This window comes from Micropterus salmoides, unplaced genomic scaffold (assembly GCF_014851395.1).
Source record: "Micropterus salmoides isolate LMB-PRFRI ecotype aquatic unplaced genomic scaffold, ASM1485139v1 Ms_hic_scaffold_6, whole genome shotgun sequence".
NCBI classification, from domain to species: Eukaryota; Metazoa; Chordata; class Actinopteri; order Centrarchiformes; family Centrarchidae; genus Micropterus; species Micropterus salmoides.
The window spans coordinates 30,039,585-30,183,763 of record NW_024044348.1 but is presented as its reverse complement, the minus strand read 5'-3'; the positions used below and the strand labels follow the sequence as shown (position 1 = coordinate 30,183,763).

At 40.4% G+C, this 144,179-nt stretch overlaps 4 protein-coding genes and 1 long non-coding RNA gene across 6 annotated transcripts; 4 read left to right on the top strand and 1 right to left on the bottom strand.

Annotated features, from left to right (window-relative positions):
- The first annotated feature begins 7,656 nt into the window (after positions 1-7,656).
- On the top strand, positions 7,657-13,121 carry irx6a (iroquois homeobox 6a). The gene is made up of 7 exons (XM_038700526.1): positions 7,657-8,024; positions 9,166-9,441; positions 10,215-10,324; positions 10,613-10,908; positions 11,123-11,797; positions 12,026-12,137; positions 12,545-13,121. Exons 1-6 carry the CDS (start codon positions 7,959-7,961, stop codon positions 12,130-12,132), a joined length of 1,530 nt encoding a protein of 509 aa, XP_038556454.1. The 5' UTR covers positions 7,657-7,958; the 3' UTR covers positions 12,133-12,137; positions 12,545-13,121.
- Positions 13,122-59,956: 46,835 nt separating this feature from the next.
- On the top strand, positions 59,957-74,593 carry mmp2 (matrix metallopeptidase 2). The gene is made up of 13 exons (XM_038701224.1): positions 59,957-60,243; positions 60,431-60,657; positions 61,489-61,637; positions 62,715-62,843; positions 63,574-63,747; positions 64,444-64,617; positions 65,447-65,620; positions 65,972-66,127; positions 66,292-66,418; positions 70,372-70,508; positions 71,073-71,232; positions 71,477-71,586; positions 73,472-74,593. The coding sequence occupies exons 1-13, from the start codon at positions 60,088-60,090 to the stop codon at positions 73,573-73,575; spliced, it is 1,977 nt and encodes a 658-aa protein (XP_038557152.1). The 5' UTR covers positions 59,957-60,087; the 3' UTR covers positions 73,576-74,593.
- Positions 74,594-75,617: 1,024 nt separating this feature from the next.
- lpcat2 (lysophosphatidylcholine acyltransferase 2) lies at positions 75,618-87,529 on the top strand. The gene is made up of 14 exons (XM_038701605.1): positions 75,618-75,893; positions 76,313-76,455; positions 77,683-77,900; positions 78,195-78,307; positions 78,653-78,713; positions 80,107-80,165; positions 80,835-80,869; positions 82,203-82,257; positions 82,516-82,598; positions 82,891-83,016; positions 83,108-83,261; positions 83,844-83,942; positions 86,058-86,199; positions 86,362-87,529. Exons 1-14 carry the CDS (start codon positions 75,783-75,785, stop codon positions 86,538-86,540), a joined length of 1,578 nt encoding a protein of 525 aa, XP_038557533.1. The 5' UTR covers positions 75,618-75,782; the 3' UTR covers positions 86,541-87,529.
- A 2,541-nt stretch (positions 87,530-90,070) lies between these two features.
- On the bottom strand, positions 90,071-92,754 carry LOC119890373. The gene is made up of 2 exons (XR_005442226.1): positions 92,525-92,754; positions 90,071-90,424 (listed from the first exon to the last, which is right to left on the bottom strand). It is a non-coding gene; the product is annotated as an uncharacterized LOC119890373 (long non-coding RNA).
- Positions 92,755-92,915: 161 nt separating this feature from the next.
- On the top strand, positions 92,916-123,913 carry slc6a2 (solute carrier family 6 member 2). Of its 2 annotated transcripts, none has more exons than XM_038701621.1 (15): positions 92,916-93,020; positions 93,451-93,922; positions 95,675-95,806; positions 100,773-101,010; positions 110,402-110,540; positions 111,304-111,438; positions 112,068-112,171; positions 116,582-116,706; positions 116,942-117,054; positions 118,173-118,301; positions 119,104-119,203; positions 119,939-120,039; positions 120,839-121,006; positions 121,916-121,987; positions 122,363-123,913. In XM_038701621.1, the coding sequence occupies exons 2-15, from the start codon at positions 93,631-93,633 to the stop codon at positions 122,384-122,386; spliced, it is 1,872 nt and encodes a 623-aa protein (XP_038557549.1). In that variant the 5' UTR covers positions 92,916-93,020; positions 93,451-93,630; the 3' UTR covers positions 122,387-123,913. The 2 variants fall into 2 exon arrangements, with proteins under 2 accessions (XP_038557549.1, XP_038557550.1); XM_038701622.1 differs by lacking the exon at positions 92,916-93,020 and adding an exon at positions 93,218-93,339.
- The last annotated feature ends 20,266 nt before the right edge of the window (positions 123,914-144,179 follow it).

Here is a 144,179-nt window from a genome sequence, read left to right as displayed (position 1 = left end):
TGAGTGGAAATCCAACTGATGAGGCAGAACTTTTAGTAAGCAAAAAGCATAACATCATGCAGGTTGACATCGTATTTGATTAGCGCGTGAGTCTTTGCTTTCTGCCCAGAATACAAAGGATTTCGTTTCACACAACCTTAAGATTGAATCACATGAGGAATATTTTTTTGTGACTTTCAGATGCAATAAAAGTCATATGACTGCAGAACATAAGCAGAAAAGTTATGGTATTTGTAGACACTGTTTAGCAAACAGTCTTGACATCAGGGAAGAAGATATTGTCATATTGTATCACTCTGGTCTCTGAGCTTGTCAAACTGATGTGTATGTTGCGAGCAAACCCTTCAATGGTTAAGGGTAGAGCAGAAATGTCAGATTCTTGTCCACGGACAGGAAAAAATACCATCATTAGCCCTGCAGTCTGACACAATGTGGCTGCAGAGGAGTTGAAGACAAAGACAAATGTTGCAGCAAAAATACTTTTAGCTGCATCTGGATCTAGTTGGGAGTCGACCATGGAAGGACCTCCACTGGCTAGGCAGCAAATGAGGAACAGAGAGCTTGAACGATTGAACTGTCACTGGTAGAATTGCGATTTCCATCCTATTGGGGGCTCTGGTTGAGACTCGGGGGGCCTTGGTATCTACACAGCTTACACGAAATTCTGTCTGGTCCCAGTTAGCGCTGAGCTGGCACACTTACCTGGACATGAAATCAATCAGGTCAATTTACTTATACCTGCTGCAAAACCAGAGCTAAGCGATGATGACTACCAATTGGTTACTATGTCTTTTTTTTTTTTACCAGGATGTAAAATGAAAACAAAAATTGTAATTGAAGAAACATTTTCACTTTTTTTCGTTGGTGTAATACAAGCCTAATTCACCTCACTACATAACTTTGCTTTTATCCTTCCTTTGCCTTGACCTGTGAGAGAAAAATCAAAGTGGATATGTAAAGACTTTAGGGAAAGAGACATTTTCCCTACATTGCGTTGGGCCTCTGAACTTTCAACTGAACTTTCAGCATGTGTTAAACGCTACACTGATGTTATTGAAATTGACACTGCTATGCTACGAGAGAAGAGAGAGCAGCTCAGCATTCTCCATCAACATACACCCACATTATATGCACTCGCACACGCGCAGCCCACTGAAAAGTTCACAGTCCGAGCTCACTGCCAGGAACCGAGAAGAAAAATCCAAAACAATCTTTTTTTCTCATTTTTAAAGAAGAGCAAATCTAACTGTCAGCTCAGTGAGGATTATTCCACCACGGTTGGCTCCCCAACTTCCCCACCGTAATCCACCCAAAAAACTCTTGGTGAAGCCTTTCAAAACAATTTATGCAAACAAACATCAAGCACAGCTATTTGTATTGGCACCACTTTGCAGTAAACCAGACTGAACCAAGACCAGATGGGGCTGGGCCTTTTCTGTCTCCGTGTGGTGCAACACTAGAGGCAGCTCAGCAGACACGCTCAACGCTGAGCACTGTCTTCTGTAATGGAGAGTGTTTCAATGTTTAGACCACTTCTCATCACATTACCCCACTTCTGGGTATATATGTGTATATGTGTGGTGGATTGCCACACGGACACGCAAAACCACAGGGGAAATACTGCAACCATTTCTGTCTTGTGTTGACATTGTTTTCACACGTTTACTTGTTGCCAGTGTATATCCTTAAAGCAGGCTATTTTCATATATGCTTGGTTGTAGGTATCCTTCACATCTCATAGTGAGCAACTTCTTTGATCACTACTCTACTCTACTCTTGACCCCACATAATGGCTAATTTGTAAGAGTCAATTATATTAAATGTTAATAAACAGTTGCTCATAGCTCACTGCTGTGCTGCATAATATACAAGTTGCCCTGCTTAGAAAATATCGCTGTCCATAAGATGCCGATACATACCATGACTTGTCTGGTGTTGACAGCGGTGGCTGTGCTGTGGCTGGTAATTGGACTGACAGTAATAGGAACTGTCTTTCTGCCTCTGCAGGCCTTAGACATGGGCCACAATGCTGCCGTGGATTTAGCAGCTGCAGTCAGATGGAAACCATGTAACAGCAATTTTCCTTGTCTTCCTTTTTCTTCCTCCGTTTGAACCCTGACATGATCATTTATGAGTTGAGTGAATTTCATGACCCTCTGGCCCTTGAAACCTGGTCAACCGCCAACATGCGATTTCAGAAATACATGGTTGTCAATGAGAAAATGAGCCCTCCATTCGTCATTCCAGAGAACCTTGTTGGTTTTTTTTACAGATACATGTATTTACCCGACAGCAGTGTTTTCCTGCTGCTGGCCCTCCGCTTTGAGAGAAAGTTCGGTTTGAAGTCAACATCCATCTTGGCAAAGACCACACATATACAAACACGGGCATAGTAGCGGGGAGGTAGCCTACACAGACTCCTTATTGCCGGTGACTGAGAATACATATTTGATCATGCGTGGATCCACGCAATGCCACCACAGCAACTTTGACACGCCCAGAATAGACACACACCACTTGCCGACAAGAACACACATAGACAAAGAGCCTAAGGCCCGAGATGAAAGACGGCACATGGATCCGCACGTCATATGATCACCAGCAACCTACCCGTCCACACACACATCTCCAGACACCCCGGGGAGAAAATAGACGCACATTCCTCCCACTCGTTCTCCATCTCTCAAGCTCTCTTACACACACCTACAGTCACACACGCTGTGCAAGCCAGGCTCTCTCTCCATAAGCAGTTATTTCCCAGAGTCACTGCCAGTACTCTCTCGCTCTCTCAGTGACAAGCTACAAATCCCTGACACCACCACTGATGATAGCTTTACAGCAGAGCCTCAAGGGGACTCTGCCAGCCAGCACACACAAACAACACACACACGCCTCTTTCTCTCTCTGTGTCTTTCTCCCCTCTCTCTTTCTCTCTCTCTCTCTCTCTCCCAGGAGCCCCAGGGGCCTCTGGGATGTGTGGCTCCCAACACAAAATGCCTAGGGTTTGTTTGAGTTAAACATCTGAGTACAAGCAATCAAAGTGACGAGGTTACAAATGAAACACCAGTTATGCCTGTCCATTAATGCACAGATTCATGTTTAAATTGTGGAAAACAAAACCCAATGTAACCCAACATATATGTATACATATATACATACTGTATACATTTATAATATATATATATATATAATTTTTTATTTTATTGTATTGTTTCAATTTAAAATACACATTGTATTTTAAAGTCAAGATACAAATCAAGCAAATCACAGCACAGTGGAACTACTTACACTGCAATCAAACTTATACTGCCACAACATGCTGTACAGTTGTCAGCCGTTTTTTTACCCTTTACAGCAGATTGATTTATTGAGACAGCCGCCATGATGTCATACTCACCCTATCCCTTTTTTCTCTGTTTGATGAAGCTTTAATGACTCCCTCTGCGTGCTGTAATTATTCACGGGCCCTGGAGATGTTTGTTTTGGTGTTAACTGGCCACTTCTGTGACCATATCCGCATTTGCTCTATTACTTCTCATTATAATATTTATTACTTTTCTTTCCATTTTGGATAATTTTGCAGTGCTAATAATGCTCTTCATGGGGGAAGTTTGTGTGTATGCAGTATATGTGTGTGTGTAATAACTGTAGATCACAAGTGCCTTGGATTTATTGGCATATACCAATTTGGCTTTAATGAGATCACACACCTCCAGGTAGGTGCAGCTTCATCCCCTGCTTGGCTCGGGCTTCTCCCTCCGTCTCTCCGTCTGTCTGCCCTTATTACCATTTCATACCCCCCACGCCACCCACCTCCACCACCGCCGCTATACCCCCCATCTGATGAAAAACCAGAAAGGCTTTGTGTGGTTCATTAAGTCAGCATAGGAAATGTATTAAGTAGGAGAATAGGGCTGGGAGCTATTGAGTGTTGACTTAACCTTTCCAGTTTTTTTTTTTTCTTTTTCCACCCAGTGATGCTTCTAATGGAGGATGTGTGCATTACTCAGTCTCATTAGTAACCACATGGATCCGTTAGAACAAGATATACTGGAGGTTTGGACTTGGTTATTCTTAAATAATGGGAGTGAATGTACTGTAAGGGTGAATGCCGTTGTCTGCTAGTAGTTAAATGTTCTATTACATGACCAGTCAAATGGTATGTGGTATGAGTTTGTTGCAGCCTGTTTCAAGTAGAGGCATGGTTAGTTTTCTGTATAATGAGAGTGCAGGTATGCAGGATGCTAAACACTGGAAATTATACTTAATCTACTTGCAACACTTTCTTCCTATTATCTGAACTTCTTGGTACTCTTTATGTTGACTTGCGATTGTACCCCCAACTAGTAAGGTACTCCAAAGGAGACTGTATTTGTATTTTTCTCAGTTTGATTTAATGTAAATTATACATGATTTAAACCCAGGGTGGTGTTTGTGGACAGGGACAGGGGCTTAAACTTGGACAAGACCCAAGAGCTTAAGCATGGCTGCTACACCATCCTGTTGCTTAAAAAGCTACTCTCTGTGATATAATTTGACTCCTAAAGCATTAACACTGTTGGGAGAGTAGTACTCTGCAGTACTCTAAACCTCTAAAGAAAGAAAGACGAGTCAGTAATTTCCATTCTCAGCCTGCTAAAAAACAAAACCTTGTTACAGTGTGATTTCTAAGTAGTCCAGACAAAACACTATAAAGGAAAAAAAGGCTCAATGTGGGGTTGTCACACATTTTAGAGGAAAGGGCACTGTGGTCAGTCTGCCATTACAATTAGTGTTAATTTTGGCCTGATTCAGTGAGATCTGCACTGACTGCTGGACATGCATTATGCATGAGTCTGTCCATATGCACTTGGGCCATCATGCATGCCCTTGTAGAAATGCATCGACCACCCGCATGCAATTACATTTCGCTTGTTTCAGCCTTCTCTGTGTGCACATTCTCCTATGGAATAACAGTTTAGGCTCAAAAGTGTTCCTTGTCCTGAGATAATAAGTCCCGATATTCATCATTAATGGTAAATGGAAAGATAGGGATGTTCACATCACACCCATTCAACATTCACTTCACTGGTTTTACGTTTCTGACAGGATCAAATATAAGGTCTCCCTTCTCACCCACCAGTGTATCTATGGAAATGCCCCCCCCCCCCCCCCCCTACCTGAAAGGACTACTCACTAACAAACTACAACATGATCCCTCAAACTGCCTCCTTCTCCCCAGGACTAAACTCAGCACCATGGGTGATTGGGCTTTCTGTCCTGCCGCTCCTCAGTTCTGGAATGCGCTCCCCGACCATCAGAAGGCACCTCAAACTACTGAGACTTTTAAAAAAGGACTAAAAACATTTCTTTTTAGCAGACTTAGTAGTTAATTAACCCTACAAGTTGTTGTATTATCTATTTGTATTTTATACTGATGTTTTTACCTTGCTTTTATGATCTTACCTGTAGCACTTTGTGATTTACTTACAAATGTAAAGTGCATTACAAATAAAAGGTATTATTATGATTATTATTATATTACATTTTGCTTATTGTAACTGTATTATTCCCATTCAAACACTTGTCACTGTCCAGTTAAGACCATGTATCTTCAAATTTTGTGATTCTGTTCTTTTCAGATCAACGGTTTAATGGTTCCTTTAGGGGTTGAGGAAACGATCCTGTTCTTAAGCTCAATAAACAATTTTAAAAAACCATTGAATCATATTAAAATTGCATTTTCACAAAGCTGAAAACAGGGCTGTTTAACTTACCCAGTGAAAAGTAGATGTTTTGGAGATAGATAGTTTTGCTCGTTCAGAGATTTGATCCGGGACACTATAAATGACATGATCTATTGTGCCTTTTCACTTTTTGTCTTCAGTTACCCTACTTCATGTCACAAGAATGTATTTGAAAATGCTGTTATGTTTCTAATTGGCTCATCCCTTCCATCTGCAACTTAAAAATGTTGGGTGCAAAATGAGCCTGGTTCCAAGCTATATATCAGTAAGTGAGATGGCAGGGGAAATAACTGGTAATTGAATTGAATCAACAAGTTGGATGGAAAAATAAAGGCACATTTTATTCAATAAATAATTCCACCACATGTAAGGTTAGATACAGTCTGGCAACATGGGCAATAATGCTTAGGCTACTGTTGAGGACCGGGGAGTGTCCAATAAGTTCCCTATAACTTAGTTGCCTGTCTGAAGCATTGAGCAATCGTCAGAACCAAAGATGTAGTGTGTGTGTGAGAGTTGATGTGTTGGGTGTGGGTGTTTACTTCCCAGGCACTTCCCAGAGACTGGACCATGACCACTCTGTCCACTTTATCTCTGTGGAAAATCTCTTGACGGAAGATCTTCATCTCCTACACGCGGCTCTTTAGCGCCCCTCGGAGAGAAAGCCCATAATCGCAGATGCGTCTCAAAGGGAGGAAACGCCATACATCTACTTTGGAAAGGCAGGGCACCAGGAAATTTGGCACAAGGTATCAGTCGTGACAACGGAAACCTTACACAGCCCTAGAAAGTCAGAAACAGGCGGATCACATGACTCAGTAGGACTGATCATGGCTGTCACTGTCAATACAAATAAATTTTGTATAGGGGGATATAATAGACCGCCCTCCCTGCCAAGGTTCAACATCACACAAGGAAGCGGCACAGCTTGTTTATGTTTATGGGAGAGAGCGAGAGAAGTGGTGATGGTTGAGCTGCTGATCTAATAAGGCTTAAAATTATTTCTCGTTTCATTCACTGTGAGGCAGCATCATTCCTTACCCATCTTTCAAGTGAGCATCATTCAATTAAAATGCAATTCTCGTCGCCCCCATCCACGGATATTTAATTAGACTGGGGAGCAGGGCTTCCACTGTCTTTTTTTCTAGTACAGCTCTTCGGATTTCACCTCTAAGGCATATTTTCACTCTGTTACTCGTTGGTTAAACAAGGGCATGTATCCATTTGTTAATTGATACAATTACGCATTGCGCGTAATGGTCACGTAGGTCTCCAGGCTCGCATCAATCACTGGTCTATTGACCTGCCAAAAAACCCTCTAACCATTCCTGCTGGGACTGCCCCTCTCTCTAATAGAGAAAGATAGAAACATCATCGTCATTAACTCCGGGATGGACCTCTGGCCAGAGAGCCAGAGGCGAACAGAGGTCGAGATTAAAAAAGTCTTACATGTGCTTATTCAACCAGCTTTAATTGTGATGGATTGTAAATAAAAGAAATAGTTTTCAACTACAATCTTTTTCAACAGAAAATACTCAGGAGAGACTTTCTAGTTTACATGTTTGATTCCTATTTGCCTTGATAAAAAGGAAAAGTAATCTCTTCTGCTGAATGGGTGCGTGTTTGGGATAACACAAGACAAAAATATATTTTTTTTCCCTAACTAATTTAACTTCACGAAAGGCGTCCTTCTGTTGCCATGCTACAATTCAATAATAAACAATTTCCGGAGACTTTATCGCAACAAATCGCTGAAGGATTCTAATACAAAAGCGGGACAAGCATGTGTACAGTGCACCTTAAGAAAACCCCAGCGTTTGACGTGATTGGCAAAGACATTATTCTATCCTTGGTACCCTGCCGTACCGGGATTACAGTGACGTCACGCTGATACCCTTGCATGGATGAATGCTAAAGAACTATAGAGCCACAAATAATAGCACAAGCAGAGTCCATATCTTGCAAGTCTTACGTTATCCTTTAAGCCTCCTTCAGCTAACACAACAACAATTTTTTTTGCACCTAATGACGCTTAATTTCATTTCTTATCGGGTCCTCGGGGGGGATTATTCATTCATATAAAACAATCTGCAGCTGGTGCCAGCCTAAAGTCTCCCTCCTATGAGTGAAGTCATCTATTATTGAGCGAAAGGCCGTGCGTGGAAATGTGTGTAAGACGGTGGATTTGAAGTAGAATTGGTTGCAATCGATCAAGGGTGAAGAATATTGCTGATGGTAACAAAAGAAGCAGCTATGTCTTTCTCGCAATTTGGATACCCTTACAATGCAACTTCACAGGTAAGCCACTTTGCTTTTTATTTCTCCTAAGTGTTGTGTACACACGTACACATACACGCAAATTGCTTTTTTTTTTGCATGTTTTCTTTTATTACACTATATTCAGAGCACTTTTCTGGATTTGAAACATCCATGAAGCGGTGACTGCTTTGAAAGTATTGACAGCTATTTTCATGTGGTGCTTTTGTTGTTGAACCAAATATCGATATACACACACCCGTGTCCAATTACACTGAATTATGAATGAACTCACGTGTTTTTCTGATGACAATAGATGAATGTCACCTATTGCTCACTACGTGGTGTAATTGGGCTGTAACGCACGCTGTACACATTCGCAAACTTTCTATTTAAATTACTGGGACGTGTAGTGTGGTAGACACATTTTATTATCCTGAAAGCTTTTTAAAACTCGATTAAAGTAGTTTATTTACATTTTAAGACACTATTATTGCGCTGAATGACAAGTTCGAAGAAGTTCAAGTCGATCAGGGTACAAAAGTTACTCTCATGGAAAAGTTGTCACCCAACTTTCATATGGATAATATTTTTAACAGATTATTTATGAAATTAAAATATTTTATATTTGAAATAAGGTGGTGATTTACTTAACAGTGACATAACTTGTGATTTTTTTCTTATCCTATGTAGAAGTTCAAATTTTGAAACCAATGATAAACTGGCCAGGTCACTTTTACGCACGGATTGCGCACATCTCCATTGAAAAATATCCTGCCGATGTTGATTACTTTTATTTGCAGCATTTTATTCAAATCTTTATTAAAATGTGAAAAAAGTAGAATGGAGTGATGTCCCTTATTACACTTGCTCACAGTGTAAGCTACTTTCTCTTATTCCAGGAATTCTATGAAAAGTGACTTACCTTGAATTAAGGCTGGTCACAAGTTAATATAAAGACAACTGATTCTTGATAACTGAACTGATGTGAACTGAAAAACAAACGAGGTCAGCTCACATTTTCACTCGTTTTAAGATCTGAAAACTCAACACCAGACTGAGCAACTTAACTTAGATATCTTTTTGCAGTGAATCACCCACAGTCACTTCAGAGTTATCACAGACATCCAGATAGAGCTGAAACAGCCAATGACCATGTCTATCCACGGTTCTCTTCATGCAGTTTTTCGTGTCGGCAAACCCCAGTACGACTTGCTGCGATTCGATTTCCAGGTCGGTCTCTGACGGGACAGGAGGCTCCCAGACCGCCGCTGCTGCCGCCGCTGCCTCCTTCTGCTGCCCGTCCTACGAGAACCGGCTCCTGGCGAGCAGCCGAACGGAGCTGAACGCAGCGCTGGGGATGTACAGCTCTCCCTATGCCGCAGCTGCCGCCGCCAGCCAGAACTACGCCAACTACTTCCCCTACAGCACCGACCCATCCGCTATCTACTCCACTCTGGTGGGCCACTTCAGCCTCATCTGATGCGCAAAGGGGGGGAGGGGGGCTCATGCTGATCGATCAACCGGGTTATGTTCATCAGTTTATCTCACACTGCAAACATATCCGTCTCGAAATGCCGTTTAATCCAGCATCCATTCTTATCTTCTTCCCCTTTGAAACAAGTAAAAAAAAAAACCTGTCACCTGGGTGAGGGGAAGTGGTGTAGAAGCAATGTAGAGGAACTTGTCTCATTTGAATCACGTGTAATTTTATTATTAGAACGAAATCCTCATTGTTTCAAAACAAGTATTGGCTCTGTGTGTGTTGCTGAACTAGCATTTGAAAAAAAAGTTAAATGAAATTACCCCACTGTCAGACTTGTTCACTTTGAGTAAAATGTAAGTAGGAGTGGATCAAGGACTAAATGACTTGTTAAACAGACATTTTGCAGTGCAACTAAAACGTGTCTTTCTTTTGTCTTTCTTATTATAAACACCTGAATTCAGTTAAAATTTACAGTCCATTGAAATATTCCACATAGTACCTGAAAACAACAAATCATATAATAAGGAAAATTACAAGTCAAGGATCACATACAACATATTATGTTTGAAACCTGTTAAAATACATTAAAAAAATACATATTGATGTCATATATGGGAATTATTTCATAGCTCAAATCACTCTTGGTTAGAGTGAATTACTCTTGGTTTAAGAGCATAAAAATAGGAAATGTTTTTAGAATACTGAGAAATAATGAATGCTGCATACTTACTTATTGTCTTTTACAGAATCCCCAGTATGACATTAAGGACAGCACAGGCACTTTACACTCTGGCATCACTCAAACGGCTGCATACTACCCTTATGACCATTCACTGGGACAGTATCAATATGACAGGTAAATTCTCTGTTCATTTTTGTCCAATAAATGTTAATATGAGAGTAAGGAGACCTGCCAAAAAGTATCTTACCACTCATTAATGAAAGCAGCTGAATATGCTGCATTCAGACCAAAGGTCAGAGCGTAACCCCATATTGATACCTGCATCGAATGAAGCTGTATATATTTCAAGCAGCAGGGAGTAGGGCTATAGGATGTGTGAGTGAGTAGTCTATGATGTCCTTGACTAACTCCACTAATGGCCACTGTCTGTGTGTATGTGCATTTGTGTGTGTCCCTTTCCAGATATGGGACAGTAGACTTTAACGGCACAGCCAGAAGAAAGAACGCAACTCGTGAAACCACCAGCACCCTAAAAACATGGTTGTATGAGCACCGCAAGAACCCCTACCCCACCAAGGGAGAGAAGATCATGCTGGCCATCATCACCAAAATGACCCTCACCCAGGTGTCCACCTGGTTCGCCAATGCCAGGCGGAGGCTAAAGAAGGAAAACAAGATGACCTGGTCACCAAAGAATAAGGCCAGCGATGACAGGAAGGATGACCTTAACAAAGACGACCAAGAATGTGTCACCAAAGGTAATCATTTGTCTACATTTTGTGTCTTAAACTATTAGGTTGCTTACACTATTAGGGAAATGCAGTTGACAATCATACAGACCAAAAAGGTGACAAGGTAGGTTTCAGGGTTTACAAAGTATATGTAAAAGTTTTCTGAAGAAACCTCTCGATACATTTACAATGGGCAAATTTTCAGACTGTGATCTCTAAAAAATCTCCTTTCCTCATGCAGATTCTAGTGATTGCAAGGAGGAGAAAGATCTGCATCTAAGTGATCTGGAGGACATGGACGAGGATGACTGTGACAAGTTGGACAGTGACTGTGAAAAGGTGGGTGCAGATGAGCAGGACCTCCATAGGGTCATGGCAGTGTCCGGAGCCCCTCAAAAGAGAGACTGCAGCTCCGAGCTGCACCTGAGTTTAACGAACAGCTTCCATGCGTTCCCCTGCGCCATCAAAGGTGTCACAGCCCTCCCTCCTCTCCCATCTGACTTCCTGGATCCTGTGGTGTCCAAGGCAGCCTCCTCCAATGGCAACGGAGGAACGCTGTCCCTGTCTCACTTTGAAGCATCGGATAAGCCTCGGATATGGTCTCTGGCTCGAACGGCGGCTTCGGGGGTCATACTGAGCCCTCAGCAGCATGGCTCAGAGCTGAGGACAGGCAACTCAACCGGGGACTGCCAGCTCCGGAGCACCAGGCTTACAGGGGATCCTACTGGACAGTGTGGGGGCATGAGAGGCCTCCATGAATCTAGCAGTGTCACCAATACTGAAAGCCCCTTCCCTGAGGGCTCATCTTTGCACTCAAAAGTCTACGGTACTGGCAGCTACAGTCACAAGGACCTCCAACTGCATTGTTCATCCTATCCTGCACTCCCGGACACATGTCAGTACTCCACTATTGAAGGTATGTCATCTTATACCTGCAATGTTTAACATATTACAAGGGATCTGTGTTACATGGACAGACAGGTATACAGCCATTACCACACTCGCATTGCCAACTAAGTTTTAAAATGTCCATGCGTTATCAGATGTAGAAAAGCCAATTTTAAAGGTTATAAACAGCAAGACACTTTCTGCCAACTTGCAACTGAGGCAAGTTTCTTAGATTTGCTTTTGTTTGGGTATGTAGGATTCTCTGGGGGCAAAGCAGAAACACAGCCGTCTGACCTCAGCGAAGCCTGTGGGACCGTGCAGGATGACAAGGTCACTGCGTTCAGACCAGTGATGAAAAGGTGAAGCAGGTGAGAGTCTGCACTGAACTGGAAGAAACCAGTGAAGTCCCCATGCGCACGTGCACACACACACACACACACACACACACACACACACACACACTCAAACAAATGGCACAAAACAATGACATCAAACACTCACAGGTGAACAGGATACTGTAGAAACTCATTCAATCACTTTTTGTCAAATATGTGTTGCTACATTTTTTATTTGATCTAAATACAATGATTTCTAAAATTACAAGTGACAGGTAACTCATATAATGTCAAAAGTAATTTAGAATATTAACATTTCTATTGCAATAACCCTGTAATAAAACTTTTTTTTAAAAAATGAAATACCTTATTATGAAGACTGTTTATTCCTTCTCACTTTGAAGGCTTATTTTAAATTCTGCTGTCTGTTTCTCTCCTAGATTGCTGGAAGCGGTACCACAATAAAAAATGGGACATTTATTATGCACTAAAAAGACACACTAGCCGAGTAGCGGCCTCAATATGACACATGGGAGCTACCGGGCGACGCTGCAGTGAGAGCTGTCAAACTGTGGAAGTGGCTGTCATTTTGCACAACTTTGTTTTTATGGTGTTAAAGACTTTATGCAAAAATTCTAGATGCAAAGGTGTGAGACTGGCCAGATAAAAACGGTCGCAATTGTGTATGGCAATCGTGTAGTATAGCAAACCTATTTATTTCTCTGTGTATTTATTATTTTGTTATGCTGTCTGTTTGTTTGTTATTTAATGTGTTATATTGGTTGAATTCGTATCTCCTTTAAGTGGTCTGTTACATATTGCGTTTAATTGTGGCTTCGTGTCATTTTGCCTGATATAAAAGAGAAAAGCTTGTCGGACATAAAGTTGACTATAAAAGGACTGGATCCCCTGTGTTGCGCGTGGACCTTAAGATTTTTGTCATTGTGTTAAAAATGTGAGCTTCTTCTGTGTTTGCCATTCATGACATTTTTTCTATGAATACATTTTTTTTTTCCAAGAGCTTGCGTTTTCTGTGTCTTGTTATTTATAGAGCAGGACTTCCAATCGGCCAATTAAAACATTTGCGGATGTGCGTCTGATCAAAGTTTATCATCTTGACTGAGGACGCATCCGAGCCGCAGCGCTGATGGAAGGTCATAATTCAGAGGAGTACGTGAGTGAAATCCACAAGTTGTGGAAGAAAGGGGACATCATCTCTCTATTGTCAGCACCTAATCAGAAGTGGCATCAAACACTTTGTTACTGTTCAGGCCAAGCAACGAGGCAGGAACATAGCATGAATGCTGCTTTGTCCCCTGTGTAGGGAGCCTGCTGCACTAACTTAACATTGTGTTAATTAAAAGGTCATTTGTAGGGTTAAACCCGGCAGAGAAATTCACATGGTCCATCAAAGTCCCTTTGATATGACTGTTTTGCCTGTAGTCCATCTCGTTATGGGCAAACTCTTGTGACTATCCTACAGACAGCTGTAATAAGATGATCACTGTAGACTATGATGCCCGCTGACGGTCTGAAAAACTTTTTTGATCCGTACATTTCAAACTTTTTAAAATCAAACTGCTTCGAAGCAAACGACAAAAGGCTGCTGTGTAAACTAATTGCTGCTGGGGTATTGATTTTGACACACAATTTTACAATCTACAAACATATCCACCTTGGCAAGTCTACTTATTTTACTTTACAGAGCAACTTGTGATATCGTTTAAATTGTTAAATAACATTATTAAATCAGTGATTTCCCTGGTAGTGAAGGCCTATCCTGTTTTCTATCTTACTTGATCCCCTGTCTTGATTCCCGAAACTAGTGAATTATTATTACATCTGCAGGCAAAGATTTAGATTTGATGTCTAAATTTGATTCCAGACCAGCGCTGAAACAATACCTGCAAATAGTCTACAAGCTCGCAAAACGTCAGTTGAGGTCGTGGGATTATGCTTGTAATAAAAGTAGGTCTAGGCTATTTTCCGTATTATGGCAATTCAGGCTCAGGTCAGAGGCGCTGTTGTCATCCTATGTGTCCTTGGCCAATGGCGGAGCTGTCAGTAATGCACGGAGCCTGGCAAATCCAGGGGAATGCACATGATGAGGATAAGGAATAATAACTTAGGCCTATTTAGATTTTTTCCCCAGTTCAATTTTGCCTTGTGTGTTAATCTGAGACGTAATAAATGATCTGTGTAAAGCTGAAGGCAAAAACAAATATATTTTTTTAATATAAAATTCCTCTCATAAGAAATAAAGAGGACACGTGAAATTAACGATGGGCATCCTCAACAGCTGATGATCTATTTTCAGATGAAGGTCACCTATGGTAGATTAAATAGAGTTAGGAGGTGAAGGTTTTTCCTTTCCTATAAGTAGAACTGGGGGAAATGTATTAAAAAATATCAGTAAAATGTGTGCGGTAAAATAAAGCCTGGTTACTAGTTCACTCAACCTGATGGGAGAAAGGGATGACAGCTCATTTGCCCATCATGAGTCTATATGAAGTTACCAAGTCTGGATCACTCAGTAGGCCGACACTGTAGCAGCCCGCCTGTTAATGACAAGCTAACAAGGAGCTTCTCTCCTCCTCGTCCTCCTCCTCATCAATAATCAACCATGACGTTGGATACGTTGCTCTTTACGTTAAAATGTAGGGTAGCTCTGCATTAAATATTTACAACCAAATGTAATTAAATCACAGGCTGTAAAGAAAAGCTGCCTTATGCCATTGAAGGCAATGATGCTTGCGCAATGGGATTACAACCATAGCGACGTACCTGGGGGAAAGCATAATGGCGATGATGGGCTCATATAGCATCATATGCCTAAAGCAGCTAACAGGTCAATTAGTCTGTCCTAAACACAGTGTTTTAAACACTGCTAAAGCAGCTGCGCAGAGCAGGGATAATCAAGAGACACACCAGACTGCTGTAAATGGAAGCTGATCTGGATGCCTTGGATCAAAGACTACATTAATGCTATTCACATCTATAATAGAAATAAAGAAATAAAATACCCTAAAGTGAAAGTATAGACGTTTAGCATAATTTGTGTTATTGGTGGTGGTGGACACAGGGGGAGGGGACAAACACAAAATATTTTGTTTTTGTCTGACATCTTTAATCTGAGGCCAGACATGAAATCTGTGGTAAACTACAATGTTAGAGAATAATAAGAATAATTTCCTTAGGTAGCCTATATATGCACAACTAAATCTCACTATTACAGGCCTTCTTCTTGTTAAATTACATTTTCATTAGGGAGAGGGTGGGTGCCTATGAGAGCCTGTTTGCATAATCCAAAACAGATTTTAGATAATCTGTGAATGAGGCACAAATATGCAAAAAAACAAAACAAAACAAAAGCTTTGGTAACATACATACAATACTTAAATAGGTTTGACATTATTAATCTGCATGAAAACAGATGGTGTCTTTATATTCATATGTCTATTATTATCAAACACCTCCATAAGTGTACATTCAGTCAACCCCCACCCATCCTCTACTGTCATGGATCATTGATCTTTTCTGGGCCAGGTTGCTGCTTGCACCCTATGCTCTTTTCAAGTCAATAGCCCAGCTGACTGACAGGTGTTCTGTTAGAGTCATTGTTTGGGATGTGTAACATCTATACATATATATATATATATATATATATATATATATATATATATATATATATATATATATATATATATAAAATTCTGATGTTAATTCATTTTATGTAGGTTGTTACCGCTTATCAATCTGCATCCTCACAGTTAAACAAAGGGTAGATACTGTGTAACATTTCACAGTACACATTCACATAAGTGAACAATTTGAGAGAAACTTTATATCCTTGACAGCTGCATAGTTTGTTTTAGGTCACCTTAAAACGAAATGTTAAAAGTTTTAAAATACAAGACAAGTGGGAATAATATTACTAATCACTTTTCATGTTGGCCTACACCTGACAAATGAGTTTATAATAACTACACTTAGTGTTTAAGTTATATTTTTAGAATGTAAGCATGTAATGAAATTTCTGGGACTGGGAGCAATGCATGCAATGAGCACAGCTGTTTAGAGATTGACTCCACTTAAATTGTTTTCCCTTTTCTTTTGCTGCTACACACCTTGTAAGAAAAAATAATGGTGAGATTGGGACATCCCATCCCTAAGATGAGTCTTGAATGGCATGGGAGAGAAGCATGCAAGCATCACTTGGTTTTTTTTTATGCATTTATGATTTGTGTTGCTTTTTCTCTCAAACATGCTGCGATCAGTTTAACAATGTTACTGTGGTATGTGGTATGATATAATACTATAGGTCAATGAGGGGTTAACATCTGGCAAAGCACTGTCAGGAACATCCATGTGCACTTTACATTTGGGCCTCCAATTAATGAGCATGTGCCTGTGATGTAAAAGAACATGAATTATGCCGACACGATAGCAATGGCCTTTTCATATAAATAGGAGCCATAACAACAACACCAAAACAACAACAACTCAAACAATAATTTGCTCTCTAGTCCGACAAAAGAGCCAGCACAGAGGTGCCATTTGATGTGTCCCACGCTGGGCAGCTAAGGCTCATAAAACAGAGTCTTTGTACCAGTGGCTCAGAGTTCAGACGAGGGGGACAATATACACACTTCATTACATTTTGTCAAAAGGCGCAATGAAATGTGCGTGGGACATTGTTTCTGTGCATGTCTCCCTCCATGGAATTTCTGATTGCCGATGTTGCTACAAGGTCTCTCCTAATGAGTTTTGTCAAAGACAATTATGGACTTGGTGGAATGGCCAGAGAGGGGATGAAAAGCTGGCTTTGTGCAGTTTGGGTAGATGTTGCATTGCAACCCCTGCTTCCTTCTATACCCTGTGTTTGACCTGCGCTGTTTGTGTCTGAAAAAAAAACAGGCCTCCGTTCATTCATCAGTGCTGTACTCGAGGTAGATTGATCTGCTCCAGCACCTTTGCCTTTTTCATACAGGTCTCCAACTGGATCCCAATGTACCAGAATGGAGCATCACACGAGGTGATGTGGCGGTTAGCCCCTAGCTTAAGGGATACTACAGTATGAGGGTAAGAGTCACCCTGTAACAAAGCTTTAATGTTTTCTTTCATGGCTTCTGCTGCTTGCCCAGGGATTCCACTGCTAAACCATAGGGCAAGGTCAATTTCACTCTTGGACCATTTGTAACTACTGGAACGAGTACAAATGTTACTCAAGGGATAATACGTGCAAACATTGCCATGTTTACTTTGAACACATACAGAAATAAGCAGGTCAAGAAGTTCCAATCACAAAATAAAAAGGCTAACTCACAAAGAGACACAATGAAATAAATTCCTACTGAATGCCAGCACGAGAGGAGCTTTCATGTGCGGCCTGAATCCCTACATTGTACCCAGGGCAAGGAAGGCTAAACTGTGTGCTCGCTTGTTCCTGTTATCTTGTTTGTTCTTTTATGTTTGTCTGCTGGACTGGCAGTTTTCTGTTGCTGACCTCAGGTTGGCGTCAGCAACATCAAAATAATCTTCTGTGTCATTTTAATACCCTATAATAATCCCCCTCATCTCATTTTTAATCTCGCTCTCTCCTTCTGTTTTTCTTCCCCTTTACGTTGGGCATCTGTTGGCCTTTGATGCCTGCTGTCGAGTCTTTTGACTTTTTGGTGTGTGCAGGGTGTCTCATGTCATAGCCTGACCACAAAATAGGAATAAATCCCAAATTCTACAGTCTCTACAAGCCATGTAGCTTTTGCTGAAGTTCAAACAAATTGTAAGTAACGCACCTTGTATGCAATTCTGTTAATCACAAGAATAGGCAGGACTCATGTGACTGATACTAAAGTAATATTTTGGCTGAGGTGGTGGCATGTGAGATGTTAGTTCATGTTCCAGACCGGATCGCTTTACATCTCATGCATACTTCTGCTATTGGTAAAGTTTCATTTATTAGAAAAAATGATTGGACTGTTACATCAAAACTACACCATAACCATGTGCCATCATGTTTGAAAATTAACACTGAATCAAGAAAATTAGCTATCACTCAACTCTTTGACATTTTTTTCATTAATTAGTGTCAATGCCCCCAAACCTACAGTAATTTATTGTTGAGTCTGATCTGCTCTAATCATCCTCCTTCACCTCACTGTACATAACCCGGCCAGAACCAGATAGCAAACAAAAGTAAGCAACTGTGGTGAACACAGTGGAGAAATTAGGAGATAAACCCCCAGATATTGTCTCCTATTCTGGTGGAGACCAAAACAGAGCTAAAAGTAGTGTGAATATTCAACTTAGTAATCATGGCTAATGTAGCTTCATGTCTGCCGGACGTGAAAGTAGGCAACTTAATAGTCCAGGGATATCGGGGTGGCTGTGTATTTTATGTTATACGCAGACATTGTACTTTATGTTATACGCAGACATTGTACTTTATGTTATACGCAGACACTGAGTAAATCAATTTTCTTGTGAGGTAGAATTTGAACATTTTATGAAAACATAATGTCCATGTGCAATGGCGCTTAGGCTGCAGAATGTGTATTCAGGGGTATGTTTATATAAAGTAACAGTGATGGAATGGGATGATGTCCCATAGTTTTTTTTGGTTTGTTTAGAGGAAGTTTCTAAAAACTACAGTACATCATTGGAGTATAGTACCCCCTGTTGAAACATTGTTCTCTCACTTTCTATGGTGTATATGGTCACAGGTTTTTATAGAAGGGATAGCAATTTTATCATTTTGCAGGCATTAAGAAAATGTAAAATGCTTAGTTTTATTAGCATTTTTTGTTGTGAAAAAGGCCCATCCATATTCAATAACATGTGCCACCTCACACACACAATTTAGTATCTTCACATTACATGGACACAAATCTCATTCAGGGTTGAACTTTTGGTTTTGGCTGATTTAGGATGATTTGGAGACGAATCGTGTCATAACAGGTTTATTTTTGTGCAGCTGTGTAGGTGACAGCCTCCGGAGCAGTTCATTTGGACTGCAGACAGCAACAATGTTCAGCAACAGTATTCTGCAAAGCAGCTGCAGCACGATCAATTCTCTTCAATTTATGTCTCCAATTTCCTGAGTTCACCCTGTGCCAACACCACTGCAGATTTGACAGATGAAGTCCAGTATGTGAAGCCAGCAGCTTGTCTCTCTTGGAACCTCTACACCTGACTGTTTTTTTCTTTCTTCATAGATATGTAGCACAATGAGTAGCTGTAGCGGTAGCACCTATAATGAACAGCCTCCTCCACTCGAACACAGTGTATTTCCACTACATTAGTTTCACTGGCATCATGCGAGCAGGAGGAAAACTCACAGCAGGGCTGTGTAACAGTATGGTGTCGACAGCACTCTTCTCCACTGGGCTCTGCTTGGGGCCCTGCCTCTCTGTGTGAAGTTCCTGTGTAGGATTAGACACTGGTGTGCAAGTCAAATGGTTGCTAGCTCTAATGCAGTCTCCACACCTGCCTGATGTCTACATCAGCTCTGCTTCCTGTTACTCATGGCCCTCATATATCAAGCAGACACACCAAGGAATGTAGGGGCATTTCCAAGAACAGTATCAGTATACAGAACGTATCATTACTGTCACAATGCTGACCTCGAAAACCCATGCATGCAAAGTGACTAAAAATTGCACTTTGAAGCAATAATGTCATGTTGAATACCTACAGAAGGCTCTTGATCAAAAGCAAAAGTTATTTAAGATGCTGGAGAGAGCCACATGGCCTGTAAATCAAATTCCACCCTTTAAATACATTGTATGGACGTCATGAAATGTGAAATATGGCTTTGTTTATCACAAACAAAGCAAGTAGGCTCTCACCAAGCGGCATCAATGCATGGGCCATAAAGCGCCCAACAATAAGCAAGCAGGGTGGCTGACAACAAGGCGCTGTTGTGGTGGCACGCCAGTCATGACGTGGTTTTGATACAGCAGAGCATTAAGAGGCATCAAAGAGGGGCAGTCAAAACACGCGGCACATTCTACAGCAGCAAGGTAAACAGCTGAGGGGAGAGGAGGAGGATGGTGGAGAGAGACGGGGAGGAGCAGTGGAGGGAGGTGACACACAGACCACACATTTTCAAAGTTGACTCTTAAACACAGTATGCTCATAAAAATACAGGTCCCATTATTCACGCGTGGGATTTCTCTCTCTCTCTCTCTCTCTCTCTCTCTGATAGCATGCAGGCAAACAGCCCAAACCCCCGAGCTGTGTCAAATGATGGAGCATCATAATTACGCCCTTTTTATTGGCCATCTTATTCCAGCTATGACTGATGCAGCTCCCAGCCCTAAGTGTTTCCATTTGCACTTTCATGTGGCAAACGAGCAGAGAAGCCACGGCTCGCCTGCCTTTCAAAGGTGGGCTGACAAATATTTATGGCCTGACGTAAAGTCACTTTTAATCAGGGCTGGTGACCTGTTCCTGAGGAATCTGGCCACTGGAACATGCTTATCTCCTCCGTAATAAATGATCCTTCAAAGGGCCCACTGTGCTTGCATTATGCGGGTGTCTAAAAATAATAACTGACACATTTTTTTAGAATCACTCATAATCAAGAACCCAGAGGAGGCAAATGCAGATCCCTGCTGTAACATGGCAGAAATAAATCAATGACCTCCCTCTACTGGTCAGAGGCCAAACTACAGTAGAGTGAATTACCAGCCCTCTGACTCTGCTGTCATGACCAGGGGAGACAAATGCAGGTAAGGTAAGCCAAGGTTTGTCAGGGAAATATTCTTGTAACATAAAATGTGCTCCCTAATGTCTGTTTTTGGATAACTACATACTTAAAATATTAAATTTGTTTTATGTGTCCTTTGAAGGAAATTTAAGTCATGAAAAATGACATGCACAAACTGTAAGAAAAAGGATAAAAACGGATATATTACATTTAAAGGACAAATTATCCACATCTTGTGAACCCGAATCCCTTTAAAACTCCTGGATAACTTGTGTTACCAGGCACCAGTCAAAAGTAAAGACAAGTCCTATCCATTTTAAAAATGTGTTGTAAATCCTCTGTATATTACTGTGGGCAGCTGAGGATGTGATGGATGACAGAGGAAGCCAAGAAGAGATCTGTTGATGAAGCACTATTAATAGAAATTATCTCAAATTTCCAGACGTCATATCCAAGCCAGTCAAGATGTACTGTAATCCTTTGCTTTGGTTGAACTTTTTCACTATTGTCCCCGTCTGTAATCCTGCACCATGGTTTATGCTGTCTAGTTTGAAATCTAGATTTATGACACCAATATGTTCTTTTTCATGCTTTAACAGCCTATAAGGCATTATGGGGGGGCTCCCTTAGTGAAAACAGATATTTTCCTCCATATTAGGAGTTATGGGGAGAGTGATCCTTAAAAATGAAAGCCATAAATCATTTCCCCCCACGATTATGCCATTAACAGGAGCATGGTTTTGTCGTTTAGGTCATGCTAATAGTTTGGGCTTGAGGTTGTGGCCGTGAGGAAGGAGCAACGCATGTTCCCCATTGCCAGCGAGAGGGACGCATTGTGAGAGCTGAGTTTGTCCTGGTGGTCCTGTGCTTCAGCTTTCTTAGCCTGATCCCTGTAGACTGCATCTGCTCTGGATTTCGCCTCCCCCCCACCCTTCCAATTGGAGTTTCTATATTGGGCCTGGTTGTGGTCTTCCAGAGAGACCCCACGACAAACTATCGGAGCATTTTGCACTCTACAAAAGGCACCGGATGCCAGCAGAGTACATATTAAATTTGTTACTAATTTTAAACTTGGCATGGTGGACCACGTAGCTGCCACTAGCTCACTGGAAGCAGGCGGGTTCAGCCCCACTGCGACCACAACCACAATACAAACAAAGCACATGGAACAGCAGCTCCCAGTGTACTACTGACAGTAAATGTTTAGAAAAGGAACTTTTAAAAATAACCCAGTGTAATGGAATTAGTGGGAGAGAGGCGCCTGGCAGCATGCTTTCCCCTTTTTCGACTCCTGTACCAGATTAAAATAATAGTCTGAGAAGCATAAAACAAACTAAGGAAAGGATAAGGCTGCATTTGTGTTTTTGAGATCATTGTCGAGAGTTATCAGTGGCTGGGAAATGCATGGAATTTTTTTTACTCATTTTTTTAAATTCCCAAGCTTCCCAAGAGAACACTTCAAAATCTGATAATCTAAATGTAATAACTTGCTGAGCTATGTGCATGCCATAATACGGTAGTTAATGCCATTGAATTGGTGTTAAATAATACCTGTGAAATTCAGTGGTGGAAAAAGTACTCAGATCTTTTGCTTAAGCAATTTCAAGTAAAAGCCCTTCATTCAAAATTTTACCTGAGTAAAATACAAAAGTTAGTTGCAAAATATACTTAAAGTACAGATTAAAAAGAATCATGACCCATTTCAGAATAATAGATATCATGTTATTGGATTACAAGTATTAGTATAGTATAAATTATTAAGTATAGTATAAATTAGTATACACATCACTTTAATTTTGTAGTTGGTAAAGGTGGGGTTAATTTATATATCTAAATCTAAAATGATATATAATACATTATTTGTTGATTATATTTTGTATTAGCAATCATAATCTGCAACGTAACTAGTCATTAAGCTTTAAAATAAATGTACCACAATAAAAAGAACAATACTTGCCTCTCAAATATGGCGTAATTTGGAAACAGTACCTCAAAATTGTACTTAAGTACAGTTCTTAGTACCTTTCCACCACTAACCAGAGGGATGATGACTTGGATATATAACATTTCCTACCTCGTCCAGCAGCTCACAGCAGACATGTGAAGTGCAGACATGCAGCGTTCAGTGTCAGTGTGAAATCACTGCTATTAGCACCAAACACAGCTTCATGTGGATTTGGATCTGCAGCGTTTGGTGACAAGGTTACAAGGTTTGTTTCATAGGTGCACGTCTGTCTGTGTGTGGCTATTTGACCGTTTTAAACTCACTGTGATATTGTCTGGTTTCTTTGAGCTTTTGCGTCTTGCCTTTAGTTTAGGCCTATTGTCTAAGTGGCTGTGTTAAACAGGATGTTGTTGCTGGCCTCAGCTGCATCTGTCACCCATGGAACTGCAGTGACCTCTAGAGACAGTTCTCCCCACATACAGTGTGGAGGCAACTAATGTGTGTTTTGACACAAATCAGGTGAGGTGATTGGGTGTGGGTGTGTGTGTGATCACAGGCACTTTGAGATTGCAGACGGCTCCGGAGCCAAGCCTGGATGCAGTGTTTAACGCACGAGCACAGATTGACACAAACATTGCACACACACGTGCAAAACAACACACACACTCCAACATGCACACACATCATTATAAAGTGCATACCAGCACTCACACGCGCTCACACAGTTAAACAAACACAAACAGACGAGACCCAGGGCCACCCTGCAGATCATCATGATCAGTGTGAGAGCTGTGTCTTCTCTGATCTAATATGTTTAGCAAACATTCATTTATTCTGCCCAATCAATAACACAGAGCAGCATGTGTTTATGACTCTGCCTCTACTCACTCAGTTCATCAGCAGTTCATCAAAGCTGATACCCTCTAGCCTGTCTTTTTTTGTCTTCCAGTGACTATGTTTCTGTAACACCTTCTTTCTCTCTCATACACATCACACACCTTTGATCATTTTATTTGTTTGCATTGGAACATTAAAAACAATGCTATGATACCTGGAGGCATATGGTTCAAGGAAATTTTGGGAGAAACGCAATCTCATGTCACATTTTCGGAACAAATATGTCTGTCTAGAGCTGTGAGTTAAAATTGTTGACACACCACTGCTGTAGGAGGGAGCACAAATGATATTTTATGGTTCCTCTTAGCAAATAGAAAATGTTTTGATAAGGAAGCAGATGGAGATATACACATTTCCAGCTCATTTTGAGGTGCAAAACCACCACCCAGAGAGAGAGAGTATTTCCTTCAGTTGCACTATGTAAGTAGAGGGGCTCTAAAAAAAACGAAAATAAACATGCTGAATGATTCGCTATGGAGTCTTTACACCCCAAAATTCCCATGGTAGAAAATTATCCTCAATATAATGTTCCAAAACGTAGCCGTGAATCAATATCAGATGCAGGCTGAGTTTCATTTGAGGGAAACTGGTGCTTGCTTTAACTCTCCGCTGAGGAACATAGAGTATCCAGGAAAGAAGAGAGCTCTTTCATACTGCAAAGTGCAGTAAAGGTATTTTATATGGGTAGTTATTATTGTTTTCATAATTATCTTTCTGTGTGTAACATAAAAGTGGATGATAGAGGATATATGGATGGCTGAGGCAGTAAATAATGGTTGTGGTGGAGGGCTGTAAAGCTGTCCCCTCTTTTCTGTGGCAGAATAAATAACGTCTACACGTGCTTAGTGTAAATCTACACACATCTGAAATCTGCTTTGTTCTGTGAGTCAGTAGGTACTGTGCTAACTAAGTTGCTCATGAGACGTAACTTTAGGTTTATAGCTCTAAGTGATTAAAGTCATTCAGATTTTTGTAATTTGGGTAAACCTTTTTTCTGTGAAGGGACAAGGTAGGTGAATGCAACTAAACCTGACAGACAGCAGCATGGGTAGACAATACATATCCCAGTTGTAACCGTGGTCTGTACTGTATATGTGTCTGTGTGCATGTGTGTATGTGTGTGTGTGTGTGTGTGTGCACATTTACAGTACAGTCTGCGCTTCCTATTAAGCCATGTACAGTACAGGGGCCGATGCACAGATGCCCTGAGTGATGCCATACGGCCGATGGCTCATTAGAGCTCAGATGGAAGACATGAATCAAAGGAGGAGAGGAAACAATCAATCTGCCTAATGGGAATCCCCTGTGAGGAGCATGGACCAGCCGTCCCAGTGCAGCTGTAGCAGTTTTTATATGTGACCTCCCAGCTTAAACGACCCACCAAAATGTCCCCACTGCTGCCGTAGCCACCGCCACCGGAGAGGATAGGACACACACCAAAAGACACCAAAGCCCCACAACAAGCTATTAGAGCAGGGGCCTCCCACAGAGTGTGTGGGCGCAGCGTGACGGTGATGTGGTTTCTTAAGCAGAGCCTGGGAGACCTGACGTTCCCATGCGTCTCCGGCAGTCCCCCGCACATGTGTCGTCCATATCCTTTGTACCAGGGAATGACACCCAGCTTAATGTGGAAGGATATCAAAGAAGTATTGGGGATTTATGGCGTGTAGGGTGCCTGTGTGCTGGGAGGCATGCAGAAATTGTGTGGTTTCTGTTAGTGTGTAAGGCTGTGGCCAAGGTTAAGACATCATTGTTGTGGTATAGCCTAACTAGCATTTCACAAGGTCATGGTTAGGTTTCCTCCCATAGTTTACCTGAACTTTCTCCCCTGGCACCTTGGTCTTCAGACAGCTTTGATCTGGCACACTGCATGATCTCTGCCTGCAGAAGACTACTATTATTTCAGTGTGGGTTTGCCAACAGCGCTTTAAGAATCGAGTTATGCTAAATAGAGGTTGATTTAATCCAGAGGTTGACCTCTGACCTGGGCTTAGAGGATAATGTCCTAAGCAAGAGGAGCAAAGTCCTGTTACCATCCATGAATCAGGCCCCCACCGACATTATTTCAAAATTGCTTAGTTGCATAGAACTCCCTTTAGTGCTGAACGGACTTTCATAAAATTGATTTTCTGAGTACACCCTTTTAGCAGCTATAAGCTTGAAATATGAACCCTTCATTGCTGAAAGCATTTCATTTTTTTGCCCCTGTGACTAATGATCCAGGGAAGAAGTGTGTTTGAAATTCTCCTCGGCAGCCATTTCCATAATTAAACACTGCTAATTATAGAGCTTTGGCTGACTTAAAACAAACAGGCACAGTTGCCGAGCATGCTTTCACGCCTTCCATTTGGAAATGTATGCAAAGTGTATCCGTAGCGTGTGCTTTCTTAGATGAAACTGACAACATTAAAACGCACCACTCATGCGCACAAAGATCAGACAGTAATGCAGAGAGTACTGTAATGCTGAGAAGAGACTGACAAGCCATTGGTGGTTTGGAGAAAATACCCTGAACAGGTATGCTATTCTGTACAATGAGAATCAAAGCATGCACTGCAAGCATCAGAGGATTAAATGTGTTCACATACGTGTGTATGTGTGTTTGTGCATACATGAATATGCATTCATTCATTACCTTGAGTGCCATATGGTTGAAAAAAAGCCCCTGTCTTGGCCAACAAATATTTCTGCATTGTTGATTCTAGTGCTATGATACTGCTTGTCAATTTATCAGCCTTTGACAGCAAGCCACTAGAAGCCATTATATCAGACAAATGAAAATTATATATGAAGATTAACATCAAGTCATTTGTTAGAGAGAAAATAACACTGCTAGGAAATAAACAGGGCACCGGACTGAGAGCTATGCTGCCAGTAATTCACATATCAACAGCATTTAAATTATTAAAAAGATTGGAAATCATAATTGGCCATATATTTTCCCCATTCTTCTCCACACAAATGGCTCGCCTGGGGTATTTGACATTCACCAGTGGTTTGTAATGTAAATTACAGAACCTATTTTCTCCATATCTTAACAGCGGATGGAGTGATTGACTACTGCATATAAGCAAAGCAACAGGTGGGGGTCAATTATCATTTGAATAATCGAGCATCAGTGGCTGCCTAGCTTGGCTGTGAAGTGTGACACATTTTTATCTCTATGCATTTCAATGAAGTCAGCCTGGTACATAAAAGGTTATCACCTAGGAAACATATTTGCCTAGGCGCAAGTTAAACAGGCAAGTGAGATCAGCATAGATATTCAATTTAACCAGTCAACCCTGACCTATAAATATTTCAACAAAACCCAATGAGGACCCCTCTCTCCACCCCAACCCCCTTCTTTCCTTCTTTGATCCAATTCCATTTCGGCAGCGGGAGATACGAGGGAAGAGAGGGAGGAAGGACGTGGAGGAAAGAGGGGAGGGTATGAGAAAAGAAAGTCAAGTGTGTTGTAGCTTAAGTGAATTGTTTAATGCATCTGCCATCTTCTCACCCAAGGGACGGGTGCCGAGTGAGAGGGGAGAGAGGGGACAGATTTACACTACAGGGCACTGGTGGCTCCAAAGTTGAGGAGGAGACGTCCACTAATCTATAGTTGTGAGCTGACAAATCTGGCCTGACACGGTGCTCTGTAGCGGGTAGACTCAGGAGATGGGCATTAATCACAGCGTGTGCTCTGCACAGGCACAGGCACGCTGGGGACACCTCAAAGTGAGCTGGAGGTTACACAGGCAAGGGGATTAATCAATACAGCCCCGTAATAACAGCCAACCTCCAGCACTTAAAGCTCCACCAGTACCAACGAACAATACGCCAACCCATACAGACGCTCCCTTGCAAATACATGACAGAAGCGTGCACACACACCTGTATGTTTCCCATTCAAGACTGTGTGAAAGACATTTTGTAGTCAGAGGTCTCTGTAGAGGACAATGCACATTCAGGAAGATGTAGACACCTCACGCAAAAAATGAGACATAGATTCAATACAAATACATTAATTTCCTATCTTTTGTCAAGAAGGGATCAGTATATGTTTAGAAAACAAAAGTGAACTGAACAGAATTGTGATAATTACAAGTGTTGGCTTAATTCCTTTTCTCTTTGGTAACTGGGAGTGGATGATGTCTGGATAATAAAAATAATAGTGAGGATGACATTCCTTTCTCAAGGGTGTGGCCATTTGAAGCAAATATATTGATATTTGTGGTGTGTCAATAGTTACAGTAAAAAAAAAAAGGATTGAAATGTTCCAAGTTGGAGCTCACACCCTTTCACATACAAACACCTTTCACATACACCTCCATCTTATGACCCTCTTCTGAGAGGTGGGCGCACACTCTATAATGCCACGCTGTGCTGTGATTACACCACTGCCTCACCAACACCAAACTGACAAGCCTTCTCAGCTGGTAGTATACTAGGGACGGGGTTAGGGGGTGTGTGGGTTCGAGTTGGAGTGACGCAGGGTGTGAGATAACTACAGTCACCATTTTTCAAAGAGCCCAAAAAATGGCTCAAGTGTTCTTTCATTGGCCAGCGCCACCCCACCCCACCCCACCCTACCCCACCCTACCCCACCCCTCCCTCTTTGGAGGAGTCTGCCACCCACAGAGACCTCGATCAGCAGACCCCAGCCTGACAGCAGATCTGTCAGCCCTCCCGCCCCCTCACTTCATACAGTCAGCGAGGGCTGGTTTAGCAGGAAGCAGACAGTGTAGCAGGAGGTGAAAACTCCAGCTATTTGTCAACGTGGCGCCCGTGTCAAAATGTCAGGCCCGGGGACATTCCCTGTGCAGCTGGGCTGTTAGCTAAGGAGACAGGCCGTATGGTCGGAGCAGGAGCATGCTGTCACCGACCAGTCAAACTGCCTGAGACCGGCAATCAAGAAGCTCTTCCCCTCTCTCCCTCTCCCTCTCCCTTTTTATCTATCTATCACAACTTTCCTCTGTGCTCTCATCTATCTGCAGTATTTCCCTCCTCCCGACTCTCTCAATCTCTTGGCTCTCACTCTCACTCTGTAGTCTTCAGTTTCTCCATTTTTTATCTGAATCTTTCCGTCCTGCACATTTCCCCTCCTGTTTGTAATTCATCAACTGATCGATCTATCCTTCTTTATCACTTTCCCTCTACCAAAATTGAAACTGAAATAGTTTTTTTAATTTATTCAAAATTATTATATATTATATATATTATATAACTGTATCTCCCTTTTTTCCTCAGCATTATTGTTCCCCTACAGTTTTGAAATACAATGGGAAATCAGGAAGAAAATTAGAGTGAGCAAAACAAGTACAGGAGGACTTTTTGGATTTTGGATAAGAGACGTATTAAAATTCAGCCAATCACTGACAGGGTGCTGTTATTTCAAAATATTATCTTTACAGTGTGACTTCTGTTACTTGTGGCAGATTGATGGGTTGTCAAAAACAACTATACCGGTTAAAATCACACACAGCGGAATAATAAACATAGTGTTTGCTTGAAGAGCCAAGTCTGGTGGTAATGTCACTGTCTATCGGCCTGGCAAAGATACACTGGCCCTGGAGAGTTTCAATCCTAGAAGATTAAGAGCTGAAATAACAATAACAGAAAATCAAATCAAGTAACATATGAAACGTGAAAAAACAACATTAACTGTATTCATGAGCGACAAATTCATTGCTCTATCTTTTCTTAAGCTTCTTTGACTTGGCATTTACTAGGAGAGGGTGGAGGATTTACTGTGGCAAAATGCAAACAGGGTATTTATGGGTCAAACACAGCCTAGCTGGCTTTATGGCAGATTATGCCGTTTTTTCCAAAGGAGAACACAAATTCAGTTTGATAGCAGTTTGATAACATTTTACAGCATTTAATTCGGATTCTTATTAGGTCATATAGTCAGAATGCTACATGATTGGTGCAGGGCGGGGGTGGGTGGGGGATGTTTGGTTTGGGTTGGCTGATCTTTCAAGACAATTTTGACAATGTCGTAATTGTTTGTGTGTGTGTGTGTATTTGTTTGTCTCCTCCACAGGCCTGTTTATCTCTCCCTTTTTATGTCCATTTTGTTTTTCTTCTCTTAACACCCCTCCCAGAGTCCATCTGGTACCTTTGCTCCCCCTCAGAACGTGGGCCGGTGGAATTCCCTGGCCTAATTAATGAGCAGGCACACACAGACGGCCAAAGGCTCACATGTCTGTCTCTGTGCACCACCTTGCCTCAGGAGGCCCTTTATTGAAAAGGGAAATAAATTACATCAAATGCACAAAATGTACCAGCCAACAGCATGATGTGGCACACACAGTTTTTGACCAATGTGGATTTTTGAAAGGTGATTAGATGATGCTTTTAGACTTTAGACACTTTAAATTGAATCATTTTAATTTCAAAATCTACAGTGTCTTTAATAGTATTACATATAAATCAATGCACTTCATGATTCTGCCATCAAATACTGCACAATAAAGGTGCAACATATTCAGAAGGCATAACTGTAGCGACATCCACCATTGTGGCACAGTGAAGCCTTTCTATGTAGAATTGCATATACTCATGTTTTCTTGGGTTTACTCCAAGTTATCTACCAAAGACAAATATACACTACCTGTAGGTACACGTTTCACTGTGTTTATTTGTCTTTGTGTGTTAGCCCTGTGATGGACTAGAGACTCATGGTTCATGGTGTTTTCACTTTGTTTTTTTGCATGATTAGAGAGGCTGTAGACCACCCATGACCCCAAATTCAGAATTCTATTTCAAATATTAGTATGATTATATAACTAAAGACAAAAAACACTCAAAGTGTCAGAAAGGCAGCATCAGGCCACAGTAGCTGCCAGGACACCCAGACAGCCACTCCAGGATCCAAAAATCTTATCAATGATTTCATCGCTCTCTCTCTTCACAGGTGCCAAGTCCTGGAGAGGTCACAAGACAAGACTTGAAGGACTGGTAAAAGAGTGAGAGGCAGAAAGCTCTCTTGCACTCCGTCTCTCGCAGAGTGAGAACGAGCAAGAAGATTATGTGTTTGAAAATATTTGCCTTTATCTTGTCTCCTTTTGAGTTGTGACATTATAAGTCATGTGGGACATCAATCATTCAGTGAGTTAATGACACATCCAGCCCATGAATCTTTCAGTTCCTTTCCCCAACCTCAACAAGGCATGCTGGGGCTGTTCCTGCTCAGCAGCTGCTGGAGCAAGGCTGTGCCGGAGCCCGGGCGGATTTGCCAGCACCAGCACTTTGATCTCAGCTTGTGGAACAGATAGCTGTGAGGCTGGGCCTGGATTTGGCTAGGTTGGACACAAACACAGTAGCCCCCCTCCCACAGGCCATCCTCTCTCCTTCGTCACACCCAGGATCCCCTGTATGTGACCAAAAACTCGTGGGGTAATAATGTACTTGATCAGTGCTGCAATTATGATGTGTGACCATTGCTTGTCTTGCGTTTTCCTTTGTCATGGGTAAAAACTACAAAATGCTCAGATTGAATTGAATAAAACATATAAAACACAACATTACCTGATTTTTGACATTCTACAATAATCGAATACCATTTAGCTTAAATAACTGCAGCATTCAGTTTTACCATGTTTTTGCAATTAACTGTGCAGCCCTGCTTCCTATCTATTTTGTTCCCAAGGAGCCAGAATTCAGGAACAGCCTGCTCCATTCACACTCCCTGGGCAGATCCATTGACATACTTTCTCTGCTAATGGGGCCACCTGCAGGTCTGTGGAGGGGCCCCGTCCGGACAGTGTCAGAGGGGAATGCAGACAGAGCAGGCGGTGACGTGGGCGGATGGTGGTCCTGGGCATCTGTGACTGGCACCAGCATAAGAGCTCTTTCATTTCCCCCTGTTCTGCTGAGTGCCACGGGCACACACACAGAGCCGGGCACGGGTACAGGCCAGGGCACCAACACATGTCAGGAAATACTTTCTCTGTGATCTGAGTGAGCAGGGCCTGAGTTAATGCTCCACTAACATTTGGACTGCAATGTGAAAGCTGCAGAGAATGCAAAAGAAAATGTAAAAGAGAGGACGATCATACAAACATTCCAGAGGGAGGCCACTAATTTAACTTTTTCAAACACCAGACAACTGACATACATTACAAGTATTTGATGTAACTGGCACATTTGAACTTTATCTAAATATCCTTATGGTAATTTATGGTGGATGTTAAACTGGTTTTCTATTAGGTAAAATGATTTGTTATTGTGTTTTCATAATAGCTGCACATTCAACCCCCTGATCCCTCCTTAATCCCCCTTAAATCTAATGCATACAATATGAAATAACACAAAACAATATCATAAAAACAACATGATACCATATATTTTACGACACAATGTGACACAATACACATCAATGTGATACAACACATACAATATAACATGTTAGAATTCGGTATTGCACGATATAAACTGATACAACACAATACGATACAATATAATGCGATACTACAAAATACAATGTGATACAACACAATACGACATGACACAACATGATGCAATATTACATGACATTTCAACACACAAGACAGCACAATGTAATACAATATATGACTACATGACACAATACAATACAAGCACCAAATCCTCCAAATTAGCGTTGCTTGTCCTTTGCTTCTATTTCAACAGAGTTTTCTGATTACCATGGTCCTACAGTGCAACAATATTTGCCTGTGCCTTCCAAAAATGTTACAAATCACTGTTTGAAAAATGAATCTGTTTTATGACGTGAAGTGAAGGCACAAAAATGACTTTGGGAATTTTGTAAAGATCATGGTTTGGGTTAAAATAAGAACTTTGTTAAAGGAATAAAGTGATTCTCCAGTTTTGAGAAAGACAGTTGTATCGGCACAGAAGCTAAGCAATGTACTGCTGTAGATAAGCTACAAAACGTATTTTAGCCACCGAAAAAAATGCTCACTGGAAAAACTCAATATCACTTCAAATGTACACTGTATTTGGAATATATTCTGTGCCATTTCTTTTTTTCATCTGTAGAACTTCCATATTCCTACACATAAGCACAACTTGGGCTTTGATGCACACTGTATAAAGACGATGGAATTTGGATCAGAAAGTGCTGTTGAACATTTTTTTTTTTTAAAGATTGTGCGTGCTTGTGTTTTTCAGGACTGTCCTGGTCACCACATATATTTCACCTTGTTCCTTTGAATGATGTTGGGCTTGGAAAGCTTTGGCTTGTTGCACTGAATCTAAACATAAACACTGCTGCATCGAAAAAACTTCATTTGCAGTGACCACTTTTCTGAAGAGGATTTAGTAAATCCATCGGCAAAAGAGCGCTGCCATCAGGTAAGATAATGCTAAATACCTACAATAAATTAAACAACTTAGCATATAACCAGTAACCAAAACAACAAATCCTAGCTCTTATAAAAAATAATATGGTGCACAGCCAAGTTGGGTTCATGCGTAGTTCTACGGTTGAGAAAATGTAGTTCCAAAGAAAATGGCTGTCTGACAGCAAGGTAAAATACTGAAAATATTAAACACATGGTGTACACATGACCTGGCGTTTTTTTTTTTTAGTGAGCCTTCTTTTAGGTGGCTCTTCACCAGTACATTGCTTAGCTTCTGTATCAGTACAACTCTCTGCTTCTCCAAACTGTGGACATGCCGATCTCCATTTACTGCAGGTAATATATGGAGTAGACCTACTTCATATAGCCCCACTTTAAAAATCCTGAGCTATTCCTTTAAAGTTAGGGAAACAGTGTAGTTTGTGTTAAAATTATTACTTCATTAGGGCTATTGGAGCTTTGTTATTAGGGGTTACAATAATAACCATGTGGTTAAGGTAAGGGAACACCCGTTGTCATGTTTTAAAAAAACATAACGTACAACTGTCGGTTGTAAACGGTCTCCTGTGTGCACAACTTCTGTAGCACTGAGTCATTTCACTGCCAAAGGTATGAGTGAACACTTCTAACAATTTAACTTACACTGAAGAACCCGGAGTCTTTCAGCTGATGGTAAAAGCTATATTTCAAAGGAGAGGACAAAACAAGGGTCAGACACTATTTTCTCAGCCTTTCTGATTACAGACAGCTCATACAATGATTGAGTTTTAATTTGTGTATTTAACGCAATTATTATGAAAACAAAGCACACAGTAGGAACCCGTTGGACCACAGTGATGATGAAAAGGGCATTCAATTAACAAAGCCTGAGAATGCCTCCTACCTGGGGTGTAATTTCCTTAAACACCATCTTCAGCAGTTAAAGAGGGGTGTTAAAGAGAAAACACCATGCAGTCCTGACACACTGGGCTCTGCCTTGAGGCAGCTGTGCAAATTTATGGGTGTACTTTCTTCATTACACCAGAGAATAATCAGCCTTTTAAAACAACCCTATAATTGTCTGGGCCTCTGAAGTCCACAGGTCTATTCATATCACTTTGCTGCTAACCCTACTGTAAATTTCAAGCAAGCATACTCCTCCATCCATAAGTAGTAGATAGATAACTGATCAAACATATATTTGACAGCCTTCTCACAGATGCAGAAACATTTGAAATAATTTTCTTTTTTGAAATCGTCTGATTGTTACAGGTTACCCATCCACTCTTTTACCTCTGTTTTCCTTTGTCTCATACCAACACACAGCCCTAACAAAGCACTTATCAAATTCATGATCAAATGCACATAAGAATCTCAGTCATGTGATATGTTCACAGCAGTACCTGGCTTTATATAATCTCATCAATGAGCCATAATTCTTGTCAACTGGCTACTAAACACATACAAGAAGCTACACACAGTTGACCAAATACTCCATCACTGAAAGCGGAAACCTGACCCTCCATTCAGAACAAAGTGGAAAAACGTAGGCCAAGTTAAGAAGGAATCAAAAGGAGAACGATTTGGAAATTCAAGGGGATCAAATGGTAGCTTTATTAGCAGCTGAAGCCGCAGGTCTGGCTGGAATGAAAGCCTGGTCTGTGCTGGGCCTAACCGGCCAGGTCAGGTGAGACACCAGTGAGAGAGAGAGCACTCAGGCCTGGAGGAGCCTTCACACCGTCAACCAAACCCTCAGGGGTCATCCCACCCTCCAGCCTTAGCATACCGCTGCACTAATGTCTTTCTCAACAGGTACAGTGAGCAGGGGGGCAGCCAGGTAATCCAACGCTGATGGGATCACTCAGCCTTTCTGCAGACAGGGCGGTCATTTTTTTTGTGATCATCGTGTTAGCACGGTCGCTTATGAGATGGCAAGCTTTTAAGTGAGTGGGCTCAATGACTGGGAAAAGCATTGCTCTAAGCAGGGAATGCAGGTGACGACAATTCAGGTCAAAGATTATCTTGCCTCTTGCATGGGTGTGTGGAACAAATTTCTGCAGCAGGGACAGAAAGTAAAGCAGGCCAAAGAGGATATTGTTCATAATTACAGGGCTTAGCCAAAGCAAATGCTCCCCCACAGAGAACTGCAACAATGGCCTTAATTACATTTTTTCCCCCTCCAACCTCACCTCAAAGTAAAAACATGGATGACAAATTTGGCATTGGGATTCCAGCTCATGGCTACTCTCTGTGCCAATTTCACTTTTTTGCTTGTTGCCAAGACAAATCATATTAACACGTTACTAAAGAATACTAAAACCTTTTGGCTACACACCAGCCTAACGGTGCCAGTAAACTTCATTAAAGCGAAAAATGCTTTTAGGAACCTTTCCTCAGTTGCAATTATAAATAAGTTCCTTCATGGAGCTCCCCGTCATGGGTGGGCTAGCAGCCCAGGGGCCACTGGCGTGCAGACAACTGATCACTAGCCTGAATGGAAAGCAAGCCCAGGGAGCCAGCTCAAGTAACTGCTTTGTTACTGAATAAATGTCCCCAGCAACAACGCTTACAAAAGACCATTTGTCAACATGTTTATGCAATAAAGGTCTATAACTATGGTGACGACAGCCCACAAAAACAGTGTCTGAGCACATCAGGGAGAGGAAAATAGCCTGTTCTGACATAACACAAAATAGCCTTGGTGGGGACTGGCTAATAGTGCTTGGATTGAAGAGCACAAAAGACTCAGTGCTTGATCCAGTGTTAACGTGTAAGGTGAGATGCCTGGAGCTTCTAAGTACTACAATACAGGAGACTCTTATATACTCCCGCCAAAGGCCTCTGTCGCTGCCTGCCGTAACTACTGATAAAAACAAAACTCTCCCTGAGTGGCTTTCCCTAATTAAATCTACATTAAACACACTGAATATGCATTTCATATTGTAAGTGTTTCACAAATTTGGCAACGCTCACAGATTTTTTTAGCCTCCTTATGGACTCCAGGGGCACATAAAACATATTAATTTAGTCTTAAATTGCATTATTTATTACATTTATTTGCACTCCAATATCTAGGAAACCTGCAAGTTCTACCTGCCTGCAATGGGCAGTCTATTGAGACTGATATGTAGGAGAAAATGATCCAGGTTCACAAACAAATACAAATACATGGAGATTGTAGTTAAATTTAGATGAAAGTGGACACACTAAAGACCTGAATTAACACCCCTAAAGGACTCCCCCAGTTAATACCCCTTTTTGTGCAATCTTCAACCAAATAATATTTAATAAGTGTCAAAGCAAAAACACAGGCAAATAAACAGCCTTACTTTTTCTCTCTTGGCCTTGATATGGTATGGTAATTATAATACAATTTGAGATACCTGTTAGACATATGAAATCAATCTTTGGTTTAAAGAATTTACTTAATGTCTCGTGTTTTCGCTTTGCTCACAAATTATTCAGCAAGGCACTTGAATTGGTGGTTTTGTTCAGTTCAAACTCTTCTTTTCATATGCTGACAGAGCAAATACTAAATACTGATGCTAAAAACTGATACTAAATACTTAATTATGATGCTTCCACTGACAACCTATCCGGACCTTTTCATCTGCAGCTTTCCTTCTGAGACTTGCTAGAGACAGGGCCATGAATGAAGGAGCTGTTCCAAGAGGCCAACCAAAGGCAGTCCGCTGTCTCCTCACGACTCCATCACTCAGTGACCCCTCCACAGGACACACTAAACCAATCAGCAGAGAGGCCTTTAAAAAATCACCCTACCTGTCCCAAGCGATCCCCGGTCAGTTAGCAGACCCCTTCCTGATAGGCAGAGAGGCAGGGTAACTGGAGGAAGTCCTTCATTTCTGAAAGGTCATTAATCTTTCTTCCCTTCTCTTTCTGACACCTGAACCAGACCCACCCAGCCGCTTTGCAACAGCCTCCTCTCTGGACTCAATAAAATCTGATCTGAGCTACGCGGCAGGCCGCCCACAGACAGCCATGTACCTAGCATGTAAAAAAATACTATATATACTGACACGCAAACATACACTTTTTCTAAGCTCACTAACAGGAAACCATCTGAGACTGACACTGACAGCAAGCTGATCCCTTCCCCTCATCTCTCCCACCCTCACACACACACACAAACACACAAACACATCTCTACCTGACAATTTCTCTCATTGTAGTCAGACACCAAACGGAAGGGAGTTGAGCGGCTTCAGAAATGACTTCCGACACTCGCTGCAAAGGACACACCTTAAAGATGCTCTTGAGGATGGGGGTTTGCCTAAATGCACGTTTGTTTGAACACACACAGGTGCACTCACATCCAGATGTTATTGCTGTGTTACTGACACTAAAATGATGTTTCTCACTGAAACCCCTGATACTGATGCTTCCTCATGAACTGGGTGGATGATGTGATGACAGTAAGTTCAGAGGATGTCGATGATGCACAGTGATACGACAGCTTACAGCTGTGATACCTGTTTAGACAAACCCTCTGACAACAAGATGTGTCACTAAGCAAGGCTTTAGCACAGCCGATTCCCTCATAACAAGATGCGGATTTGCTTGCCTTAGAAGTATGGAGACTAGTCTGGAAGCCTCTCTTATGACTGTTAGCGCTAAGCCACAATGTTTACACAGCCCCTCGGGGCTATTTCACTTTCCAGCACCAAAATAGCAGTCATCTCCCACATCTTCTTGTGAGGAGAGAAAGTCTCATTGATGAGGATAAGGCGAGAAGGGGACAAGACAAGCTTGGGGATTAGTGGCCCTAAACTCCAGCACTACACACTCCACCGTCTGGTACTGTGCACTGAGCCGTCTTGACAGGAGGGGGCCGTATGGCATTTGAGGAGGTTAGATGGGGTCATGGAGCGTTGCTCAGCAGGGATTAGGAGTCGTGTGGCCCCCTTCGCTTTTAATCAAACCCTTCCAGTCAGGTCAGATTACAATGGGATAAGCAGCTTCAGCACATTGTGTGGTTAATACTCCTCTCTTGACGGGTCTCCCAAAGTCCCCTGCAATTTGAGGCGGACTGCATTATGTCAAGAGAAAGCAAATTATTTTCAGAATTGTTTTTTACAAAGTAGGTTAGCCCAAGTGATGGAACAACATCTAGAAACATTGCTATTGCTCTTTCCAGTCTCTTTACACCCTTGCTCTTTAATTCATTAGTGTCCCTCAGGGCATATTCTCTGCCCTTTAATGCTGCCCTTGTGTTGCACATTTGATTATTTTGAAGTAACTATATCGGGCAGGTTAGTCATAACTAAGTGTTGTTTGCTGTTCATGAACAACAAAGTTCTGGCTGGCGGGTAGGAGACGTTTTCTACAGGATTTATTGGTATAGAAAAGAAAATCGGTTAACGTGTCAGATGAGTGCAGCTGCTGGTTTGATTCACACACACCTCTTTAGATCCACGTCAGGCAGATCACAGAGGGGTTTTGTCACAACTGACTGTTTTACTAGTTGTTTCAACTCTGCAGAGCTTTTCTGAAGAGTTAGGTAAACAGTGTTAACAAGGTAGAGGTTTTCATGGTCTGACTGAACAAAAGCCAGAGACGAGACACTTTGCGTGTGCTACCATCCACTACGATCGCTATCCTTAATCTGGGAGTCAGGCTGCATACCTTCTGATTTCTCTGTTAGAACATGGAGGGAAGAGCGGTCCGTGGAACTTCAAAGGGGCAGGGAGACGCACATGGCTGCTAATTTTTCAGACTGGGCATATGTGGCGGAGCGCTTGGATTTTAGGCTCTCCTCTCACTTCAAAGCCAGGCGCCTTAAAAGGTCTGGCTGTGTTTTGACGTGGATCTGCAGAGGTGAATGAGAATCAAGCACCCACTGCAGACCCTTCAGAAGTCAGGCTCGCTCTGTTTAACCCCCCCTCCCTGATTCTCCCTCTGCACACACTCTCTCCTCCCTGCCTTGACAAAGAGAAGAAGAAAAACAAGAAAATTCAATAATGCCTTTGAGAGGCAGGATTACCTGAGGAGACGCCTGCGCTGCTATGCCGCGAGTGAAATCTCATGTGCCCTCCTCTCCGTCTGCTCTCACCACACCCCTCCCTCTTTTCACTTCTCTCTCATTTCTACTCCCGAACTTGGCTAAAGACAGCCCTCAAAAAGCACATCAAAACTCTCCTTTGATGCCATGGCAGGCAATTAACCCCTTGAGTCCAAAATTACAGATTGCTGGGGATGTGACACATTTTGGATGGGCTGGGTGGTAAGTGTGCATGTGTGCCTGCTCAGGGGGGTGTGGGATTGGGGTGGGTGGGTGTATTGTTTGTTTGTTTTAAAGCGGGCTACTTCTTTAATGAAGTGATGCCGTGGCAGATTTGAGACAACCCATTTCTGTCAGTTTGAAAAGTAAAGTAGGGTAAACCTCTAGAGAAAGGGCTAGCTTCACCGGAGGAAGTGTTTGCACTCGATTATTTGTACTCCTGCTCACTTCTGATGAACAATGCTGCAATACAGAGGGAACAAAGGAGCCAGGCTCCTTGCGAATTTTAATTAAGTTGTGGGCGCAGCCAAACAATGATGAGGTCTATCCCAATTTTAACTGTGTTTTTGTGTCACTCGCTCCTCTTGTGTTGCTTTCCATAAAAAATAATTAGTCTGGGTGGGATCAGCAGTGGTGGATGGAGATGGCATATAAAGCCCAATGTCCCCTTGACTGATGTAGCTGATGAAGTACATGATGCATCACTGGGTATTACCACAGATTGAATGCCATGTGCAGTTTTGGCACTGCTAAACGATTTACAAAATGACTCTATTTTGGAGACCCGTCCGTCGCAGGGCAGGTGTGTGAAAAGCCTTGCCAAATAATGCAATGACACTGTAGCAGAGGTGTGACAAGCATTACACGATGTGACAAGAATGGCCTAGTGTGAGCCCAGTCATCCTGTGTGCCGTGACTGGTGACCCCTGGCAACATGGGCTGTCTGTCTGATAAAGTGCTATGCCTGTTGCTGTCCACGCCATTGACATTAAACACATCAAAACACCTGAGACCTTCAGCGCGAGGCATTCAGCCCCAGCAGTCTGTGCTCACCAGATAAAACACAGCACAAGCCCAATCACACTGTTAAAGCTCAAAAAAATGACTGATGAAGACGTGAACACACACACACACACACACACACACACCTTTCTGTTTTTGCTTCTGCATTTTATTATTCATGGCAGCAACCTACAACAGCTTTCTCTCATGGTGAGTCCCGTTTGTGGCTTGCACCCATGGGTCTTTCACCTGCTAGCTTGAGAGTCAGCGATGCTGTCAGTCATGGCAGTGGGCGTCCTCAACTCTGTTTCACATATGAAGGCCTCAGAGTGTCTCTCTGTGCACTGCCAGGCACTCACTCGCACAATTACCTAAGTTCAAGCAAACATGCAGCACTCTGATCTCGACAATTAGCACATATCACAGCGGTTGGGTACACAGCATAAATCTGGAGTTTTTCTCTACAGACGACCAATGAGTCATTTTTCATCCCTCACTGCAGACTCCCTGCCTTTTTATCCTGCCAGATACGCGCTTCTGATCTCCTCAAGACATTGTTTTATGGAGGGCTTTCGCGCCGCCCTCCCCTGGCAGACAGTGAGATTACACAGTGATTATAAGCAACTCAATATTGTATGACAGCCTTTTCCACGTGAGGGACTTACAATCATGTTTCATTAATTCAGCTTGAATGAAGCCTCATTTCAAGCATAGAGGGGCTTAAGATTTATGTGAAATTAATTACATAACAGATGTCTTCAAAATATTGTATTTCTGCTATAAATAAGACCCCCCCCCCCCCCCCCCCCCCCAAAAAAAAATGTTAATAAAATAAAAACTTTAGACCTGCATACAACCAAGCTTACAAGGGTGGCACCTAAGAGCTCAAGAGCTCTTTACTTACATCATGCACTGTAAAGTACCAGAGGGGGTGTCAAGTGACAGATTTGTATCAAATGGCCTTATTTAACACTACCTCTCAGCTTTAATACTGGCAAGCAATAGCAAGCATCGTGTTGGATATTTCAATAGGATGTAATCACCCGGGGATCTTGCTGAAACATGGTATGCATCAGAGCTCTCCTTTTTTTAATTTTCATGAGTTGCCATTACTTCTCATCTATTCTTTTCTTCTGTAACAAAATGCATCTGTGTTTCGAAAATGTCTCACGCACTTTGTTCAAGCTCAGGGAGCCCTACACATTATAGCCTCAGGCCAGAACCGCTGTACTCCCTTTCCCTTTTGTATGCACTGTCTCTCTGCATAGACTAAACATGGGGACAAGAGCTTCACAGACTACTGTCTTGCATGGTGCTGCCCTCCCCAGGTACTCCACCAGCGCAGCTCAAACAGAGGCAGTGGGGAGACAGCATTTCTCGCTTCAAAGAGAGGAAAAAGATAAATCATTCAGGTTGGGCTTTTGTTCCAATATGCCACGGTGCTGCGATCACAATCCCTTTTTCCACTCTCTTTGTTTTCAAACTAAAGTGTCTGGATGTGACAGTGAATCTGACTTCCTTTGCAGGTTGTTTATGCAGCTCAATCACTATAATTCTTCAAATTTGAAATGACACCATTGACGTGCTCACTTTTAGAAAAGTGGAGCTGTGAGATCATCTTGTGCAAAGATTGCCCACTTGTCATTTAAGAAACAAGCATGCCCACCACACATATATTACCAAATATATAGATATATTCTGTAGATAAGCTATGTCAAACTGTACAATATGGGCAATGGAGTTACAGAACAATAAGTGCAGGCACTAAGATGAAATGTGATTAAAATATGATTAATAGAAGTTAAACTGACAAACTGACAATGGTCATTGTTATTTTTGAAGCAATTTGAGGTGACACACATATTGATTTACTCTGTAATTAATTTAATCACATTTATTCTGCTCCACTAAGTCATGAATTCAACTTTTTGTCATCCTCACTGAGGAAGGCCTGTATTTATTCATGCTCTCAGTCATTGATGTGAGCCCTGTGTACGTCTTTGTCAGGCGAAGCTGCAGAACCCGTGTCTATGCCAGCCTGCCATCCAGCCTGGTTAAGTCGTTTAAAGGAATACAATGCAAACAGAAAAAACAATAAAGGAAAATCTGAGTTATTAAATTGGATATTGCAGTAATGCATAATCTAACTTCATCTCAATGGATACGATGGAAATTCTTTGTTTAGCCAGAGAGAGCTGAGGCACTCTAATAATTGAAAAACCAATTCAAATTTATATGAGAGCTGGGTCTATGCAAAAGTGGGCGGATGGAAGAATGAGGTGTAGGGGTGCATTAATCTTTATAACATTATTATTTTTCCTTCATTTCTAGAATAACAATTGTCTGCTGTATAATAGGATCAAAGTGAGTTTGCTAATAATGTCTGAAGAAGAAGGGGCTTACAATATGTCAGTCAAACACTTTCTAATGGTGTCTAATTCAGTCTGAACTCAGCAACCCTTTGCACTGCTCACTCTGCTTTACACATCAATGGGCACAGTGGCCCTCCAGCTCCTGCCGAGAGCACAGTGGGGCAGAATAAAACACAGCATTGTGCTAAACTGTGTTTAATCTATTCACTATAGGGCTTGGCTAATGTTCAGTGTTTTTCTGTTTTATAATTACATCCAAACAACAACTAGTACAACTCTTAACATTCATAGTACATTTGTGCTACATCGCACCATCACACCGTTGAAGTAGTAAGGAGAAGTCGCTTAAGAGAAGCACAGCAATTCACATTTTTCTCTGACTGACATCTGGATACTTCAGATCCTGGAGGTGATGTAGGACATTTGAGGCAGGTGGTGGGGGATTGAAGGTGTATCAGTGTGACATGGCGTAAATGTACTAATAAATGAGAGAAGGGAGGGTGACGGGGGTCCAGAAATGGGAAAGTGCTCTTGCCTGTGGCCCCTGGGGTGATGTGTGGAGAGACATGGAGCCCAGAAGCTCTGGCCACTTGCCAGTGCTAACTGTACTTCTCCCGCTCCTCCCTGCTGAGAGAACATCCATCTCCCTCGCCTTACTGACACTCCGTTTATTCCCACAATCATTTGTCATGTCCCCAATCAGCTGGATGAATAGAAATGCGGTGACCATGATGGATGGTGATTCTAATTAAGACCAAAAAAAAAAGAAAAGAAAAAGAAAATCTACACTCAACTTGGGATGTTATTTTCCCTTTTTCCCTAGTCTCTCTGTTTATCTAATAAGAGGGTACCCATACTCCATCTTTTTTTTTTCTTGCTGGTGGTTAGCCTTTAAAATCACAGTCAGTCACCTGTAGGTCATCTGACTGCAGAGAGAGACAGAGAGAGGCAGGATGGGGAGTGGGGGGTAGCTGTAGTAACTCTGGACCCAGGACGCTTTTGTTTGTTTGTTTGCTGTGTTTAAAACAAAGAGCGCATGGCACTGAGAATTCCATCTGAAAGAACTCCCCTCAGAGATTAGTTATTCAAAGGCATGCAAATGACATTGCCATGTGCTGGTTTACAAGGGGGTTGTGTTCATTTTGGATCTGCTTAATTGCTTCATTTCTAAAATAACTTCTCTGTTGTTTACTAGCACAATACAGATGAAGGCTGTGTACAGAGCTGTGGCGCATTTGATGCGTCCTTTTTTTTTTTGCATTGAGTACACATTATTTTGCTAGTTGGTCTACAATATGTTTATCAAAAATTCATTGGCTGCTTTTTAAAATACAATATGATATGGGTGATATACTTTTTGTTTGGGGGGTGGGGGTTGCAGCTGAAGAGAGGGACAGGAAATGTGGGAAAGAGAGAGGGGATGATATGTAGCAAAGAACCACGGGCTGGAATCGAACCAATGGGTGAGATACTTTTGACAGCAATATTGCAAAAACAAAACAATGGAAAAGCATAAAAATAAATATGCAGAAACACACCTTGAAGTCCTCAGCAGTATCTGTTTTGTGTAACATATAGAAATGTTGAAATGCCTTCATTTAATGTCTATTTAGGCTGATTATTTTAACTCAAGTAATCAAATTCAAAGTGACCTTGCAAAGTCTTCAAGGATTTCAAGGGGAAATGCAGCATCTATCAACAAAATCTGTTCCTTCAGCTTTCCTGTTCATTTTAACTAGTTTAATTAAGAAAATACATTTATTTTGAGTATTTACAGCAGTAACTTGCGTACTTTGCTGAGATAGTTACCTTTTTTTTTTATCTCCATCATAAGTATATTTGACTACTGTCTCATTTAGTTACGTGGAATAACTCAATGAATTACTGAGATGTCAGATTTTCAAAATTTATAGTTTTTATTAACAGATGGCAGCTACGGAAACATCAGTAAGTAGATTTCGTTTTAAGGCTGACCATGAGTGCAATTACTCCATTTTGGCTTGGGTTTTAGCTCTGTTTTGTTTTCACTTCACATTTAAAAATGTGATATCAGAAATGACACATTTGGCAAAATATATTTTATGAAGTAAACGTGTCAGAAAGTCATATTTAGTGTTGACTAAATATGAAGTTATTGTGTCTTGCTTTTTTGCGGCAGTACTGCTGTCAGTTTACCGCAAAAAAGAAAAAAATCAAAAACATCCACATTTTCAAAGCCAAGTCAGATAAAGAATGAGAGTATGTGAATCTGTGTCATTATGCATGAGATTACATGGATACAGTGATAGTCACTGGGGAGGAAGACCAGCAGTCGTTGTGTCCTAGGGAATTAATCACCTTGGTTAGGTGCAGAAAGGCCGGATTGAATTACAAGAAAGCAGCGTATCTGTAGAAGTGAGCCATGCGTGACAAGCCTGCACTCCTTTTAAACATGCAATGCCGCAGGGGCCTCAGAATTTTAAAATCACTGAAAAGATCAATTACTGTTAATGCAACAGGGGCAGTCAAGCATGTAACACATGACATATCTTCGTATTTCAGTTTGGGGAGCCTAAGGCAGCATTTGGACTATGTATTGTGAGATGGTAGCCAACATTATTCTAAACTAATGCCCACAATACATTGCAAATATCCCATCCCCTCATCAATGCTGGATACATTTCTAATGCATCTTTTGTGAAAGACTAATATCAGCCAACAAAGAGTGCCAAAGATACAAAATGACATACGGCCACGTGGTGATGCCTTCAGCTGTCATTCAATCACAGCAGAATATAATGAAGAAAAACATTATCTTAATACCAAATATTGTGAAACCTACATAAGTTCTGAAAAGCGCTATATAAATAAATGCATTATTATTATTATTATTATTATTATAAGGGCATAGCTTACTTTGTAGGTAGTTTTTCAAGTTAATGGCATGCTGTAGCATGTCTTCAAACCAAAGTAAAAACTAACGTGAGAGCAATGGTTTTTTGGATTGCTGTCCTCAACTAAGCCTTTCAAAATAACCCCAATATTGCCTAAATATTCTTATTATGCACATCACATAACCTGCTTTGCTTCCAATCAGCCCAGAAGCCTTACTTTAGCTTCATATCAGCAGTAACATGCCTAATCCCATGTTAAACGGAAGAGCACATAATAAAAGGAAAAAAATAAACATCATCCCGTGGTCAGGGCCTAAATCTCTTTTCCGTGTCCATCCTAAGTGGACAAGCAATGTTATTTACTGTGAAACAAGGCGGGGACAAGGATAAGAGCTCCTCTTTGGGCACCATCTGAAGACTGAACCACTGTTTTCACATCATATCCCAGTGTATACAAGCTGTAAACCCACGTTGGTATGGCCTCGGCCCTTTGTTAACACTTGTTTATTGGTCCTCCTCTTGATCAGACATACTCACAAATATTGATCGCTACAAATTTTTGACATTGTCCCCATTGCCAGAACAGCAACCTTGAAAAAATACGGGGTAATGCAGAAGAACATTGCCTGTCCAGCTCTGTCTGTGTTGTGGAATCACCCCCCGCCGCCTCCCCGCCCTCCTCTTCCTCACTGCCTGTGTATGCTTATACTGGCTGGCTGTTCTTGTTTGAGGGGCATTGCTTGATCATTCATTATTAACTCACGTCTGTCAAACCAAACAATGAATAGACTGCTCAAAATTGATGACTATATAGAAGTGCATATGAGCAAAAAGGCTTTCATTCAGTGCCCTACACTCCATGTAGGAGGTGACAGCACATGATGGATATGACACTATACACCAGATTTATCTTGGAAATGGAATAATTATGCACTTAATGCATGACTGGTGGTCTGCATTTATACTGATAGCTAACAGGGTAGGCAGCAGGATAAGCAGAGGGGGTGGGACAGTAAAATCCCTGAGGCTTTATAGCCTAGGGCCCCATTGGAAATCTTTAACTACTGGAAAACACATTTTCTTTGGTCAAGGTTAAGATACAAGTCTACATATGGCAAGTGACACTCTGACATTGTCACCTCCACAGGGACGGTCGAGTCATTGCAAGGTGACCTTAGAACAGCTAATGGTGACTAATACCCCTGTAGAGAGAAGCTAAGGGTCATAACACGCCACACCACTTACAGGAGAACGATACAGAGACACCAGCTAACACGATCAATATGCTGCATTACAAATTCCTCCATCTTTCTTTGTTTCTCTCTACAACATCCGACACGGAGACACATAATGCAGAAATAATGTAGATTTCCATCCAATCTCCTGTGAAGGCAGAACACAAACACCTGGCATGTAAATGCTCACTGTTTCAAGAGAACAACTTTCCATTACAAGTTCTCAGTTTGGCTGTTGCACAGGGAACTGAACAAACAGCTTTGCATGCAGTGCAGCCTTTATAATTGAATGTGCATTTCCCAGACATCAAAATGATCTGAATGTTGTGGTGGAGGCCTCTCTCTTCATTTTTCCTCAGCCCAACTTCAGAAAGTGTTTCTCTTCTTATACCATCGGGGGGAGGATGGAATCCCTCAGTAGTGTCGCTGAGTGTTTTATGTAACACTAGAAAATAATCCTCCCTTCTCAGAGGCATGAATCTATTTTACAGGTATCCGTCATCAAAGTGTCAATCCTGCCGGCAGATTTCACACGCCACTGGCACCACCGCACCTCTGCCTGCTCGCTTCCTGATTGCATAAATACTCCCAGTGACACAGTGGACTGCATCCAATTCCACACCCGCTCAGACATCTCAGGCTGCACATGCACAAGTCATGATGGGAGAGGGAAAAAAAACATTAACTAATAAATAGAGCACCAGTTAAGGTCAGGGTGAGGCTTTAATCTGCAAGACTGGTTTCTCACTCACTCTCACTGTTGAGCTTGTGAGGTTCTTGTTGAAAAAATAAATAAAAATAATAATATATATATATTTGTATATATAAATACTCAAAAAGGGTCATCAGAGTGCCTAATACCTCATATTAGCTAAATACTCTGTGTCTCAAGATTCAAGATTCAAGATCAAGAATTCAAGATTTCTGTTTTTGTCATTCCACAGTACACTGTAGTATGAAATTATGTGCAAAGTTCACAGCTTAAAAATATAGCACCGAAACAATTAAAAACACCGTAGAAATACGAGATATTAGCTATATAAAAAAATGCTTATATGGGTGTGCGGAGTATGTAAAGTGATATATATAAATATACAATGTTTAAAATCGGAAGAATATAAATATAGATATATACAGTTGGAGTATAAATACATATTTAAAATATTGTCTCCACACCTCAAAGACAGCTACTCTGTGATTAAAGTAAATGTGGTCATTAGCCTTGCATTTTTGAAATAATAAATTCACAGACAGGCTTAGTATAATTACACTGTTGTGCTGAGGCCCTCCACGGATCTACCATGGCGCTAAGCTTTGTACAACAAATGTTACAATGCCAAATTCCAGGTACAGGATGATGAACTGCAGCTGAATGGGAAAATGGTTCCAATCCATCTGCCGGGTTCCTATTCATTTCTGTTCCTGTGGTTTTAGAAGTGTGTGGTGGCGGCATGCTACCGAGCCTTTGATCAGCTGATGAAGACAATGCCGCTCTCCTCAACGCTGTGGCACAGGGGTTTACCTGCTGCTAAGTCAGGTATCACAGCCGGGGACCGAGCACCTTAAAGAGGCTTTAACCCTCTTCTGGCTCGGGCTGACATGATTCATGTGGGCTGGCTGTGGATTTGTGTCCCTGCTGTGGCACAGCGTCTTTCACGTCAGGCTGTTTATGAGAATATGGAGATGGGTTTTGCGTGCTCACGGGTGTTCCTTAAAGTAGCGATACGACCTCAGGCTGGGCTTGATCCCTGACGAGTCAGAATCTACCTCTCGATGAATCTCTTGTAGCACACTTAATACCCTTAAGAACATGGTGCACGCGGCCCCTCATCTTGGTAACAGAAAGGAATTTGAGAGCAGATTAATATTATGAACAGTAATATTCCCCCGGCGGCATCTGCATTCGCTAGGGATTACAGGGCTCTGGGGTGATTACCGGCAGGGGAAGAGGGGTTACAAGTCCAAAAAACTTTTCATCTTCACCCAGGGCACAAGAGCACACACATAGAAAGGCATATAAACACATAATAATAAAGTGTGTGTACAAATGTGCATGTCTGCTTAAATCTGTGCCTTGTTATGTTCATCACAGCAATAGCTATATTTGCCTTTTGTTGCAAATCTTTCATATCCTTTATGTATCATTTCAAGATGAAAGCCAAAGTAGACACATAAATTAATAAACAAATCAGATGGACTGCATTAAATTTGGTGTAGCCTATACTAAATTCCACTTCAGGTCTGCCAGTTTTTTGTACACATCATTAATCATATGAACTACCCCACTACAACTAATCTTTACAGCAGCCACTTTTTGTGATTATTTAATCATTTTTCCTTCCTGATGTGTGAGTACTCTATTAGTTTAGTGAATTAAGAAAGGAAGCATACAAGGCAAAGGGTAGCAAAGCTAATCTCCCATAGGACAGCATCAGAGATCCCTCAGGGCTCCATGTCCGGACCACTGCAGATATCAGTTTTCTGTGAGACATGAGGACCTGCCAGGCTTAAGGTCCTACTCACTCTAAGCCTCATTATTCCCCTTGCCACGCCAGGCCACGCGTGCAAAGCAAGCCAAGGAAATCGCCTTCAGGACTTGTCTTATGACAGAAGACTCAGCAATTTCCTCAGCACCTTTTGCGTGAGGGTAAACACAAAGTCCACATTGGACATGTGCAACCAATAAGTCGGCCTAATGAAGGCCAGGCCACGGAGGCAAAGGGGGGCTGGAGAGGGCTGAAACGGGTCTCTCATGTCTGAAATTATCCAGAGGAAAGTGGTCTGACACGCTGTTCTGCTGCTAGGTGGTGGCGTGAAAGAAAAGAAACAACACTGTTTCCATTTAGAGTTAAGTCAGAATCACAGTACGCCAGAGATTGCACACATTTGTGAGGGAAAAACAGCAGGATATTTCCCTTCTTTAGACTCTAATGTTGACTTTGTAGATTCCACAAGGTCTCAGGGATTGAGTAGAGGAAGGAAGGCAAGGGGCACTGCAGCATGCCGCCATGCAGCGTCTGAGTTTGTCAGCAGCTCATAAGCCTGAAGTTCAAAGAGCAATCTGATAGAAAAGCTGTCTTGGCAGTGGTTTCCTCCTGTGTGTTTGCCAGCAGACTGCTTCCGTCGGACTGCACCCAGTAGTCATCAATTAGAAAACTGAAGGGTGCCATCCACACACAAGCACAGCCATTATTTGGGTTGAGCAGACAGCATTGCTGAAAAGATTTCAGGCCTACAATCATAAGGGACCAATAAACAGCAATGTCACATGATAGGTGCTTTTAGTCTACTACATTCTTTGCTGTTTTTGTTTAGCCTTGCTCAGCACAACAGTTCTACTATAAAATATTCAAAAATATGATCAGTCTGCTGCAAACTAAACAAAAGGTGGTTTTGATAAGCAGCTTAATATTTTCAAATAGAAGACAATAAATCCCACTGTAGTATTCTGCATACATACAAAAGTTGGAAATGAATCATGCTTCTATGCAACGGAAGATGGGATGACTTGCACAAATGTATGTATGTATGTAGTCATTCTTAATACACAGGACATTCACAAAACTGATATAAAGGAAGATCACTCTAGGGAATTATCTTCCATCAGGCATATAAAGATAAGGTAGGGGCTCAAACATACATGTGTTAGAACAACTAATATTCTCACAAATTTAAGTTGCAATTCATTTATTATTTGGACGTAACTAATTATCAAAGCGATTACACCTGTAAAAACTTGACAAAAAGTGGATAAGTCGATAAGTGTGATAAAAAAGTGGAAAACTGGATCTATTTTTACTTACTGCATTTACTTACATGAAGACTCATTGATTGGCTACTTCTGTATCTATCAAATTGTGCTGAAGGCAAGACTGAGTCTGCAAAATTTGCTAAGAAATAATATTGTTGTTGTCATACATTCACATATAGTATTTTACTTTTACTCTGTCACTTTTGAGAGCAGCTTTTAGCAGCTGAAGAGCCAGATATTTCCCTCATGGTAGAAACAACACCAAAGGACACAAAGGAGGGTGAATATTGCACTTACTTTGGCCAACTAGCAACACGACTCCAAATTAATGGTAGTGTTGCTTCATATCTGCTCAATCTGTTTTATGCTGCCCCTACGTGGTCAAAGAAAAACTCCAGGTATTATTCCAGGTTCAAGGAGCCCAGTATATTAGAATTTCATTAGTGACATTTAAACTAGTTGAAAATAAAAAATAAATCCAAAAATTGTAAAAGAAAATAAATAGCATAATGTCCTAATTTCAAAGACAAGAACCTGCCATAGACTCTTTCTATGTCACAGTTGCTTTTGGAGATTAAACAGTATCACAAGTCTACAACAGCAGTGTGAGAGAAATTTAAACAAAAGGCAAATGATCCTTGGACCTTTTACCTAAATATCATTTAAAGTCTTGTGTGAGGAAACATCCCAATTCATAATGCCTGAAATTCATCATTATTGGGATAATGCATTGGATGAATTACTTTGCAAACTGTAGACACCTGCAGGGTGACCTGTGACAATTCCATACAACACTTCTTCAGAGCTGAAGGAATTTCATTTTCTCCCACTGGCTGTCTTAATCACCATGTTTCATTGTGACAGAGAGTTCACCGTGGCTGCTCACATTTCAAGAATTGCACTTTAAATGGGTTTCACTCCTGTCCAGTTACATTCTTTGTGAATAGCAAAAACAATTTTAGCCAAAATCAGACAGCATTCTTGATGAAAACAGCATCAGTTACAGTTAACTCTCTAGATTGTCCTGTTTTTTGGGGACAGCCTGTCATTTGGAAAAACAGGGTTCAGAGAGTTCAGAGGTGACACTCACCATCACACAGAATATAACTTTTACAATATGTCATAATGTATCAATCACAGCTGGCTATGTGAAAAGTTGACGGGATTAGCATTTAGGACACGTCATAGCAAACCATCTGTTTCAACTCTGGATCTTCTTTAATCCCCTGATCTTCAACTGACAAGTTTCATATCCGCAATGAGATATACAGATACATTTCTTTTCATACTATAGTCATTATTAGCTGACTGAACTTACAGAAAAACATCAAATATGATATTATCACTTGTGTTTTGTTAAAAGTCATGCAAAAACAGATTTCAACATTAACTAAAACATAGAAAAGACCAGCTTTGTTGTTCCAGGTTGTTTAAATGACAGTAGTCCTGAGGTTAGATGTGTGGATGGAAGTTACGGGTAGCAGTAAAAGGAGTAATATAAGTGCAAGAGGAGAGATGTTGTAGAAATCAATACCCCATTGCATTTGCATTGCTTTGATCGTGTGCAGCAGGACCAGGAGATTAAGCAGTACAGATTCTGCCTGACAGGCCGATCATTAACACTAGTTTGCAATCTGTCTGTGCATCCACTCGCCCTGTCTAACGCCTTAGGAAAGACAAGTATTCTACATAAGTGAATTTAGGAGGGCACATGTAAGACAGTGGCTATAACAGGCTGAACAGCGTGCTAGGTGAGTGTTGTCTCTGTAAATCATCGTCTGACTTCAATCACACCAAAACGAGAGCTACTTAAGTAAATAAAGAGGTGTAGGTGAGATCAAATGCTGCAATTTCCTGGAAAAATAATCATCAGATCTTTGTAGCTGAGGACGGATGGAATTTGGGTCAACAGCATCCATGCCAGAGGGCAACCTTTGCCCTTTGTCTTTCCAGCCTAACAGGTCTCAGTATCCCCCAGGTTCTTGAATCCAGTCAGGGGTCATTCTGCTTAAATGATTGAGCACACTGATCCAAGGGAACAAAGTACTATTTCATATGTCACTGATATTCACAAGTCTCTAACAAGGGCTTTTCTGATCACAGTCTGCCCCCTTTTGCTTAGTCTTAACAAACACACGCACACACATGCACACACATGAAATGATAATACAGAATAAATCAGTTCTCAGTATGGTCCAGTTGTGGAAATCACTGTCCCTGATACATTACAAATATCTAAAATACTATGTGGTGGATTATGCTTTTATATCAGCTCATACTCACTATTATGAGTTAGGAAAAAAACACCTGCCCTCTATCCCAGTAGGATCAGCGGATTAATCTTGGTAATGCGTAACACACACAGATGGTCAGACAGGAAAAATTAGAAAAATATGCAATATGAATACATTTGTCTTGCGTAATATCAAATAAGATTCATCTGTCACAGAGATAATGGCTTGATGCATTGGTGTACTTAGCAAAGAGACAAAGTTAATTTCTTTATAGGCCAAATATTCTTACCCAGATCTCCCCTGTAATAAAAATGATTCTGAGGGGAATATTATATAAATTAAATGTAAGCCATCTATCTGGTTTGCATAGTAATAACAACAGGGCTACCGTGCGCATTGATTCATTTCTAGTCACATTTCAATGCTGCAAACACAATGCACTCAGGAAGATATGTTACCGCCTGCCATGTGTTATATATTATTTTATACAGCAATAAATATGCTCTGGTGCAAAATCATACATTTACCAGAAGAGTACTCATCTTTTTCTACTTCTTTGAAGGTAAGATAAAGCATTACATGAGTGTCACCTCACACACATCTGACTTAGCTGTTTATTAGGATAAAGAGCGAAAGGTGATATGTTAATTTGGAGCAGCACGATCACTGCTCCCCAATGGCCAGTGGGCCTCACCTTCCTGACAAAGGCCTTTTTCAATATCCTGCAAACATGGACGGCGGCGCGCATGCTATCCGGTACTTAATGCACAGGGGGCCTGTGGCCTGCAGACACGGCACTTTAAGACTCAGATCACAGGTAGCAGCAATAACAGGAGGCACTGCTTCCATGGCTAGAACACTGGCTCATACATCGGCACACCTCTGCTGTTCATCACACAGCAAAGCTGTTTTCTTGCCACATAGTCTTGACACTGGACTCATGCTCATTACTAATGCTGGGAATTTGAAATCTGTAAAATAAACCCAATTTAGTTGAATTGAACTTTTTTGTGAATGTAGAAAAGCAGTGTGTTTTACAGCTGCAAGAATTTTAATTATTTTAATAGCCTCTCCCAACAACCAACAAATGACAGCAGTGACACAGTGAAAGCAAAGGAACTGAGCATTGAAGGTTCAAAATGCCTAGTAAAAATTATTATGTTGCCAACCAACCCCTGCAAAAATGTAATAGATATTGTTTACTATATGGCAGTAAAATGTGTTTATTGTCCCTTTAAGAAATGCATTAACCTAAAATGCATCTTTCTACAGTGTAAGAAACTACATGCGGGTTGAGCTGTGTGATCAGAGGTCTATACAAGATAGTCAGTCTGGTGTGGTTCTAGGAAGCTGGTAGTATATATATTACCATTAGAAGTGGTAATATAATAAAAACTGTAATTCAACACTCTCTTACCAACAGGGTGACTAAGGGTCAAACAGAAAAAAAAGAGAATACTTTATTGAATCATGCTCCCTCACATTCAGAGGTGACATCGAGCTTGTTATTGACAGAGAATAGGAAATTCACTTTTGTCTGGAATTTGTGATGGTGGGCCCAAACCATAATAGTGAATGACCTATTGAGCTTTAAAGGCATTACTGTTATCTTCCAGGAAGCAGGTTCAGTGAGGTGACTATGTGGATTTGTTTGAGCCAACTGACTGATGTTTGAATTTAGGACCAGGTGGAGCAAAAGAAAAAAAAATCAAGTCCAGCTGTGGAAATTTGCTGTTTTATGTAAAGTAGACATGCCAAAAAATACACATCAAAAGGAATACAATTCACCCTGTTAGTGTGTTTACGTGCTGTGATCAGATGAAAGCTGCTTACCTGGGTGTATTACACTTTCCCTGAATGAAGCCACCCCCGAGGGACAAGTTGCTCGAGACCTCACCCCACTGACTGTGCAGCATCTTCCCAAGACTAAGGTAACTGTTCTTACATGGCAAGTAAGGACACAGCATAGCAGTGAAATATGTCAAAAGGAGGCAAGCCGGTTTTAAAGCAGAAGAAGCCAGCAAGGATGTTTGCCAAGTCTGGCCGTCTTCTTTTAATGAGTGAAAGGAAACGATAGTGAATCTGATTTCCCGAAGGGTCTCTGTTTTTTTGAAAATATTATTTTCAGTTTTTTAATGGACGATTACTTATCCTCTGAATGTTCTTTTATTTCCTAATTACACTCCAAGGGGGGAAAAATCATCATTAACATAAAAAATTGGTGTTAATGTATGAACTGTGGCTGAGGTGGGACCCTGGAAACATAAGACAAACTATTTTCAGATAAATTGTCCCAGGGAAGGAAGAACGTTGGGTTAAAGTAATAATTACTGTACAATTTTTACTAATTCACATGGTAAAAGTGACTAGTAGGCAGACGTTGATGTGTGCAAACAACATAATAGCTAATCTGCGGCGAAGCTCTCAGATCTGTCAAGAGCACCAGACAGACGGCAGCTTTTCAACACTCCTTTCACTCACTTGCATCATGCAGTATTTCATTTTCATCCAACAATCCAGGTAGCAATGTTCCTGACTTATCAAGGCTATCCATTTACTGTGACGGCCAAATCAGATCACTGTTGAAAAATTCATCCTCAAGTGTCAACCCATGCACAACATGTAAGAGCCACGGCACTCCAAAAACACTACTGTGAATATTTCAGAATTACTAAAAGCAATCCAAGGCAGACATTCATATTTCATCTGCGAGTCCTCCTTGTACCTCAGGATATCTTTGAGAGTAATTTGTTTTTGATGTGAGAAAGGCATCGATATTTGAATTTCAAAAAAGATCACACTAACTAGCCAATAATGTCTCCATCAGGAAACAGCATTAAAAAACAAGCTGTTCAGTTGTCCTGAATTGTCCTGAAACTCACATTAAGTCGGAGGGTCCTGGGGATATTTGGTAAAGGTGTGTATTTTATTGCAGAAGTGCTGAAACTGCAACATTAACATGCTTCCTGGGTGAATACTCTCTGATAATGTAGCATCGCAGAGAACGTCTTTGACAGCAAAAGTCTCTCAGATACTTAATTATGAGTGGACAAACAAGAAGCAAGGCAAGGAAAATAAGAACACAGGTGCCAGAATGAAGAAATTAAGAAACAAAAACAGAATTAAACTAGCCTTAATGTGAAACAGAGATAGACTGGGAGAGGAAAAAGACTGTACAAACTGTGAAGTGGTGTAGCGGGGTCAGCCCTCCCCTCTCTTGCTTATTTCCATCTGCTGTAGCCAGCCTCTGCCACAGAGTGGTGCCGACTCCACTGTCTTGGAGTGAGGCAGGGCCAGCCCTGTGTCCTATAAACACACACAAATCATTTACATGCTGTACTCATCAAAGGCAACTCTTTCTCATCTCCACCGAGATTTGCTGCTGATCTGAGCTTCCAATATTGCATCTCAGAGTGTTGCGGCTAACCTTTGCAACTGCCAAGAATGTGATTAATTTTTTAAATACAGCTGTTGACCTATTATTGAGATGGAGAGGAGCCACGAGAGACACTCATCTCCTCTCCTCTGTATAATGGAATGCATTATTGCATCAGTGTTTACAAGGCGTGCTAAAAGAGAAACAGAATGTGGGAGAAAGCATTAAATAAAGCAATTCGGCTAATGTCGCTTTGGGCCTTGTGCACACACAAAATGTCAATCAAAACTCGCGATTCTTTGATTCATTGCAGTTTGCTCTGGCAGTTGCATCTGAGAGAAGAGTGGTGACACAATGTGGAACAATAATTACCCTGCAGTGTTAAAGTCCTCCAGTGTCTTGGTGCATTCATAAATAAAATATGTTCAACATAATGGATTTATGTTCAATAATTCATCATCAGAATGTTTCAAACCGAGTGATATAATATGTGTCACAGTATTCTGTAACACAGTGCTTAGCCAAATTAAGTTATCTTGAAACAGATTTATTGACAGGGCTGTTGCTGCATTCATTTACTCAGCAACCATTGCTTAATTACTCCGGCAAAGTACATAAAACAAACAATGCCAATAGACTGATTCTAAACCACTCAGTGTCAGTTTTAACTACACACCAATGCTAACAATGTATTCAAGTCTGGACCACTAAACACACATTCTGTCCTCTCAAGCACTCTGAGCAGCTTCGAGTTGGAGTGAGAGGAGAGGAGCGGATGGAGCAGCAGTGGGACTGTGATATTTGTCATTCATGACCTCGGTGCTAGCCAGCCATACAGGCAGTTTGGTTTGATGACCCATCAGAGAATCTGTGTGGGTCCTTGTGAGAGCCAGAGGACCGGGGTGAGAGAAGAGGGTGACATCCAGGGCTGCGGTCTGTTCAGTTGGACTGGGGTCAATCACTGGGGCCTGAAGATCCAGAGCCAGCTGGAGAGCCATGATACAACTGGCCTTCATGTCCAGAATGTCCTATTCCCAGTTGCAAGAGGAGGCCATGCTGGCATGCTGGAGGAAGCCACTCATCCTCATAATTAATGACATGAGTTTGTATGGTGTAGGACCAGAGCAAGCATATTGCAGCGTTGCATTAAGTTGTATGTGTATAACATGACATGTATGATTTATATGTTATGGTGTAAACGCTGAGGCACAAATCAGCTCTACTTGTGTAAAGCATTGCATAAAACCATGATTGTGTTCAAATCAGCCAGTTCAGCAACAAATGGAAAAGATGCACTTGCAATCAACAGCAACAAGAAACACTTTTTTTTTAAGCCAACAGTATTTCGTCAAAACACACACACACACACACACACACACACACACACACACACACACACACACACACACAAAGGTGCTCCCATCTAGAGGAAGCTTAAGCCTTCAAAGGAGGCAAAAAAAGAAAACAATTTACATGCAAATCAAACCTTATCATCTCAATCGCTTTATGCCACTCTCGCCTGCAAAATTGCATTCATATGCACAAAGGCATTCAATTACTGTAGATGTGGCTCAAACTTTTCACATTTCAGCATTTTCTATTTGTAGAGGCAGTACCATGTACATTTAATAGGTAGCCATTCTTTTCTCTGGCTCTGTGAGAGATCACTGTGAGTGTGTCAGTTGGAGGAGATGGCAGCATGTATCAGTGCATGAAATAAAGCTCCTGCTCCGAAGTGACAGGCCCTGGATATTGTTGGCAAATGGATGTTAAATTCACTCTGCAACCACCAACAGCAGCCCCGGCTATGAAAAATTAACTGTACTCTGGCTAAAGGGAAGGGAAATTGCTTTGCTAGATACACCGCAAAATCCTGTTTGTGAGCTATCCATCTGTCAGATGTCTTTGCAAAAAAAGTCCTTCAGCTTTCTCTATTAAAGAATCATACTGGATTACTCTGAACAGCATATGAGAGCAGAAACAAAGAGATGTCAAAGAGAGTTAGAGCAAATCCTAAATCCTATGCCGTAGACTGCGGTAATGAAGACTGGCTCCAAGGGCCTCAGAACAGACAGAGATTCCAGCCCTATGTCAGCCACCAGAGGGCAGTGATACTGATGGCTCTTTGCTGCAACCTCAACCAACTTACTCTGGACAGTTTTGTGGCAATGATTAGGAATTTGTTTCACGGAACATTTAGACTCTAATGAATCAGTGATCTGCAACATGGTTTCATGCAGCACATGACTTCACTGCAGAGACCTCCCAAGAGTTAGGTTAGGTACAGTGGAAAAAGCAATGATAGGAATAAATAATAAAGAAAGAAAGAATGTTTAAAAAAACTCACATTTAGTTACTTACATTTAGTTCTTCTTATTCACACAGGTGTCACAGCACGGAAATCATACTTACATAGCTCATCTTATAAAATAGTGCACGATTTTGGTAACATCTGGAAAAATTTCATCTGCAAATGTCTCATCCACAGACTGACCTTTCATTATCCAAGCATGTGCGTGCACAGAAGTTAAATGACAAGAATCTCCTCAGTTTGATCAATTATGTCACAAGATTGAACATAACTTACATCTACAAGATAACTAACTATTTATTTACAAAATTAGGTACACATTATGGTGCAAAAACAAACAAAAAAAGCAACATATAAATCAGTTTTACCAGTTGTGTGGTTGTAGTTACGTGATTCACTGGGGCCTTTTCAACCTGATACTGGAGTGAGTTTTCACTTCCCGCCACAAGATGTCAACATACCACTTTAAATAACTTTTGGCCTGTCTACCGCTGGGTGTCTCTGTGTTTCTCTCCTTGCAAAGTAGTGATGGGATATTTACATCAAGAAACAGCAGCTTTGTGTCTGTTAAAATTGAGTGAGTGAGTTAGACTAACACAAATGACTCATGCATTCTTTGGATCATGTAGAAAATGCAATCCTAGAGAAAGAAAAGAGATTGGTCTAGTTTGAGAAAGCAATAATCGGCAACAGTTCATCACTGTCCCTCGGCAAAATTAGGTAAATGTTATTATGAGGGACAATAAGTAACTGCTGCGGGAAAAAAAGCTTTCCTGATGTGGAAAAAACGAGTAAAAGGTGTTAATGGTGAAGCAGGGACACTGAAATATGTAGATGTGCAGGACAAGCAACACCCAACAATTTTTGCAATCATGCCTATTTATTCATTGATATGAAGTGAATTACTGTAGTTATAATTTACCAGCTGTCTCCTATCGCAGAATGCCCAGAATCTAAATCCACATGCACTTCTATCAGAACACACATTGCAGTAACACATCAACGATTTGATTTTACTGCTTATTTCTTGATTTTTTTTTATCCCTCCACCAGCATGTAATTCCATCATTTAACCCACGTGTACCACCTGGAGTTTAAATTATTTTTGAATGGTCATCTGAACAGTAGGCCTATGAGCTGTACAAATGGGTAACCGCCATAAATCGACGGCTGTAAAAGCAATTTTCCTTTGGAGAGTCTTCTGAAATAAAGAATTCAATCCAGACGTCGTTAAGGGTTTTGTTCTTTGCAAAGGGCCAGACAAACATACAGAGGGCAACCAGTCTGCAGAGTGTAAGACAAAGAGCCAGTGAAGACAGATGTGACTTTATACTTCAACGGTATTACGCAGATGTCTTGGGGAGGAAGGGAGTCGAAACCAACTGTCCTGAGATGAAGGTCTATCAAGGACAGTCAGATAAGAAAGCCTTTAACGAGTCTTCACCTAATAAAGCATCAAACACCACACAGAGAAACATATACCTATAATAGTATACAGCGTACAAAGGTAAAACAGTAAACTCAGTAAAATTTAAAATTTCCATCACACGTCCAGCGCCCACAGTCACTTACATCCATACTGCAGACTGGATACTTTCTGGACATTATACCTTTAGGCTAAATCCTGAGCTATCATCTTAGTCATCTTTTGTTAAAACAGGGCTGACTGAGAAATCACATATATGAGTAAGCATGACATTATTGCTGTGTTTGATTGTGCGCTTCTCTGCTCCTATTTCTCAACCTGGAGACTGCGCAGAAAGCTGTCGGGGGAAAAGTGCATGTGCAAGCAGAACTGGGAAAGTTCATAGAGCCGAGGTGCAGGATGTCCCGTTAAGGAGAAAAAAAAAATCCCACAGAGGAGCAGAGGCAACACAAGCAGACGGGGTGAAAAGACTGCAACCCACAACGAACGGCATTTACCACAGCTGAGCTATAGTTAAACTGAGCAAAATGGGCTTTCCGACGATATTTACTTGTCGTCGGATTGTTCTCAAAGTGTTTTTGGTTCAGTTCATCGCCTTTCAAGCAACATATGCTGCCCCCTCGCCTATTATTAGGTTTCCTGGAGACGACACTACCCCAAAAACAGACAAAGAAGTAGCTCTGGTAAGTTTATTGTTTTTCAAAATACTATAAGTGTCAGCTATGAAGTAACAGTTTAAACTACTGTAGGCTGTAAGAACGGAACTGTCGGGGAGGGTTTTTACATTATTTATTTATTGCAATTATTTCACAGAGATTCTTCATCTGGGAGACTCAAACCATTTTGTATGTCTATATTTTTCTCCTTTAGCACTATCTGAATAAGTTTTATGGATGCCCACAAGACAGATGTAACCTCATGGTGCTCAAGGACACCCTGAAGAAAATGCAAAAGTTCTTCTCTCTGCAAGAAACTGGAGAGATTGATGCCAAAACTGTGGATATCATGAAAAAGCCCCGCTGTGGCGTCCCAGATGTGGCTAATTACAACTTCTTCCACAGGAAACCCATGTGGCAGAAGAAAGACATCACTTACAGGTCAGGGAATTAATCTTACCTACACATTTTCCTGAAGCAGCATTGGAATGCCCTGCACTTTACCTGCTAAACTGTATCCTGCAAGGGGGTATTTTATAATAGGAGGAGGTTCCAATTAATTTAAAGTTTGAATTAGTGATACTCATACTCTTACTAATAAGGCCATCATAGAGGTTTAGGCAGTATGGCCTATTTAATGTTTGCCAGTCCCAGAAAGGTAAAATAACGGGACACCGCCCAACTACTGCCCATAATTCAAACCATAAGTATTGAGAAATACTTCCTGGAATATGTCTGAGTAATTTCCAAAGCAGTGTTTTGAGGAGTGCACGAAAGTATAAATACAAAATCAGAGTCTGTTTGCTTTGAGAGATTCCCCCCCCCCCCACCCCCCCCTCCCACCCCCAGCACCTTCCCCTCAACCTCTTATCCACCCCACCCCCATCCACACAGTCACTGCAGGCCTGCAGCTTGTGTCTTACTAACCCCAGCATTCCTGCGCAGTATGTGTCAGGTCTTTTGTTTTTCGTTCTGTTTGAGGTTTACAACAATGTGGAATTGGTTTATTTATATCAGCAGTTTTGTGTGCCCTGATCATTCCAGTCAGTCTGCCTGTGTGTTTGTAAGGAAGACTGCGAGCCAAAGACAATAACAACTAAGAGATCTCAGACTGTTTTTAGGAAAGAACTATGCAGACAGGCATATAACAGGGTTTGTGGCTGAACACTGTTTCAGGAGTATTTTCACCAGATTATTCATAGACTGTCAGTTTTGTTTAGTCCCTTGTTTGTCTTGTTTTAGAATGAAACTGACTCTGTGTTAACTCTGTAGAATCCTCGGATACACTCCCGATCTGGACGAGGAAGTCATAAATGATGCTTTCTTCAGAGCCTTCAAAGTATGGAGTGACGTCACCCCACTCGCATTCACCCGTCTCATGGATGGAGAGGCAGACATCATGATTAATTTTGGCCGCAATGGTATGCCAGTATAGATACTATTGATAAAATACTTAACAGGCAGTGTAGTCAGTTTAACTATCAACATGTTACCTAGATATTGCTTGGCAGTACAGTCAGTATCTGATGAGCAGGTGAAATATACTGTATCATATATATCTGAAAGTAAAATTCCATAAAAAATAGGTTTATTTCAGAGTAAAATACTGATTTTACTTACATACCTTTACTTAAGTAATATATTCAATGCATAACCTTTTCTTGTAACAGACTGATTTTACAGTGTGATATTAGTACTTTTACTTAAGTACGGGATCTGAATACTTTTTCTACCACTGATGTACCCTCAAAAACCCTGCTTACTGTAACTGTCTCAATTCTTATTTTTTATCTTGGGATATGGGGAACTGTAGTGCACACTTACATACTTATTTGCCTTAATGAGGCACATGAATGGTACTGAGGGATAAAATTCAAAACAATTCTCCCCAAGAACTAATGAAGCACTCTTAAGTTATGATAAAGTGTAGTTGCCTTTCACATCCAAGAGGATCAATAGAACTGAAGTTGGAAAAGAGTTGAACAGAAGTTCACTGCCTTGCTGACTAGTGGTCAAGGAGCAACAACATTATTACAGTGATTCAGCGAACTCAAACCTACATTTTAAGAAGCCTTAAATGCTTAAATAACTTCACACAGGCAATTCCAGTCATTCCAACTAAAACAACCATTTGATATTTAATTACTCACAATCATAATCATTCTGTCTAGCCATAGCTGACTCTTTCGAGAAAGAATCTGCAATTATAGTGGAACACAAACAAAAAACCTGCCACTTCAGAAGATATGAAACTGGTGTTAAAGAAACAAAAATAGTAAGGAATATTTCAATTCTTTAAATACACACACAAATGTCACAGCATGTGAGAAATATTTTGCTGACTGCTATTCGTAGTAGTATTGTCTATTCAAAGTAGTTTCTCTTGCTACTTAATGGCTAGCTAAGAGCTGCACAGCTGTACCAGTTGTGTCTGCTTAAAAAAGAAAAAAGACTGATATTTGTCTGGATATGTTAATATTGAATGATGTCATCAATAGAGCATGGAGATGGCTACCCCTTCGACGGCAAAGATGGCCTCTTGGCTCATGCCTTTGCTCCAGGGCCAGGAATTGGGGGAGACTCCCACTTTGACGATGATGAGCAGTGGACGCTGGGAGATGGCCAAGGTAAGGGAGAATCACTATTTACAGTTTGTGATTCGTGCGGTGACAGTATATCACTTGCATCAATTTGTCTAAAGATGGAAAGAATGACAAACCACTGGATAACATCCACAATGAGCCTTTTATTCAAAACAAATTATATCTGACATTGATAATACACTTAACTTTCAGATACTTTGCTTTGAATTTCTTTACTTTATTAGAACTATCTGGCAGTTGACATGACAAACCTCAGCCATCTGGAAGCTGAATAAATTTGTATTTGCATGCAGTGACCCAGATAGTTTTTATTCACATCCTCTGTCATTTGTGTGGAAGTAATCTATAAAGCTATTTTCCCTGTCTAATGGCGCAAAGAAGTTTCACAACACTGTTTTCTGATTATATTGGTGCCATTGCAAATTTTATCCTATTCACTACAATTCACATGTAACTTACCTGTGAACTGGGGACCATTTTTGAGAGCCTACTTTTTAAATGGCTTCCCATAATCTAGGTAGCCACTTGTTTCTGTTTTGTTCAAAAAAATATTAACGCTTACTTGCAGGAACTTGAAACTTGCTTGAGATAGGCTGTCTGTCACATTGAACATCATATAACCTTTATATTGGTTTGGGAATATGGATGACAGCAATATAGGTCATATATATTTATGATTCAAGGATTTGTAGTAAAACAAAACTATAGTTCAAATGTGGAAAAGTTTCAATATGATCTTTAATCTTTTCTACAGTGGTGAAGGTGAAGTTTGGCAATGCTGATGGAGAGTTCTGTAAATTCCCCTTCCTGTTCATGGGCACTGAGTACAACAGCTGTACATCTCAGGGCCGTGATGACGGCTTCCTGTGGTGCTCAACCACTTACAACTTTGATGAAGATGGCAAATATGGCTTCTGCCCCCATGAATGTAAGTTTGTCCAGTGGTTCTTTTTTTGACGTAACAATATAGCATTGCAGTGTCTCCAAACACATTTTGTGTCTGTATAGATTTGTAATTCTGTGGTCCCACTTGACCTCAGTGGCATTGGTGTCATGCCCTACTTGCACCTTACCGAACTGAAATTGAAGCAGTGATTTCTTTGCTGGTAAAGTTTTACTTCATATCAGATTATTGCTATATTCAAAGATGTTCTGCTGATTTTGGACAGAAAGAAAGTAGGCTGAACAGTATGCCAGGAAAGTGTTGTTTTTTTGTTTGGAGTGGATTATGGAACATTTCTTTTCCAAGTCACTGCCCCACTTTAGAACACCAGGCTTTGTTAAACATTTTGTTTATCTGTGTTATGTTGCTGTCCATGGTACTAACATGATCACATGTCTATTACAACTAAGTGCCAACGTACACATGTACTAAGTTGTTTTATATGATGAGAACACCAGCGAGGCCTGTTTGCGCTGGAGCCGTCTGTTAAGCTTTTGTACTGATGTAAAAAAAAGTTCCATTCAAACTATTAACAATATAATATATAAATCAGATTTCTTTTCTTCTCTGAACACATATGTCTTACAGCATCACTCAGTAGTCGGTTGAAAATGTGAAAATATGCGTTATATAATGCTTCTCTCTAACACTTCTTTGTATTTGTTGATAATTGTTTTACAGTACTATTCACCCTGGGTGGAAACGGAGATGGCGCTCCATGTAAATTCCCCTTCACCTTTCAGGGAGAGAAGTATGACGGATGCACCACTCAGGGCAGGGACGATGGTTACCGATGGTGTGCCACCACTGACGACTATGACCGTGACACATCCTATGGGTTCTGCCCTGAAACTGGTAGGGGGTACTGTCATCTTATGCCTGTTATGTTGATCACATAATAGAATACTGCACAGAGCTTCAAGTAAAAATGCATTATCCCTGTCTGTTGTGCCGACATCTGTAAATGTGTGAATACTATAGTGTACACATTGTCCTCTGTTTATGTGTCCTGTTTAAGGGTTATGTGCTTGCTTTAGATGCATACAGTGCGTTTTGCTAGCTGTTTATTTTGAGATGCAGTGTATGGTGCCCTGCTGTGTATTGGTCTACAGGAATGCTCCAGCTGAGGTTTTCGGTCTTGCTCGTGGTCTGCTGAATGGCTGTGAAAGTATTTTAATGTGCAGTGGCAGAGCTTATTTTCCATTCTGTCAGTGGGACTGGTTTTAGGGTTGAGGTGGTAGGGAGCAAGAGAGACAGTGAGATATAAAGAGAGAGGTATAACCACTGGAGCTTTCATCTGGTTCTAATTGATTAGGACTGTAGCTTTGTTGTAAAGCCTTGTGCGATAGCTTGTGCTGAATAGGAAATTATTATGTTTCTTTCTTTTAAACAGCACAAAAACAGTCTTGCCAGATAGAAAATGATCTGTCTTTGAAAGGAAATCAATTTGGGCGGATGCTTTTTGGTTTTGTGCCCAGCGGATTAGTTATTGATGTCATATGTGTTGTGCCAGTGCTTTCATGATGCTGTTTCGCCATCATCTGCGCTCACTTCCCAATATAATGCAAACCAAACTGTTCTGAAGAAAAGTGTTGGCACAGGAACGAGTTCAGTAGACAGTGAAGTGAACTAAGTACACAACACATTTCAGTTTTACAGTTTTACCTTTTGTTGCTCCATCCAGCCATGTCAACAGTGGGAGGAAATGCAGAGGGAAGCCCTTGTGTCTTCCCCTTCACCTTCTTAGGTGACACCTATGACTCCTGCACCTCATCTGGGCGCAGCGATGGCAAGATGTGGTGCGCTTCCACCAAGAGCTATGATGATGACCGCAAATGGGGTTTCTGTCCTGACCAAGGTATGAGTAGTATTTGTGGACAGTTCTTGCTGTAGTTCTGGGAAAGTGGGGTTTGCCACAAATTAAACAAAAATGAGTGACTAAAGAAAACGCATTAGTCATTTTCTTTATTTTCACAATGAACAGGAAAATAAAACTTTAGGTCAGGTTTAGGTTGTCAGTCTGAAAATACCAGTCATTTGGCATTCACAAGAACCATTGTGTCCTATCATCATACCCCATAAAGGACCACCACTGGTAAACTATAGCTAACAACTAAAATATCCATTTTCTACTTTACAGTGTCAGTATTTTATATAGGGCTATTCAGTGTTTACAGTGAAGTTTCTTCATTGTGTTACATGTTTCTAGGCTACAGTTTGTTCCTGGTGGCAGCCCATGAGTTTGGTCATGCCCTTGGCTTGGAGCATTCTCAGGATCCAGGAGCATTGATGGCCCCCATTTACACTTACACTAAAGACTTCAGACTTTCTCAGGATGACATCAAAGGCATCCAGGAGCTCTATGGTGAGATGAAATGTCATGTGTGGCTGGTTTCCTGGACAAGGATTAAGCCTAATACTATAACAAAAAGGATGTTTTTGTCTTATTAGCCAGAAAATATTAATGTACAGTGAGTGTGTTATTCCTCCCTCAATGTTGAGCTATTTTGGTAAATCTCTTTTAAACAGGTGTGCCGACAGACAAGCCTTTGCCTCCAACCCAGGGTCCAGTCACTCCAATGGACATCTGTAAAGAGCCAGTTATCTTTGATGCTGTAGCACAGATAAGAGGAGAGACCTTCTTCTTCAAGGACAGGTAATCAAATCAAAACAAGAATTCCTAATATTGTTTTAAACCTGAACTAGACTTCAGCAACTTACTTGTGCTACGTTAAGTCATAAATGAGGTATGAGCAGAGCACTGACAATGAATCCATTCAAAATAGTAGTAGTTCTTGATCATGTTATTTGAATATGCTACCTGCAAGATGCTAGTCAAAATCAAAATGTGATGTGAAGTCCATGTTTGATTTTCTTTAAAGTTGCCAAAAAAGTACATCTAATGTCTGGTTAAATTTCCTGTCTGTCAGCAATTGGAAGAATGACAAACAAAGCCCATTAGCCCTCTTCTGGCTTTATGACTTGTGCAAGTGAAATACAGGCGCCTTCACAAGTTGTGTTTTATAATCATTTCACTGCAAATAATGAGCATTTTGACGTTACGTTTCTTGTTAATTATTGTTTCTCACATTGTCATCTAGTGCCACAGTATTATGTTTTAGCTGCTTGTTGCATGATGTGACAATTAATAAGAGGGAAAAACAAACTATACCTCTTCTCATGCAGTGACAACCAAAGTAGTCATCAGTCCTAAACACAGTCTACAGTCCTCTCCTCCAGTGGCGCCAGTGAATCCAAAGTCTTGTAAGCTTGTAAACTGTGTCTATTGGCTGACCCTGTGTAGAAGAGGAGTTTCATGAAGGGCTGTGGTTTTGTCAGCAGTCTTTGTGAGTCAGTGTATTTTCCCGTAGGAAGTAGAACATTTTCATCACAGCAGATGAAATTTCTTACAGACAAAGAGTCACAAAAACAATGATGTGATTGGAAAGGAAGTGATACAAAAGACAAATATTGTCCTTGTTAGTTATGATGTTTTAACACTTCCAGCTGTCTGGAGTCTAACATAGACTCCTAGCAATTTTAAGGTAACAGAACTGTATATCTGTCATGGCCATTTTAGAAATGTGTCCAAAGTAAACAGGCCAACATACCTCCGCACCAAAGAGTGTAGTCTTTCAGTTAGCCTGGTTTTCCTCTCTGAGAACCTTGAGTTAGAAACTGTGAGGAACAAGCAACAATCCAGTTCACAAATCCTGCTTTAGTACAGAATTACTTTTCATCTTGCTGTGGCTCTCTTCCGCACATTTGCAGTGATCGGCAGAGGAGCACAGACACATGTTGGCCTGTATTATGGAAATCAAACTTAGCTGAAACTGTATTCTCTGTGGCTCTGCATACACTTAAGAAAGTGCTGTAGTAGTTTAAAGATTCAGACGGATGGACTATAAAACCAACAGATGAGTGCGCCTGGTAATCACCTGAACTGTTCATGATTGTATAATCTCATATAGTAACATGGCATTACTGTCCCATGATCATTAATTGAAACACCCAGATCCCAAAATGCCATTTAGGTGCTTGTGGGGTATTGCTAGCTATGATATTCATTATATTCCGTAGTTTCCACTCCTTGGTTATTTGAAGATGGGCCAATTTAAATAGATATAAACCATCATAATCATAATCCAGAGCAATAATTTTCAGCCAGTGAGGAAAGTAGCTGAAATATGTCAAGAACTGCAAAGTTGCATACAGATGTATTGCATTTAATTCACTGAAAACTAGTTGTCTAATTTAATACCTTCACATCAAAAGACTGTTTTGCTTGATGTTTGGCCATGTTCAGTAGCTCACTGTGTTTGTTGGCTCTCCTGTGTGACCATACAAGGCTTTGTATGATATTTTCAAGCAGTTTTTGAAATGATATTCATTTAATTTTAGTTGCTGTGTGAAAATGAGCCCAAGCAACAGAAGACTCAGAACTTATGTGAAGGAATGTGGGAGAAACTGAGGAGAGTAATCTCAAGGCAGTGAAGTGAACCTACAGTACAGTATCTCTCCGAAGTCTGATATTAGTAAAGTTTCAGTATGGCCTGTTGTTGCTCAAAAGCCATGTCAGGTTTCTAAGCTATAGAGCTCTGGTACAAGCCAAGTTTTACAGTTTCAGAGAAAAGGCGTGGCCCTCTGGGTTCCTGGGCTAATGCTCACTTGACTCTCCCACTGTAAAAGTGGAATCCCTCCTTTTCTCCTGGCTCAGCATATTTACGAGGTAGGACAAATCTTGACATGATGCAATGAGTAACACACTCCCTGAGTTCATCATAAAACCGTGTCTGTCTGTCTGGAGGCTTAAGCAGAAGACACTTATCAAGTCTGTCTCAGTTTGGCTTGTTGCAAGTAACCCATGCTCATGTGCTTGTATCCTAGCATGTATACAACAGAGGCTGTTATATATATATAATATACAGTATTTTTTAAAGCTGTAACCCCTTACATTTCTGTCCTGGTTGATTTGGCAGATCAGTGTTTACCGTGCTAACAGCAAGTGTGGTTTGATAATACAGCAAACACTCAGTTACTTTATTAGAAATACAACAGAACTGCAACCAAACAAAGTCACATTGATTTAATAAAGAAGTCACTCAAAAATAATTGCAACTGCAATCTGATTTCATGCTGCACACGGTGCGAGTAGTTTTTCACATAACAGCAGGACACAGGAAAGTTGTTTACCTTGCTGAGGAGTTGGTGATGTGCAGCCTGTTAAATACATGTCTTCATTCAGGCTGCTTCTTCTTTACTCCCTTGCAAAAATTAAGAATCATCTACTGACAAAAGATGCTGATGAATGACTGTGACTGTCTTCTTTGGTAGACGCATCATTGATGAACAAATCGTGGTCAGCTCTGGAACTACTAACTGCTATGACAAACACATAGCGCTTGCTGTGGCTGTTTCACAATAAAAGACACCCCGTGTTTCAGCAGCTGAACACTGTGAACTAGCAGCAGTAGGAAAAGTTCTGTTTGTATTAGCAGCAATTTAATTACGACTCTGACGGTGTAAACACAGTGAACTGTAAATAGTGAGGCTGTTAGTATTAAGTAGATCATTACAAGCATGCCTTTTGTGAATCCCTCGTGCTAGGTAGGCAGTATGAATCCATCGAGGGAATGAGGACTCCAAAAAGAATAACTGTATAGAAAGGAATTCACTGAATGGAAACAGTATGCTTTCGACCATTTATGACAAATCACATCCTTTACATGTACTGTGTTTCCTAATTTCCTAATCCTGATTGTGTGAGACACAAAATCCATTAAAGTGAACATCATGGCTGCCGATATTTTTGTCAGAGTTACATTGTTATATCGTAGTGCATTACAGATCATCAACCTGCAATACCATACAGCTACAATATTATTTAGAGAACAACAAATGCAGGATAAATGGATTACCTACTTGAATATTTGAAGTCTCAGCAACAATTTGGAAAAATCCCCATATCCCATTAGTCTGTCCTCTTAATCAGCCACTTAAGTATATCAATTATAGAGTTTTTTAGTTTTTTATACAGACAGGAAGAAAAGACAGAAAATCCCTCTGGATATTGCTGGTACACTGCATGAACTAATACTGATACACAAGAACACTGCTATAATAATACAATTTGTAGATGGTTAGATAAGATTGAAATATGTTTCCTCTTTCATCCTGACAAATGTATATAATATGCATGTGTGTTACGTAAGGTTTTTGTTTTCATCTTAATTTTATTGTTTTTGCATTTCATTTTTGCATTTGGCCGATCTTTTTCTTTTTAAAAAATAGGTCACTGGAAAAGAGTTTGGGAAGCTGCCATTGTTGTGCAGCTGTGTATTGGAAATCTGGGCAAGATAGGTCTTGTTCCGCTGGCGTCGGCAGCCTTAGTCCTAACGAGAACCAGATGCTCATGAATCAGGCCATTGTGGCTGGCTCGGCCAGTGAAGCGCTTGCACTAAAACCTCCTCTCACACACACACACACACACACACACACACTCCCCCCACCTTCTCATCGCCCCTGTCTACCCCCTTTCACCGTCACTCTCATTTGATCCCCAGCTCATCAACCTTACGATGGTTCAACCACTCATTCTCTTTCTGGCAGGTTCCTGTTCAGGTCAGTCAACTTCAGAAGCAAACCCAACGGCCCTATGCTCGTGGCCACCTACTGGCCAGACCTGCCTGTCAAGATAGACGCTGCCTACGAAAACCCAGTGGATGAAAAAACAGTGTTCTTCTCAGGTATGCTGCAGAAAAAACAGTAAAGAAATTACCAATTTAGACCTAGCTGAATATAGAGTCATATTACCTGAACTGTGCACTCTGTTCATGTCCTCCCTGTACTTATTTGGTGATCAGAGAAACAAGACAGTTCCACTTCCATGAGTAATAAAGAGGTGTCGTCACTTTTTTACCGTTTGAATGCCTTTCAGTTAACGGTCCGGCGTTTCTACGTACTGAAACATTAGGAGAAGCAGGAATGTTGGCTGAGCACTCTTGTGTGCCGTGTGCACTTTTGGGACACTTGAGATATTCCACCATAGTTATTAGTGGTTTATGATGCCTTCTTTGCATTTTACTAATATGACAACCTTCCTGAATACTGATGACATTTACATAATATATTTGTCAGCTTTGAAGAGATTAACAGCAGAGCTGGTTTGGCTATTGGGGGTTAACATATTTGTAGGAATATGGGATATTACCATGGTTGCACAGTTGTTAAATATCTTGCATCAATAAAACATATGTCTGCAGTGTTATTTAAGCTATTGTTCTACTTTGTTACTTACACTTCCCTTCCAGGCAATGAGATGTGGGTCTACAAAGCAGATGAGTTGGAGAGAGGCTATCCCAAAAGACTCTCCAGCCTTGACCTCCCCACTGACCTGCAGCAAATCGATGCTGCCTTCAACTTTAGGAAGAACAGGAAGACATACTTGTTTGCTGGGGACAAATTCTGGAGGTGAGGAGGAGCAAAAGCTTATGCAACCCTTTGTGAGCCTGAAACCCTTGTGAGACACACCCTGCAGCAGTGGGCTACATCTGGATCTAGTTAGCATTTAGAGTGACCTATGTCGCACTGTAAACCACAACAGCTCTGGAAGCCCTTGCACAACATGGGGATTCACAGTGTTGACTCTGTTTTTATGAGTGTGTGTGTGTTCCCATTAAAGGATTAAACAAATGTACTTTTACTATGTGTACAGATATGATGAAGATAAGAAGAAAATGGACCCTGGCTTCCCCAAACTTATTGCTGATTCCTGGAATGGCATCCCAGATGGCATAGATGCTGCCTTCAGTCTTAATGGAATTGGTAAAAAAAATCTTTCTTTCTAGCAGCATGGGTTTATGAATGAAAGGACCATAATGGAAGATTTCCAGCGTGCTACAAATTTTACATACTTAATATTACTGGAAACCATTTTCATTATAGCATAATTTTCGATCAGATTTTTAACTGTATCTTCCAAGCAGCACTGTTTTCAAGTTATTACAGTATAACAGGACTTAAGAGACTACAGCCACGCTAGAGGATCTGAGAGCCTGAACTTAGACACAGTGGTGCTTTGAGCTACATGCTAACATGGTCACAATGACAATACTAACATTCTTCATATCACCATCTGAATTTAGCATGTTAGCATGCTATCATTTGCTAATTAGCACTAAACAAAAACTACAGCTGGGTTGGTGGCAGTTACTTTTGCAAGTACAAACCAAAGTATTGGACAAAACAAAAATTCTTAATTCTCATTAAGGATGCTAGAATAAATGTCCCAGGATGCAGAAATTATACATGTTATTCGGAGGAGGAACTGAATATCAGTAACATATTTCATGGCAATCCATCTGATAGTGGTTGACACATTTCACTCAAAGCCACAAATGTCAGTCTCGTGATGGCGCGAGAAGAGTTCAACCTCTGGGTGACCATTCATGTTCAACATTTTATGGAAATCTATGCAGTAGTTAGAAATGGTGAGAAATTTCAGTCCAGACCAAATGGTGGACTGACTGACAGGCATTGCCATCTCTAGACCTATGTCGTTGGCATGTCTAAAAAATGAATCATTGACCACATCTGAACCATAAACATAAACTAATTTTTTATGAAATGAAATAAATGCCACACCAATGAAGCAATTACTCTCCTCATTAAAATGTGAAAACAATGAACCAGCAATTATCACTGCACTGGTTGTATATCAAAGAATAGAGACAAAATAGCAAAATGCATCGTCAGCCTAGAACTTTGTTTGAGTCTTACCTAACCTAAGGGAAAAAAATAATTTTGTTGTGGTCGCTGTGTTTCAGTTATAGTTGGATTAGAGCTGGTGCTCTGTGTGCTAGTTTTCTGTCTTCAAACTGCCATTTCTTTGGTTATGTTGCATGCAAATCCAATCATCATCGTCAGCAATCTCAGCACTTTGCCTCTGTTAATAAAATTGCAACAACCAAGCAAAAATGCCATTTAGCCAGAAATAAACAGTTTAGAGAAACTTGAACTGTGAGAAACTGGAAGTTAAACAGGTCAAAGGGAGTAATTCTGAAGTTAGGGAGTGATCTGTGGTCTGATGTTGAGAGAAGACAGTCAGAGAGAGAGCAGTTGCTTAATATGCAGTTGCTTAATATCTCTCATGCTTTAATGTGATGTGAGTGATGATGGCTTATGTTATGCTTTACTCATTGGCGAGTAGGGCATTGCATCTAGAGTGCAAGAAATATATGGTGGTGAATTTTGTCATGACACTACTGGTAAACATCTGTCATGTATCCTTGAGGTTAGAGGTAGTATGCAATTTTTTGTTTATGGCAAGCAACCAGGGATTTTTCCATCACTGCTCCCCTAACATACACACATTACTGTAAGCATCACATAGCCCCTTCCCCACACAGTGAACAAACATATTTATATAAAGCAAGTCTGTCCCCCTCTACAGAGGTCCCTCTGTATGCTTCCTGATTAGCATGATTCAGAGAGAGTGGCTTTAACAGTGCCAGACTGGATGGTTTAATCTTCATCACTTCGATTAAGACTGATTATACTGTCAGTCTTTATGCTTATACAGTTTAAAAGCTTTATTATTTCACTGTTATTACATGGTAGTTTTTCACTTGTTTTACTCAAGCAATTTAAAATGGAAAGTAGAACTTCAGCAAACATTTTAAACAGTGTGCATTGTGCTTGTCTTTCACAGATTACAGCTACTTCTTCAAAGGTAACCACTATTTCAAACTGGAAGACAGCAGCTTGAAGATTGTCAAGTTGGGTGAAATCACAAAGGACTGGCTCGGTTGTTGAGCATTTACAAAATGTCTCACAATTGGCTAGTTCCTGCAATGACATCTGGCCTCATCAGAACATTGCCATTGTATCGCACACAACTTGTGGTCGCCGCAGTGCACACTGTTGTAAGTTTTTATCCTGGCAACTCTGCACACTTCTGTGGGAGACATGTCCCTTCCAGCCTCCAGCTTTGTAGAAAGGCACCTCGGGACCTTATACACAGGCTGAACATAGGCAACTGGATATTTGCTATATTACTGTGTGATATTGACATTTAATTTGTTATGCTGGTGCCAATTTATTACAATATGTACACCCCGTTTTATTGTTTTATAGTTTTTTTGTTTGTTTTATAAAAAACTCAGACATCAGGTATGTCCACACTGCATTGAACGCAGTGCTATACTGTGCTGTGAGATATTGCCGTTTTATGCAAATTTAATTCTGAAAAGTTGTTTTACACCATATGAGGATTTCCTGTTGGCTTTGAATAACTTCGATGTCCAGTGTACTAAGTGCAGTTTTATAAATGTATCACTTTTAATTTAGTAATATTCTCATTATTGTACAATACATTTGAAAAAATGAATTTGCACAATGTGTTTGACCGAAAATGGTGCTTTAGAGATTGCTTTTCGCGTATAGTCCTATATACATATTATATACACATCCTCTGGATGTCAGAAATTAGTATTTGCAGGCACACATTATTATTCAAATGGTTAGCACTTTGTATAGGACTATCCAAGGGAACTGCTCAACATGGAGACCAAATGATTTTCATGGCGACTCCATGTTGCATTTCCCTTCACTAATGGTACAGAAAGATTAAAGGCACAGGTTGCCTCTAGAGGCTGTATTGGTTTACTGCATGATGGAATCATGACAAAAGTACCGCAGTAGTATTGTTTAATAATCTTTTTTATACTCTTTTTTTCTCTCTTTGGTTTTAACAATACAGTGAGTGTGTATGTTGTTTTTAATGCTTGTGCACTTTGTTACTGTCATCAATAAAGATGGTCAATATAATGTGGATCAGTGATAAATACTTGAAAAAGCACTGAAGTGGGTTATAGACACAATTATGGGCATTCACCATCAAGCTTGTGAATTCAGCAACCAAATAACAGTGAGGGAAGAGGTTTTCAGTTCACTTGAGTATGGTAGAAGCAGCAATTCCACAATGTAAAAATATTCAAGGAAATGCATTCAAAATACTACTCAAGTAAAAGTAAAATAATTATCAGCACAATGCAGTATCAGTAAGTATTTATAGCCCACTTCTAATGCAGCTTGCATAGCCCTTGTTAGTGTTATATTCTTATATAGGCTATTATTTGATTATGAAATATGAAGTGACGCTATGTCATTTTGTTGTAGCTTATATTGCTGGGTTGTGATAACACTGCACTGTATTCCATGTTTGTTTGTTTGTTTTTTTAATGGAAAATCTAATTCTAAAGTAGTAGCCCTGCTCTGTAAAGCAGGCTAGATAGTTGAGTAAAAAGTAGCCTACAATATTTCCCCGAAAAATGTAGTGAGGTACAAGTATGAAGTAGCATAAAATGAAAGTAAAGTACAAGTACCTCAAGTCTTTTCAAGTACTTAAATGAATACATTCCACGACTTCTTAAAAGGAGAGACAGGGCTTTCTTTTTAGGGCTGGACCAAATATTTATTTAATGAAACTCCGCCATCTTGTGGACATTTATGAGAGCGTGTAAACAACTATGTCACATTAACCCCTTGAAATCTAGGTTTATTCCCTACTTGTGCATTAAATCTGGGATCTTTGGATTTACGTTCAGCACAAATTTATAAAACCCCAGTAGTATTTTCACAAAGCACTGGCATCACCATTTTTATTTTTTATTTTTTTATTTTTACATTTCATCCGATTTCTTACATTAGAAATACAAATGGAAGGGTGGCACCAAGTATAATGATGGCTCACAGATTTGGGGAAACTGATGAAAAACCGCATGTAGGCTTGAAAAATAACACCGATCATCAACGAGCACCGCTGCTACCACGTAGGAGGTGGAGCTTGAAAAAACGCTAGTCCCGGATCCGCTGTCGCTTGCTTGTGTCTGCGGTAGCCCGCATGATCGTGTGATAAGGGGGGAAATTAGCGCGCAGGGTCCCAGTTGAGGAAGTGAGATGATAACATAACGGAGCCTCGACTAAAACATTTGCCCGTGTTCCTCGTTCACCGGACTGCGATGCCGCCACAGCGAGTATTCGCCCTGCCGAGGCAACAGTCTCTGCTCCTGCCTGCGGTTATCAACCCGTTTGTTCAAGACACCAAACTAACCAAAGCGGCTATAATAAAAGTGAGTATGGCGGTTATGACTTAAATGGTCAGTGTCGCTGAAGGCAAGCTGTTGAAGAATATTTAGTCATCGTTTTTGGCAACACGGCTCACACTGTGTTTCATCCGACGTGTGAGATTATAGCCTACACACACACACAGACACACACACTTATGTGAAACCAGGGCCTGTAATCTTCTCCAAAGGGGATTTGACAATCGGCTTGTAAAGCCCCGTTATGTGCAGCACAAACAATGAGAGCAGTTGTGTGCTTTCTAGAAAGCTGCCCAGTGATGGCATGGATTTCCAGACTCGTGCACATTTCTGCTCTGAGGAATGTCAACAACCAGGGTTACCTCTGACAGTAGTGTTCCTGCATGGTGGAAGGACTGTAAATGATGTGTGTGTGTGTGTGTGTGTGTACCCCTTTCTCTATGCAGTGTGTCCTGCTGGGAATCTTCCTGGTCCCCGTTCGCGCCATCCTTCTGTCCCTGGTTCTCATGGTGACATGGCCAGTGGCTGTCATAATAACCTTCAAGCATCCTCTGAAAGGAGCTGTGGAACCAATGACCGGCTGGAGACGGTAATAGGCCTACAACACAAACATCCCACTGCACTGCACTCCAGATCACATCAGACTGGCATCAAAAGCCATGGCCTTTCAGATATCTGACACACAATCACTTCAGTCACTTAAAACTCTAACAATTTCCTTATTGACATCAGTTTTATTAACATACAGAAAATTATATATGTTTTCTCAAGTAAATTGAGCTTGAGCTAATGCTTGTATGGTTACTCAGATTGTATGTCATTTTTTACTTCCACTTCTACTGCTAGGCTACTTTACTTCTACCAGGACGGTGTTAAAGCAACCGCATAGCTGAACATTGTGACCATCATTCTGGCACCATATTAAACTTACCTATACTAACCTACAAAGATGTAGTTGGCTCCTAACACTGATCTTTTTCTCAGGTCAGCCCTCCCATCCATGGCATGTAATTTTAGCTATTGGTGGAGAATGTTGATATTTAACAAAAATATGTTGAGTTGGACTGTTCTGAAATAGTGAATTTTACTAAAGCAAGAAGCAGTAAAGGCGGTGTGTTTCCACCGTCACCTGTGTCGGGAACCTGGCCAACTGCACGGTAAAATACAGCGAAGGCAGCACTTTCTCAAAATAAGTTCTTGACATGACTTGAAGAATGTGCAGCTGCCTGTACTACTGCCGAATAATGCTTCCTAGATTCCACATGCACCACAGGCATTAAGCTCAGTTCTCAGAAAGTCATGTGGTATTAGCACGGCTTACTGAAAGGAACTGAAAAAGGGAGTTTTCTCTTTATAAACAGAAAACAAAACTTCATCTTCTAATGCATATTTTTATTATGTAAGTTGATTAAATGGGTCATCCAATTGGAAATATTCAACAATGTGCACAGTATGAATACAAGATGTAAATAAATGTCAAATGATTTTAGTATTACCTCTTAAGTACCAAAGCGTTTTAAACTGTTCAGTTACACAGATACTAGCTGCTACATGCACAAGGCACATTTCCACAGCTAACAGGAACATTCTTGTGTACAAAATGACGCAACTCTTCCTGTTACTGAAACAACTCCATTACTTCATTTGTTAAAAAACATACTGATATTATGCACCCCATAATAGCCCTGGACGTTATTATCAGTAATAAAGACAGTGTAACAAAACATGCTGAGAAATATATATCTAAATTCATTTATGCTTTTAGCAAAATCTCCTTTATAAATTCAATAATCTGAAACTTTCTGGTCATCTCCAGGTTCATGTGTCGGTGCGTGATGGCTGCCTTGGGGAGGGCCTATTACTTCTGCATGGGCTTCAGAGTGGTGGTCAAGGGCAAGCAGGTCAGCAGCAGTGAGGCCCCCATCCTAGCTGTGGCCCCCCACTCCACCTTTTTTGATGGGATTGTGTGCATTGTTGCAGGCTTGCCCTCCACCGTCTCCCGTGTTGAGAACCTGGCTACACCCATTTTTGGCAGTAAGACACTTTTCATTTGTTTTGCTGTGCCAGTAAAAGGAAGTAGGGGCTTATCTGTTTGTGGTGGTGTTCTCAACCTCCTGTGTGTGTGGGTGTGTGTGTGTGTGTGTGGGTGTGTGTGTATAGTGATAGTGATATTATCAGCAGGTGACCATTTAATGAAGTAGCTCAGCCCTATTTAATGTTATTAAAACAATGCAATGAAATGAGACCTGAACATGAAATAATCAGTGAAGAATATGACAAAAAGCAATTAGTGTGTGCATTGAAGTGTGTGCCTTGCCCTCTCTGCAGGATTTGTGCGTTGCCTTCAGCCAGTGCTTGTGTCAAGAAAGGACCCAGACTCCAGGAAGAATACAATCCAAGAGATTGACAGCAGAGCAAAGTCAGGAGGCCACTGGCCACAGGTCTGTCACAACACAACCCCCACCCTCCCCCAAAGCAAAAATGGACCTAATATAAATCTGGTATTAGCATGGACTATAGCTGCGGAGAACACTTGTGCTGAGCTGGTCACCTCAGAAAAATCACAAGCCGGATGTTGGTTTTGTTTTAGTTTCCTTTGTCAGTTTCAGAGGAAACGCTGTATATATACATTTCCTTTTTAATCTATAAGAGAATTAGCCAAAGCTCTAATACAAGTATAATTATTTCACAAGCATACTTTGCCCGTTGTAAGTAGTAGTAACATAACATTACAGACTTATACAGAATAGGATCTTAACATTTAGTAATGATGCTTTGTTCCTCAGGTTCTGATATTTCCAGAGGGAACATGTACAAATCGTTCATGTCTTATCACTTTCAAACAAGGTAAGATATAATACGTGAATTTAATGTAATGTAAATGTAAAAAGTGTTAAATACAAGAAACATTTTAACAGACAGAAGAAAATTTCAAAACATCAAGCAACTACACTCACCGGCCACTTTATTAGGTATGCCTGTTCAATTGCTTGTTAACACAAATAGCTAATCAGCCAATCACATGGCAGCAACTCAGTGCCTTTAGGCATGTAGACGTGTTCAAGACAACTTGCTGAAGTTTCAAACTGAGCATCAGAATGGGGAAGAAAGGGGATTTAAGTGACTTTGAACATGGCATGGTTGTTTACAGAGAATAGTCCCAAAAAGAGAAAATATCCAGTGAGCAGCAGTTTTTGTGTGGACAAAAATGCCTTCTTGATGATGAGGTCAGAGGAGAATGGGCAGACTGGTTTGAGATGACAGAAAGGCAACAGTAACTCAAATAACCACTCATTACAACCAAGGTGTGCAGAATACTATCTTTGAACACACAACACGTCCAACCTTGAAGCAGAGGGGTTACAGCAGCAGAAGACCACACAGTGTGCCACTCCGGCCAGCTAAGAACAGGAAACGAAAGGATTGGGTCAGAATTTGGCATAAGCAACATGGAAGCATAGATCCATCTTGTCTCGTATCAATGGTTCAGGCTGCTGGTGGGGTGGTGTGGTGGTGTAATGGTGTGGGGGATATTTTCTTGGCACACTTTGGGCCCCAATGAGGATCATTTAAACGCGACAGCCTACCTGAGTATTGTTGCTGACCATGACCATCCCATTATGACCACAGTGTCCCCATCTTCTGATGGCTACTTCCAGCAGGATAATGCCCCATGTCACAAAGCAAAATTATCTCAAACTGGTTTCTAGAATATGACAATGAGTTCACTGTACTCCATTGGCCTCCACAGTCACCAGGTCTCAATCCAGCAGAGCAACTTTGGGATATAGTTGAATGGGAGATTCGCATAATGGATGTGCAGCCAATAAATCTGTAGCAACTTCGTGATGCTATCATGTCAATATGGATCAAAGTCTCTGAGGAATGTTTCCAATACTTTGTTGAAAGTATGCCACGAAGAATTAGGGCAGTTCTGAAGGCGAAAGGTAGTTCAATCCAGTACTAGCAAGGTGTACCTAATAAAGTGGCCAGTGAGTGTATTTACTGACAGTTCCATCTGTGCATCTAGCATTTTCACTTAACTCAAATCTATAATCTATAATCCACTGAGCGGAAAGGCTACATAGCAGAAATAACACTTGATACTACACTGCTCCATTCAGTCATTTATTATGTCATGTGGTCTGTGCATTGACTTGTTGTCAGCTGATGCCGACAAAAGTGGTTGTGAGTGAGGTGGGAGAATGTCTCCATGATGATGTGTGTTCCCCAACTCTAGGTGCCTTTATCCCAGGGGTACCTGTGCAGCCTGTGCTTATGAGATATCCCAACAAACTGGTGAGATATTGTGATTGTAATGCAGCATCAATATACGTCACCTCACGTCTTGAGAACCCCTTAACCCCGACTATCGCTAATTCGCATCACACTGCTTCCTTACAGGCTGTAGCCGAGATAGCGTATGTATTCCCCCAATGCCTGTTTGTGCATATTCGAACCTTTTGCGAGCGCTGGTTTTTCATTTATGCCTGTTATTGCTAAATTGCATCATACCTACACATCATACCTGAATATATATCTTTTCTATGTTCTATAGACAAATTAACAATCTCCACTTAATTTAGAATCATCTTGAAAGCAAATGAAAACAAAAATAATACATCTTCTTATATAATTGTAAATAAATTCAGGCATCAAGGGGTTACTAGAGGCCCCACCACACTCTACTACATCCTGTTGGGGTACCGTACATAGACTTACAGTATTAATAATTAGTATGCATGGATTTATCAGTAAGCTGAATATGCAAATCTTTGCGGTATAGTTGACATCCTCTCTTGTTGTTGGCCATTTCAGTTTTTATGAATTTGACTGGCTGAACTGTCAGACAAAGAGAACTGCCAACACTGCAATCTTAGCTATATCACAAAACAATGTGTATTCCATTACATCGCAGTCTTAATGTTTTGTGAAGCTTTGTACATTCCTCTCTATGTTTTCCTCCAGGATACAGTGTCTTGGACTTGGCAGGGTTTCAGCTCGTAAGTATGCTTTCTACAGTTTTGTAGGCGTCTCATGTTTGGTGAAGGCGGTGCCTGCTGCTACTTTTTCTTAGACAGTTAACACAATTATAACACAACAGCAACATTATTGCCTTGTATTGCAACAACTGTTACTGAATCAATACAGTATATACAGGGATCCTACGCCGTAACGGTAAAGTATGGAATTTGATTTTAGTCATTTCCAGGTATAGTTAAGTTTGGAAAAAAGAAAAGAAAGTATGGAAAAATATTTGTGTTTCCATAGTATTGCTCCTATTTTGTTTTCAGCTTGATCGGCCATGACTAGTGACCAGGGTTATTCAGTGTCACATATCCGATATCCGAGGGGGTGGCGAGGCCGCACTGCTTTTGGGGTTCGATTCCTACTGCGACACATCCACCGAGGTGTCCCTGAGCAAGACAGTTAACCCCTAGTTGCTCCAGAAGCGTGCGACCTTTGACGTATATAGCAATTGTAAGTCGCTTTGGATAAAAGCGTCAGCTAAATGAATAAATGTAAATGTAATCCGCTTCTGTACATGTTAAATTTACACGCATGCTGTGGCACAGTAACCAACTATTGCCACACACACTAAACATGTTGTCAGCCTGGAAGAAGACAGTGCTTGCAATTTGTAATTGCGTGTTTGCCACACAAACTTTACTTGTGCGTACTGTCTAGGTAAATTAACGCTTACCGAAGTAGATTTGAATAGGGAAATGTATCATTCTTGTTTCCCCCACTACAGTTCATTCTGTGGGATGCTCTGTCCAGTAGCCTAGCCTGGAGCACTTTTTATTTTGAGATGTGTTTGCGAGAGAGAAGGTCCTGTAACCTGGTGCAGTTTTGGAGAATATGTAAAAGTTATAGTCAATATTTCATTATTAACACACAGTTGAATGGACCCCAGGAAGGATAGCCAATGCTTATGCTGGTGCTAATGGTTATCCTAATAGATAGACAGATAGATTTCCATTAAAAAAATGTAATAAAACGTTTTGTGTATACTGTCATTTGTAATTCTTAGAAAGAAAGGATTTTGGAATTCAGTTTAGGGGGAAATAATAGTAGAGTATGTTTAATTCCTCTTTGGGCAACAGATGTTTGACAGTGGAACGTTGTCCAACTTTCTTTTCTAATAGATGGATTTCAACAATTTATTTACAAAATAAACATCTAGCTATTTGTACTCCAACATCAGATTATGATCTGAAAAGTCTACAGAGGATTCTCAAAATCTGAGTCTGGAAAAGTATGGAATTTTGAAATGGAAAAGGTGTAGGAACCCTGTACATATGTAACTGACTATCCTGCTTGTGTTATGTGCAGGAGGACGCTGCTGCTTCTAACTCTGTGCCAGCTGTACACCACAGTAGAGATAGAGGTAACAGGCATCCCCCAAGTGTGCATCCTAATATAATAATACTACAAACTGTTTTTGTTTCCATTAACAGAGTGGTTTCACATCATAAACAAAATGAATGTTTGATGTGAAGAAATGGAAACTTAACATTCTTTTGTTATATAAGCATTACTGGTAGTATCAGTCCCACTTTGTGCTATCAAGTGCAAATGTGGAGGAGTTTACTTTCTGCTCGACCTTCCTTGTGACCTTTTTTGTCTATTTGCTCTGTTTTTTCAGTTCCTGCCACCGCATATCCCCACAGAGGAGGAGAAGAAAAGCCCAGCCCTGTTTGCTAGCAGAGTGCGAGAAACTATGGCCCAGTAAGTGTTCTAAAGTTCTAAAGTGTTTTAAATGCATGTGCATGTAAGTTGATGAGAAAATGAAACAAGTGGTGAGTGATGGAGGGTATGCTATTTAATATGATGGATATGATGGCCACAATTTAAATTTAACCAAAAATTCTGTATTTTTACTGACATTAGAACTACATCAGAGTACAATGAGTTTGGTTATTGCATCCCTCTAATCTGACTGACTGTAGCATAGTTAGCACAGTTCCTTGCCTGTTGCGTCATACAATGACCACTGTATATGCAAACTGTCTGCTTTCAGGGCCTTGGGAGTTCCAGTGACAGACCACACATATGAAGACTGCCGCCTGATGATCTCAGCTGGCGAGCTCACGCTGCCCATGGAGGCTGGCCTGGTTGAGTTCACCAAAATTAGCCGTAAACTCAAGTAAGAACATCTCACTTAAGTACACTGTAGGCATCACCAGGCAGGGACATTGACAATGACACGTATGGCTCCTTGTGCCCTACTCCCTCAGTCTGAAATGGGACAATGTGAGGAAGGAGCTGGAGGGCTTCGCAGCCATGGCGAGCTCGTGTAAAGGAGGACGGATCACCATCAAGGAGTTCTCCACATTCCTGAAGCTACCTGTCAACCCAGCCCTTGAGGAGCTGTTTGCACTGTTTGACAGAGTGAGAGACATGTATATCAAATATTTAGTTTTTGTAAAACCAGAGCAACTTGGACCACTAAATAGTACAATTATGAAGGGAAAATAGTAAAATTCCTTTGGTTGACACACAGCTTAAGTAGAGTAAAAAAACACAACAACAGTCTTAATATTCAGTTTACAGAACCATGCACAAAATACTTCACTGCATTTCATGTGTTCCAATGAAAGTAAAATTGAGAGTGGTGTGTGTTCAGGATTTATACCAGAAGAGGAAACTATGATCTAAGTAGTTTGAACCCCTTCCCTGGTATGTCTACCAGAAGTTTGAGTGGGAGGAGGATTAAAAGCATAAAAACACCCAGTTCAATCCTGCTTTCCTCAGAAAATGTATGCCCCATAATTTTTCTGTAATAGAGAATCGTCATTTATAGAAACCACTTGTGCTTTTGTCTCTTATTAAATCACATATACTCTCGTAACATCCATGATGTCAGACAAGACTATATTTTTTGACCATGAAGGGTAAACGACTGTCCATCCTAATAATCTGTGCGTTGACCAAATTAAGTAGTCTTATTGCTGTCTCTTTGACCCTGTCCAGAACGGAGATGGCACCATAGACTTCAGAGAGTATGTTATCGGTGTGACCATTTTGTGTCGACCAGCTAACACTGAAGAAGTTCTTCGAATGGCATTCAAGGTATGAAGGGAATATTCTGACATTGCTGTGCCCCTACTAGGGCCTGAAGAATATGCAGTACTGTATTTTAATGTACACTGAATACAAATACACAAATTCTTCAAAGATTGTAATCAACACTGTATCAGAAATGTTTCTCATTGGTCATGGTCATTAAATTGCATCATACATTTCCTGCTGACATACAGTATTTTAGGACTGGGTGTTATTGCTCTATCCTTTTAACTTTAGTTGTAGTACCATGTAAAGCAGACATTTCTGAGATGCTGTAACTACAAACTCTGACACATTGTGTGTATAGACGGGTTTCTGTGCAATGCCATCACCAAGATGCGCGCGCCACTAGGCACATTAGTTTACGACATTACTAGCAGCAGTGTTGGGCAAATTACTCAGACATTGTAATGACTTACTTTTTACTTATTACTCATTTAAAAAATAATAATATTACTTTACTTATTACTGGGTATTAAAAGTAAATAGTCACGTTACTCGTTACGTTACAGTTACTTTCAACCACCGCACCCCATCCTTAAAAGTGACGGGAAACCTGTTTTAGAAATGAATCCACTTTACAGTGCAGCCTCTCAGACCAGAGCATGCTGTCTCATGTAGGCTATGGATATAACGTTAAGCCATTTAAAAATAATACAAAACAAAGCAGGTCCCTCCCGACATTTTAACTGATCGCGTATTCATAACAGCATCAATTAGTATGCTTTTTACAGTACATAACATTTCTTAACGTCACTGTCTGAAATAAAATAAAAAAATCAAGTGTCGACATTTGAACAAACATTAACATTAGTGTTCTGCACATGTAACGTTATTTATAAGAGAAGTATTGCATGCTTTTACAAAACACAACAAGTTGATTAACGCCACTCTCTCCTGCCGAGTGGATGCTTCACTGGCAGTAAAGTTAACGTTAGCTGCCGGTGTTTCAGTTTAACGAGTGGCCCTGTTAACTGTCAGCCGAATGCGTCTGTTGTCGTAGATACGACAGCTGTTGAAAACAGGAAGCGCATACGTAGCTGTCCCCGCGAATGCCTCTTTCTGTAGTTGTTCATTAAAAAGTCAAAACATACCTTTCTGATTCGTCTTTGGAGTTGTGTGTGTGTGTGTGTGTAAACCTGTCACGTACCACTTTGTCACGCTTTGAACGTAGCTTGTTGTTACGGAAAATGTTGAAAACAGGAAGAGGGCTCTTCCTGTGAATGTCAAACATTATCTGTAATAAATGTTGTAATTACACATATTTGACTTTGGAGGCTGTGTCAGTAAACACATGTCATGTAGAAAAACCATTCAGCATTTTAAAACGAATAAAATAAAAAATATTTTTATCACAGGATTGGAACTCACTTTGGGAAAATAAATCAAAGTCAGATCGATATTCCACAAACCTACGCTGTCATCACCTCTCACTCCGCTGTCGTCGTGGCATAAAACAACTTCTAGAGCATACAGCCAACCATCACTCTTTAAAATGGGAGACAGATCAACCTGTGACCACACAGTCTAACCAAGAACATGTCCGTATTTTACGTCTTCCCTTCACAACCAAGCTGCCATTTAACACAGAGTTGTTTACAAGATGTGGATGGGCAATATTTATGTTAGTAGCCTACTTAAACATGCGCGGGCATCCACTAGTGTTTGTATACAAGAAACCCGTCTGTATCTACAGCATATAGCTATAATGTGCACTTGTTATACTGAATATAAAAAGTAAATATTAAAATTACAACAGGAATAAGCCTAATGCAAAAAAGTAGGATATTTATGCTGAATCACCCAGCACTGCCTTTAGTTGATCTTAGAGCACAGCAGATAGTAGCAGCACCACTGTAGGAAGAACAGATGCTGCATTCAAAGGGCTTGGATAATGTCAAGTTAACAATATTTGTCTGTTGTAGAAAGCATGGAATCAGTTTGCTGGCCAAGGTCAAATGTGGTTCTCAACAAACAGTTCTGGTGTTTATATAATGTGACTGAAAAGTTATTTTTGTCCAACAACAATGTTGTGTGAGCTTTTTGCGCACCTAAAATCATTCTTCTTGAACATGCAAAAATGAAATACATTTTTCTATGTTTCTGTCCTCTCTCATGCAGCTGTTTGATACAGATGAGGATGAGAGAATCACACGAGAGGAGTTTACTTCTCTGCTGCGCTCAGCACTGGGTGTGTCAGATCTAAACATGGTCAAGCTCTTCAAGGAGATTGATGCTGACAGCTCTGGTTTCATCACCTTCAGTGAGTAGACTCTGGGTTAATACAAAAGTCTAATGCCAAGATACAGTTTGATCATCTATCCTTCTTTTGTATTTCCACTGGAATATTATGGAATAGGAAAATGTTTTATCATTATTATGTTGGCTTCCCTTATCCCAAGCTGCTCTGCCTGTGATTCTTCAGGTGAATTTCAAGCCTTTGCCACGACCCACCCGGAGTACGCAAAGCTCTTCACCACATACCTGGAGCTTCAGAGATACCAAGCTATCCAGCAGGCGACGCCAGGTGATCTGGAATTGGCCTGTCAGACCAGTTCAGGGGAAAAGCAGGAAGATAGCACCTCTGACAAAAAAGATGACTAAGGATGACCGTGAACTCTCCTTTGACTGCACTGAGACATAACACTGTATCCACTGCACTGCTGTCATCTGCCCTCCGACATTTAGCAAATTCAAGTCATTTGCCACAGCAGAGCCATATTATAGGTCCTGTGCTTGCCTTTGTATACATGGCTTTTAGAGTGCTTCTATTTTCAATTTTAGTGCCTTATAGAGATTTTGAGGAACAACTTCCCCATGCCACTGCACAAGAAATGTCTTATTGCAGACTTTTGTCATCCCTAAAGTTGTATGTGTGTGTGTGTTTTGGTGTCCACCAGAAACCCCCCCCCCCCCGAAAAGCTAGCAATGTTTAGAGTTGTAATGTTTATGTTTTATGATATACTTGAAAATTTTTCCCCAGATCATCATAAATTGCCTCACCATGTTGCTTGGACTTAGATGAACGTAGCTTTGTGTACCTTCCCCTTTGTCTTTGTGGTCCTCTGTAAATGAGTGAAAAAATTGCCAAACCAACACCTTTTTTAAATATAAGCAAAGAGTTCTTGTGCATCTGTGTTGCAAGTATAATTAGTGTACAGTAAGCTTTATTAAGATCTTTTCAATCTGGCAACCCACAGATGCGCTGTATTAAATATATGTCTACGAAGAGCATACATGCTGTGCAATACACTTTTTTCCAGCGCTCAGGGACACAGACCTTGTAAGACTGATGTATAATTAGCCAGAGGTTTGCTTTGCATGTGTATCTATTTGCATTTCTACTGAAGATTGTTGTTGCTGAGACAGCAGCAAGTCTACGCAGCTTTAAGTTTACTAAAGCAAATCAACCACTGAAAATAGGGCAATTTGTGAGCAAAAAGGCAACAGTGCTTCTTCACAACAGCATATCCCAGCGGGGTATGCATTCAGATTAACTAGCGCCACTGTTATTTATTTGGCAGGGTGCATTGCAATTATGTGATTTTTTTTTCTGTTTGCTTTTGAAAATAAAACTAGAATAAAATTAAAAACTATTGTCTGTGCTGTTATATTCACTTGTAATGACTTTGTTTATAATGAGGCATAGGTGCAATGAAGGGGCTGCAACTGAACCGCTGGTTCTCTAAACCACCACCAGGTGGCAGCAGTTACCTATTACAATTGCATTGTGTGTGTGTTGTTTTTTTTTTTGTTCTGCTTATGAGTACTAGTTTGAATTTTGGCCTGTCCATGTACACATGTGTAACACTTGACCCTTAAGGCCAATGTTTTTAAAAGCAATAGACATCCAAACTATAGGCAGGTATTGTGTGGATATATTAAGGTTTTGTTTTTCACTGGCTTAACCTAGCCTTTGAACTGAATCATTAATTGTGCAAAGCAAATATTCATGTAGCAGCAAATGTACATGTATTTAATCATGAGTGAACTCCAGCACTAAAACGGAAGGTAAGGCATGCTATATTTGTACTTTGATTTAATCTTGAACGTAAACATTTCAAGAAATCTCGCACTTTTTTTGTTCAAAGCACAGACAACCAAAACATTATACTATCATATACTTGCGTCACCATGACTTAATTGCTATTTTTGCTGGATTTGACTGCATTGGAGAATTGTGTTGCATTTGTTCATTTGTCCTTTTTGTAAACTGACCTGTTTTCATTGTGAGGTGGGAAGAAGACTTGATCATGAACAGATGCGTGAGCTGTGTGCTAATGGACCATTCTGTCATTAAAGAAAATATAAAATGGGCATAAAGGATTGTTTACCATATGACTTTTTTCTCGCTATATATCATATGTCCTTATCCTGTTAATATAATTTGTGTAAATTGTTTTTTTTAAAACAAACAATGTTATCCATCTGCCTAATAAAAGAATTGCGTTCAAGTTCTCGGACCATGAATCCTTTTTGGCACAACTGCTCATTCCATTTGCTTAACTGTTGTCAGAAGAGTCTGTACGGAGGCCATGATGCTAATATAAACCTAGTATATGCTGTTCTCAAAAGAACTTCAGTGAATGTGCTCACGCGTACAAACACACAAGAAAATGTGCGGTCTTGCTCTATATGCACAGAGGAGACTGAAATGAATGATGGAGAGCAGGTTGCTTCATTAATAGCCCGCTGTTGGACAGCCCCTGATTACCAACTGTGTTTTCTACCTTCAATTTGTTTTAACCTTTTCAAACATACAGAGGCTCATTTCATTTTAATCAAAATTGATGAGATGGCATGGAATCAATTAAGTCACATTGGTGCAGCGCTTACAACAGTGACTCCTTCCCTATACCCACAGCTCCCGCTCTCCTCTTAGGTCCCGCTCCCCTCCATCCTCCCTCTTTACTCTGCATGGCTGTTGTATATTGCTGTATCCATTTCAGCTGTGCCTGGGGGGTGATCCTGTCGCAGTAGATTGTGGGAGATATGTGTTGGTAATCCGATTTGGTCTCCTCAGGACCAGAATGAGTGAGCAGCCTCTTATTGTGGACCAAAGCTGGACACAGGACTTGTACGGATGGGGGACTCTCTGTGCCAGGCTGGAAGGAAAGGTCAGAAGCAACATGCCTTGCTGTTAAATTGATGTGTCAATTTAACGTGAAGCCTGGTTTTCTCAAGCAAAATGAGGAGGTTGCTGGTTGAGTTCCACTCCATATGTTTTACCTGTTGTGTTGATGCGTTTGACTGATACGGAGTTAATATTGTAGGTACTGTGAAAAGTTTCTCAATACAGTCTAAATTTTTACATTTTAATGAAAACAGTCTATGCACTTAGCCCAAGATGCAAGTTTTACCTGAATGCCTACAAAAACACAATACAATCGCTGATTCCCAGTGCAATAGTTCAACAGACAATTTTTATAAAATGTGAAAAGTAACTTTATTAGCGCAAGGATATTTTAGGAATATTATGTAAGAGGAAGAGTAAGAGGTTATTTTGGCTTTATGTTCCTATAGAATAGACCTTCCTGGTTATAACAACAGGATACCTGGGTGTGTATATACACTCCTGTGACCCCTCCTTTGTCCTGCTTCATGAACATGGATGTTCAGCTTTAAACATTAAACACAGTGTGCATTAACATTAGCCTACAGGTTGGAGAAGTGCGGGCTGGCGAGGACTATTGAGTGAGCACACGGTGAGGAAATGTTACATACCGTTAAATGTATTCACTCCTATACCTCACACATGACTGAAACAATCACCTTGATCGGTAATGTACGAGCATGCTTAGAACTGAGTGAAATATTCCAACCCAAGATCCCTTGTTCTTCATGGCTCAATCGTCCAATGGAAATATTCTAGATGCCATTTAAATCATTTTATACACGTCTTCCTTTATTTCAGCATGACATGCTGGGTATTTTCTGAATTTCAACTATGCTTGGCAGCATGATATACCTTTGTAAAGAAGGACCCACTGCTTTGTCCTGCTTACGGAGCCGATATGGCTTCTATCCAGCTGCTCAGTGCAGCAAGAGTTCATTTAACTCTGATGGGTGTTCTATAGATGCTGCCATGGTGTGTATTTGTACACGTTTGATGCGACACACAAACACACAACACACACATTTGCACCACCCTTTATTCCAGCAGGCTTCGGCCTGGCAAGCTGTCTCCTTCAGCTCTTCAGGGAGTTCCTCCAAACCTCATTGTTACGTTTCCTTATCGCACCAGATGACACCTTGTTGATTTTCTCTCTCCTATTATTCTCACAGGAAGGTGATTGTTCCTTATTTCCTGCGTGATGGTTTATAGAAACAGTGAAGGTCCTGGTGAGGGCAAGATTTGGAGAACTGTATGAAACCTCAGTGGTCCAATGGCGGTAACAGCAGCCTAGGTTTGTTTTCTTGCTCAATGTTTTGGGTGTTTCACATCTCTGTGTCCAGATGTCTTTATGGATGACGGGCAACAACTTTTCCTGTGTAACAGTTGAGAATGGGTCAGTGTAAGGTTGTGGAAAAGACATTTCTTTTACTTGTCAGTGAGACTGACTAAATATGGGGTTGAAGTGTTTATACGCTCCAAACAAACCCCAACTCATCCCTCTACACTCTGTGGGACAAGGAAAAAACACGTTAAATCACTGTGAACAATGTTTCTCTTTATTTCTCGGAAACAAGTGGCAGAAAGTATGATGTGTTAAAGGGTTTATGACTGTGCAACAATATGTCATATGCAACAGTAACATTTGAGAAAATTAGAAATGTTAGTATGCCTCTTAGAGGAGATGTAAGTGTGGTCTGAATCTAATCTTTAGTTTGAAGGGTACTTGACTTCAATCAATCACAGCCTTTGGTTTTTCTTTTTTTAAGCACCCTCACAGTCCAAACAGCCTCTTGCTGTCAAGCCTCCCCTTTTCTGCCCCCTAATTACTGCCCATCATTCAAGCTCAACTTGTGTGTACCCCCTATTGTGGTCTTCATTAACCAGTGGCTTGGAGATTGAATGGGTGTGACCTACTGAAAGATAAAACTCTTTGATATAGATAAAGGAGACTTCAAAAATCCTGGTTATTAGTTTAAGCATTTTGAAGACAATGGCACCACATTCCCCAGATATGTTGTCTGCTGCTCAGAAATGTTGCTCTCTGTGACTGGACATCTGACTCACACTGCTCTTTCTTCATTGAATGTATATGGTGTATAGGGAAAGATTAAAATTGCTGAGGGGCTTAAATCTTTGCAGATCTTAGTAAAGCCCAGAGAGATAAGCTTAATGGTGCTTCTCTTTTCATGAGGCCTTTAGAGATTTAAATCAGAGAGTTTTAATTGGGTACAGAACAAACCCACTTCAACTTTATTACCATGACCTGATTATCATGTGGTATGGACCTCATATTGTAATTCTACTATATTAGAAATGCACATTTTTTTTGTTTGTAAGGAAGAAGGTCATCGGTGTCAGAATGTAATTTTTTTAATGAAAAATCGATGTGTAATGGCAAACTGAAATTGTGTGGTCACCTAAATACTCAGAAAAGGTGGGTGAAAGGTTGCAATAGTGTGTGGCTGGGGTGGGAGGTAATATAGGTGATTCAAAGAAGTAGCAGTGCACGTTTACACAAGTTAGTACGGAGGCAAAAAAAGACGGAAAGGAACAGATGCAGAGGTCGTTGCTGTGACCAGAACCAGATACACAGGTTAATTTCAGAGAGTCATACTGTGACTGCTGAGAGCCTGTGTCTTTTTTCATTAGCGTCTCATCCTCAGGTCAACATGAGAGAGCCTGGACATTAAAAAAAGAGAACGGAGGGCTCATGAATTGTACCCAGCCAGGGATCCAGGACAATTGAGGTAAAAGGTGATGGGTGATATCACTTTGCCTTGAGCAGTCCTGTACACTTCTACGGGTGCAGCATGATGGTCCAGGTTACAGGGTCAGTTCCTACTTGTTGCCTATTCTCAACATGTCACCTACTATATGCACCTGCTTTACATCTGTAAGTCACTTCTGAGGGACACTTTCCATCAAACTGTGCTATTGTACATTACTTTGAAAATTTGCCATGAAATGTTAAGAAACCTACAGAAAAGTATATATGATGTTGACACAAAACATTTGGTGATTGTTGGCTGGAGATACCTCACAATACAAAACAAAGTGCAAAAAATAGAACTAATTCAGGAGAAAACAACAGTAATAACACATTATCCTTCCTTGTTACCTGTTCCTTTGCTTTACCATCGCTACAGTTATTCAATCTTCACAAACAAAATCCTCAAAACCAGCCCAATTAGGGTTTTATAAAACAAGCACTGGAGAGCAAAGGGGACATTCATTGACTTTAATGGGATGAACTGATCAACCATATCTAATAGAAATCATTGCCACTGGCAAAAGCTGCTCTAAAATCGAATTACACATGGAACACAATGCTTTTATGGCTTCTTAGAAAACTGTAATTCAATCTGTTTAGAACAGAGAAGAAACAGATAAAGTCCAAATTAAAACATTAAAAAAGTTTAGTTGTATGGGAAATTCAAGTACTAATATGAAGCTGAAGGTAAAGTGACCTTACCTCTCTTGTGAAATGTTCAATCCAAGCGCCAGTCTGAAAAGCAAAGACATGATCTGCCTTTTAACCCTGCTCTAGACATGGAAATCAAATAAATAAACTGCCCGTAGCTTATAAAGTTCAAGGCTTTCTGAACAGAATATTTGATTTATAGCAAAGGTAAGGGGTCATATTATGTTCCACTCAACATGGATTAATCTTAAAACCACTCCGCTCCCGACTGATTGTTGTACTGACAAGTCAGAAGCAGATGCACAAGTTTATGGGAACTTGAGCTCCGACAAAAAGCGGTGATGCCAAGTCGACATCAAACTGGAGAGAAAGTGTTCAATTATAAAATATCACGTGGAAGAGAGAGAGGATTTAAAAGCTCGCATTTTATATCGTCCCTGCTGGAGAAGGCGAGTCTTATAGTTCCTTCAGAATGGGCAGTCTACCCTCAGATGCATCTGGACAACAGCAGCATCGGGTCATGGAGAGGTGTCCCTAGTTTAACCAAGTAGGAACCAAGAGGAAAGCCTTTCAGATGCAGACCTTTAAATTGCTTTAGTAACGATGACATATTCGAATAACCATGTATCTTTCTCATTGTCCTTATGTGTCCTTGAGTAATGTTTTTAGGTAATTGTTTGATTGATTAGACTGTTTAGCGCACAATGCGCTCAATGCGCGCGGTGACAGAGAGAAATTCGCTGTGAAGTACCTTTCACTTGACGCCTTGCTGTGCATGATACTACAGATAAAATGCTTTATCTTAATGTTGTACTCGTAAAAGTAGCACGCAGACATTGGATATGTCTGCTATGGGAAGAATAATGGTACCTATTCCTTCTTGGCAGTCGTAACCCCACAATGTGCGTAACTGTACTTAAACTTTACGCACTAACACAAAACTTTTCAAACTATCTGTTTCTCTTCCCCCTTTCCAGCCCATGTAGGCGGAGGTGTGAGCTGTTGTTTCGGTGGAGACCGCTCGCTTCTTTGGTTTTTGTCAGCGGGATTGCCGTCCTTATCCAAGCGCACCGACTCAGACCATCTGCTCCGCCAGAACCCGCAGGGGGCCGTGAGAGCACCGGGCCAGCGTGGGCTTCGTACGCACCGCAGAGAAGATGAATATCCAGGTTCTGCCAGAACACAAGCTCTCGTCGGTGGCCCCGCTGAAACAGTGCAATGTGGAGAAAAAAGACGTAGAACTGATACTGGTGAAGGACCAGAATGGCGTCCAGTACACCAGTTCCTCCATCATTCCCACCCCTGGCCACCGCGCAGGTCCTCCCGGATCCGAGGACGATCGGGAAACTTGGGGCAAAAAAATAGACTTTCTCCTGTCGGTCATTGGCTTCGCGGTGGACCTGGCCAATGTTTGGAGATTTCCTTACTTGTGCTACAAAAATGGAGGAGGTGAGTAAACCATGTGATCGTTTAACTCGCGTATATGCTTCAAAATTTAGAAGAGGTCACAAAACTTATCATAACACAAATCCTTGTAGTGAGTAACTTAATAATAAACTGTATGGCTTTACTAAGCCGTTAAAGTAAACCCCCACAGTAAAAATAATTGTCATTTTTTCCTCATTAATGGCCCGTATCTTCTTTTATTTGAGGGTCAGGTGCCAGAGCTGTTCTATTTTCTATGTTCAAACGTTTCAGAAATGTGTTTAAACCTTCTAACAAACGCGAACACTACAGCATGCTGCTTTAGATTAGATTGGAGTTGTTCTAATTTTAGTTCCTTTAATCTCCTTCAATTGACTTTTTAATAGTCCCAGGTGTCTTAAGGGGGGAAGTGCATTTAGCTTTCATGATGAAGGAAATACCTAATTTCATCAAAGCATGCACATGGAAAAGGAGACTGTGTAAAACGTCTACAACCTGACTGTATCTTATGAGACTGTTCAAGAGTTGATGAAAAGTGACAATATCTCCTGCCAAATTCATGATTCATTAGAAACTGTTGAATATACAGTTTAAATATCCTGTAAGATTTATCTGAAAATACAAACACTGGAAATACAAGTGTCCAGCAGTGGTTACATAGCAAGTGTGGATGCAAAATAACCATAACAACAGGTTGTTTTAGATGGTATTTTAAATTTTTTTTGTTCCAGTGTTTCAGAAAAAGAGGTAAAACTGTCTTAAACTACTTAACATTGTTACCTTAAAATTGCTTTAATATTGTGCCAATTTCAGTTCTGTAAATCCATTAATATTTCATGAGAAAGGGGTATTAGCTTACATGATGAAAAACATGTCTCCTTCCATAAAGGCATGTACAAGTGGAAAGCCACTTTAGCTCTAAAACTGACACGTAATGTTTTGTCTGATCCATGAAATATTTTGGCCTCCGCTTGCAGATTATATGGGTCTCTGCTCTATCAAGTTTAAAAATATACTGTAATGTTTATTTGGTCTTTCATGGATTCCATGTTCTCATGTCAGGACATCACATTCCAGTGAAGAAAAAACTACTCATCCCAGAATTGACCAAATAAAAGTGCAAAATGATGGAAAGAAAGCATTAATGCACAGATAAGATGTGTATAAACGCTATTCGAACATTTAAAAACAACTGTCTGAGCTCAGGTTTACTCAGTAAGTCTGAATACGAGGGTAACAGATTGCCAACTTGCACTGCTTTCAAATCCATTAAACACCAAAGCTGCACTGTAGTGAGAGAGGAAAAATACAGTTTGTGTGGTTGAATTGACAAAGGACTGTTTTAAAAACAGTTGTTTTACTTGTGCTCACTGGAAGGCCCTGTCCTCTGTTTGCCTCCATGTCCTTTCACATGCTCAGTGCCCCAAAGGGTCAGCTCCACCACTGGCCTGTCAATTGACCCTGAGGAAAGCATATTCATTATTGTAGGTAATGTGTCATTTATGATGTAAAGAACAATTCAATTATGAGAGGTAATTTACTTGTTGTGGATGTTCTACTGAGGCACAGCATGAAAATAGCTGTGAGCCTTCCTGCTTGTATGCACTGTGTTATTCTTCCAACGATGTCAAAACCCCCAACTACCACTTTTTTACCTTTTCTTTTTTTATTTCTTTATTTCTTTATTATTTACAAACTAAACGCAACACTAGCAGGGAATTAACAGAAAAATTATAAAAAATGTATACCCTAAAATGAAATTATTTATCTTCCCAGGTGCTTTTTTGATCCCCTACATTCTTTTCTTGGTCATTGCGGGGATGCCATTGTTCTACATGGAACTTGCCTTGGGCCAGTATAACAGGGAAGGGGCAGCTACAGTTTGGAAAATATGCCCTGTTTTTAAAGGTAAGCTTTAACACACACACACACACACACACACACACACACACACACACACGTGTTAACCTGCATGTCCATATATTTCAGCCTTTCTCTAACCTGTGCTACATACAGCTCGTTCATGTTCTCTTTTTGCTTCTCTTCACTGTCTTGCCCTTTCATCTCATCTCTTTGTTTTTGCCCTTTCCCCCTCTGTCACATCGTCTCTTTCTCTGTTTCACCTCTTCGTATTTTCTGATCTCTCTCTGCTTGTACTTGCAACCTTATACCCCTGTCTATGTTTTTACAAATGTCGATTTCAAATGAGTGAAGCAAAACCAATCCAAGCTAGTGTCCATGGCATGCCGAGGAACACAGTTGGGGTCAATTTAATTGCACGTCAGTCAATTCAATTCAGAAGCAAAACCAAAAATCTCAAATTAAACAGGATCTGTTACATACAATTATTATTACAGAGAAAGCTTTGAGCACATTATAAAAAAACACTGATGGACATAGATTTATGTTGTGTAAACTTTAAACTAAAGCTTACACTGAGTTGGTGTTGGTTAATTCTAGCACCTGGGCTTTGCAAGTGTGATTTCTTTCCCAGTGAAATGGCCTTTACTGTAAAACCAAACCTTCAAAAAGCTCTGACTATCCTTAGCATGGTAGGATTTTAGATTATGACCCGCAATGAACACTGTCATTTACAATGTCATTTTGTGTACAATGCAGTGTATCAGTACAGCGTGTACTGATAAATACATGTAGGTACAAGGGAACAAGATGTAAAGTCAGGGAATAAGGAGTAAGAATCTGGCAACTGACACCTTTCTGTTATGACAAGGGTTCAGTATGATCATTATTGAGCAACAAAGCTAGACGTTTGGGGGATGATGGGGTAATGAGTACTGCAGCATTTTATAAATCTGCGGATTTATTTCAAATTTACCATATACTACTTAGATACACTGGAAGGGTACATACGATAACATAAAAAAGATTAGGCAAACTACATAATTCCTAGTACATAGTGTGTTTTTACTTAAACTGAGGTGCAGGGAAAAGAGTATTATCAGGAACATAATGTAGGCCTATATCCTAGGTTACTGTATATGTTGCAAAGTATCCCCATTTACAGTATGGAGTACAACATTGTACTTATGGCGGACTTTAGAAGGCTGATGTGGTTTGTGTTACATGGACTGATGCTGGTTCACAGGTAGCTATTCATTGTTTCAGAGTACAGCAATTACAAAAGATTTAAGAGTAATTAGACAAAATCATGATTAAAATATGATACGACAATGGGTCATTTCATAACTTTCAAACTCAGCACATCTCTTCTAAAGGTAAACTGACTTCCAACTATGCAGGCCTAATGCCAAAACCACCGGCAATAGCTATACAAAACAACTCTACAGTGTCAAGACCTGACTTTATCTTTGAAGTCCCTTATTGAACAGATTGTTATTTGGTACAGAATGTTTCAAATACTGTCTGTACTATTGAATCTGCACCAGTCATTGCTTTTGTTGGCTTCAGAGCTGAGGAGGCTTTGTTTTTTCCTAACTAAAATGAGGTGGGTGATGGGTTTATGGCGTCTGTTTTCATGTCAGGACGCCACATTCCAGTGAAGAAAGAACAATTCATCCCAGAATTGACCAAATAAAAGTGCAAAATGATGGAAAGGAAGCATTAATGCACAGCGCATGTGTATAAACGCTATTTCAAATTTGTAAAGGTTTGACAAATGATGACATGAATGGGCCCTCCACTACACCGCTGAGGGAAAGATATGTGTACATCATGGTGATGATAACATGAGGAAGTGGTGCACATCAGCAATTTACAAAATCGTACAGAACTTTACCAAAGAAGGCTTTTTTAAATAAAAAAAGGTATATAACAGCTAACGATTCTTAGAGATGCGGCATTTGTTGATGAATGTTTGACTAATATCATCAATGCTTTGACCTTTCAATCTGTAACTGCACATTTCACTAGCAAAGACCACACAATCGACAGGTACGATTAAATGATTTATTGATGATTGAAACAGAAGAGGTACGAGGCTTGCAGTTGCTGAATAGACATTCGAAGCGTTGTGGGAAAGCTACGATAGGGAAATCTGCCGTAACACGACGGACCCCCTTATAACCCTATGGAGAGGAAGAAGGAGATCAGGAGGCAGGACAGAGAAAGGGGTGGTGGCGAGGGATGCAGAATGCGAGAGTGAAGAAGAGGAGCTGGGACGTGTGGGTATTTATGGAAATGCTGGTGATGACGTGGTTGATGTGTGGTCCCACTCCTGAAACTCTGCTTATTAGCTCCACATCAGTAATGTTGGAATGCATGTATGTTTTGATACAAATTATTTGGAAACGACTGACATTATGAAACCTATGAACAGCAGAGAATCCAGTCGTCATAAAAGACAGTGTGTATTAAGTGAATTTACTCTGGAGTGATATTCCTCTCTAAACTAGTGGCGTGCAGAGATGCTCACAAGTCTTTGAGCCAGAGCCTAACCCTAGCCCTAACCTTCCCCTGTAACCTTACATGAACAACAATAAACCAGTAACCTAGTATTAATTAATGTGATGGCAGTCAGAGGTAACCTTACCAGAAGTAAGGAAGGCCTTGAAAGAACTAGATCCAAAAAAATCATCAGGTCCAGACAAATTGGAACCATATTTTCTAAAAATAGCTGCAGATTTGATAGCCAATCCAGTTACATATTTAATTAACCTTTCTTTAGCCAAGAATCAAGTACCAGCCATCTGGAAATCTGCCAATGTTCTCCCCCTTCACAAAGGTGGTGATCCTGCAAATATAAATAACTATAGGCCTATTTCTAAATTTCCAGTATTAGCTAAATTAATGGAATCAGTCAACAGCATGCAATTAAAAGACTAATTAACCCTAATTAATTAATTAATAACAATATTCTGAATGAATTTCAATCCGGTTTCAGGAAACAACATAGTACAATAACAGCTGTTTCAAAAGTTGTCAAAACCTTGGACTTGGACAGCACTGTGCAGCACTGTTTATTGATTTGTCAAAAGCTTTTGACACAGTGGACCATAAAGTACTCCTTCAAAGACTCACCTCTATTGGACTATCAGAACAAGCAGTGGGATGGTTCAACAGTTACCTATCAGGGAGAACACAATGTGTGCAAGTAGACGGCCTCACTTCTGCCTCCCTAAATATTTCAAAAGGGGTGCCTCAAGGCTCAGTCCTTGGGCCTCTTCTTTTTATCATTTATACAAACAACCTCTGCAATAATATAAAAAATACAAACTATCATTACTATGCTGATGACACTGTTCTCTATTGTTCTGGGTCCACATTAGGTCAAGCAATCACAAATTTACAGTCCGCTTTTAACATCTTGCAACATAATCTGGCTACTTTAAAATTGGTTCTAAACTCTAAAAAAAACTAAAGTCATGACTTTCACTCTGGGAAAATCAACTAAAAACAATGTCGCCATCATTTGTACACTTTCTGGTACAGAAATTGAAGAAGTGTCACATTATAAATACTTGGGCATTACCATTGACCAATCACTGTCTTTTACATTGCATGTCCAAGATCTGGTTAAAAAACTGAAATTGAAGTTAGAGTGAAGTTTTTTTAGAATCAAGTCCTGTTTATCTTTTGAAGCGAAAAAACAACTTGTAAATGCAACATTCTTGTCTGTCTTGGACTATGGTGATATTTTATACATGCATTCAACCTCCCAGTGTCTTCATGCTTTGGACACCGTGTTTCATGGAGCCTTCAGATTCATCACAAACTTAAAATCTCTCACTCATCACTGTTTGCTGTATTCTCGGATTGGGTGGTTCTCCCTCTCCATTCGGCGTTGGATGCATTGGCATCTTTTTATTTATAAGGCAGTATTAGGACTTCTTCCTCCTTATCCAAACACTTACATCCTCCCAAGGCCTGCAGGGACATATCACCTGCGCTCACAGGTTTTTATTGACTGTCCCTAAAGCCCGCACTGACTTTGGCAAAAAGGGTTTTAATTTTGCAGCACCATCTGCATGGAATCAGCTTCAGAATGAACTACAGTTGAAGGAGTTGGTCTCACTTTATTCTTTTAAAGGGCAGTCTGTCTGTCACTGTTTTTAAATTGATTGAGGATTATTTTTTAATTTTTAAAAAAAATGTCATTGTTGTTTGAATATGATGAGTGAAAGTGTGTCTATATATTTACCTGTAAGTGTCTCTGTATCTATTTGTAACCGCACTGCTGCCACTTGCCAGGACACTCTTGTAAAAGAGATTTTTAATCTCAAGGAGTTTTTTTATCCTGGATAAATAAAGGTTTGAATGAATGAAGAGGGAATTAAATGATTATGTTAATCGACTATCACAAGTTAAGCAAGAAAATAAACGCTCCTTGAACTTTTCATAGCGAATGACAGTCAGAGTTAACCTCAGGAAGATTGTAGCTAATGTTAGATGGCCAATGCTGAGCTAAACATGTTTACTAACCTCAGGTTACTAACCTATTTTGCGTTCAGCGCTTCTTTGTTTGTGCCTTGTTGTATAAAGTTTTAAAGCCAAAGTTTATGATGAATGGCACAGCAGCTGCCAGCGTTTGTTGTCCTCTCTCACGTGTGGCCATGCGCAGCGGATACTATATGTTACGTAGGTGTAGGTAACGGAGGGAGGAGAATAACAGTAAGTTCATCAGATGTTTTCTAAAAAATCAAAGTAAATAAAAAATAAACATTGTTTACGAGTCCCGCACCTCGAGTTCGAGTCAAGTCTGAAGTATTTTGAGGACGAGTCTCAAGTCAAATCTGAAGTCACTGTGTGTGCGACTTAAATCGGACTTGAGTCAGAGTCTCAAACTCGAGTCCCCATCTCTGGTGGTATGTAATACAAAAACTTTTTATTCATAATCATTAGCACAGCGTGAGAGTAAATCATTGTTCTTCCTCACTAATAACCCTGTGTTCCTCAGGTGTGGGCTACACAGTGATCATCATAGCCCTGTATGTTGGCTTCTACTACAATGTCATCATTGCCTGGTCCCTCTACTACCTGTTCTCCTCCATGACCAATGAGCTGCCATGGCTCAAATGTGGCAACAGCTGGAATAGTCCGAACTGCACCGACCCCAAATCCATCAACGGATCCCTCCTCGGCAATGGAACGTCTTACGCCAAGTACAAGATCACCCCAGCAGCAGAGTACTATGAGTGAGTCATTTCTGAAATTAATAATGAAATTCATCAGTGTAGATTATTGCATGATTTACATTACATGAGACATTAAATTAAAACATAACCACTTCATGGTAACCTGACATTCTTCTTTTTTACCTGACTTGTTCAAGCTACAACAGCTAAATAATATCTTGTACATCACTACTTTTCATTTTCAACAAAACACAGTGGATCAAAAGCAGTGCGTGACCCACAGTGTAATTTCTTTTTCTGTCTCTCATGCAACTCTCTCTGGCAACGCTGTTCAGACATGTAGACTGAATCTCTTCTGGGATAATTTAAAAATCAAAAGTCAAAGTATTTGGTAAATGTCAAAATGGAGTGATCTTAATCACTGGATGGATAGATGCTACTATTTAAATATTTTGATTAAAGTATTTTCAAGATTGCAAAAAGACCAAAGCTTTGGCCACTGTCTTAACAACACCGTTCATTGTCTATTTGCGGATGTTTCATTTGGACACTGAAAGAACTGATACAATTTGGCTGAGTCAGTATACTGACTGCAGTCCAACCAACAATAAACAGCGTAACGTGGAAGTGATGATTTCTTGTTTTGGGAGTGCTGTCTGATGTCTGGTGTATTCCCATGAAACAAGTGAACCACTGTCCACGTGACCAGTCACTGGAACGTGAGTAGAGGACTCCAAAATTACTCAGCCATAAATGTTTGCACTATAAAAGGTGTATACATAAAAAGTTCAAATGCACTCTTTGAAGTGCATGAAAAAAGCTCCATCTGTTTATACTTCAAAGACAGCCAGTTCTTCCTCAGCTTCTGTGAAGACTGACTGTGTAGCCCAGAGGAAGTCTGTGAAGTGACTTGGACAGTACAAGGGACACATGCTAGGCGTGACGCACAGAATATATTGAGCATGCATCGTGGCAAATAGTCGAGCTTGTTAAAGTTCCACTCCCATTCTGCTGGGCTGCACTGTCTCCTACAATATGTTTATTTAACCAGTATCCCTGGATATCTCTCAACTTCCAGGAATCCTCAAACTTGATATATTATGAATAAGTAAACACTTTACATGAGGAGGTCAGCATTCGCATGAAAGCTCCAGACTTTCAAAAAAGTGATGCAGTATATCATATGAGTAGATGTGGTCCATGAAATCATAAGGCAAACTATATATGTCCTTATGGACTATTGCATTTCACTCATAGGGGAAAAAAAATCAGTAGATGTGCACAGGAAGACTGACAACAATAGGGTACTTCAAGACAGATCTTGCAAGGAGTTAGACTCTGTAGGGGACAATAAATCCTCCTGCTTACAGCTAGCTTTGAGCACAGGAGCAATGCCAAAGCACAGCATGAGAGTGAGGCCAACTGAGTCAACAATTCTCTTGCTTCACCTCTTACACTCTTCTAAACCCTCAAAGCCTATTGAACCTACTGTCTCCAATTATCATGAGCGGAGTTTACAGCAAAATTCGGCAGTAAAACAAAGCAATTGTAAAAATGGAACATTATTTTAGACTTTGTTTACACCCGAGCTGGTGTACTTTGCTGGTGGTGGGGTTTAGGCTCATTAACTGATGGTTCTTAATACAATATAATGTATTACTATGAAGCTCATATTTTAGTTGATTTATTATTGAAGACTTACCAGTCATTCATGATCACACATAACCACAATTTGTGTGATCAAAAAGTTTATGTGATATTGTACAGGCAATTTCATTGATTTGCAGAGCATAACACAGCAACATTGCGTAGTAAATAGTTGCTTATTTACACATCCAGCAACATTAGCATTTATTTGGAGTAGTGTTTATGGCCACCTGATGAATGAACGTACAATATTCACTTTCATTTTAGTTTTCACCCTTCACTGAGAGAAATTTTTAGTTGCTAAATGCATCACTATGTTCACCAGGTAGTTGCTAAGTTTTTTTCCATTTGGAGCTAGGCAGGTAATGTACAGTGAGGTTTCTCAGAGCTTTTTCGCTGAAAAAAACTGCCTGATACATGTAAGAGAGTAAACCAAACAGTAAATTGGGGGCTGTAAAACCAAAATGATGAGCTAAAATTCTCTGTAGAGCTGAGGGGAACGGCAGAGTCTGGCGATAATTCTCTGTGGGTTCCTCATTACAGTCATACCTTTCATATGCATGTAGTCATGTCATACATTTTGGAAAGAATGAACATTACCATTATTAAACATGACTATGACAAACAATGAAAACATACTTAACATACAGAAGGATAGAATGTATCAACACTGTATCAACAAAACCTTATAAAGACAGGGTACTCGCTAAGTATTTCAAAAGAGGTCACATGTCACCAAATATCATGTGATAAACAGCTAACCAGAGGAATATATAATTATTAATAGTAATAGTAACATAGCTGATTTTGTCCTTTGAAAGTTATCTAATGCAAGTAAATACCATGCTGCTATATGTGTCACTAAAAAATTAAATATAGTACTATTTGTACTATGTATAAGTACTGTATGTACTATTGTTATAGTTGGGTATGAAAGTGAATTTTAAATCATGTGTATAGGGCTTGTTTGGAAGATGTCAAGTGGAAGGAGCTATGTGAGGACAGCCAAAAACAAGGCTTCTGCCAAAAGACTGACCTGGAAACAAGAGATGTGGACATTTCTCTGTGATTAATTTTATAACTTGTGCAGTCTCAAGAGATCAAAGAAATCTCCCAGATGTTAAACTCCCAAATCACAGCGCCGTGTCCATTAACTTTACAGAAGAAATCTGTCTCCGCGCTGTCTCATTGCCTTCCAGCGTGGTCGGACAACGCGTCGTATGAACTCTTCTTTTTGAGCATAACGTGGCTCTTAAGGTCAAAATTCAGGCTACCAGTCCCACATCAATAATATATCGTAACTGGGCTCTAAGTATGTAGTTTGTTTACACTGAAAACAATTGAGTGAACACAAAGTAGACATACATATGTAATATGCATATTTAATCTGCTTGATTATTGAGTGTGGTGTTAATGGACACTACAGTTACATCTTTGGCCAAACACTGGGTTTTCTGTGCAAGTCTCCCTGCTTGCAGGCATTATCAGTCAGCTAAACATAATGTATGTCAGATTCTTTTACAAAATGTTTGCTTCTAAGTAAAAAAGTCGGTTCGTTTTCGGTTTTACTTGTTTAAATGTGTTTTATGACCCAAAGCGTATTGATATACTCAAACTGAGTATATCAACTAAAGTTCAGACTAAAAAAGACATTTTTACAATATGGCAATAATGATAACAACAACCTGTTTCATTAGCACGCACCCATATCCTTTCTCTTTAAATCTAGCCTGAGGCAACGACATCTGATTTCATGTCAAGGATAACTAGGCTTGATAAATAGCCCTCATTTAAACAAAAAGATCTAATTACATAGACACTTGAGAAGATTGCTTTCACTTCAATCTCACATGCAATTTAACATATTTGTTGAAAAATTACTTTTAAAATAATGACACAATCATTTGTAATTAATTAAATAAATAAGGTTGAAATTAGATAGAACCCATCAGCTGTGTTTTGATACTCAGGTCTGTAGTCCTTTTTATTTATGTGTTTTTGCATGCCCTGTTTCTTATTCTGTAACCAACATTAAGATCAGACTGCATGCAATAGTGTGCCAGTCTCAAGTATTCAGAGACCAGTTAATGGCAACACTGAGGATAGCACCATAACCAGCTCGCTGAGTGATGATAAGAGTAAATGTGTTTAGAGTAACTGGGCCAAAGGGATCTGCATTGATGTTATAGTGAGCATTTACTGGCAGTCAGATGGACAAAGAGGCCTTGAGGTATTACAACACCAACACAAGGCCTCCGGGTCAGAGCATGGACTATAAATTTCCCTCCCCAAATAAACTGATATCTTCACGCTACTATCTGCCTCCCCAAGGACCTTATAGCTTTGAATTTATTATCAGCCAAAGATAAAACTGCTGAAAAAGTTGAAGAGGAGTTTCACAGATCCCTCTGTCCCTTTGGATTGTGTGTCTTAACATACTTGAGCTTGCGTGTTTCTGGCTTTTTTTGTGTTGCGCTGTTGTGTAAGCAGCCTGAGTATCAGATCCAAATCCAGTTCCTCTGTTTATCAACCCATACCATCACATGCCGACTTAATTGAATCTTTCTTGAGGGAAGTTTTAGGACAAATGTGAAGAGAACAACTGTGCTTTAAATTATTTTACTGCAAGATATTGAAATCCAAATAAAGTAGAAACTATAACTATATATGACTCCATAGTCTTTTCCATCAACACTGTTCATGGCTTTTTTCTAGTTTTGGCAGAACATGTGTAATAAAATCATGGCTTATGCTGCCCTCTATTGACTACACATTGGTGCAGGATGCATTGTTTTCAATTGAAAACTTCGCTTGGTTTAATTTGCCTAATCTAAAATATTCTTTAGATGCAGTGAATGCACACATGTGCAAAAGTAAATTATTACTTGATTTAGCTTCAGTTTAGTTCCTGGGACTCGTAAAGGTTCATGGGGCTATTAGGCTTAGAGTGAGGTGAAGAGATTGCAATCAATTTCATGCCTGTGCGTTAAGTATCAAACTGTAGTCAGGATGAGTTTAAGCTGGCTGAGCATAACATTGGGGGCACAGGAAAACTACTGGTCTGTCTCTGTCCAAATTGAAAACAAATAAAACAAACAAAAGATGATCGGGATCCAAGCAAGTCGTGAAAAATGCAACATTTGACATTTTCAGAGGAGAAGACCAGATGCAGATGACTTAAAGTGATAAAAGTATTTGGGAAGCCAAGAGATAATTGCAGAAACGCAAAGCTGATTTTTACAGCATCACCTTGAGATCAGAGAGTATCGTTATATGTACCTGACTAGTGGGTAAAATGTTCAACACACCTGCAAAATTTTGTGTTTCCAAGTTTTAAGGTTTAGGCTGTGTCTCGGGAACCAAGGAAAAATAGGAAAACTTTGACTCACTATGATATGAACACCTCATTGTTGGAAAGTAGGACTTGACTCACCAAGTGACCGATTTGAAAATCCTTTGAAACACTTGATATCGGATATCCAGAGAATGTCTGTGTGAATTTTGGTAGCATTTGAACGAAGATTTCTGGAGATGAAAAATATAGATTCACTGACTTCTGAATTGACCATAGATTACAGTGGGTAAACCTTTGTCACATTTCAGCTTAAAAAATTCAGCTCTCTAGGACGTACGGGTGATTTTCTTAGATTTTTTTGAAGTTTGGAATGAGAAATGTCTAGAAATTTACATTCGGTGTAATAAGCCATAAGCAATCATTACCAAATTTTGTGCATTCACTGAGTAGTGACCCTAGATCTTACAAATCCATTTAACAAATTACGAGTAATAAACCTTTTGCATGTGTGGCACCCCCTTGTGGAATATTATCCCAGGACCGCTCAGCAAAGCTCAAATCGAGTATCCGCACAGACGCTCCAAGTTTGGTTACAATAGCATTTATGTAAAATTGTGTGTTAAAAGTAAACATTTATGGGAAAAAAAACAGACGAATTAAAATTATTTTGGTAACATTAAAAGTCTGTAGATGATCTTGCCAAAGTCTCGGGTTAATTAGTCAAAATAGGCTTGGCCATCACAGAAAGGGGCTAGACATGATTAATTAAAGATTTTGGAAAGGTTTTGAGATTTTTTTAACCATCTGACAAGCACTTCCGTTTGGAGAAACTATGCTCCTTCTGCATGCAGCTGTTGTTTACCAAAAAAAGTCTCAGGTGTTGGGATGACAGGGCCTTTTCAGTTGCTCACCCCAACCACATTCAACAGGCAAGCACCCTGCCATCATTCAATCAGGCCCCCAAAACCCACCGTTCAAACTTGCCCCCCCTCCCCCCTTTAAGCATGACTTATTCATTATTATTATTATTACAAGCTCCCCTTAAATCCCAAATTTCAGTTATGGGTTGAACAAACAAGATACATGTTAGTCAGTTGTAAAGCTATGGTTATGTGTATTCTGTTTTTATGCTAAGCTAAGCTAAACACATCCTCGTACCTTAAGCAGAAGGAAAACAAATAAGCATAGTTCCAAATAATTATTTTAAATGTATTCTCATGTATGAAGTCCATTTCTGTCATGGTCCTCTTTACATGAGCTTAACAACATTTCAGAAGTGCTGACGGGCCCATACTGTCACCTGGTGATGAGACAAATACTGACAGCAGCTTCTGACCAAAGTGGCCACAACAACTTTTTGCAATCCATCACATTAACTTTGTCCCTACCCCACCATTGTAAACAGAATGACTGCTCAGAATAGTGGAAAGGAAGCGTACAACTTCAAAGAATCAGCTTGCAGCTGGAAACAATAATTAGATAGGGATGGAAGAGACACAATTTATCTCCCTTTGTTTCATTATGTCATGATAAAACACTTGAACCTTTGAACGTTCACCTTGATCTGACAGTAGGTGTTTGGGTTGAGGAGAATAGCTGATAATAGCGAAACAATGCCAGAGGTCATTATTAACTGTATGAAAGCATTTTGTGTGTAGCTTTCACCAAGATGGATACTTTACTTTAGGTGAAAGAAATTTAATCTCTAAGTGATTTAATATTCTAATATTGTAAGTCATTTAACTGAATGCTTTGGCCTATGATGAACTTGGGATGACATAAGAGTGACAGCAGTGCTTGAAGTGGGCCAGAACGCCCCGGTACGCAGTACTGGCACCTGGACATTTTACTCTTTGGTGTACCGGGACATTTTCTTGCGTACCGGGACTTCTCCCAAGCTGCCGGTCCTCTCCTCTGCCCTCTCCATGTCAGGTTATCTGGGCGCTACGTGACGCTCACCTGTTCCTGTTCTCGCCTGCCTGCTAAACTCTGTCAGCGGAGAGAGATGAGGGAGAAGAGAAGCTCGGGTGCCTGTCAAGCAGCCGTGTGCTCAGTGTAGCTCGTCAGTGTCGCTTGTCGTGAACCGACCAATCACAGCCTGGATGGGGCGGGACATGTAAAAGTGTTGACAGATAGGTGTCATTTACACTGGGGAATCTGAATGTCTCCATCACTTTTCGAACGCTTTTGTTAAAAGTATTTTGAAAAACAGCAACTACAAATGTTAAATAACAAATGAAACAATGCACAAAAGGAAAACATGCAATGCAATTGAAATATAGAAGATACAAATTTGCATTGTCCAAAAGCTGATTACTGAATTATCTGAATTTTATTCCATTATATTTTGAATTGTCAACTGTGACCTTAATTTAGTTTCCCATCATATAAATAAAGACATTTCCTCCTTAACTTGGTGCAGAAAATGTGTTCAGAATGCAAGAAATTAAGTGGTTAATGCGCAAAGTTGTTAATGTTATATCTACTAGTTTCATCTTGTGGTTCAGGATAGTGCGCAGGGGTGGGGGTCGGGGGGACTGGCACCTATTTTTTTTCACTTCAAGCAGGTTGTAGGTTGCAGGTTGTAGTGACAGTATAGGTTAGAAATGCTAGTTTGAATATGAAGTGCTATAATGCATGTCCTAAGAGAGCCTCTGTCCCATACCTTATCTGTCATCTTCACCTCAGGCACTTACAGTGTGTGTTTTTTTGTTTAGACTCCCCCAAGATGGATTTGAATCTGGGTGGGCCTGTTCAAGAAACATGTCTCTAAATGTTAAGATGCAGCCCTCCCAAAAATAAAATGTCATAGAAAAATTACAACACATTACATGTGCCGAGTAGTGGTGATAGCATTTTTTTCTTGGAAATACTTAAAACACTTCGCTGATATGAGCGACAGTATACAGTATATCAGAATTAAAACAATATTTTCTAGATATTATGAATCCGTGTAGGGTTCGTTCTTTCATTATTTAGTTTCAAAACCAAATCGGAAAAATGGAAAAACAGAAAACCAAAAAACAGACTGTTTTAAACCCATAACTGAAAACAAAGGAGCTGCGTTTTGTTCTATCTTTGACCGGTGTTGTATCCCTACAACCTGTTCTCACTCTCCGACTCATCGCATATGGCATGGTCAAGGCCTATCGGTGACTGTTTGTAACGCACTGGGGATCCCTATAGCATCATAGGTCAACGCAGTGGGGGCAGCCCTGTATCGTCAGTTTGTGACTGTAAAGGCAGGTATATGATATTTAACAGAAAAGACTGAGTAAGAATGTAGTTGGGGTGAAAGGAGGGCCAGAACCAGGAGAACGGTGTTCGTGTAGGCCTATGGTGTGAAACAAAAAGTCAATATTACATATTTAAGCTATTTATTTTATTTTATATCCTATAAGCTAAGGCTATTTCTTTTCAAGTCGCATCTCATATCAACTATGGCGAATATGATTGTAGAAGTAAGCACTACAGGCCTATCATAGCCATGTACGAAAAAATGAAATATGAGAATATACATGTTTCGCCTCAAGATGGAGGAGCCACTCAAGCACTCATAATTCTCCAATTTCTAGATTAAGTACGTCAGCATCAACATATCTCTAAAATATCGACAATATGCTATTTTTGCCGTTAATTTCTATTTTTCTGTCTCCTATCATCATGGATCATGCGTAAATCAGTAGCCTCAGGCTTCATCCAGCCAGAGGGATCACCGACCTTCAGCAGCGCACCAGGTCACTCCCGCGACCTACGCCCTGTACGCTCCAGCACCCACTATGAGTTGCATTGCCAGTAGAACTGGCGCACTGGACGATCAGTGGTCATTCCCTCTGACTGGATGAAGTCTGAAGCTCCTAATCCATGTGTTCCTGCAGCTGGAGGCTCTCCACAGCGCCTAAATTCTTCTATCTCATAAAATAAAGGTCAGGTTGAAACAGTGTAGAGAGCCAGAACGAAAATTACCTGAACCTTTTAATCCTTAATATACAGCTCGCCGAATTAACTGATAAAAGTTCGTATTTGCTGTGTACCATTGGATGTCCTGACAGCTATCACTGAATTAATTTTAAACTAAAGACATCTTAAAAACCGGAGGATTCTCAGGAAAGCGTTCCTGTTCCAGTTGCTAGTGAGTTATAAACTGAACGTGGAGCCAATAGCAGCCTCCGGTCCTGCAGCTATATAATATCGTCCGTTAGTTTTTCAAACTAAAAACCCACTTATGTTGATGTTCAAGCTCATCTTAATTAAATTTAATCGGCACCGCCATCGCCTAAGTGTATCTGCTGCAGGTTTATCAAGTGTAACACACAAAGCTACCCAAGACTCATTAAATATCAAAATCAATAATTTTCCGTTTTGGTTTTAAAACAGAAAAACAAAAAACGACTTGTTTTTTAGTTTTTTCTGATTTGGTTTTGAAACGAAATAATCAAAGAACGAACCATACACGGATTATCATGATATAGTATTTCTTTTTTTCGTTGTGTGTGTGTCCTTCTGCAGACGGGGTGTGCTACATCTCCATGAGAGTAGGGGTATCCAGGACCTGGGCCTGCCTCGCTGGGAGCTGACCTTGTGTCTGGTGGTGGTGGTCTTCATCCTATACTTCAGCCTTTGGAAAGGTGTCAAGTCCTCTGGGAAGGTACATGTCTGGACCACCAAACAACAACAACAACAGTTGCTTTCTTGATTTATACATTATACTTTTTTTATCCAAATCATTTATACTAGTATACTATATGTACAAGAATTTGCAGAAAACTTGTCAAGTAGCTCAGTATAAACTGTTGGTAATGGGTCAAAAAAGGTCCAGTCAAAAGGCGGTGATAAACATTGTGAAGATCTATTCTCACATTTATTCTTTACATTCAATGCTGTATAATATACTGTAGTCACTTGCATTCAAGCAACAAACTGGAGCTAACACTATGATTTGTAAATTGCAATCATAGTGTTTACGTTATCATACTCACTACATATTGTACTGACAGTGCTTTTTTTTTAAAGATATTTTTGGGGCATTTTTAAGCCTTTTTATGACAGGACAGCAGATAGAGTGAGGAAATGAGGGAGAGAGAGACAGGGGGCAACATGGAGCAAAGGGTGACAGGCCAGATTTGACCCGGCTCGCTGCGGTAAGGACTCAGCCTTGTACTTTAGACGCACACTCTACCTACCGAATTAACCCCGCACCTTGAAATTGCTTTTACATGCTGTATTTGTGTACCACTTAACCGTACAACCGTTGGAGTCAGACAGTATTGGGCAATAGCATTTCTTTCTTTTTTTGTTATATACTGACACATTTTGTATCCGTTTATTGATAAAATGGTTCAGTTGAAAAAGGGGTTATAAGATGGGGTTTTTTCCCCCCTTTTACCTATTTGTTCTGTATGTGTATTCAGGTGGTGTACATCACAGCTACCATGCCCTATGTGGTCCTTTTCGTTTTGTTGATTCGAGGCATAACTCTACCAGGGTCCATGGACGGCATCAGGGCCTACCTCCACATCGACTTCAAGCGGCTCAACAATCTAGAGGCAAGAGACAATGCATAATGGTCACAACCCATCAATGGGAATTGGAGAGATTTTGAATGGGTCTCTAGTGAAAAAAAGTCCAATGCAAAAAAGTGTTACTTGTTGACCTCCAGTTTTTTGTTAAGCTGTGGGAATTTCCAGTCTATCCATTTCTCTTAGACTTCACGAGTAACATTAACGTCAGAGTCATTGTGGATTTAGAGAGCCTTCTATCTTTGTTACTGTAATTCACTGGGTGGGGTAACTCTCGCTCTGAAGGTTAGGGCTAACTTCCCACTGGTGCCTCCCATACTTAATGTATATGAATGAATGTACTCTGTTCAAGCATAGATAAGATCTTCCACTAGCTGAGCTGATGTATGTGTAAGGGTTGAGAAAAAGTTCAGTTGTTTTACATTTGGCAGGTATATACTTAATTCACTTCTTTTTTTGTGCAAACCAGAGCCAGGTGTTCCTATCTGATAAAATGTGTAAGGCAAATTCATGTGTTTTCCAAAGAAAGCCCCACAGCTTGTTCAGAAGACAGTACTAGAAAATGAAAATAATTGCCTAAATAATGGAAATCAGCATTTACATTCCTGTCAGCCCCTGTCAAAAGCTTTGTTGTTCCTCTCTTATTTTTGCCGTAGGTGTGGATTGATGCTGCCACCCAGATATTCTACTCACTAGGAGCAGGATTTGGGGTGCTCATTGCATTTGCCAGTTATAACAAATTTGACAACAACTGCTACAGGTAAGAGCTTGCGCTGTATTTGTGATTTTGGATAGTCTAAAACAAGCCCAAAGCTACATAACATCCTGCTGTTTGAGCAGTCTGCCTTTTCCAGCATGTAACTGGATCACAAGGCAGCAGAGGTGATGCTAATCTGTTCAGCTGACTCCAATGGCCAGGTGTTAGCAGGACAGATAAAGTACAGGCCAGGAAGGGTGGCCAGAAAATAGCCAAAGGCTGCTTGTTGACTCATTTGTCATAGTGCTGATCTTCTTCAGAAAAAGCAGGCATGAGGTTTTGAGCTTTGTTAATCTTTTTTCCACATTAATAGGTTGCAGTGGTGGCGTTGTAGGGAGATGCTGTTGGCAAAACAGCATCTACCTACCATACTTCACCCAGCAGCCAAAACACATTTTGTATGCTGCAGTATCACTAACTAAAAATGGGGTGACATATAATGTACAGTGTTATCACAGAGGCTTCCAAGCCAAATCAGGGCAGTACTGTGTTATAACAATTATGCCACCCCCAATCAAAAGACTCATTGAAATAAAAGAAAAAAATTAAATTACAATTGAAAATTGGCAAATGATTAGCAGATCATACTTAAAATAAAATAAAATCTTGAAATTGTATTGAAAACTAATATGAATGTCTTTCTGTTTGTAATGAATGTATTAGCTTGTCATATGCTGTAGATGGTTATAAATGACCTGATCGAGTGGAGCAAAGTGTACTGTACGGCTGAATAACAACTGAAAAGGTTCTATCACAGCCTGCATGCAATACAAAAAGAAAAGAAAAGAGGGAAAGTCAATGGGAAGATAATGCTTCATTGAGCTTTTTCTGCTCCTTCAGCCGAGGAGGAGGCCAAGGTCAAGTTGACCTTGTTCAGTTTATCAGACAACCGCACATTAGTGGCCACAGACTAATTACAGATCAAACCACCAACAAGGAACAGAGAACAAAACTTCTCCATAACCTGAAAAACCTAAAAAGTGACCTAAAAGAGTGTTTGGATGAAGATCAACCTATGGCAAACTTGAAAGATATCAAATAACACTTCGCCCTATTTTGACTTTACATGTTCAGGTCAAAAGAATGATACTGGATTAGTTTCTCTTAACAAGTCAAGTCAAGTCAAGTCAAGTTTATTTATAAAGCACATCTAAAAACAACCAGAGTTGACCAAAGTGCTGGACAAGTTATCCTGAAGAAGACATAGAAAATAAAACCAGATAAATTAAAACAGGCCAAAAAACAACAATCAACAACATACAGCAATAAGATAAATAAAGACACAAGTGCAGGTGCCCCTGAACAGACTCAAATGCCAAAGAATAAAAATATGTTTTAAGTCGAGACTTAAAAGTGTGGATAGTGGGGGATGATCTAATAATCAGGGGTAAATGATTCCACAGTCTCGGGGCCACCACTGAAAAGGCACGGTCACCCTTTGTTTTCATACGAAACTGTGGGAGGGGTCTGGAGGAGTGATGAAACATTAAGAGTTCTGAAATATAAGATGGTGCCAGTCCATATAATGCCTTTAAAACAATTAACAGCACCTTAAAATGTATTCTATATTTGACTGGTAACCAGTGAAGAGCAGCCAATATTGGGGATATATGGTCCCTCTTCCTTGTACCAGTTAACAATCTAGCAGCTGTATTTTCAACAAGCTGCAAGCGTGATAAAGATGAGTGACAGATACCAAAGTACAAGGAATTGCAGTAATCAATTCGAGATGACATAAGAGCATGCAAGCAGAGATGCTCACAAGTCTTTGAGCTGGAGTCCAAGTCAAGTCTCAAGTCTTTGAGCTAGAGTCCAAGTCAAGTCTCAAGTCTCTCGTGGTTATTACGAATGTTGTATCACCTGCTGCATTCAATCCAGGTTGCTTATAAAACTGCATAGCTATAAGGAATTCTGTAACTGTAACCTGTTTTTCATTTACAGAGCACAACCATGTAACGTACAATGCAATTATTGACGACTTAATAAATACTGTAAGTCAAAACACTCCCCAGACTCTTAAACCCAGTGTAACGTTAACTAAATAAAACTGTGACATTGCAAAATCAACAATAAACCTGTAACCTGTTTTTAACTTACAGAGCACAACCATGTAGCCTAATGTACAATGTGTCTACAATTAGGCTAATGACAGCCTATAAACTACTGTAAGTCAACAAACCCTGTTGATTTTCAAACCCAGTGTAAAGTTAACTAAATAAAACTGTTACATGGTCAACAATAAAGCTGTAACCTGATTTTAACTTACAGAGCACAACCTGTGCAATGCAGTTAATTGCAGCTTAAACTACTGTAAGTTAACACACACCCCACTCTCAAACCAGTGTAACATTATAACTAAATAAAACTGTAAGGTTACATGATCAACAATAAACCTGTAACCTCTTTCCATGGTAATAATTAACATGATGGCAGCCAGCGGGACGTAATGATTACGTTAATTGACCACCACAAGTTTGGCACGTCAACACACGCTCGTTCATCTTTTCATAGCGAACGACAGTCGGAGTGAACCTCCCGTAGGTCGTAGCTAAAGCAAGAAGCACACTAACCTTAGATGGCCAATGCTGAGCTAAACATGTTTACTCACCACAGGAACCTATTTGCGTTCAGCGCATCTTTGTTTGGGTCTTGTATGAAGTTTTAAAGTAAAGGTTTATGATGAATGGCACGGCAGCTGCCAGTGTTGTGTGGCCGTGCGCAGCTGATAGTACGTGTTACGTTGGCAGATTATAGGTAATGGAGGGAGGGAATAACGGCAAGCTCATCAGACGTTTCCTAAAAAATAAACATTGTTCACGAGTCCCGCACCTCGAGTCCGAGTCGAGTCTGAAGTCTTTTGAGGACAAGTCTCAAGTCGAGTCTGAAGTCACTGTGTGTGCGACTTAAGTCACACTCGAGTCCGAGTCTCTAACTCGAGTCCCCATCTCTGCATGCAAGACAGTTTCAAGGTCCTTTACAGAGAGAATGGATTTAAGTTTTGCTATGGCCCTTGAATGAAAAAAGCTACCTTTAACAACAGAGTTTATATGTTTGTCGAATTTTAATGCTGAATCAAAGATGACCCCTAAGTTCCTAGCAAAAGGTTGGACATTAATGGACAGGGGGCCCAGATTTTTTGATAATTCCTCAATTGAGTTAGGGGAACCAAATAATATTACTTCTGTCTTGTTTTCATTTAGTTGGAGAAAGTTGATTGCCATCCAACGCTTAATATAATTTAGACAGTTGTAAATAGACTGTAAGGACTTTGAATCACCTGGCTTCAGAGGTAAGTACAGCTGTGTATCATCAGCATAACAGTGGTATAATATGTTTATGGGGAATGGAGCCCAAGGGGAGCATATACAAAGAAAATAAGATTGGCCCCAGGTTTGAACCTTGAGGTACTCAAGGCACTTAATTGCTTCTGAAGAAGAGGAAATGTTACCAATGTTAACAGAAAAAGTTCTATCTTTCAAATAAGAGTGAAACCACTGTAGCGCGACACCCTGGATACCAACCCCTTGCTGGAGGCAATCCAGCAGGATGTCATGATCAACGGTGTCAAAAGCCACACTGAGGTCAAGTTAGATGAATAGCACAATTTCCAGAATCACCAAACAGCAATAAATCATTTAGTACCTTAAGCAGTGCTGTTTCTGTACTGTGATGTATCCTGAAACTTGACTCAGCTAAAAACGAGGAGAGTCGAGAAAGAATGACCTTCTCCACAATTTTAGACATAAAAGATAATTTAGAAATAAGAATAGAATAAGAAATAAGAGGCTGAATGCACAGTATGCTTAAAAGTGGATGGAAAAATTCAATTTATAAGAGAGCTATTTATTATAGACAAAAGGCTGGGAGCAACAACATCTAAAACCTCTTTTAAAAGACGCGAGGGGACAGTGTCCGTTGGAGCAAAAGTAGGCTTCATGAGTGAGGCTATATCGATCAATTCAGACAAGGCCACAGGCTCAAAATAATTTAAAGAGACAGGGCATGGGACTAGCTCAGATGGGTCAAGACCGGAGGGTGAGATACCAGATCTAATGACGTCAACCTTATCAATAAAAAACCTTAAGAACTTCTCTGTAATTTCAGAGGTAGCATCAGGGAGTGCAGTAGCATGGTTTAGTGCAGTGTTTATTACACTGAACAAGGTCTTAGGGCTGTGTGCATTTCTAGCAATGATATCAGAGAAATACTTTGCTTTTGACACAAGAGACAGTTTGTCCCTGTTCAAAAAAAGTTAGTGAATCTTTAGCCAAGCTACAAGTGAAACCACAGATGTAGAACATTGTGGACCTTCAAGGTTGGACAGTTGAGTTTAGCAATGTACAATGTACTGATGAAGAAACCCTGCTTTCTTTTGAACTTGTTTTTGTTGTTGTGTTTCTTTTCTTTATCTAGGGATGCTCTCTTGACCAGTACTGTGAACTGTGTCACCAGTTTCTTCTCAGGGTTTGCCATATTTTCTGTACTTGGATACATGGCTTATAAACATGGGGTCAAAATTGAAGATGTGGCAACAGAAGGCAAGTGCTTGTCTTCCAGATACAAACACTGTTTTAATATTTTATATTGTTGTAATTCTGTGTATATATACATACCTATATACATAGGCATTTTCTATATCTTTTTTCCTCACTTGCTTTGAAATTTTGTGATAAAATATTTAGTCATGCATACAAATTAGCACTATGTTGTTTATAAAAAATATTAACTTTTGTGTGTGTGTGTGTGTGTGAATGTGTATGTGCGAATGTCCAGGGGCAGGATTGGTGTTTATCATCTACCCTGAAGCAATTTCTACGTTGCCTGGTTCAACATTTTGGGCTATTGTGTTCTTCATCATGTTGCTGACTTTGGGCATTGACAGCTCGGTAAGTTGACCACTCTATAAAACCGTATCATATTCTTATGACCAGAAGTTCAAATATTTTTAACTCTGCTACACACACGAACAGATACATGAAGATGCAAAAGTGACAAATAAATGTTTCAAAACTTTGTTAGAAGTACATGTATAAAAGTGCAAATACAAGAATAGCATGCAAGTTGTGGTGAATATTACTGATGAATTGCATGCCTACATAAAGGGATGGACAAAAATACATCAAAATGTATATTTTTTTTAAAGATATCAAATACCCTATATTCAAGTGTATTATTGTATTTCAAAAATACTAAAAATACTTTTTCAGTTTACTATGAAATCACTTCTCAAACCTTCTATCTATCAGCGTATTTGATCTATCCCTTTACCAGCACACTGACTCAGCTGATTAAGTGGTGTGTTTGAAAGCAACAGCTTTTGTCATCCTATAAATCTGACATGTGCCACCAGTTAACAGATGAAATATTCACATATCCCTGTCATTAGTTTTAAAGTAGCCAATAGTTTACTGTTTAACCAACAGTTTGCTCAACTCTGAAATGCTTTATCATTATTATTGTCGTGTACTACCGATGAAAACTTATGCTGGATGTAGCAAGCTAATGTGAACTGTGAGAGCTGCTACTTGGGTCAGAAAATTAGCTAGAACATTATGTAAACTGGTTAACAATTTAGCCTTGGCTACTAAAACGAACACCAAAACTTAACATGAACTGTTAAGAATTGTAGCAATTTATGCTAAAGATAGATGGAAAGTTGGGGACCCACACATTTCTCACCTTGATCTTCTTCTTCGGGTCTGGATCAATTTTCTGTCTATGAAAATTACTGAGTAGGAACCAATCAGAGGCAGCATTTCTATGATGTCATCACGTAGGCATCTCATGAAGATGTCATCATGTAGACATCTCTGAATTATTTTACAGTATTTTTAAACTACAAAATACAAAACACTGAAGTACTGAAGTGTGCATGCATTGAAAACTGACTGAAATCCTCAAATAAAAGTCTAGGCAAATTAACCCTGTCCATTAGAGAACACTTGAAAGACACACGGTGGGTACAGATTTCTTGTGTCACTTTCTCTCGGTTTGTGTCCACTAGATGGGTGGCATGGAGGCAGTCATCACAGGCCTGACAGATGACTTCAAGATCCTCAAGAGAAACAGGAAGCTCTTCACCTTTGCCACAGCCTTTGGAACCTTCCTGGTTGCCCTTCTCTGCATTACTAATGTCAGTATTAGGTTTCAAATAGCCATATATTTACACTAAAGACTTAAATGAAGTACTTGTCAAAGTAATGTTTCACTCTTTTGTTTCACTCCTGGTAACTATTTAGAAAAACGTAACTTTGCATTATTTTCAGTCATGCCCAAATACTGTACTAGAACAAGCTATACTACAGAATTGGCTGTCTCACAACAATAAATACTGTTGTAAAGTATCTTAGTTTTAGTGGTATACCTATGTAGGAATGGCCTGTTTCAAAACATGAAATAAGGAAGTGAAACTGAAACAGTTTCCTGAAACTATTCTAGTCTTATGTTGTTTTCTCTATCAAAGAAATGATCGAATGAGCTATTGCATCACACTCTGATAACAAATTGGAATTTCATTAAAGTTGTATCCAGGAAGCAAATTATTAATTTTCTCTGTAGTCCCTATTCATTCACATGGTTTCAGCACCAGAGGAAATGCCTACCGATTACAGAAACAGACTTTGGAGACAGAAAAGTATTATGTTGGTGATTCACATGGTTTTTCAAATCAAATCAATACAATTATTGAGAAAGTGAATAATGCCTTTCCCAGGCTAGTTCCCTGGCACAATATACAGATTGAACCACAGAGGATACAAATCAAAGATGTATCATGCAAAACCTCTAATACACATGGGATCACCACTTTGTCCACGTGAGGCTTGTCAGTGCTCAGACGTCAGTTCTTGCCATGCAAGTGAACTTTAAGTCACCTCAAAAGGGTCCACAGTGTACCACTGACACTTAATTTTCTCTGTCCTTTTCCCTCTCTGTAGGGTGGGATCTACGTGCTGACGCTGTTAGATAAGTATGCAGCAGGGACATCGATACTGTTTGGTGTGTTGATCGAGGCAATTGGAGTGTCATGGTTTTATGGTATGAAATTCTCCAGTCCTACTATATTTATATTCTGAACACTTTGTCTTATTCCACTCTAAAATGGCATTGACAACATTACTGAAATTAGCAAGATATCTATCTACAGATGACAGAAGTGAAAAAAAGGAGACAGCATGTCAAGTTGAGAAATACAGAGAAATATAATCAGAAAATAATTTACATGGTGTACTTTTCTGTAACGATCAGCAAGTTGTTATAGCTTCTCCATGGTATCTCTGTGTACTTTCACATATGCAATACACAAATGAGCAAGGTCAACCACAAGGAAAATAAAACAAAGCACAAGTTATAAATTTGAATACTGTAAGACATAGCAGGCTTATCTAAACTTTATAGCCTTGTCTCTCTCTTCATCTGTAAAACCTCAGAAAAAGGTAAGGTAATATTGTAGGGGAAAAAATTAATGAAACATAGAAGGGCCCAATTCATGAGGGATCCCATAGCAAGCAAATTGTGCAACCAAAGCAAAAGATAAAAACTATATAAAATTAATAACAGCAATGAAATCAAATAAGCCAAAAAGCATATGAGTTATGTCAATTCAAGGTCAGCCCAGGTCAGACTAGGACTACAAGGATGAAGGCCATCATGTGTTGTGTATCTTCCTATTGTCCAGTGAGACTGCATACTTGGCACAAAGAACATTGACTGATCTTGTAACTTTAATCTCCACAGTAACCTTTGCTGTGTAACTTTTCATGTTCACTCTAGGTGTGGACCGCTTCAGTGAAGATATCGAGCGAATGATGGGCTTCAAGCCAGGACTCTACTGGAGACTATGCTGGAAATTTGTCAGCCCAGCTTTTCTGCTGGTGAGAGAAATAAGAAACATACAAGTAGTTACTTTGGGCTGGTTTTCCTGTACAGGGATAATGGTATTCACCATCCACCATAGGGGCCTAGGTTCAGTCAACAGCAGTAGTGGTTCTGGTTTATACATCACTACCCAGAGGGAAGGTGTGATCAGAGAGGATAGATTGAACCTCTTAGCGAGTTCCTCACTGGCTGGTGAAATAAGTAGTGTGCAACTCCACATGCATTAGAGGAAGCATATGGCTGTGACCACTGCTGTCAAGGAGAGGGTGTAGACAGCCATGTGTTTCCTCTAATACAAATGGCTGTCTACACCCTCCCCTGGACATCAGTGGGATTTTGCAGTTACACAGGCTGCAATGCAGGAGAATTGGTCATTGGTCGCATTGTTTAAAAAAGGAACACACGTAAAAATAAATTCTCATTGTTTACAGATATGTATTTGGTATACCAAATAAAGCGTACTGCCCCAATTACAAGCCTCTGTTCTCTAAAAGAATACACATCCTTGTCTAAAATTGCCTTTATGGAGTGTAACACTTACATGTGTCCTCTCTGTGAGAATTTTCATCATACACAATTGTGCTAATAACAAAGGAAATGAGTAATGTAATGACACCACACCCTACCAATTATTTTCCACTTCATCCCACCTTTTTCTCATAGCATCCATGGATGTGCTCTGCAATTATACAATTGAAAAGACCAACATTACAGGACCAATACAAAAATATCTAACACTCCTTCTGTGTCTGTTTCTCTTATTTAACTCTTATTTATTTCTTTTCTCTATCACAGTTTGTGGTAATAGCCAGTACTGTGACATCATCAGGCCTGAAGTATGATGACTACGTTTTCCCTAACTGGGCTAACATAGTTGGCTGGGGTGTGGCCATGTCCTCCATGCTATTTGTCCCCTTCTACGCCATTTATAAATTCTGCAGTGTACCAGGAACATTCAAAGAGGTCAGTATCAAAACATGCTTGTCACACAGGGTGAAAAAGTCATTGTAAGCTGCTTTTTAGTAGATATTAAATAGCTATACATTGACTTAAATTACTTCAAGGATGATCGCTAAAAAGGAGGTAATATGGTAAAACCAATGTCGAATGACACATGTACTTCATGAGAACAATTTGTACTTGGTATATACAATAAGATTTCACACGCAGTGCAAATTGATTTGCATAACAGTAGCCAAATGTTATCACTGGTAAACAGTGCAACTGTTACGAAAGGGCATACCGTATGTTCTTTCAAACAAAACTTGAAAACATCAATCTGTTTAAGAAGTAAACTTTCGTCTCTCAACTTGATGACACTGGCACTGTGAGAACACGTTGAGAAAAAATAATCACTTCAAAGCCTTGAGAGTTTGTGATCGTAATCATCAAAGCACCAGAGAGCTATTTTCATCCCTCAGCAATCGACCAGTGTCAGCTTCACTCCAGTGTAACATTTCCCGTTGGTACTCAGGGTTGAAGATTCTTCTCAGCTTCTCAGGACACATGTTGTTCCCAAAACCTCCTGTCACAGCTTATCAAGTTTTGGCTGTCTCCTACTCATAATAAACAGAAAAACATCTTTGAAGTCCTTGATAAGGATTCCTCACAGGTTTGAGGATTGGCATATTTTGTCAGAGATAAAGTCCATAATGACTGTTTTACCAACAATTGATGCTAGTTTGATTGCATTTTGTCTTACATCTCAAGTAGTATGTTGACTCTTGGCTCATCTAAGCAGAATTAAGAAATACACATTTTAAGAAGATATATTGAGATATACTGAAGTGTGATTTATGTATGCCTTGAAGATGATAAACTTGTTTTCTGAGAAGTGTTGAGTATGATGTCTTGTAATTACATGTTTTGCAGAGGATAGCCTATTGCATCACTCCAGAACATGAACATCATTTGGTGGCTGAGGGAAATGTACGGCAGTTCACAGTAAGGACACATTTTTGTTTGAACAAAACCAGTCTGAACTGGCTAAATGGCTGCAATTCATTTGGATTTGAACACATTCATTCATTCACATTATCTGTGAATTGATGTGTACTATGAGTCATAACACAGTAGTACTGCTAATATTTAGTATCAAAATTAACAATATGGCAAAAAAAAGACAGAGATAGTAATTTTGGATAATCTTTTTAATAAATGGCTTAGAAAAACAACATGATAAAGACAACTACTGTAAATTACATTTTTAGATTTTTAGATAAAACAGGCATCACTGAGTCAGTTGTAACAGTGAAATGTAATAAAATACATTTCACATTAAGTCAAAAAAAAGGTGCAAGACTTTATTTTGTTTTCCAGCTCAAGCATTGGTTGGCCATCTGATGACAAATTCTCAGAAGTCCCTCGTCCATCCTCACATCTGGTGTTTGGCGTTCCTGTTTGGCGTTCCTGTGTACCACCAGTGGTTGGAAAGACAAGGAGAGCAACAGGCTCCAACCTCTCTCAGCAGCCTCAATCATCTCCCTGTGCATTTACTACCGAAGGCCTTTGTTGTCAACAGTAGCTTCAAGCACTTTGATTTCAGAGTTATGCCTGTTAATGTTTTGAAACCTATTCAACACCTTTAGCTCACAGGGGACAGGCACCCTATGGGTAAAATGTATTGTTAGTTACCCATGGACATCATTACCTTTTTACAGAAACTACAATTAAAGCCAAAACAATCCAATTTTCCCACATATGCCTATACAGGGGACCCAAACATTTACATTTTTGAACTTTTCCTAGGCCTATGATTATTTATTATTATATATTATATGTTAATTTTGGCTGTTCTGTTGGCTGAGTGGCTTATCTGTGTCAGTGCCTTATCAAGCAAGACACTCCAGGTTTCTTACAGTCCGTACAGGAAGAAATGACAAACTGTGTTGACTCAGGAATCCACCAAATCAATCACAGTTTGTGGCTGCCAAACTCGATTTGACCCAGTTTATTAATACTCAAGTCAAAACGCTGAAGGCCAACAAAGTATTAAGGCCAAACTCCTTAAGAAAGACAAAACCGGCCTGATATAATGCTTTTGTATTGCATTCTGTTAAAGAAAAGGGAATACTGCATGCATCACTACAAAGTTTTAAAAGAACTGAAGCAGGGTCCATTCACCTCTTATGCTTCGAATGGCCAGGCTCAAAAAACCCTCTGTTGTGTTTCCCCTATATGCATTCCACAGCAGCGCAGTTTTGTCTCATCAAATGCAATAAACTCAAACACTATCTCTACTTTAAGCAGCAAGCGTCTCTCAGTAGCCTCAATCATCTCCCTGTGTATTTCACCTACCAGACATTGCCACCATTTATGAGACTTTTATCGGTTGTTCAAACGCTCAGCTGGGGGCAACGAAGGCTCTGCTGCCAGTCGCGCCACCTACCTATTACAACGAAGTTCAGTGAAGACGCAGAGATGGAGCAGAACAAAAAGGTACGCCACTCCTCCTTATCAAAGGGGGTACCTTCTTTGTCTCTATGGAAAGTCTGTTATTTATCTAACTCAATGATGTAATATCTAGTGGGGACATGTCCTCAATATCCTGTTTTTGCCCCACCTCCACACCACACACCCTTTTTTTAATACAGTGAAACACAGCGGTAGCTCTCTAAAACATTAATTTACATTAGTCCTCTTAAACGTATACACACATGTGTTATGATGATAGTGTTGTGTGCAACAGATCTACCAGTGCTAGTATAGCTTATATCTCTATAAGGGTTATGGGTTAAACATGGGTTATGGGTAGAAACGTCAGTAGCAAATATTGGATCAAATTCAGGGTTTATTAATCAATGTAACGTCGCCTATGCCTAGATGGCGAGGGTTTCTACTAGGTTAGGTTTTCTGTTTTGATTTGATTAGCTAAACGGAGCATTTTATTAAACGTAATTCGACATCTATAACTGTATACAAATGTGTCTAAAGCCCTTCTAGTGTCAGTGGACATGCAAAAATATTGCGGCGGAGCAAAATAAAATATACGCACTTCAGTACCTCTGCTGGAAAAAATCCTAGGGGAAACACTGCAACCAGACCTTAATCTCTAAGAAAGGCTGCTTACTGAATGTGAGAAACAAATGGCTTAACTGTTACAAACTGTTTTGTATTATTGTTGTGTGAGTTTTACTTTGCAGGTGTTTGTTTAGTGCTTCTGAGGGATATCTGTGGTTTTCCCTCCAAAGAGAGAGAGAGAGAGAGAGAATGTATGTGTGTGTATTGGGATTTCATTGCCAACCACACAGTATGCTGTTAGTGTACAGTACATGGAGGAGTGACAACTGTCAAATGCCTCTTTCACTGCACTGTATAACTATTATGTTAAATGCATAACTGTTATATTTTCATTTGAACCATTTCTTGTGATGTTACTTTTTCATTACCAAAGAAGTGCCAATATGTTCCTTTAGGAATGTTTTTGATTATCTTATTCTGTTTCTCTGTTTTATTTATTATAATGAAGTTGAATTTTAACCTTGAATCATAACAGACCCTTACTGAAAGGAATAAAGCCACAAAGAAAATAACACATACATGTCGAATATATAAGGAGATATAAAATATATAAATATATTCTTTTGTTATATCTAATCTTGTATTTATCAAATTGTTTATAACAAAACGTGAATGTAAAGTATTTTAAGCGTAACCGTCCACAGTCATAACATGGTGTTCGATGTATAGCTAAGATGAACTATTTAGAAAAAATATTCTTCAGTGTAACCCTGGGCTATTTTGTCACATATGGATGTGAACAAATACACCCTGGCTTTCCTGGACTCTGTTTACAAAAATAATGTGTACAATACCAATGTCCTGTTGAACGTGAGTGACAACTATCTATGAAGAAGTCTGAAGTATTCACCCTATGATAATAAAGAAATTCTTCTACACACACCTGAAGACCATGTGCTCTGATTTAATGTCAGTTTTCAGAGATTCTCAGGTATGGGTCCCTTTTGTCTAACTCAGTGTTTTACTGCTGACTGAGGGCTTCTCATAGTGGCTGAATAGGCCTTTCCACTGTCTCTCCCTTTGTTAGCCTGATGTACCACTGGTATATGGGCCTTCATGTCCTTTGCTGTCTAAGCTACTATTGTTCATGATCCTCTGCGGCACACATGCCAGGGTTCCATGTTTATCAATTACTCTTGAAGTAACAATTTCCAAAAAGCTGCATAACACCGTGTAACTTTTTTTTGTTTCATAGGTAGTAAGAGTTCATTCATAATTGCTTATGCCTCAAAAGTATATAAAATTACTATTATTCCCCACAAACTTTGCTTTTGTGACCTATTTATCATGTTCATTGAGAAAATGGGCAAATTTGTATCTTCATTCACATAAAGTCAGAAAAAAACAATATATGAATCCAAATTAACATGTATTTATACACGTGTTTGTGCACCGGCTTTGATCTTTGCTTCACACAGCTTAGGGAAGAAGTCTTGAAGGTACTTGAAGGCTGCACACTTCTTATCTACAGCTTGAAACAAATTGTTCCATAAGGTCCAATCTGATGTGCAGCGGTGGCATCAGCACCTTCCGGGGGCTCTTAGTAAAACTTGGTAAAATCACCTTGATGACCCATCAGGAATTTCTCCTATGACCTAGCCATACTCATCATACTTCAAGGCATCCAGTAAGGTCTTGATACTGTTGTAATCCTCTATGAGATGCATGGAGTGAGCCAGGGGAAGAGACAGGTACTTGTTACCATTATGGAGCAGCACAGCTCTGAGGCTGGTGGACCCCAGAGGTGCTGATGCCACCAGAAATTGGGCCTTATAAAAATATTTCTCAGAGCTCTAGATAAGGAGTTGGAAGACTTAAAGACTTCTTCCCTAAGCTGTCTGAGGCAAAGATCAAAGCTGGTGTATAAATACATGTATAAAGTTAATTTGGATTAATATCTTTCTGATTTTATGTGAACAAAAAGACAAAAAAATCTCCCGTTTTCTCATTGGACAAGTAAATTTCAAAATATCACTGTGCTGGTCACAAAAACAAAGTTTGTGGGGAATAATAGCCATTGTCTATACTTTTGAGGCTTAGGCAATTAGGAAATAACACAAGTAAAATCATACAGGACTGGCACTTAGTGTACACAAATTTAACTTTTCCATTCTCAGTAAATAGTAAAAGATGTACACCTTTGGATCTTAAAGAAAATGCAAAATGTTTTTCCGAAGATTCAGATGAACTTTACTTTTTGTTATTTAAGGAATTATCTGAGCTGTATCACCAACAGCCAATATGTAATTTTAATTGTCCACCTATGAGCAGCTCCTCCATTTTTGTCATGCATTGCATTTTCGGACAATAACATAAATCAACATCACACTCATAAAATAGAGTGAAATTAGTTTGCAACCTGACATTTAAGTACTTTTTTCCCTTTTCAATGTGAACACAATACACTAAAATTACAGTATAAGTTTACAATGAGGAGTGACAAGGTTAACAAGGTGTGTTAACTGCAAAAAACAAACAAAATTGATAAGCAACAATCCAAAAAGTACTGAACATGGATATGCCACTGATACAGCAATTCAAGACAAAAAGGAACAGAGGATTTATGAAAATATGTATTTTTTATATTCACAATTATGAGTTTTGATATTATCAGCAAAGAAAATTTATCAGAAAGTTGATATGCTACCATGGGGAGAGGCAATTGGAGCACACAAAATGTTTTTGCATACTACTCCTTTAAGAATTATTTTTGACAGAGATATTGTTGATACTGTTGTTCTAAACAAGACCTGAATTTGACCTCTGTGTAGAGCTGAGAAATCCTATCCAACACACAACTTAAGGGAAAAGCGAGAGATAACCTAAAACTATGTTAAGACAGTCCTTACAATGCATCTGACATATAGATAGGTGAAACCTTTTATTTGCGTTAGCTGTTGTAGGGAAGAGAAAAGTTCAAGTTCAAGTTTATTTATATAGCACATTTAAAAACAACACTAGTTGACCAAAGTGCTTTCCACACAACATATATACATGACAACAGTGGAAAAAGTAAAAAAAATAATATAGATATATATTATCTGATTGGATGAAAAAGTTGTAAAAGTTCTGATAAATAAGAAGGTGCCAACCCATTTAAAATTTTAAAAACAAGCAATAAAATCTTAAAATCAATCCTGAAGCGGACAGGAAGCCATTGGAGTGAGGCTAAAACAGGGGTAATGTGCTCACGCTGCTGCATTCTGGACTAACTGTAACCGATAGAGAGGTGACTGATCCACTCCAACATACAAAGAGTTACAGTAGTCGAGACGAGACGTTATAAATGCATGTATTACTCTTTCAAAGTCTTTGCGTGGTAGGTAGGGCTTGACTTTGGCCAACAGTCTCAGCTGAAAGAAACTGGCTTTTACTACAGAACTAATCTGTTTTTCAAACTTAAAAGCACTGTCAAAGATCACACCAAGATTCTTGTTAAATGGACAACTATATGTTTCTAAAGTACCAAGAACATCTATACAAGCACTTAAATCCCCAGGTCGACTGAACACAACAACCTCAGTCTTACTTTCATTCAGACAGAGAAAGTTCTGATTCAACCATATTTTAAGATCTCTCAGGCAGTTGAGCTGAGTTGCAGCTTTGTCATTAGATTTTACAGGTAAATAGATTTGTATGTTGTCTGCAAAGGAATGAAAGGAGATGTTGTGTTTTTTTGAAAATGGACCCCAATGGCAGTATGTACAGTGAAAAAAGCATGGGGCCCAATATGGACCCTTGGGGGACCCCACAAGAAAGAGGGGCAGCAGATGAAGAAAATTCACCGAGGTGAACAGAGAAACTTCTGTCCGCCAGATATGATTGAAACCATTTGAGGCTGTGCCCCTAATGCCGACACACTGTTCGAGTCGGGATAAGAGAATGGAGTGATTAACCATATCAAAGGCAGCAGTCAAATCTACAGCACCAAAACAGCAGAGTTTCCAGAGTCAACAGCTAAAAGGAGATCATTAAAAACTCTTAAAAGGGCAGTTTCAGTACTGTGACAGGGCTTCAATCCAGACTAGAATTTTTCATAAATACTAAAATCATCTAAACATGATTGAAGTTGATTAAAAACCACTCTCTCAGGATTTTTGACAAAAAGGGGAGCTTAGAGATAGGTCTAAAATTTGAGATGTTTGAAGTATCCAGATTGTTCTTTTTTAAACGCGGTTGCACAACTGCATGTTTGAAAGCAGCTGGAACACACCCTGAGCTGAGAGATGTATTAACCAAGGCGACAATGCTTGATCCAACAGTGTTAAAAACATCTTTCAAAAACCGTGCAGGAATACTGTCAAGGGGGCAAGTTTTAACATAAAATTGTAGATGGCACAACAGTCTGATTCGCGAGGGTTAACAAGAGAGTTAAAGACGTTGAAAAGAACCTCAGGCCTCTGGCTGTTATTTGCTACTACATGGGATAAAAATTTTGTTTTAGCAGGTTTTACTGCTCTCTGGTATTTAGATAGTGTATCCTGCAATATTTCAAATGAGACTTGAAGTTTGTCTTTTTTCCACTTTCTCTCAGCTATTCTACAAGCACGTCTGAGAGAGCGGGTAGTGCCATTCAGCCAAGGCTCTGAAAGTGGTTTAGAGCCTTGCAAAAAAGGGCAGGCTAGGCAAAAAAAACCCCGCTCGTCTTGGTCAAGATATAAGGAGACTTAAACTATTATTATTATTATTGGCGAGACCAATGTCCAAGGCTTAACAAAGAGAGAACAGACCTGAGTACAACAGACCTGAGTACAACAGCCCTACCCAAGGGCATCACTGTGTCTTGAAAAGTGGTGGGGACATAAGGGCTCAGATTAGGGGTGTGAAGAGATACTTAGCTCACGAGAGATCATGATATTAGGTTCATGAGAATGAGACTAAAAACAAAAATCACCTCACGTCGAGGTTCCAAGCGCATTGAACATTACGTCAGGGCAGTTGTGTGTCGCTATGACGACAAGCTACGTACTATCTCTGGGTACTGTCTGCAATGGAAAACGGAGCAGGGCCGAGTAGAGTCGAGTCAATCGATTTGCGCTTTGGAAGCATTTTTCGGCAAGGCAGCATAGATCGTCAGAACACCGGCAACAGTTCAATGTTTAGTCCTGATGGTAAGATGTGGAACAATGATGTTGTGTGGTTGTGGACTTACTTGTGGAGTAACTTATACCATCTGCTAGGTTACGGTCGCAGTCTGAAGCGGCTTTGATTTGGATCACATTAACCTGTTTCTTACGACCCGCCCTTCTCTGCTTCTGATTGGCTAGTAGTCCTTACCTGGGAACTCTGCATGTGCAACTCCCAACAAAGATTCTGTACAAGTAAGATGCATCACTCTGTAGCTGAAGAGCGGAGCGTACAGCACATAGGGTGAAAAGAGGAGCTGCAGCAATGTGCAGTATGAGAAAAATATGGTGTTTTTTCAAAATTAAACCATGTAAACCTGTTCTGGTACAACCCCTAATTAAGATTTTGAACCTGAAAATGAGCATAATACCACCTCTTTAAATAAATCAAGCTTTAAAAAGTGGCGGGGACAAACTCAGCCATTTCAAAAAGTGGTGGGGACATGTCCCCAGCGTCCCCAGTTTAAATGACTCCTATGGCCCTATTATAACAGCAAAAAAGATGGGGTGTTGGTATGAGATTGTAACAGATGTTAATTGATTGTTGATTAACAACTACCGTAACAACAAGTCTACAGCTGAATACGGTCCACAAATTATTATTTTTTTTTTTCAGTGTAGTAGTATCAAAAAGGACAAGTGCACTAACAACTACAAGAGCACTGCTAGTTTCTGACAAGTGCATTTAGAAAAAACAACTGTCAATGGGACAGTTAAAATATGTTTAAAGAGTAACTTCACACCAGGTGGGAAAGCAATGGCCTCTCTGGTTGAACGTTTCAAGTGTGTTTCACCTCTGATTACGTCCAACAGCAAATTCACTGGGTACTTGGACACATTGGAGTACACTTTTACGACTGCTGCCCTTCTCAATGTTCTACCTTAATGCAAGAAAAAGGTCAAAACCACACACTTTCATGAAATTTGTTTAGCCAATAAAAGTCAAGCTGGACCACCATAGATGGCTTCTTAATTGGCAGCTCTGTGCAACACTAATGTGATTGGGGCAAAGGAGAGCCATTTTCTAATGTGCCTTTTTAGACGGAGGAGTTCTATACTCATAATTCAATTGCCAGGGAATAATCCATGTGACTGAGCAGTTAAATCCTTTTGTGGTTAGCAGGAACACTTCATGGAGAGAATCCTGACACAAGGAGAGCAGTGAAGGTGCTGTGATGGAAAGGTTAGTTATGAGATCATTTGTGGCAAAAGTTAGAAACAATTATACATGAAGTTTTGCTTTCTGTAACTAAAGAAAGAAAACAGTTCCTGTTACAAAGTTTTTATGAAATACAATGGAGTAGTACAGACGCACCAGTTTGTCAGATTTAATAGATCTTATAAGGATAAGATAGTGTCAGTTAGTGTCAACTCTGATTGTGTCGCATGAGGTCTGTCTATTGTATATACATTATTATCATGTCATGTTATGTGTATAGCTTGAAATAAACATGCCATATGTATAGCATACATCATTGCTGATCTCTGGATGACTGCTAGTGTAGAGTAAAGTTACTCTTGGGTTTAAATCCAAAGCCGAATGGCTTTAACAGAGAATATTCAAACATCAATGCTTCTCTTTGGTACAGAAAATATTCCCTCGTTTTTTCTTGGAATGTGAAGGAAAACTCAGTGAGCGGTGAGCTTTTCCACTGTGATGTCCAACTGTGACAACAACAATCTTTCAGTGCTAGAGGTTTAACAAAAATATTTGCATGTAGCCTACTTTAGCACATGCCTTTTTCTATTTTGATGGATATAATGCTCCATTAGGTTTTTTCCATAAATGAATTATTATTAAATTAATTTGATTCTGGTGCTGTTTGTTCTATGCAACACTTCTAATATCCCATACAGTTGAAGGCCATTCATATTTCACTTATTTTCAAAGGGGGTCTTCAAAGGCTTAGCAGTCTGTAACCACATGGCAAACCTGGACATTCAGCAACCACAAAGCAGCTGTGGGCATAGCATGATGGCCAGCATTCCTCACAGGCAGGAAACTCCTCTCTTCCCATGGGCACATGGGATGATGTATTTCCTGTTTATTTCTTGGGCCACCCCTACAACTGTGAATACGGCAAAGAACCTGGACTAAGTCCAAAGAGTCCACAAGAATCAGAGAACTGCAAAGACTCTGTGACCCTTTCCTCCACATTTGTGGTTTCAGGCCATCCTTATTTATCTATAGTAACAAAGGTTTCCATAAAAAGTAGTGCCTGTTTCCTGTCTCCCAAGTAAAAGCAGATATGAATCTGATAAACCAAATTCTGATTCCCACATAAGATACAGTTGCATATGGCCACAGCGTCTCAGAACTCCTGACGTCAGGTCATGAATTTAACCTGAAAACTGAAGCTTAAATTATTTCATGTCTGGGGAACACAAAACTTATGGCAAAACAATATTATTGTACAAAGGAATACGCTATGAGTTGTTTAAGCCATAATCCATGCCCCTTCAACTATGATTAATGTTCAAAATGGTGTCTATTATTTATGATTCAGGTCTTCCTGCAGTTAATACAATAATTGTTTTGCTAGCCAGACAAGAATAAACAGAACTTTGTCACTTAATATTAAAATCTTATTTGAGTCACACTGTTCGTTAATACATTTTTGTATTACTTTCACAACACTGTTTTGGTTTAGCAGCTTTAAAGTTCACTAGCATCTGTGCTCCAAAGCTAACAAATGAATGTGGGAAAGGCCTATAGACCATATGCATGGGGAAGAACACACATTATTACATGCATGTGTGCTTATGCATACTTTTGAAAGAACACCGGCACGCACGCACGCACGCACACACACACACACACACACACACACACACACACACACACACACATACTATGTACACACGCATACTTCCATTGCAGACCACAGAAATCTGATATAAATCCTTCTGGGAGGGTTACAATGAGGTTCACATCTAAAAATAGACATGGTATTCCTCTACAAATTCTCCATTAAAATCACTAAAACTGGGGAACAGTAAACAATTCTGTCCATTAATTATAACACTCTCTGTTACTATGCTTATGTAACAACACTGTATTTCATTAAAATTTACAGAGGTGATATTTATTTAAATATAATCTAACCTTGATTTGATGATGTTTTGTTCTTGCATTGTTATGGTGTTTCCTCTCATGGTGCGGCTACTCTATGATGTTATTACTACACGACTTTCATGTAACAAGTTCACTGGTAATGTGCAGTAAATCTTTGTGACCCTCACAATTTAAGCAAGTTCATTTAGCAATCTACAGGAGGCGTTTCCAACTCTTCACAGCAAGGATAAGACCACTAGAGTTCTGTGTGCCTTCTGCACTTGTACACATGATGTATATCTCTGTCTGATCAAAATGTTTACTATTGACACTGAGGACATTTGTGTTTATTCAATCATTAAAAAATTAAATAAAAACCAAGAACAGATCGGTGAGATTGAGTTATGCTGACATCAAATTTGAGTTCACATCCAGGCTTATCTTTAAAACCTCAGTATCAACAGGAACAATTCTGTAGTTATCTGTCTTGCCTTGACATTGAAATGAAAATGAATCAAATCAGAACCAGATCCAACTAGACTTGGAAAACAAAGTGCAGAGAGGGAGCATATTTTACAATAAAATGCAGTGAGTTCTTCCAATTTGTATTGATGTGAATACCAAACCCTTTATTTGTCTATTTTGTTACATGGAGTCTAATCAAGGGCTCATAGAGCAGCTACATTACTTAATCTGTTCGGAGTGTTTATTTATGTGTGTGCATTAATGTTTAAAGTTAGTGCACCAGGAGTTTACACGCGTACATTAAGTTAAGCGTGTGAGTGCGTATGTGTGGCCATGCATGTGTTTGTGCCAAACAATAATCCCCTCTTTATTTAGAGTTTGTGCAATTTGGTAGGTCTTTGTATACCTGCTTTAACACCAGTTATAATTAGTGGCTGATGTGGCCCATTTAATATACAGGAGCCAGACAGGGCCTAGTTGTACTTTTAGAAGGGCCAGTTAAATTAACCTTGAAACTAAGTGATGAACTGAGTGTTTATTATAGCACCAGCTTGGAATGAGAAAAATAGTAAGTAAGCCAAATGAGATGAGAGCCTCTAAAAATAAAAAATAAAGTGTGACACGGAAAGGAAATAAAATTTTAAGAATGCAACTACCAGGCCTTCCACATAAGCTTATCACAAATCACACACAGCTCTACATGCAGGTTGATTCGATACATGCTAATTACAAAAATTCCAAATGGATTGACAGCTTCAGCAGGCCCTTTCCATGGTGCTATTGTGCCTGTGTGTTTACACCACACAATGACAAATAACTACGGCTGCAACTAATGACTATTTTGATAGTTGAATGATCTATTGATTATTGAGACGAATAACTGACTATTCAGATTATGAATCGCAAAATTACTTTGTGCATCTGATTTATCACCTTTTAAATTTAGCTTGAGGTTGTTTTAGGTATGAGCTAATTAACAATAAGGACCAATAAATGAATAATGTAATCAGTTAATTTTAATGAATGTTTCTGCTGTGCCAAGTTCTGTCATGGACCATACAGGTACAGTAGGAAATTAAAGCAGGGTTAGACAGGCCCTCATACTGTGACATGCGTGTCATGTTGCTGCCATGGGGCAGTTGCCTGAAGTCGTCAACGATCCTCTGAATTATCATGTGCTTTGGAAACCTTATGAAGGAGTTAAACATCACTTCCTGTGTCCCCCCTGTGGCCTTATAGACCACCTGCTAATTACATGTAATATCCCAGTGTGGAACACACTGTGACAGTTTCATTTAAATCAAACAATGATTATAACACAGAGCTTACTTCCTGTTGCCAGTGTGTGGCATCATGTCCCATGTTATTAAAACTAGGGTTGGGTCGATAGATGATGCCATTGCCATTGTCCATCGGCGATGGCTGACAGACATCACGATGTTGCATCGTAGCATTGCATTGCAGCAAAATACTACGAGATCAGTCATTGTTCTAAGCTCACAGTAAGCTCATGCACGGGAGGTAGAACGTGTCCGTCTTGAATATTAATGATTGTTATTGTTGTTGTTGTTACTATTGTTCTCATCAAAAAAGCACATAATTAAATGACTAAAGCCATGTGAATAGAAATGATCTTTAAAGGTGGTTAAAAAAATGCAACAGCAGCTGATCAGTACAGCTGCAAATGTACTGTAACATTCAAACTTCAATTAAGTATCACAAACAGCAGGCAATCAGAAACAGCTAGCAATAACGAGGCAATAACGAGGCAGAGTTCGTGGTTATAATGTGTTATGGAATATGGTTCTTGCCGCACATTGATACAAACTGGTATTACTATTAGTTGTAAAACATTAAATCAAAAGGTCATAATACGTTATGAACTTTGCTATAGCGCCTAATGCATGTTTGTAAGTGATTATAACAACTGTTATGTCTTATGGACGCATTATATCGTATGTTCAATATCAGATATAATATCAGCTCAGACCCAAACAGAGCAAGTTTGCTCCTCAGTTTTTAACGTTACATTTTTATAATGCAAAACTCTACCAGTAATGTTTCAGCTCAGTCACAAACTGGCTGCAACTCACAGTGCGAAGTGGGTCCACTTGATTACTCTCTCTGCATTTGCTAGCGCCACATCAGGAGCTGGATGCTGGACACTAGGTTGCTCTCAGGGGAAGCCTGTCCGCTTAATATCCCTTTTGTAAATGCGTAACCACTGGGATAACAAGGATTTCACGGTATATCCCTCAGAGAACTGAACAGACAACAAAAGTAATTTTTTCCATGGGTAAAACCAAGAAAGAGAGCGCTCCTCTCTTTACCAGCAGGCAGTGAATAACAGCAGCAACAGGGAGGATGAGGACAGGAGGAAAAACTGATTTTTCTAAACATCACTCAGTATTTTGATGTCAGAAATATGATTCATTTATTGACATTTTAGATTTGTTTCCAGTGATATATCATTGAGTATATATAATTACTTTTCTGTAAACATTACTATTACTGCTCTAGAAAAAACATTTAGTTATATTTTAAATATTCAACTCTAATCCTGTTCTAAATTAATTCTTTTTTTAAATAATGTCATACCATTTTCGAAATGCAAGAATGCTTGTTGCATTCTTATTCTGATTCATTTATTTATTTACTTTATTTATGGAGATTAAAAATAACTTTAGTCTTGTTGATTTTTGATCACCTCTAATAAATATAGCACACCTGGACCGATCACTGGTGGTCAGTGAAGTCCATACCACTCACCACCGCCACCCACTCGTATACAAAGCCATCTAGTGCCATCTCACGGACATCCCATATTCCTGTAATCACAATGCACACGTATGGCAACCAAAATGCACATAGGACGCATAGGAATATTAATAATCTTAAGAGATTCGAGCAAAGGCACCAACTGTAGTGACCTGTACAAATGCACTTAAAATGGCACTTTGTAATGTGAGATCTCTCTCCAATAAGACTTTTATTTTATCTGCACATTTTGGTTTTATGTTTTTAAGAGAAACGTGCCTTCAAACTAATGATCATAGCCAAATTGTTGAACTGTGTCCCCCAAATTATGACAAAGCTTTAAGTGTCACAAAATACATTGTGAGACATTCCTTTGTAGCTCTGACTTTTAAACTTGGAAGTCTAAACCCAATCATATTCACTATTGTTTATCGCTCTCCAAAACCACTGGGAAGCTTTTTAACAGAACTCCATGAATTTTTATCTGCTCTTGTTTTGGTCAAACACATAATCGTGGTCACACTTTGGACCTTGTCTTTACTTTAGGTGTGAGAATTTGAAATGTGGATTTACTGGATATGGCTCTTATGTACATTGTTCCAGAGACCCAGCTGAAATCGAGAGGGGAGAGAGCATTTGCAGTTAGGGCACCGAGGCTCTGGAACAATCTACCCGAGGAAATCGGCTGAATCAGTTAACTCTTTTAAATCCCTTGTTAAAACAGACTTTTATCGAAGAGCATACCCTAATTTTACATGATTTTGTTTGAAGTATAATTTTAAAATGACCTTTATTTCTCAAATATGTTTTGTTATTATTTTACCTGTTTTTATGTTTTACCTGCTTCATGTTAAGCACTTTGTGGTTTTAAAAGTGCTCTATAAATTTATTATTATTATCATTATGTCTACACATTTGTAGCCAACTTTTTTGTTTACCATTATGCAATGCTGAAAAGTACAGAGCTTACATGATGTGCAATGGCTATCTACAAAGGCAACATAGAGCAGGATATGGAAAACACAAACACATCCTGTGGAGAGTGAGGGTGATGTCGAACTTTTCATTTGTCCTTTTTCTTCCCACACTCTCTTCTGAGTTTTAACCTTCCTCCCCTCTCTGTACCCCTTTTACTCATTGTCAGATTTGTAATCCTGTTTGAGCTGGTTCCTATTCTGCAATCTGTCACAGAAGGAGTATGGTCCTGATGTTATCATGTCCATCAGCAGTATACTTCCTGAGCGGATTGTGTGTGTGGGTCCATGTGGGCCAAAATCCATGCAATACTAAGTTAAGCTTTTGTGAAGATTTTGAATGGTAGTACTTTAGTACTTTTTTACCGTCACACAATTTATCATCTAGGGTACAAAAAATACACAGTATGCTGTATAAATGGTGGATGAACATAGTGTAGTAAAAAAAACTAAAGCTAAAGGAGTTACCACATAACTGTCATAAATGTCTTTTCCATTGGTTCTTTTCACTCTTAGATAATAAAATAAGAAATAGCCAACAATAAAAAGGTAATTTCACATTTACTTTTGGAACAGATTTTATTTGACACTGGCTCTCCTTTGCAGATGTGCTTATACATGCTACGTATTCCACATCACAGTGAGTTATCCTGCTTTGCCACCATATCTGCACACAACATCTGCAGTAATGTGTGTGAGAAGAGACCTTCAGAAGGCCCACCATCAACCCTGTGCTGACAAAGACAACCATGAAGTGTCTTAACGACTTCTGCCATGTTACACTCAATTCCATCATCATGAAGTGCTTCGAGTGAATGGTCATGGGGCACATTAAAGCTGCCCCCTGACAGTGAGTGTCCTGTTTTTTTCCTCCTTGTTTCGCATTCTGTTTTTTCCCTGCGTCTCCTCCCCTCTTCTTCTGTGTGTGCTCTCCCTCTCTCCGCTCCGGAGCCCGGCTGATGATCCACACCTGTGTCTCATCAACCTCCACCTCCACCCGCCACACCTGCCAGCTATCAGCCTCATCTCCACCAGTATTTCAACCCCGGCTCCCCACTCCATCCCCGCTTGATCCTCATCGCTCCAGTCTTGGTGCCACCTCTACATTCAAGCTCTTACTGATACCTCGTTCCCCTACCTTCTGCTTCTCTGAACTAACCTTGTCTGTTTTTCTGTTTTCCCCGCCAGGTCCACTCACATCCGTCATCCGTTCAGTCAGCTGGGCTGCCTTCTACCCTTGTCTCGCCTCCACGGCGCTCCCCCCTCGCTCCTCGCCTGTCCACCAGCCTCGGCCTCCTGTTCCCCCTCGGCTGCCTCGCCGGAACCTCCCCAGCCCTGCCGGCTCCCGTCCTCTGCGCCCAACTCCCCCCTTTTTGGGTCCGTTCTGTCCAAAATCCTAACAGAACGATCAAGCCATCATGGACCCAGCACGCTGCTGCTGGCCTTTAGGGATGTGCCAGGGGGCCTTGACGCTCTGGTCGAGGTTGCTACCAATCTGGACAATAGCCGTGTCGCTCGCGGTCCCTCCACCTCCCGCTCGGGCCTCACACCATCTCGGGCCGCTGTCTCGTCATCCCCCATGCCACACTCAGCTGTCCCGCCAGTCCCGCCAGCGCTCCCGTCGCCCCCTTTGCTCCCTACCTCACCACCTCCCGAGCCCATGCAGTTAGGCCGGACCCACCTCTCCCCGGAGGAGCGCAAACGGTGCCGCCTCGCCGGTCAGTGCTTTTATTGTGGAAAGCACGGCCATGTCGTATCAGTTTGCCCCGTGCGCCCAAAAGTGCGAGCTTGCCAGTAGGGTTGGGGCTACTGGTGAGCCGAGTTCCCTTGCCCCACCCTCGATCTCGATGCCTCCCTCTCCTGGGGTAATCTGTCCCTCCCTCTCGGGGCCCTCATCGACTCGGGCGCTGACGAGAACTTTTTAGACCTTGAAGTCACTCGTCAGCTCAAGGTCCCCCAGATCCCTCTTAACACCCCCCTTCGCGCTACGGGCCTTAACGGCCAGCCCCTCACCACCGTCACCCATCGCACCCCGCAGTTACCCCTCATCACGTCCGGCAACCACCACGAGTCCCTCGCTTGCCACCTGATCTCCTCCCCTGCCGCTCCTCATCAAAAACACCTGCAAAGGAAAATGTAGAAGCAGAATTTGTGAAAATTGTATTACAAAACATACATCAATATAGTCCATCACAGTAAGAATGTCCTGTTTCTAGCACAGAGCAAAAACAACACCAGTTTATTCCACAAAAGTCAGGTTATGGATGAATTTGTATGATCAAGCGGAGGGCATGCAAAGGACACAGAGAGGAGGAGCAGTGCAGTTAGGGACTTTCCCACCCAATGCTGAGGTACGTAAAAATCTTGGACTTTCCCAGATCCAGGTGCAGTAGGAAAAAGAGCCTAGAGATGATGTGAAGCCAAGAAACAGAGCTATAAAAGGAGGTCCAAAAGGAGGTGAAAGTCAGTTGTTGGCTGGGCTCAGGAGCAGAGGGAGAGAGAGCACACAGGGGAGAAAACACAGGGAGGCAGGCAGGGAACAGAAACCCAAGGAAAAAGCAGAATAACTGATGAAAAACGACCAGGCAAGACGACCTCTCCAGAGGCCGGGGAGCGGGGCAAGACAAGCCAGAGAGTTCGGGCGGGCGGCCTGAGGGATGGGCTAAGGGGCGAGACGACCGTTCCTGAGGCTGGGCAGCAAGGCGATGCGACCTCTCCAGAGGCCGGGGAGCTGGGCGTGGCGACCCCTCCAGGGGCGAGGAGCCGGGCTAGGTGCCGGCAGCGAGACAGCAGCGGGGGGAGTCAGGGACGAGGCTGCTGGGCTGATGACCTTGGTGCGAGAAGCAGGGGTCAGCCGGACCACCGGCGGGGCTGAAGCCGGTCGATCCGCCAACAGAACACGAGGAGCAGGGGTCGGCCAGACCACCGGTGGGGCTGAAGCCGGTCGATCCGCCAACAGAACACGAGGAGCAGGGGTCGGCCAGACCACCGGCAGGGCTGAAGCCGGTCGATCCGCCAACAGAACACGAGGAGCAGGGGTCAGCGTGATTACTCTGTCGGGCTTCTTGCCTCCCTCCACGGGTCTGAGGACGAAGCTACGTCCCACCTTCTTTACCCTGTGCACACTGTCCTGCTACGTGGTGCACACAGCCGCTTGGCGCCGTTCGCAGCGCGTGTTCATGCATTACTGGGAACAGTCCCCTGTCAGCGCAGTGTCTGTCTCACTATCCTGTCCCCAACCTATTGAATGCGCCATCGGTGCATTTTTATTGCACATGTGTGCCTTAGGCTGGCCACAATAAAAGACCAGTTTCACTGTATTGGTCAATATCTGCTGCCTCACGCAGTGCAACACATTACCTTTGCATACAGTTGATCAGTTTGTTGATTGTGGCCTGTGGAATTTTGGTCCACTCCTCTTGCTGTGCAAAGATGAAGTCAGGTCGAGACCCCGATGAGGATGAGGACCATGCAGATGACCTTCCCTGAGACGGTGATGCAAACCGAATATTGCAGCAGCTGTCCGGGTGGCTGCTCTCAGATGATTTTGGAGGTGAAGATGCTGGATGTGGAGGTCCTGTGCTGGTGTGGTTACACATGGTCTGCGGTTGTGAGGCCGGTTAGATGTACTGCCAAATTCTCTGAAACGTCTTAGGAGATGGCTTATGGTAGAGAAATTAACAGTCAATTCACGGGCAACAGCTCTGCTGGACATTCCTGCAGTCAGCATGCCAATTGCACACTCCCTCAAAACTTGCGGCATATGTGGCATTGTGCTGGAACGGCACATTTTCGAGGCCTTGTATTGTGGCCAGCCTAAGGCTCACCTGTGCAATATACTTGGGGTCAGGGGCACCACCTAAAATCGCCATCCACCCAAGGCCTCTAGGACTCCTTGGGTATGGCTAAATAATTGATCAGTGATCAGTTAGTCATTAGTTCAATTATTTTAAATCAGTTAGTTTAATCAATCCATCAGTCTCAAATCTGAGGGTGCATTCTCTGTACAGTGACCAGGATCACTAAATAGTACACACACACACACACACACACACACACACACGTGGGGTCCTGTCTTTTACTGCAGGAAACTCTTGCATTGATCGGCCCATTAGCCCTGGCTTGGCGCTCTGAGTTAGGTGCCCCCTCTCGGTTACCAGTGGCATAACAGACTCAGTTGATTAACCTCCAAACTCCGTTTGTCATTGGGAGCAGTGGGGTTACTTCAAACCGAGAAGGTTTATTAAAGTAACTTGATTGTTTTCTGAAGCAAAAGTTACGTAAATTAAATGACCAAATAACTTTTGGTTATAACGGTTGTATTACCTGAGTGACGAGGGGAGACTCCGGAAAAGGCCATCGCCATTTTCCTGGGTCCAGACTACATTAAAACACTGAGCACAGAGGCCGAGGTGAAAGATCTTGTTGTGAACTTCTATCGGACACATGGGATGCCACAATGCCTGGGGGCAATTGACTGTACACACATCAAAATCAAACAGCCCTTAGTCAGCTCAACAGACTACATAAACCGAAAGGGAAAACATTCTTTGAATGTATAAGCTTTATGTGACCACCAGTATCGTTTCACGGATGTTGTTGTAAAATGGCCGGGGAGTGTGCACGACACGCGCATATTTGCCAACTTGAAACTGTGTGCTGACCTAAAAAAATGCAACAATACCCTCCTGCCCTAGAGAGTTAGTGGAAGGTGAAGATGCTGTCCCTGTGTATCTTCTGGGGGATCCAACTTATCCCCTTGTGCCGTACCTCATGAAGGAGTACCCCAACGGCGGAGTTACTCCACTGGAGCAGTATTACGGCCTATCTCTTTGCAAGGCGCGCATGGTGATCGAATGTTCATTCGGATGTACAATGCATAAATGCTGCTCACCAGTATGACAGGGATTTCCAGCCACACATGAGAGATTGTAATGTAAGAGCAGAAAACAACGAAAATGAAGGGAAACAAGTGAGATGTGTGTTGAAGACATTTCTTGACCCTTAACTAAAACGTTTGTCATATGCACAGTTATAAAAAGGTTTCCCTGTACAGTGAAAGTATTCCTTTGCCTTTTGCTCTGACTACCATGTGTTTTTTAAATGTGTATACGTTTATCTTTAAATGTAACCTAAAAAAAAAAGATAATTGAATAAAAAGTAAAATGTTTTGACTCTAAAAATTAGTATGTGAGTTTGTACACTGATGGAATAGATGTTGTCATCCCCTCTCTCTCTCTCTAGTGTGTGTACAGACGTACGTATATCTAAATATCTCTGTATACATATCTATATACCTAGAGATATAGATATTGATAGATGAAAAAGACAGCAAATACATAATGAATAAGTTGTTTTAATGTCTTTATTAAAATCATTTCTACTGTGCAAATAACAAATTAACTACAACACCCAAAGAAACACACCACGCAAATATAAAACTATGTACAAGGGCCAGAAACAAGAGCATTGCTTTTTAAGTTGGCCGTACTAAAAAACATTTACAAGAGTGTGTGTAGTCTCCTTGCTTTGCGGGATGACTGCTGTGGTGGGTGTCCAAGGAAATTGTATTCCTGGAGTGGCCTTCTTATTGGCGTGTGCCCATAGTTATCGGTCATCGTGCATGGTGTATGGTGACTGTGAAGGCATATAATGGGGGGTAGGCCTACCTGAACCCACAATATGCTGTAATAGCAGTTCAATATTTGAGTTCAGACGGTCCATTGTAGATGACCACCAGCCCATTGTCGGCACAAAGTCGTCATCTCTTGCCTGTAGTCTGTTAAGAAGCTGTCTCTTTATGTCCAGGTCTTCCTGTTAGTTTTGCCAGCCATCCATACATTTAGTGATTTCGTCCTTGTGGGGGTACACCTTTCCCATTGTTGTGGCTTCCTCTGCTCCCGGTACCTTTACAATATGTCGCCTTATTTGGTTTGCAACGACTCCCAACCTGTGTTTTCTGCCGCCATGGCTGTTTTGTACTCCCTTGTAACTTTCAGTAAAAGTTCCACCTCGTCGTCGGTCCATGCAAAGAAATCTAACTGCTAATCTTCGCAGAGGTAGCTACTTTCTTCTTCGTCAAATCTGCTGCAACTGAGGTGTAGTCAATCTGTTTCCTGTTTACACCGGCACGCGCATGCCCAGTGTAAGTGAATGGTCACGTGATCCGCGTTTTCAGTTGTTTTAATGTGGACGGAGATCAATTTCAATACACAGCTAAAACGCTGGTGTGGATGGAGATCGTATTCGTTTTACTTCTTTTTCTAAACTTTACTTGTATTTCTAAACTAAAACGTAGTAGTGTGGACGGGGCCTCAGTTCCACACATATGTGTGGAGAACAAACAAAGGGGGCCCTTTCCTTTGATAACAGCCTTTGTGTGTGTTGAAGATCCAGTTTGGAGGCCTTGGTTTATGGCCCCTGTCCACTCAAGAGGTCCTGACAGCCCTAGTTTAGGGTATGGTTAGGTATCGGGACATGGTTAAATTGTGATTTTAACAGTCGTGAGTAGAGTTATCTTAACTCCACATGAGATAGTGGATTGCTTGGTTGTTTTACTGTGCAACCAGCACTCAGGGTGGAAACAAAGTTTTTGATGGGGCTTGCCTTTTAAACCTCCCTCTTCTTTTGGGGTGTTTTAGAGGGCCTAGAGTCAGGACGACTGCTCTGCAGGTTATAACTCAACCCCCTTCTTAGGGAGAAACAAGGAGAGATGGCTGTGTTCTTCCTTTTGGCATGAAATATGTGCGCATTGGTTGTTCACTACACCATTTATGTTGTCAGACATAAACAACCACAAAATTCCAACTGGCTAACCAAGGGAAATCTAAAACAGAAAACTAAATGATGAGTGAATGTCTTTTGTAAAGTTAAGAAATTAAACCAATTATTGTCACGATCCTGTCCTGAGTTCTCTCTGTGCTGTATTTTGAGTCTTGTTTCTCTGTTTCTTGGTTTTTCATTCTGAGGGTTTGTTTTGTATCTGCATTTTAGTCCTGTCGTCTGTTCTGTTTAGTTCTCTGTGAGTTTTATCAGGGTTAGGTATCTGTTTAGTCTGTTTGGTTTCAGTCCTGTGTCTGTGGTTTTGTATTCGGTCTTCTTGGTGTGTGTATGTGTTTAGATTTGGGCCTGTCTGTGTCTTGTGGTGCTGGTCTATGTTGTTCTGTCTTCTGCTTGTTCTGTGTGGTGGTTCGAGTCTGATCAGTCCTGTTGATATGTCAGTGCCTGCTTTAGTTCTTTTTCAGTTCTGTTCCTGTCTCATGTTTCTATACCATCATGCTTGGGTTCTGTCTATTTGCTAGGTGTCAATTTATGTTCTCTGCCAGTTTCATTTATTAAACTGATTTTGTCTATTCTGTCCTCATTATTAAGCTTGTTATTCGGTTTGTCCTGTTCTAGCAGGCCTCTGTGTTTTTGTTGTTTGAGTCTTGGCCTTTTTGATCCTGTTAGTCTCAGTCTGTTGTCCCTGTGTTGTTGGTCTTTCAGTCTGTGTTTCCTTTCATGTATCTTAGGTTTAGTTCGGCATTTTAGTTCTGTGCCTTAGTTATGTCTTTGTGTTTACTCCTAGTTTTTGACTCAGGATTGTACATTGCTCACGATGTGCTTACTTATACAATAATAAAATAATATAATAAAATCAGACACAAACTACAGAGTAGACAACACTAATATACACACTATGAACAAAACAATATAGACATATTGTGGAGCGGCTCCATCGTAGAGGGCTCCGCCTGTGC

What these genes read in the sequence shown, in the direction of transcription:
- irx6a (XM_038700526.1), top strand. Translation starts at nt 7,959, where the DNA reads ATGGTAACAAAAGAAGCAGCTATGTCTTTCTCGCAATTTGGATACCCT. An exon ending in CCGCTATCTACTCCACTCTG is followed by an intron (nt 9,442 to 10,214) that starts GTGGGCCACTTC and finishes TGTCTTTTACAG; the next exon opens with AATCCCCAGTATGACATTAA. An exon ending in CCAAGAATGTGTCACCAAAG is followed by an intron (nt 10,909 to 11,122) that starts GTAATCATTTGT and finishes TTCCTCATGCAG; the next exon opens with ATTCTAGTGATTGCAAGGAG.
- mmp2 (XM_038701224.1), top strand. Translation starts at nt 60,088, where the DNA reads ATGGGCTTTCCGACGATATTTACTTGTCGTCGGATTGTTCTCAAAGTG. An exon ending in GATTAATTTTGGCCGCAATG is followed by an intron (nt 61,638 to 62,714) that starts GTATGCCAGTAT and finishes TGTCATCAATAG; the next exon opens with AGCATGGAGATGGCTACCCC. An exon ending in TGGGTTCTGCCCTGAAACTG is followed by an intron (nt 64,618 to 65,446) that starts GTAGGGGGTACT and finishes TGCTCCATCCAG; the next exon opens with CCATGTCAACAGTGGGAGGA.
- lpcat2 (XM_038701605.1), top strand. Translation starts at nt 75,783, where the DNA reads ATGCCGCCACAGCGAGTATTCGCCCTGCCGAGGCAACAGTCTCTGCTC. An exon ending in TCTTATCACTTTCAAACAAG is followed by an intron (nt 78,714 to 80,106) that starts GTAAGATATAAT and finishes CCCCAACTCTAG; the next exon opens with GTGCCTTTATCCCAGGGGTA. An exon ending in TGTTTGCACTGTTTGACAGA is followed by an intron (nt 83,262 to 83,843) that starts GTGAGAGACATG and finishes GACCCTGTCCAG; the next exon opens with AACGGAGATGGCACCATAGA.
- slc6a2 (XM_038701621.1), top strand. Translation starts at nt 93,631, where the DNA reads ATGAATATCCAGGTTCTGCCAGAACACAAGCTCTCGTCGGTGGCCCCG. An exon ending in CCAGCAGCAGAGTACTATGA is followed by an intron (nt 101,011 to 110,401) that starts GTGAGTCATTTC and finishes GTCCTTCTGCAG; the next exon opens with ACGGGGTGTGCTACATCTCC. An exon ending in CTTTGGGCATTGACAGCTCG is followed by an intron (nt 117,055 to 118,172) that starts GTAAGTTGACCA and finishes TGTGTCCACTAG; the next exon opens with ATGGGTGGCATGGAGGCAGT.